We start from the raw sequence: 144,179 nt of genomic DNA, 5'->3' as shown, positions 1-144,179 counted from the left end.
GAGGACTGGGGCGGGGAGGGTGGGGGGGACTCGAGGGGGGGGTTGGGGAAGGGAGGGAGTCCAGGGATTTGTGTGTGGAAACAGATGATTGAACCTGGTGTACCCCCAAAAAAATAAAATTAAAATTAAAAAAAAAAACAAAAAAAAAAAACAGGTGATTGAACCTGGTGTACCCCCCCCCCAAAAAAAATAATAAAAAAATAAATACATAAATAAAAATTTAAAAAAAAAGATAAATTGGGATTAACACCCTAAAAAAAAAAGAAAAAAAAGAAAAAAAAAAGTGGTGCTGGGAAAATTGGACAGATACATGTCAAAGAAGGAAATGAGAACACTTCCTAACACCATACACAAAAATAAACTCAAAATGGATTAAAGACCTACATGTAAGGCCAGACACTATAAAACTCCTAGAGGAAAACATAGGCAGAACACTCTGTGACATACATCAAAGCAAGATCCTTTTTGACCCACCTCCTAGAATAACAGAAATAAAATCAAGAATAAACAAATGGGACCTCATGAAACTTAAAAGCTTTTGTACAGTGAAAGAAACCATAAACAAGACTAAAAGGCAACCCTCAGAATCGGAGAAAATACTTGCCAACGAAGCAATGGACAAAGGATTAACCTCCAAAATATACAAGCAGCTCATGCAGCTTAATACCAAAAAAGCAAATAACCCAATCCACAAATGGGCAGAAGACCTCAATAGACATTTCTCCAAAGAAGACATACAGATGGCCAACACACACATGAAAAGATGCTCAACATCACTCATCATTAGAGAATGCAAGTCAAAGCCACAATGAGGTATCACCTCACACCAGTCAGAATGGCCATCATCACAAAGTCTGGAAACCACAAATGTTGGAGAGGGTGTGGAGAAAAGGGAACTCTCCTGCACTGTTGGTGGGACTGTAAGCTGGTACAGCCACTATGGAAAACAGTTTGCAGGTTCCTTAAGAAACTACAAATAGAAATACCATATGATCCAGCAATCCCACTACTGGGCATATACCCTGAGAAAACCATAATCCAAAAAGAAATATGTACCATAATATTCATTGCAGCACTATGTACAATAGCCAGGACATGGGAGCAACCGAAATGCCCATCAACAGATGAATGGATAAAGAAGATGTGGCACATATATACAATGGAATATTACTTAGCCATAAAATGGAATGAAATGGAGCTATATGTAATGAGGTGGATAGACCTAGAGTCTGTCATACAGAGTGAAGTAAGCCAGAAAGAGAAAAACAAATACTGTATGCTAACTCATATGTACAGAATCTAAAAAAAAAAAATGGTACTGATGAACCCAGTGACAGCCCAAGAATAAGGATGCAGATGCAGAGAATGGACTGAAGGACACAGGGTAGGGGGGAAGCGGAAAGCTGGGATGAAGTGAGAGAGTAGCATAGATATATATACACTACCAACTGTAAAATAGATAGCTAGTGGGAAGTTGCTGTATAACAAAGGGAGATCAACTCAATGATGGGTGATGCCTTAGAGGGCCAGGACAGGGATAGCGGGAGGGAGTTGGGGGAGGGAGTTGGGGGAGGGAGGGGGTATGGGGATATATGTATAAATACAGCTGATTCACTTTGGTGTACCTCAAAAGCTGGTACAAGAGTATAAAGCAATTATATTCCAATAAAGAGCTTAAAAAAAATAAGCATTGTCAAACATTCTTTGAACACCAACAAAAATAAGTCCTAATAATACTAAGCAAAGGCTGGCTATTCTGAAATTAAAATTTCATGTTAATTGATTTGTATAAAAGAATGTATTGCTTATCTGTCTAAATTATTTGTGTTTATGGGGTTTCTTTGTTTTATTCTTGTACATATTATTTTTCGATCCTCAGAATTTATAAAAAATTAAGAGTATATCAATAAACATTAATAATTATGCTTTAGTGAACAGGATGCAAACATTGTAACCTATTTTAGCTACAATATGTAATAATACTAGGAGAGACCCCAAACAATATAATTACTATAGCTACAACTATTTTTAGATGCTTACTATGTGGTAAAAACTGAGGTGAGTACTTAACAGACAGTATCTATGAATTAGAGACTATGATGCCCATGCTAGGAATAAAGAAACTGAAACTCAGAGATGCTGGGAGAATTTGCTCAAGGTAAAAGAGTAAGAATGTGGCAGAATAAAGATTCAAACTAAGCCTGGTCTTACAAGTTCACATGGAAAATACCACATTTATTTTGACAGTGTTTGATAATGCTTAAATACGTAATGCTTATTATGAGAGGAAATATTATGAAATAACTTTCAAGCTTCACCCTAGCCCCTGACAGTAATTGACGGTGCCCAAATGCTTCCATGCACAGTTCAGAACAGCCAGAATAGAGTTATATTGCTATTATTTATCAGTTTAGAATGTTATTATCATTTACTTCTGGGAAATCACATACCTCCCCAGAATATTGTTTATCTATATTTGTTTACTACATGAAAGTTTAATTCTTTCCACTTATGACTATAAAACCCAGCAGAATTGGAACTAGAACTGTTAATCAATTTTAGGAATTTCAGAAAGTTTAGCAAAAATCTATCTTAAAAATTTTTCTGCACACGATCAAATCTTCCTTTGGCTTCACATTTTACTTAGAGTAAATTCCCAAATCCATTACCTACAATCCATGACATCTCTTGGGCCTTATGGCCACCACTACTGGCTCACTCACTCTCCTCCAGGTTACTGGACTCCACTGTTGCTTTAACACACCAAACAAACGTCACCTCAGGGCACTTAACACTTGCTATCTTCTGCTCAGAATCCTCTTTTTCCTGGTATCTGCATGGTTCACTCCTTAGTTACCTTCAGGTATTGATCAAACGTCACCTTGTTGACAACCATCTACAAAATAGCACCACCTAACCTGCCATCTCCACCAGTCACCCTGTCCTTACCTTCCTTTATTCATCTTTACAATTTTTTATTTATCTTTAAAATTGTTCAATAGCCACACGCAGCTATTGGAAGCACTATGGGCAGGGTGTTCAGTGTAGTTCTTGGACAATTTCTCCTATTACCTTATTCACCCCACCAGGCAATTTATATCGTTTGATAGTTACCACACATCCTTGGGGTGGTAGATTTATCAGTTCCCAGTTGGCGTTGCCCCTTAGCACTGATTTGATTACATCAAACTGGAGGTGCAATTCACTAATAGAGGTTGGCAGAGTTTGACCTTGTAGGATGTCAATGCCCGCTACGCTCTCTGGCATTGGAGAGAGAAAAATCTTGTATTCTCATGGGGGAAAACACCTAATTTGCAACATCAAAGGGACCTTACTGGCCAAAACCCTTCGTCCTCTACAACCATCAATGGCGCTGAGGGGGCCAGGAATATTCTGAGGGTTACATGGATTAGAGTCCATTTGGCTCCAAGTTACCTTCTCTGGGCTCCCCACCTCTACCTCTACCTGACTTTGATTCAGGCTGAGACAAAGCCTCCTTCCCTGTACTCCCATGATTCTCTACCGATTCCCTGTCATAACCCAGCACACCCTATAGGATTAGCTGTTTGCTTCCCCCGCCCCCCAGATCAGTGCTATAAGCACACATTACACTAGATCATGAGGGCCTTAAGGACATGGACTATATCTTTTATCTCTGTATCCCAAAGAGCAACACAGTGCTTGGCATGTTAGATACTAGGTCATTATTTTCAGATGGATGCTGTCTTAGTCAGCTAAGGTTCCCATAACAAAACTCCACAGAAGACTGAGTGGCTTAAACAACAGAACTTAATTTTCCCACAGTTCTGGAGGCTGGACGTCCAAGATCAAGGTGTCAGTAGGTTTGTTTTCTTCCCAGGCCTCTCCCTTTAGTTTGCAAATGGTCAGCTTTCTTGCTTTGTCCTCACATGGTCTATCCCCTGTGCGTGAACATCCTGGGTGTCTCTATGAGTGTCCAAACTTCTCTTTCTACAAAGACACCAGTCAAATTGGGTTAGGGCCTACACTAATGGCCTCATTTAACTTAATCATCTCTTTAAAGGCCCTATCTAAATACAGTTACATTCTGAGTTACTGGGGGTTAAGGTTTCAACCAAAGAATCATGTGGGGAAACAGTTCAGCCCATAAGAGATGGCACTGTAAGACAATCTACTAGCCCAGATCCTGAAACCCAAGAACACATGCCAGAACAGAAGTCTGTGAACGGAACTGAGTATAAAAGAGAATCTGGATCTTCAAAAAGAAAACGTTTGGAGACTGAAGACCTGGATTCAATTCGTGGTTAGCTTATAAACTGTGCAAAGCACTTCAACAAGTCACTTACTCCTTCTGGATCTTAATTTCCAAAAGTCCAAAATGAGGCAGGTAATACTACTTGCTTTATTTCGCAGGGTTGTTATGAAAAAAAAATGTAATGTGTAAAATTCTTTTTAGAGTGTGCTACAAATACTAGGTATTTTTGTTATCATTGATCTGAGGACAGGATCAGGGTACACCTTGACATAGAGCTAGTCCTGGAGACTGAAACAGCACCAAACCTGAAAATGGAGGGTACACGGTTCACTGAGAGTGTAGCTTTCTCAGCTGGAAGCTGGGAAAGAAAAAGAATCCAGCAGCTCTTGGGCCAGGACTCTCTACTCTTTTGGATTAATCAGCACCAAATGAATAATTGAAAAAAACAGGCACTGATAAAACAATAATCTTTAAGCAAAGCTGATGAAAAGCACTTAACCTGACCTAAAATGTCATAAACTTTCCAGGGTACTGGTTTCCCCTTCACATTACTAAAAAGGAAAATCTTCTACTGATAGTCACTTCATTCTGCTGTCATAAAATGTTAGGTACCACACACACACACACATACAAAAACAGTACTTTTGCTCTCTTGAAATTTGTCTACCATGGAGATGAAAGAGTAAAAATATTGGGTTGGCCAAAAAGTTCATTCGGGTTTTTCCGTAAGATGTTACAGAAAAACCCAAACGAAGTTTTTAGCCAGCGCAATAATTTCATTCCCTTTCACCTGAAAACTTTAAAATCTGACAGATAGTGACAAGAGCTCTTGGAAAGACAGGACCAGAAGGGAGTACTGAAATCATGGAGAGCCTTCTACCCTCATTTTACAAAGGGAAGAGCTGGGCATAAGAGACTAGGTCAGGTACCAGGCCAGTGAATAATAGAGCCAAAGTAGACCCCAGCATTCCTGCCTGAGTCTCCGGTCCTTTTCCCTGCCCCATGTCTCCTCCATCATTCCCTGGGGACTGGGAAAGCATCCAGCCCACAACTGCCTCAAATTGGTAAAGCATTTTTAAGTCTCCTAAAATACATACGTGGCTATTTTGAACATAATTACTATTTAGTTATCTCTGAATGAAATCTCTAGAAAAATCATTGGCTCTGTGGAATCACTTAATTTACAAAGGATGGTATTTTAGTCCCTAGGAACTTCTGTCTAAATTTAGACTTTTCCTGCAGCAATGTTTCTTTAAACTGTAAACCGCACACTATAGTTATCCAGTTACATCACTTCATCATCGACACTGGTTTTTCAAAATATAGATAAATAGCGACCCCCAGTGGCAAACCTTGTTAGTATCTGCAAACTGAAGAATTGAAATAAAATGATACATTGCTCAGGAACATGTTGTGACTGATAGCGGAATATTAGTTTCAGGTAAACATACCTTTACTAAAATAAAGTTAAAGAAACTGGATGATTCTCACTTGCATTTCTATGAAATCTATCACGAAAATTGGAAAGTTATTGTCTGTGCACAATTAAATACACACTGTGGTTTAATTCCAATTGTAGTGACATCTTTTTCTCTTTCAGTATATTCTGAAAATCAATTAATTTGAAAATTGATTTAAAAGTCATAAGTATAAACATAAACAAGAGGGCTTTTTTAAATAGCTGGACTTAAACTACATTTTCATGTTAGTGCTACTTCAGCAAAATGCAGACAGAACACAATCCAGTGTCTAGGCTTACAGGCTGACAGTATGTGTTTAGTGAGTAAGAGATTAGTAGTGAGTGAAATGATTATTCTTTGCTAAATAAATATTGCCACTGCAGAGAACACAAGCTGAGGCTATGAAGACTCCCCAAGTCCTTGAATATTATAATATACATAATTTACTTCACTATATATCATAACTTAAACAGAAAAATTTAGTGTCTTTTCAAACCCTTATTGATTTTATAAAACAGTTCTAAATGTTTCCACTAATAAAGCTATAAAACCTAATTCTTCCTGAAGCACTCACTGAAATAATTTCAGGGTTCTTATTTTCACATTTCTATATAAAATATATGGTGGACTTGTTCATGACATCAGCCAAGCCACCACTGATTTGACTGCTCATTTTAATTTGGTCCAAGCTTCTATTTTCTAATAAGGCACTTTGTATTTTCTCATTATTTCCATCACCACCAATAACACTTCATTTCACTGTCAGGTCCATTTTCAACAGAACATAAATTCATTAAATTCGTGTGTGTGTGTGTGTGCGCATGCATAATTTACAATACCATGGATCTTCTGCATTCTATGAAAATTTCTTTGAATTATTGCTAGGATTTAAAATATACATAAAAAATTGCACATTTACAGATAGATAGTCTCTCTGAAAATCACACCGTACATGCAATCAACAACTATGAATTCTCATTTAGGATAACACACTTTGTAAGGGGACTCTAGGTGATATATACATAAACTGATCTAGAGAAAAGACAAAGCAAGCTATGGCATCAGTTGACTCTGAATATTTAAAATTTTTGCTGTGATGTCTGTAAAACCTAGGAAAATGCATTCTGACTTTGACAGTAATTTGTTTACTCTCTTTAGTTCATAAGGACTTTTCAACTGTCCAAGTTATTTTGCTCCATGTGGGAAGGAATAAGTCATTTACATTTAAGGACTTATTTACAAATTAACTGAACTTCATTTTGGAAAATCTGGCAAACTGCTGCTTGGAGTTTTTAGTTCTTTGACTTCTGTTTCCAACTAAACAGTTTATGCACTGAGCTCATAATCAGGGTCACTTAGCTTCCCTGAGATGTCAGCATAACAAAAGGATGAACAAAATACATTGACAGTTGATTTAACTCTGATATCATATTCAGAATAAATTATCTTTTGATGTTCTAATTTCCCTTATAGGACCAATACCCAATAAGCCAGTCACTGAATCTTAAAACTGGCAAATAGAACCAGAATATACAAATGTGTTACTCTCTTATTTAATCTGAGACTATAGCTACTACATACCATTATAGTGTGTATATTAAATGCTTGTAAAGGTGACATTATATTGACTATAACTTTTTATTCAGGAGCATTTCTATGCTTAGCAATAACTAAAATCCATATTAAGAACCTGGAGGCCCTGAAACATTCCTCTATGTGATCAGTGAAAGGTTAATTATCATGTTTATTAGTTTTCTGTTAACTAGATAATACAGTAGTAGTAACATGAGTGGTGATGGTGGTTATGTCAGCAATAGCAGCATATATTTATTGAGCACTATGTGCTCGTCATTTTTCTAATGTCTATATGTTAATTACTTTGTCTAACACAATGCTATGAGGTAAAGATGAGAAAAATATGCTTATCAAGGTTATAGGCCATGGTCACATAGGTTTTAAGTAGTAGAAATTACAAGATGGTCACAAAGGTGTTATGTGGTAGAGGTCATGAGTCCAAGACACATATATGGTAGAGATCATGTGTCCAATGTCAACAGGAGATAAATGACAGAGGTTAATTATTCAAGGTCAGATGGGTGGTAAGTAGTAGAAATTATGTGTTCAAGGTCACATCATTGGTAAGTAGTAACGGTTAGGTAACACAGGTCAGATGGGTGATGAGTGTTAAAGGCTGTATGTCCAAGGTCACACAGGTGGTAAGTGATAATTGCTCTCCAGTCTCCCTTCCCTCACTAGGAAACTGAGGGCTTTGGTCTGGGTGATTGAGGAGACACTGCTTGTTATCCAAAATTGATTTTTCCTTTTCTACATAGTAAGAGAGTTATAGCTGACATGAGTGCCTACCCAGGACCTTATTTCCCAGTTCCTCTAGTAGCCAGGTGTGGCTTAGCAACTGAGCTCTCATCCATGGAACATCAGCAGAGGTGACACTTACCCCTTTCCATCCTATAAAACCTTGTACAGAGCTCCGCTATTCAAGTTCTCCTCTCACAAACTAGAATAAAGAAGGGCCTAAAATCAGCTTCACTCAAGCTGGTAAAGACAACGCCCAAGGGAATGATCAAAAACAAAGTAGAAGGAAGCTGGTACTCTGAAAGATTGCCCGGAGCATAGCTGTAGGCTAACCTGGAATGCTCATCTCAGACTATAGCATGAGAGAAAAAGGAAACTTATTTTCTTTAAGCCAATAAACTATTGTTAGTTCTATTTATTACAGTACACAAGCCTTACTTTAACTAATAGAATGAATTTTCAGATGCCTAAAGTTCTGAAACTTAAGTATTAATCAGAAAAAAATGAGAAGATGATAAATGTTATTCTCACAAATTTAAAAACAAACAGAAATTATGATTTAATAAAACTAGAATGCCTAGCACTAGACTTCTTTTACTAAGATGATTTATAATGTACATCACTTCTGATATTTACTTCCCTGGATTCCAATCACTTTGCCTTCATATCTTTATATCATGGCATAGCTAAATACAACCTCAACATCCTCTATCATATTTCCTTAGACTTTTAATCATTACCATAATGTTAAGTCAAAACTGTAATAAAGAGATCATGCTATCTTGCTATGGATAAGAAATTGTGCCAGATCAATTTTCTAGCATTGGAAAAACTTTAGGCTCAGAATCCATGACGAAATTGAAAAAGATTTTCTTTCTGTAATACCAATCACCTGAATTTTAATGAATATAAAAGAGGGCAAAACACTGTGAGAATAAATCAATTCATTCTTCACCAGAATAGTAGCTTTCAGTAAGCAGTATTTGGAATCATTTATATTATGAAAAATATGTTTGATACTTTCTTCTTGAAAATAGTTCTATGGAAATTATTCTAGGTGTGGCAAGATGAGAGCAAATGTCCCAGCATGTCCTACATTACATGGTCATTGCAGTTCCATCATTAAATCCACAAGTGTTTGAAGTGTCCATTAAATGCGCCCATGGATCAGGGTGTCACAAACATGTGTAAGACATGAAGCTGGAGGACTCACAGTTCCTGATTTCAAAACTTATGAAAAGCTACCATTATCAAAACAGTTTGGTACTGGCACAAAGGCAGACATGTAGACCAATGGAAAAGACAGAAATCCTAGAAATAAACCCTTGCCTAAATGATTTTCAACAGCAGAGCCAAGACCATTCAATGGGGAAAGGACTGTCCATCTCTTCAACGAATGGTGCTGAGGTAACTAGATATCCACATGCAAAAGAATGAAGTTAGAACTTTACCTAACACCATATAAAAAAAAAATAACTCAAAATGTACCTATACATAAGACCTCAAATTATAAAACTCTTAGAAGAAAACATAGGGGAAAAATTCATAGCATTGGATTTGGCAATGATTTCTTGGATATGACACCAAAGGCATAGGCAATCAAAGAAAAAAGAGACAAATTGAACTTGATGGAAAATTTTAATTTTGTTTATCAAAAGACACTATCAACAGAGTAAAAAGGCAACCCACAGAATGAGAGAAAAGATTTGAAAGTCATATATCTGATAAGGGATTAAAATCCCGAATAGATAAAGAACTCCTAAAACCCAATAACAAGAAAACAAACAACCCAATTCAAAAATGGGAGGGTTCCCTGGTGGCACAGTGGTTAAGAATTCACCTGCCAGTGCAGGGGACATGGGTTTGATCCCTGGTCTGGGAAGATCCCACATGCTGCAGAGCAACTAAGCCCATGAGTCATAACTACTGAGCCTGCGCTCTAGAGCCCGCGAGCCACAACTACTGAGCTCATGTGCCACAACTACTGAAGCCCACGTTCCTAGAGCCAGTGCTCTGCAACAAGCGAAGCCACCTCAATAAGAAGCCCGCACACAGCAATGACGAGTAGCCCCTGCTCACCGCAACTAGAGCAAGCCTACGCACAGCAATGAAGACCCAACACAGCCAATAAAATAAATAAATAAATTTATATTAAAAAAAGAGATTTGCTCAATTAAAAAAATGGGCAAGGGACTTCTGTAAATATTTCTCTAAAGATATATAAATGACTAATAAGCACATGAAAACATGTTCAACATCACTAAACATCAGGTAAATGCAAATCAAAATTACAATGAAATTTCCCCCATGTATATCACAATGAGGTATCACATCCATTAGGATGATACATAAATAAATAAATAAATAAATAAATAAATAAATAAATAGCCAATAGTGTTGGTGAGGATACAGAGAAATTGGAATCCTTTTGCACTGTTGGTAGAAATGTAAAATGGTACAGCTGTTGTAGAAAACAGTACAGCAGTTTCCACAAAAGTTAGAAATAGAATTACCATATGATCCAGCAATTCCATTTCTGGATATCTAACCACAAGAATTAAAAGCAGAGTCTCAAAGAGATGTTTATGAACCCATGTTCATAGCAACATTATTTACAATAGCTCAATCTTAGAAGGAACTCAAGTATCTACTGATGGTTGAATGGATAAGCAAAATGTGTTACATACATATTATGATTTAGCCTTAAAAAGGAAGGAAATTCTGACATATGCTACAACATGGATGAATCCTGAGGACATTAAGCCAAGCCAAATAAGCTAATCACAAAAAGACAAATACTGTATGATTCCACTTATATGAGGTTCTTATAGTAGAATGGAAAGTAGAATGATGGTTTCCAGTTGGGCAGAAGCTATGGGGAGTTATTGTATAATTGATACAGAGTTCCAACTTTCTCCATTGAGGTGTTACATGATGTTTGGTTTGCAAGCAGTGATTCTACTGGAGTGCTTTTTTCATCATTGGAGATCACAAACTTGGCTCACTAAATGCATGAAAAATCAACTTCATTAAAATATTTCCCATCCCAACATTCCTGATTCTATGTCCTATAGCATATATGATCATAAGCATTCCATCCTTCCTTCTAGCATTAAGAACATTATGTTTACAAGAAGAGAAAATATTAATAAAAATATGTAACAAGCATGAAGTTAGCACACAGCATATATAACTTGAAGATTATCTTACTATCAAAGATTCCAACTTTTAAACTGTCCTTGCGTTCATTCATAGTGGCTAAAATGGTAGGAACCCTTCTATTCTGACCAAAGTACGCCATTTCTACATCTTCAGTAATACCATGCTCCTGGGCTTCAACTTTTTCCTTGTTATTGTCACCTTCCAAGTTTTTCAAGGTCCACAAGGATCTACAGCATTACCCACAGGTGTCCTACCCCCACACTTTGCCATCCCCGCCCCCCAATGGCCTCCTTGCCTATAGCTATCTGCAATTACTCCAAGAGCACCTGCAACTTTAGTATTTTGGAAACAGAAAATTAGAGCCTGATTTGTTTCTTCTCAATTACTTCCTCTGTGTCTTTATAGTGTCCTAAATTTATAATCAACATTTCTGAAGTTCAGACTATGTTTCAGGCATTGTTCTAGATGATGGAGAAACATAAACACATAGCACACTGTTTTTTCCTAAAAGGAATCAACAGTCTGGACTGTATAAGCTAATACATACCAGGCAAGGAGTATGGGCAGGATACTATAGGGGCATGGATCAGGGCATAACCAATTATACAAGTGGAGTCTAGAAAAGACTTCATTAAGATGGCACTGCTTGAGGTAAGCATTGAAAAAGAAGTTCATATAGTCAGAGAGGAAGACTAGAGGCCAGAGAAAAGAGAGGCAGGAACCAGGCATTCGAAACACTGAAGCAACATGAATAAAAATATGGAGGCTTTAAACAGCATGGTACATACTAGAAGAATCAAGGGCTTTGACTTGGCTTGTGAAGAAGTAATAGTGACATATGACTTTACTTTTTTTTAAGAACTTTCATTGAGATACAATTGACATACAATAAACTGCAGTGACATATGACTTCAGAGAGAGAATAAAAGAACCAGTTCATGGAAGGTCTTATGTTTCATACTAAGGAGTAAAAATTGTAGCATATAATTTGCATAATTATGACATGCCAGGTTCTATTCTAGACTTTGCTTGCAAAGTCTCATTTTTATTCCATTTTAAGCATGAAGAAACTGAAGCACAGAGTGGTTTAGTAACTTGCCCAAAGTTACACAGCCAGAAAGTGAAGAAGCTAGGGAGTCTGACATAAATTGAACTCTTAGCCATCAGGCTAACTCCTTTCAGCAGTGTGTGCTTTATAACATTGAAAATGATGAGCCATTAAAGGGTTTTAAGTAGAATAACATGACTATTCTAGTAGTAGAAGTGAGGTGGGATTAAATTGAGATAGAAGGCAGTAAAAGAGGAGAAAAAGAAATGCAGAGAAATTATATGAAGGAGGTAAAAGCTATAATAAGAGTTATATTAGTTAGCTTTTGTTGCATAATTAACCACACAAAATTTAGTGGCTTAAAATAATAAGCATTTATGATTAGCTAGGGCCAGGAAGGTTTGGAAGGACCTTGCTCATGTGTCTCAGTGAACTGAGCTGTAAGATAGCTCTGCTGATCTTGGCTGGGTTCTCTCACATGTCTGGGGCCTCAACTGGGATGAATCAATTGATTCATGGTGCATGGTCTTTTGTCCCTCAGCAGGCTAGCCCAGGTCTGTTCTCATGGTGGCAGAACAGAGGTATAGGCAGTACAGGTGAGAACAGCAGAAATGTGCAAGGTTGCTTGACACCTAGGCTTGGAAACAGCACATCGATTAATCAATTAAGTTACAAGGCATTTCTCCAAAGATTTGCAAGACCTACTCAAATTCAAAGAGAGGAAAAGTAGATCTATCTCTTGATAGAAGGAGCAAAAGTCACATTGTAAATAGTGTGGAGACAGAGAGGGTAGATAATTGTCACCACTTTAAAAAATCTAATTAACGGGAGAGGAAAAGAAAACATCAGTGATGACTCGCTGGTCTCTTGCCAAGGAAACTGGAGGGATGATGGTTCCATTAAAGAGATGAGGCCAACAGGGCCCCTCACTGGTTTTCCCCAGAAAGTGAATAAAAGTTTCTGTGAATGTTTTTCCCAGTGGTGTGAACCAGAAATCTGCACAAATAACACAGCAATAACAACTGAAAGAATGTGGTAGAAATACTCAAGACTCAATTAAAAGAAAAAATTGTTACTGAAAAACTATGCATTGTATGATATGACAGTGGAATCTACTGAACTTTTATAACAAGCACTGACAGAATGTATGAAAATAAGCTGCAATTTCCATTGAGGTCTGAAGTCATATAAAGTCTGGCTCACATCTGCCAAATCAATCTTCTTATGGGAATTCACCACAATGAAACCATTGTCAAGGATGCAACATATCAATGAATAGGCTTTATATTCACTGAGGTCTATGTTTAAATCAACTTAAATGCCCTTCTAGGAAAAGGAAAATTTCAAGTGTGCTCTTACAGAAAAGAGCAGAGTGGATTGTAAGAAAGAAAATCTTTGGGACCAGTAGATGTGACTGAGCTCATTTATCGTCACCAGCTAGGACACAATGCACTGCATGACAGGAAGTCAAAGTAGTTGTCACAGCATGCATTCCTTGCTTAGCTCAAAGGAGACTGGCATACTAAAAATGGCTTTTATAAAGGCTCACTTTTTAAATCCAACCTGCTTCTAATTCCTGACTCCAATGTTTAGTGCAAGTTTCCTGTGAGCAAATAAACTCAGTTTTTTTCACTCTGCTATTTAAGCCTTTCGCCCAGCCTTCTCCATTTCATGTCTTGACTCAAATTTCTCAATCTTCTCTTAAATTCATCCAGTGTTGGTGTCCAGGTGAACTATGTGCTATCCACAAACATGCCCTGCCTTCTTTGGTTTCTTTGTCCTCACTCACCTCCTTACACTCTGCCTGTGCTGCTTCCTTATTGTCTTGGCTCTTCCAAAACCTTATTTGAACTTTAAGTCCTGACTCCAGTACCACAGATTCCAGCATCTTATTATCATTTTTGTGTTTCCTGAATTTCCATTCCACATTGTACCTCACTCTTTTTCTATCCTGGACACTCTGCCTTCTACTAAAATTTTTATTTGTTGCTAAGGACAGGGGAGTGGAATGTGGGGGGAAAAGGGTACAAACTTCCAGTTATAACATGAATAAATTCTGGGGATGCAGATCATAGTCAACAATCCTCCATTGTATATTTGAAAATTACTGAGAGTAGATTTTAAAAGTTCTTGCCACACACACCCAAATTTTAACTATGTGTGGGGAAAGATGTAACTAACCATATTGTGGCATCATTTTGCAATATATACACATATCTAATCATTACATGATACACTTTAAATTTACACTATGCTATATGTCAATTATATCTCAATAAAGCTGAGCAAAAGATTTTTTTTAAGAACTTTTATTGAGATACAGTTAACAGACAATAAACAACATATATTTAGAGTGTACAATTTGGTATCCCTATCTCCCAATTCATCCCCGCCCCAACCCTCCCTGCTTTCCCCACTTGGTGTTCATGTGTTTGTTCTCTACATCTGTGTCTCTATTTATGCCTTGCATTTCCTCTTTCATAGTTGTTAGCATTTGCCTTATGTATTGAGGTGCTCCTATATTGGGTGCATATATATTTATAATTGTTATCTCCTCTTCTTGGATTGATCCCTTGATCTTTATGTAATGTCCTTTCTTGTCTCCTGTAACATTTTTTAAAGTCTATTTTAACTGATACGAGTATTGCTACTCCAGCTTTCTTTTCATTTCCATTTGCATGAAATATCTTTTTCCATCCCCTCACTTCCAGTGTGTATGTGTCCCTAGGTCTGAAGTGGGTTTCTTGGAGACAGCATATATATGGGTCTTGTTTTTGTATCCATTCAGCCAGTCTGTATCTTTTGGTTGGGGCATTTAGTCCATTTACATTCAAGGTAATTATCGATATGCATGTTCCTATTACCATTTTCTTAATTGTTTTGTTTTTGTTTTTGTAGGTCCTTTTCTTCTCTTCAGTTTCCCACTTAGAGAAGTTCCTTTAACATTTGTTGTAGGGCTGGTTTGGTGGTGCTGAATTCTCTTAGCTGTTGCTTGTCTGTAAAGCTTTTGATTTCTCCATCGAATCTGAATGAGATCCTTGCTGGGTAGAGTATTCTTGGTTACAGGTTCTTCCTTTTCACCACTTGAAATATATCATGCCACTCCCTTCTGGCTTGCAGAGTTTCTGCTGAGAAATCAGCTGTTAACCTTATGGGAGTTCCCTTGTATGTTATTTGTCATATTTCCCTTGTTGCTTTTAGTAACTTTTCTCTGTCTTTAATTTTTGTCCATTTGACTACTATATGTCTTGGTGTGTTTCTCCTTGGGTTTATCATGCCTGGGACTCTCTGTGCTTCCTGCACTTGGGTAGCTATTTCCTTTCCCATGTTAGGGAAGTTTTCAACTATAATCTCTTCCAATATTTTCTCGGGTTCTTTCTCTCTCTCTTCTCCTTCTGGAACCCCTATAATGCGAATATTGGTGCGTATAACATTGTCCCAGAGGTCTCTTAGACTGTCTTCAGTTCTTTTCATTCTTTTTTCTTTATTCTTTTCTGCATCAGTGATTATCACCATTCTGTCTTCCAGGTCACTTATTTGCCCTTCTGCCTCAGTTAATCTGCTATTGGTTCCTTCTAGCATATTTTTCATTTCAGAAATTGTGTTGCATATCTCTGTTTGTTTGCTCTTTAATTCTTCTAGGTCTTTGGTAAACTTTTCAATCTTTGCATCCAGTCTTTTTTCAAAGTCTTGGATCATCTTCACCATCATTATTCTGAATTCTTTTTCTGGAAGGGTGTGTATCTCCTCTTCATTTAGTTGTTTTTCTGGGGTTTTATCTTGTCCCTTCATCTGGTACAAAGTCCTCTGCTTTTTCATTTTCTCTATCTTTCTACAGCTGTGGTTTTCAGTTCCACAAGATGAAATACTGCTGATACTGCTTGATACTGCTGTCAGCCCTCTTGTGGAGGAAGCTATCTAGGAGGCTTGTGCATGCTTCCTGATGGGAGGGACTCAAAAGATTTTTAATACAAAATAAATACAAAATAAAAGTTTTATTTGTTTCTTCCTCAACTTCCTAGTACCTTTCCTGAGGACAGATGAATTTACACTTTTTCAAGATGCAGTCACCAAGAAAGTGAGGAGTGAGGTTAGAGCTTTCTCTCTGCCAACAAAACAGTTCAGTTCTTATCTGCTTCAAATAGTTGTCTACAGACTTCCACAGAATATGTAATTTGAAAAAAAAGTTCTATCAATTTTTTAAATGTTTGAAAACTACTGTGTATTTGTTTTTGTATCTCTTGCTCTTTCAAATGCAACATCTTTCCTCTGGTGGTGGGAAGAAATCTATAAGAGCTAAAATTAAGATCTTGAATAAACTTGTTCACTACCTGCCAGAATGTAACAATAAAGGAATATTGAATATGAGAAAGTTCATATCCAATCAATTGGCATATATTATTGATAACTGCAAAATCATTTGCTAAAAAAAATGAAAGTGGCCAGCCAGCAGAAGAATAAGTGCTGTTAAAGAAGGTAATTGCCAGTGATGGGTTCAATCTGGATCACAAAGCATGATGAGAACTTTCTAAAGTGATCAGAACTTCTTAAAATAAATAGCAAATTGAGATGTAAGCAAGTATTAAATTGTAGTGTGTATTCACCCCTTAATTCCTTACCTAAACAAACAACCATAATTATATGGTACTCTCTTATACCATTTTAGGCCCCTATCTTTGCTTTACCCCCATGGTAGGCAAAATAATGTGTCCCTAAAGATGTCCATGTCCTAATCCCAGGACCTGTGAATATGTTACATTACCTGGCAAGGGGGAGTCAAAGCTGCAGATGGAATTAAGGTTGCTAATCAACTGAAGTTAAAATAAGGAAATTATCCTGGATTATCCAGCTGGGCTCAATGTAATTAATCATAACAGTCCCTTAAAAGTGGAAGAGGGAAGCAGAAGAGTCAGAGCCAGAGAGACGGCATCATGAGAAAGACTTTGCTGGCTTTGGAGATTAAAGGGGGCCAAGACACCCAGGAAACCTCTAGAAGCTGGAAAAGACAAGAAAGTGGATTCTCCTATAGAGCATCCAGGAAGGAAGGCAGCCCTGGTGACCCGTTAATTTTAGCCCAATGAGACCCACTTCAGACTTTTTGACTCCCAAAACTGTAAGATAATAAATTTATGCTCCTTGAAGCTATTAGGTTTGTGGTAATTTTTTTAAATTAATTAATTTTATTGGCTGTGTTGGGTCTTTTTTGTTGTGCACAGGCTTTCTTTTTAGTTGCAGTGAGTGGGGGCTACTCTTCATTGCGGTACATGGGCTCCGCATTGCCATGGCTTCTCTTGTTGTGGAGCACAGGCTCTAGGCGCATGGGCTTCAGTAGTTGCAGCACGTGGGCTCAATAGTTGTGGTGCACAGGCTTAGTTGCTCCGTGGCATGTGGGATCTTCCTGGAGCAGGGATCAAACCCATGTCCCCTGCATGGGCAGGCAGATTCTTAACCACTGCGCCACCTAGGAAGCCCAAGTTTGTGGTAATTTTTATGGCAGCAATAGGAAACTAATACACCAACAAAAATTGTTACAATTTTCCCCAGATGCCCAGAAACTGCTCCCTCCTTGTCAAGTATCTTCCCTATTTCAATCACCTATCAGTACTTCCAAACTACCTTTACTTATAAGATGATAATTTTAAATTGATAAGATAGCGATGTTTTCTATAAATTACTTTGTCAAAATAATTACTAGGAAAGATATTACCAAAGACTTAATGAATATTTAAATCATTATACAGCTATTTTAATTTATATCTTTCAGACACTAATTTAGAAGCAAAATATACCTTCAAATCCTCAAACAGCACATAATAATGAGCTATTTTAATTTTGAGAAGACAAACGCTGTTTGTGTTGTGAATTGATCTCTTCTTTAAGAACAAACTTGTTAACAAAATTAGGCTTTGTTTGTTTGATCTACCAATAATAGGTATATAAGTGAAGCAAAAGAGAATGAAGAGAATAAAGGTGATATCTCACTTCTAACAATTTCACCAAAATGGTAAACGTGTTTAAATGCCTGGAAGGTCCAACACAATTGGGAACTAAAGAACTCACATAACATTCATGGGCATATGGGTTTGGCTTCTATTTCAAAAATGCTTTCATTTCAGTACCATTTAGAAAGCATGAGACTTTTTATCTAAACAAAAAAAATCATCACCAGATAAGATTTCGCAATGCTGTGAATCCAGCTAAACCTCATTTTTTTCTTATGATTTTACCAGCCTACTCTCCATGCAGGTCAGTTCTGAGGATCAAATTAAAAATGTATTTAAAGCGAATTATAACCTGCCAGATTCCTTTTTTCCCCTCAGCTCCTACTAAAAGTCAAACGCCAAGCTAGGCAGACAAACAAGAATTAGACAGTAACTCCAACAATTAATGTACAATGTGAGACACAGAATGCTATCAGGATTCATGGCTAATACAAACTGGAAGGGGGATGGTGAGGTTCCGCCAGCCCTAGGGAAGCAGAGTGCCTACTGTGTGCCACACACTATGCATGCTGAGTGTTTTCTACACATTACATCATTCAACCCTCACAATAATCTGACAAGGTAGTGCTATTGTTTTTCCCTTTTTCACTGATGAGAAAGGTAAGGCTTAGGTTAATTAACTTTTCCAAAGCCTGAGGAAAACAAGGGATAAAGCCAAAGCTCATTCATTTAACAAATAATTATTGCGCTCCTAGTGTGTGAGAGGTGTGTTTCAGATAATGAGATTACAGTAGTGAAACAACAGATAATAATACCTACCTTCAAGAAAATTATACTCTAGGGAGGGAGACAGAAAACAAAGAAAATAAAATTTAAATATATTTTATATATATACACACACACACACACACAGAGTTTAGTAGACAGAGATAAATGAAACACTAAAATAAATGAAACATGGAAGTGAAGTAGAAGGTGGTGGAGATTGAAATTTTAAGTAAGATGCTCAGGGAGGCCCTCATGTTGAACACGGTAAGTTTGACATGCTTGTTAGGCAAACAAATGTATTTGTCAAGTAGGCAGAGAATACAGGAGAGAAGGCAACATTTGAGTAATTGCTTAAAAGTAGTGAGGGAGCTGGACAAGCAGATATCCAAGGGGAAGGCATGTAAGGGAGAAAAAATAGCAAGCAGAAAGGTCCCGAGATGGGGGTTGATGTGGCTGAAGTCAAGGGAGAGAAAGGAAGGGCAGCGCAAGATGAGATCTGGATGTAATGGTGGAGGGGGCAGATCACAAAGGACCTTGCAGTTCACAGTCACGTCTTTGGCATTTGCTCCAGATAAGAAAATGGGGTTTTGATAATAGAAGGACAGGTTTTAACAGGATTTCTTTGGCTGCTATGCTGAGAACAATCTGAATAGAGGAAGCAGGGAGACTGGTTAGAACGTCTTCAATAATCCAGACAACAGAAGGTAGTGTTTTGCACAAGTGTGATAACAGTAGAAGAGTGGCAATTTGTCAGGTTCTCAATGTATTTGAAAGTAGAGCCACCGGGATTTGCAGATGGACTGTTTATGGGGGTATAAGAGAAAGAGAGGAGTCAAAAATGACAGCAAGATTTTAAGCTGGAGCAACCAGAAAGGTAAATTGCCATTAATATTGGGGAGGAAGAGGTTTGGTGGTAAATACCAGGACCTTGGACTTGGATAGCATATGTTTGATATTCTAAACAGACATTCAAGTCAGTTAGAAATTGTCAAGTAGGAAGTTGGATCTATTGGACTAGAGTTTAGGGGAAAGACTCTGGGATAATAGAAATAAATCTGGAAGCCAACTAATTTAATATAAATTTACATATGAACTTAATTCCAGATCTGTATGATTCTCAAACCTAGCTCCTATTTGTTGGGAGCAATTCTCCATTGCATTTCTGCATGTCTCAGGTTATCTTTTTAAGGATGTTTATTCAACAAACATCCTCTGAGACTAGAGAGAGTGTCTGTCTCCAGGTTTAAGGACAGATTTGTTTCCTGAGCAAGATACCTAAGGTAATATCTCCTTTGGGAGCAAAAAATAATCAGATTGGCTTGCAGCTTTCAACGCCCTGATAAAACTAGTCTCCTAAGCTCAGCTGTGACCTAAACCCACTGTGCTTGCAATGTCCACCAGGATCTACTTCACACCACCCCCACGACATGAGGGAGAGCAAAGGGGAGTGCTACCTGATGTCTCATGAGTGATGAACATCTCAATCCATTAAAGCTCACTATATTCTTACCAACCACATTTATGGAAATGTGTGAAGTTGATCTAGCAGCTGAAATAGTAGCTGAAGCTTAGGAACTGTTTGACCACTTAACTACTATTTAAGAGGAACCACTGAAAATTTCGTAACAAGGGAAGAGGTGTGATTTGACTTGAAGTTTGAAGTGAAAATCCCTCTGATAGCAGAGGGAAAGTTGTCCTGGAGAAGAAGAAACAAGAGTGGAAGAAGATACACCAGTCAGGCTGCTGTTGCAGCAATCAGTGCAAGAAATGAAAAAGGTGACCATCACCAAGTAAGACAAATATATAATCAATTCGTTATAGACAAGTGATTTTTTTTTTTGGTTATTTGTTAGGCTTTTTATTTTTTGATGAGGGCAATGCGAGCCCATGGGGAGAAAGCTGGAAGACAGGGGAGTAAGAGCCATCATTAATGGCTATACAATTGTAATATACAACTGTCAGGAAGCGTCTATGCCTTGGATCTTTATAGAACCAGCATAGCCACCTACCAAGGGTCCAGGATGGTCAATAAACCTTCCTCCATCTCCCCATCACATCAAATATTGGGGGCTACTGTTCCAATTCGACCCCTTGCTTATCATCACTATTTTATATGCTGAAGAATACATTTTCTTTATCAACGTTAATTTTCTTACACTAATTTGTTTCAGTTCACTACTCACAAAAATGGGCAAAAATGAAATGAAAGGAATATGCTATCCACATAAAAGCCTGATTTCTATGGCAGTGATCTGAGACAGATTCCCAGTTTGCATGGAAGGGTTGCTATTTGTAAAAAAACCTACAATTTTACATCACTCTATTTTGTGTTTTTCTTTTTCAGTTCTTTGGTAAATCTCTTAAATATTATAAATGAAAATGGTTATTAAATTTTATTTGGCAGTAAATTTAAATTTCAGTTAATTTCATCTTTTTAATAGTCCTTACTATATGTTACTGCTATGCTATAGAAAGTCAGCCAGAGTGACCTGCTGTCCATAAAGAACAATTGGAAAAAACAAAACCCACAGTTTATAAGAAAATCAGCACAGCCTGTCCTATATCAGGTTCAATCATGCCCTCTTGTGTCTAAGTGTAGCATAGCAGCTCTGATTTCAGATTGAAATACAATACAATGAAAACTACACACTCACTATGTAAGGGCTAGGCTGGGTGCTGAGTCCACAGCTCTGGACAAGACCTACACAGTCCCTATCCTCATGGAGGTTATTTAGGACTTACTTTAATTATAACAGACGTTTACATTCCATTTGAAAATTCTCTGTATGAAGATTAAGCATTTCATTATATGGTACAAATAGTTTTATCAGCTAAAAAAAACATATTGCCACTAATTTCTTTAGTCTACGATCTTAAATTATTGATTCAGCTTGCCCCTAAACTGTTCTCCTTAACTTTTAGTGGTAAAAATTTCATAATACACTGATTTAGTTTTATAGCTATTATTTACAAAGATATAATCTTCAATACAATGATGCTGTGATGTTTAATTCTAAAGCTCTTATTTAATCTTCATGTTGGTTGTCATTGAGAAGCCTCTGAGGCTATAATTTCATAGTTTATGATCCCAGGAAAATTTTCCTTATTAAATTATAGACAAGAGACAGTGCTTTAGTCTATGTTATTAAAATTGAAATTCCCTAAATCTTATTATATAGTCTCACCATCTGCATTTTTATGATTCTTATCTAAAGAAATCTTCTGAAAATCTCAGAGCTGACATAAATTTCTCAAGTTTTACTTAGTTTTTGTAGTTTGAAAAAACAAAAGTTCTTGTTTTAATTTAAAAGGACCAGCAACTCAATTGTGATGGCTTGCAGATAGACGACAAATAATATGGCCCAGATAAAACTTTCTATAATAAAAGCAAATATGATAAGATATAAACCATAGTGGGCAGATCTTAGAGAATTTGATTTTGATTAAACATTTAAATCAATAATCATCCATTCTAGCACTTTACCTTTTACACAGAAACTATTGTTTCACCCTTAACAATTAAATCATTGTATCAGGAGGTTGTCCCCTCATTCCCAAGTGTGACAACCACTGTGTATTTCTCATTTAATCAATTGCCCAATCACTTTTATTCTTACTGTAAGAGTATTCTCTTATTCTACTTAAGTGTTTGGAAGTTGGGGGACCTCTAGTTAAGGTTAGTCTTATGCATGGTGACTTTAACCCCTCCTCCAAGTATATCACACCCCAAACAACCCTAAATAAACCTAAAATCTAATTTAAAACAAAGAGCCTGCTCTGCAAAGATAGCTTCAAGTTTCCCAGTCTCTCTTTACAATCAAATGGCTGACTCAAAACCCCACTTACATTAAAAATCTAAACCCCACATTTGCCTTCTCAGATTATGTATTATATTTCCTTTTAAAAATGGATGATATGAGCATTTTCCACTTTGCCCTGGGAATGCTTTTGCCTCATTATTGTATATTCAAATATCTGGCTAAAATTATGAATAAAAGCTTATCAAGTTTTAAGGCAGCCTTCATTGCCTGCCTTGCCCATGGAGGCCCGAGTCATGAGCCAAGGTACCTGATCTGACAAACATTCATTCTTGCATGATGCAAAAGGTAAGGCAACACCTTTGCTTGGGAGTCAAGAAGCCTATCTCAGCAGATATAGCCAACATCTGTGAGAGCTTTGTCATCATGTTTGAGTGTGCAGGGATCCACATATGATCGAATTCTTTCTCCACTGCATTACAACAGATGTGATCAGTTAGCAATTGCTATAATAATCACGTACAATAAGCCACCACCAAGAACAGTCACAATAGAAAAAGTGTGGACCTAAGGAGACAGAGAGAACTGAAGCCATTTTTGCAGTCAGTATGCTACAAGATGTCTAGTAATGCAATGATGACTATAAAATGATCTCCTTTCTGAATCAAATCTGACTTTCCTTTCGTTTTTATTATACATCCTGAACAAGGAGAACTAAAACATATATGCACACACACAAACTTTCTGGGTGCCCCTCACCAACAGTCAAGGGCTCACTCATGCCCATTCCCACCTCTATAGTTGCTACTTATAGCAAAGAGTCTTTCAAGATTTAGACTCACTTTTCATGTGAGGGGCTACAAACGTTTTCATGTAATGGGACACACAGAGAAAGAGCAAATGTGTAGAGCACACTGAAGCAAACTGGATGAGTTCTGAGGGCATCTATGTCAGGCTAGTGGAAAATTTTATTAGTTTCTTCATATTACATAATTCAGACAAAAAATGAAATATAAAGTATTAAGAAAGATGTTAAAAATTAGTACAAAACTTCCAAATAAAATCTTTTTGTTTTTATTTTCTGAGAAATCTGAACTTGATTCCATGAACATAACATTTTCTTTAAGGTTTTATGCTTGACGTGGCAATATGTAATTCTTGACAATGACTTTTCAATGAAGATGTCTCAAAGTTTAATAATCACTTTTATAGGAAGCAAATAGGCTGTAACAACTGGCAGAAGAAAATGTATTGCTTTCTCACTAGCCACACCAACTCACTTTTCAGAATTAGACAGAATTCGGGGAATAAAAATTCATTAAATTGTGCTTCAAGGATCCAACCATTCTTTAAATCCAGCTGAGTTGGAGTCAGAGGGATATGATTCACGCTTCTGACTTAAACAACTAAAAAACTGGACAAAAAAAGAATGAAACAGCTCTCAAGACACAAAACATCAGACAATGGTGTTTTGTTCGCTGAGTGATGGGAAACAAAAAAGTGAGTCCTACAGGTTAATGTCTAGAAAAAGTTTCCAGACTGTAGCATAGGGGAAAGAAATGCAGGCAGAGATCCATGGTCTCTCTGTGTTGCAAGATGAGAATTCAGGGAAGCCATGAAAGCTAGAGTTTGCAAGGCAGAGTACTGCAGACAAGCAAGATGCACACGGAGAGAACTCTAAAGATCTGAAGAGTGTTCCCCTGGAGTATTCAGTTGAGTACCGATCAGCAAATACAGCTAAGGAAACTATCTGAGGCTGAGAGAACCACCTAAAAGCATTAGAGGGAACAATGTTGCAGGCACTCATAGGGACAGACATAGTTCCTGTTCCCCCAGTTAGAACAGAAAATATCATAATTCATGAGGTAAGGTTATAATACTACTAAGCAAGTTCTTGTTTTACTAGTAGGGAAAATTAATTCTGGAAAAAATTCCTGCTCTATTCCTTCCTTAAAAAGCTTTAAAATAAGACCAAAGAGATCGAACTGTTTCTAAGTGGCTTAGCCATGTCCCAGAACAAATTCCAAAGATATTTGTTTTAGAAAATAATAATATCCAGCACACAAAAAGACAAAACTCATAATGTGAAAAATCAAATGAAAAATTACCAAAAATGCAAATAAGCAGGAAAATATGAACCATAATGAGGATAAAATTAAATCAATTGAAAGAGAACTAAAAATAACACAAATAATAAACTTAGTAGACAAGGACATCAAAAAGTTGTTTTAACTATATTCTATATGTTCAGGAAGCTAAAGAAAAGATTGAAGATGTTAAGTAGAAACATGGACAATAAAAAAAACTCATCAGGTTTTTAGAGATAACTATAATATTTGAGATGGAAAATACTCTGTATATTATTAGGTCACAAAACTGGTCTTAACAAATTTAAGAAGACCGAAATCACATCAAGTATCTTTTCTGACCACAAAGGAATGGAACTAGAGATCACAGCAGAAGGAAAATTCACAAATATGCAGAAATTTAAACAATACTATCTTGAATAACAAATAAGTCAAATGAGAAATAAAAAAGAGAAATTAGAAAATATCTTGAAACACATGGAAAATGAAAACACAATATACCAAAACTTATAGGATGAAACAAAAGCAGTTCTAAGAATAAAGTTTATAGTGATAAATGCCCACATTAGAAAATAAGAAAAGATCTCAAATAAACACTTTAACTTCACACCTTAAAGAACTAGAAAAAGAATAAATCAAACCCAAAGTTAGTAGAAGAAAGGAAATAATAAATATTAGAGCACAAATAATTAAGAAAAAATAGAAAACTACAGGCCAATATCCCTGATGAACTAAATGCAAAAATCCTCAATGAAATACTAGTAAACTGAATCCAACAGCATATTAAGAAATCATACGTCATGACCAAGTGGGATTTACCCCTGAGATTCAAGGATGGTGCAACATATGCCAATCAATTAATGTAATCCACCACATTAACAGAATACAGGATAAAAATCACATGATTATCATCACAGATACAGAAAAAGCATTTAACAAAATTCAACACACATCTGTGATGAAAATTCTCAACAAAAAAAGTATAGAAGGAATTTACCTCAATATGACAAAGCCCATATATAATAAACCCAAAGCTAACAACATATTAAGTGGTGAAAAACTGGAAAATTTTCTTCTAAGATCAGAAAAAAGGCAAGGATGCCTACTCTTGCCACTTCTAAACACAATATTCAAAGTCCTAGCGAGAGCAATTAGGCAAGAAAAAGAAATAAAAGGCACCCAAGAGGAAGAAAGATGGTGGCAAAGTAGAAGGATGTGGAATGCATCCCTCTCCACAGATGCATCAGGAATACATCAAAAGATGCAATAATTCCCACAAAGAACCAGCTGAACATCAGCAGATGAGCTCGGACACCAGAAAGGACTGCAAAGATCCCAACATAACTGGGTAGGACAGAGGGAAAAAAAAAAAAAGAAGGAGAAAGAGGAGAAGAAAGGAAAGGGATGGGTCCCACACTCCAGGGCAGGGGGATCTGAAACAAAGAGGAGATTGCCAAATTTGAGGAAACGTCCCTTATCTGATGGGGAAACCCCTTCTCCAACAAGGAATTTCCCTGGGTCAGAAGGGAGACATTTGGGACTGTTCAAAGATGGTGAAGCAGCTGATCTGTGGCAGACAGGAAAGAGAGAGAAACACATGGAGAATCCACACCACGGCTCAGCATGTCCGGACTGAGACGTAGGTTCACAGCTGAACAGGGGGTCTGGGAGGTGGAACGTGGGAACCGGAGAACTGGTTCAGGGTGAGAAACATTGTTGGCAGTGGGGAGATGGACTGAGAGGACAGGAGGGAAGAAATCCACAGGGGAGAATGCCTACCGTGGAAAGCTGGGCAGCCACAGGTGCGGCTCCATACTGCTGACTCACAAGCAGTGGGGAAGAGCCGTGGGAGTAGCCTTTCTCTTGGCGCCTGTGATGGAAAAAGGAAGGACCCCTCTGGGCCTGGCTAATGCACTCAGCGATAACAAAGGCCCCCAGGCGGGGCTGGCCTAGAGTGCCTGCAGTGAGAACCAAAAGTCTGCAGAGTGGCCCAGCTCTGGAGACAGTCTGTTTACAACTGAGCCACTGGCGTCCCTCTGTAACAGGCACCGCCAGGGCTGACTGAGCCACTATGACCCAGGCAGGGTGCCCCAGTGGAGTCGTAGCAGGAGAGAGGAGCCGCGGTTGTAGTCACTCTCTTGGCCTGAGCTGCCAGTGTCCCTCTAAAACAGGCACCACCCGAGCCTCTGCAACCCAGGCAGGGCACCACTGCTCATTCACTCCCAGGGGAAAGAGCCACTATTGTACCCTCTCTCTCCCCACACGCTGGTGCTTACAGATGAACAATAAAGGAAGCTCTGCTGGTCACAGAAAAATACAAAAAGCCCAAGGTGGGTAGAAGGACACTTACAGATGAGAACCCAAGGAAACAGAAATATTATTATTAATTCTATTGATCTGGTCCATTCTGGGGTCAGTTCTAGCTTTTTTTTTTTTTAATTAATTATGATCTTAGACCTAAGGGATCAACGTGTTTTATAACATATTTTTTAATTCTATTTTTTCTTCTATTTTTATTTTAGCCTTTTTATATATATCTATTTCTAGCTAAGTTTTTTGTAGTGCTGACTGTATCTCTCCTACCTTCTTTTCATCTCTATCTTTTATACATTTCTTTTCTTTTTCTTTTCATATTTCCAGTCACACTATGCTCTTCTGTTGCCCTGTCTTCTATCCTTTTTTAGTTTCTTTTATCTCAATATACTTATAATCAATATTATCGCTTGGCTCTGTTTCCTTGCTTTATTCTCCAGATGACACACTGCTTTGGTATTTATTATTAGGTTTGGTCTTTATCTTAGTTCTGATTATAATTGTCTCATTTTGTTTTGGGAATTTTCAGTCTGCCTGGTTGTACTCCTGCTCTTTATTATATTTGATCCTAGCTTTCAGAATTTCCCTACATTTATGTTTGTGTGAGTGTGGGGTTTTTTTTTTTTTTGTTAATTAATTATGATCTTAGTCCTAAGGGACCTACACATTTTTTTTATTCTTTTATTCTATTTTTTCTTCTATTTTTATATTTAGAATTTCACATATTTCTATTTCTAGCTATGTTTTTTGTAGTGCTAAATTTATCTCTCCTACCTTCTTTCCTTCTCTTTTATACATTTCTATTTTTTCCTCTTTTTTCTTTTTCTTTTCATATTTCCAGTCACACTACACTCTTCTGTTGCCCTGTCTTCTATCCTTTTTTAGTTTCTTTTATCTTAATATACTTATAATCAATATTATCACTCAGCTCTGTTTCTTTGCTTTATTCTCCAGAGGACACACTGCTTTGGTTTTTATTATTATGTTTTGTCTTTATCTTAGTTCTAAGTATAATTGTTTGATTTCATTCTGAGAATCTTCAGTCTGCCTGGTTGTACTCTTGCTCTTTATTATATTTGATCCTAGCTTTCAAAATCTCACTGAATTTGTGTTTGTGTGTGTGTGGTGGTTTTTTTCTTTTCATTTTCTTTTTGGTTTTGAATTTCTGTTGGTTTTCTATTTGATTGTCTGATTGCATACTGGGGTTCATCTGTCAGGTCTTTCTAGTGCCTTATATTCTACTGGATTCAGTATTTGTGTGTCTTATACATGTATGTGTTTCCTTGATTTAGTATTTGTTTGACTCAACACTCTGCCATTAGTCTGGGACTTGGACAGTCTTCTTTAAACCCCTTTATTGCCGGGACAAGCAACCTCTGAAGTCTGGACTACACCATCAGAAGTCAAGTAGGAGGCTCTGGGGAGAGAGCACTGAATCCAGGATGCTAGGCTACTAGGGAGTCCTCAGACAAAGGGAAGATTAACTGTAGAGAACTCTCATGGAGCCCTGCATCAGAGTCTAAGACCCGGCTTCATCTGACTATATGCAACTGCCAGTGCTGGACACCTCACACCAAACTACAAACAGAACAGGAACACAAACCCACCCATCAGCACAAAGACTACCTAAAGACATATTAACCTCACAGATACCCTAAAACACACCACTTGACAAGACCCTGCTCATCAGAGAGAAAAGACACAGAGCCACACACTGGAGAGCAGACACCAGACGCCCCCAACAGGAAGCCTACTCAAGACACTGGACAAAACCCATGACAGGAGGCAGAGGGCAGAAATAAGAGGAATTACTACTAGGCAGCATAGGGAAAGGAAACAGCAAATCCTATAAATTAGACAAAATGAGAAAACAAAGAAACACTTTGCAGGCAAAGGAGCAGAAAAAACCCCACAAGACCGAATAAATGAAGAGGAAATAGGAAAATTGCCTAAAAAAGAATTCAGAGTAATGACAGTAAAGATGATCCAAAATCTCGATAACAAAATAGAGAAAATACAAGAAACAGTTAATAAGGACTCAGAAGAACTAAAGAGCAAACAAACAGCAATGGACAACAAAATAACTGAAATTAAAAATACTCTAGATGGTATAAACAGCAGAATAACTGAGGCAGAAGAGAGAATAAGTGAGTTGGAAGATAGAATGGGGGAAATAACTGACACAGAGCAGGAAAGAGAAAAAAGAATAAAAAGAATGGAAGACAGTCTCAGAGGCCTTGGTGACAATATTAAGCATACCAACATTCGAATCATAGGCATCCCAGAAGAAGAAGAAAAAAAGAAAGGGTCTGAGAAAATATTTGAAGAGGTTATAGTGGAAAACTTCCCCAACATGGGAAAGGAAATAATGAACCAAGTCCAAGAAGCACAGAGAGTCCCATACAGAATAAACCCAAGGAGAAATACACCAAGACACATATTAATCAAATGAACAACAATTAAACACAAAGAAAAAATATTAAAAGCAGCAAGAGAAAAGCAACAAATAACACATAAGGGAAAACCCATAAGGATAATAGCTGATCTTTCTGTAGAAACTCTGCAGGCCAGAAGCGAATGGCAGGATATATTGAAAGTCCTGAAAGAGAAAAACCTACAGCCAAGAATACTCTACCAGCAAGAATCTCATTCAGATTTGAGGGAGAAATCAAAAGCTTTACAGACAAGCAAAGGTTAAGAGAATTCAGCACTTCCAGATCAGCCTTACAACAGTTACTAAAGGAACTTTTCTAAGTAGGAAACACAAGAGAAGGAAAAGACCTACAAAAATAAACCCAAAACAATTAAGAAAATGGTAATAGGAACACACATGTCAATAATCACCTTAAATGTAAATGGATTAAATGCTCCAACCAAAAGACACAAACTGGCAGAATGGATACAAAAACAAAATCCTTCTATATGCTGACTACAAGAAACCCACTTCAGACCAAGGGACACATATAGATTGAAAGTAAAGGAATGGAAAAAGATATTCCATGCAAATGGAAGTCAAAAGAAAGCATGAGTAGCAATACTCATAACAGACAAATTAGACTTTAACATAAAGACTATTACAAGAGACAAGGAAGGAACCTACATAATGATCAAGGGATCCATCCAAGAAGAACATATCACAATTGTAAATATCTATGCACCCAACTTAGGAGCACCTCAATACATAAGGCAGATGCTAACAGCCCTAAAAGGGGAAATGGACAGTAACACAATAATAGTGGGAGACTTTAACACCCCACTTACATCAATGGACAGATCATCCAAACAGAAAATAAATAAGGACACACAAGTTTTAAATGACACATTAGACCATCTTGACTTAATTGATATTTATAGGACATTCCATCCAAAAACTACAGAAAATACTTTCTTCTCAAGTGCACATGGAACACTTTCCAGGATACATCATATCTTGGCTCACAAATCAAGCCTTGATAAATTCAAGAAAATTGAAATCATATCAGGCATCTTCTCTGACCACAATTCCATGAGACTAGGTATCAATTACAGGAAAAAAACTGTAAAAAATACAAACACATGGAGGCTAAACAATATGCTATTAAACAACCAAGAAATCATTAAAGAAGTCAAAGAGGAAATCAAAAAATATCTAGAAACAGATGACAATGAAAACACAGCAACCCAAAACCTATGGGACACAGCAAAAGCATTTCTAAGAGGGAAGTTTATAGCGACAGTCCTACCTCGAGAAACAAGAAAAATATCGAATAAACAACCTAAACTTACACCTAAAACAATTAGAAAAAGAACAAAAAATCCCCAAAGTGAGCAGAAGGAATGAAATCACAAAGCTCACATCAGAAATAAATGAAAAAGAAAGGAAGGAAACAATAGCAAAGATCAATAAAACTAAAAGCTGGTTCTTTGAGAAGATAAACAAAATTGATAAACCATTAGCCAAACTTATCAGGAAAAAAAGGGAGAAGACGCAAATCAACAGAGATAGAAATGAAAAAGGAGAAGTAACAACAGACACCACAGAAATACAAAAGATCATGAGAGACTACTACAAGCAACTATATGCCAATAAATTGGATAACTTGGAAGAAATGGATAAAGTCTTAGAAAAGTACACTCTTCCAAGACTGAACCAGGAAGAAATAGAAACTATGAACAGACCAATCACAAGTATGGAAATTAAGACTGTGATTAAAAATCTCCCAACAAATGAAAGCCCAGGGCCAGATGGCTTTACAGCTGAATTCTATCAAACATTTCGAGAAGAGTTAACACCTATCTTTCTCAAACTCTTCCAAAATATAGCAGAAGGAGGAACACTCCCAAACTCATTCTACAAGGCCACCATCACCCTGATATCAAAACCAGGCAAAGATGTCACAAAAAAACAAAATAACAGGCCAATATCACTGATGACTATAGATGCAAAAATCCTCAACAAAATCCTAGCTAAAAGAATCCAACAGCACAATAAAAAAATCATACACCATGATCAAGTGGGGTTTTTCCCTGGGATGCAAGGATTCTTCAATATATGCAGATCAATCAATGTGATATATCACGTCAACAAATAGAAGGATAAAAACCATATGATCATCTCAATAGATGCAGAAAAAGCTTTTGACAAAATTCAACATCCATTTATGATAAAAACTCTCCAGAAAATGGGCATACAAGGAAATTACCTCAACATAATAAAAGCCATATATGAGAAACCAAAAGCCAACATCATTCTAAATGGGAAAAAACTGAAAGCATTCCCTCTAAGAACAGGAACAAGACAAGGGTTCCCACTCTCACCATTATTATTCAACATAGTTTTGGAAGTTTTAGCCACAGCAATCAGAGAAGAAAATGAAATAAAAGGAATCCAAATTGGAAAAGAGGTAAAATCGTCATTCTTTGCAGATGACAAGATATTATACATAAAAAACCCTAAAGATTCTATGAGAAAACTGCTAGCAATAATCGATGAATTTAGTAAAGTAGCAGGATACAAAATTAATGCACAGGAATCTCTTGCATTCCTATACACAAAAAACAAAAAAGCAGAAAGAGAAATTAAGGAAACTCTCCCATTTACCATTGCAACAAAAAGAAGAAAATACTGAGGAATAAACCTGCCTAAGGAGGCAAAAGACCTGTATGCAGAAAACTATAAGACACTGATGAAAGAAATCAAAGATGATACAAACAGATGGAGGGACATATCATGTACTTGGACTGGAAGAATCAACCTTGTGAAAATGACTATCTTACCCAAAGCAATTTACAGATTCAACACAATCCTTATTAAATTACCAATGGCATTTTTCACAGAACTAGAGCAAGAAATCTTACGATTTGTATGGAAATGCAAAAGACCCCAAATAGCTAAAGCAATCTTGGGAAGGAAAGACAGAGTTATTGGAATTAGGCTTCCTAACTTCAAACTATATTACAAGCCCACAGTGATCAAGACAGTATGGTACTGGCACAAAAATAGAAAGGTAGATCAATGGAACAGAATAGAGAATCCAGAGGTAAACCCAAGCACATATGGGCAGCTTATCTCTGACAAAGGAGGCAAGACTATACAATGGAAAAAAGACAGCCTCTTCAATAAGTGGTGCTGGGAAAACTGGACAGCAACATGGAAAAGAATGAAATTAGAACACTTCCTAACACCATACACAAAAATAAACTCAAAATGGATTAAAGACCTACATGTAAGGCCAGACACTATAAAACTCCTAGAGGAAAACATAGACAGAACACTCTATGACATACATCAAAGCAAGATCCTTTTTGACCCACCTCCTAGAATCATGGAAATAAAATCAAGAATCAACAAATGGGACCTAATGAAACTTAAAAGCTTTTGCACAGCGAAAGAAACCATAAACAAGACAAGAAGACAACCCTCAGAATGGGAGAAAATACTTGCCAACGAAGCAATGGACAAAGGATTAATCTCCAAAATATAGAAGCAGCTCATGCAGCTTAATACCAAAAAAGCAAATAACCCAATCCACAAATGGGCAGAAGACCTAAATAGACATTTCTCCAAAGAAGACATACAGATGGCCAACAAACACGTGAAAAGATGCTCAACATCACTAATCATCAGAGAAATGCAAGTCAAAGCCACAATGAGGTATCACCTCACACCAGTCAGAATGGCCATCATCAAAAAATCTAGAGACAATAAATGTTGGAGAGGGTGTGGAAAAAAGGGAACTCTCCTGCACTGTTGGTGGGAATGTAAGTTAGTACAGCCTCTATGGAAAACAGTTTGGAGGTTCCTTAAAAAACTAAAAATAGAACTACCATATGATCCAGTAATCCCACTGCACGGCATATACCCTGAGAAATCCATAATCCAAAAAGAAATATGTACCATAATGTTCACTGCAGCACTATTTACAATAGCCAGGACATGGAAGCAACCTAAATGCCCATCAACAGATGAATGGATAAAGGAGATGTGGCACATATATACAATGGAATATTACTTAGCCATAAAATGGAATGAAATGGAGCTATATGTAATGAGGTGGATAGACCTAGAGTCTGTCATACAGAGTGAAGTAAGCCTAGAAGAGAAAAACAAATATTGTGTGCTAACTCCTATATACGGAATCTAAAAAAAAAAAAAAATGGTAATGATGAACCCAGAGACAGGGCAAAAATAAAGATGCAGATGCAGAGAATGAACTGGAGGAGGGGGGTGAAGGGGAAGCTGGGACGAAGTGAGAGAGTAGCATAGACATATATACACTACCAAGTGTAAAATAGATAGCTAGTGGGAAGTTGTTGTATAACAAAGGGAGATCAACTCAACGATGGGTGATGCCTTAGAGAACCAGGACAGGGAGGGTGGGAGGAAGTCACAGGAGGGAGGGGATATGGGGATATATGTATAAATACAGCTGATTCACTTTGGTGTACCTCAAAAACTGGTACAAGAGTGTAAAGCAATTATATTCCAATAAAGAGCTTAAAAAAAAAAAGGCACCCAGTATATAAAGAAAGTAGTTTTACATCTGTTTGCATATGACCTAATCCTATATCCAAAAAACTCTAAAGCCTCCACAAACAAATTGTTAGAATTAATAAATGAATTCAGTAAAGTTGCAGCATATATAATCAACCTATAAAAATCAGTTTCATTTCTCTACGCTAACAAAGAACTATCCATACAGGGAAATTCCGAAAACAATCCTATTCACAATAGTATCAAAGAGAATAAAATACTTAGGAATAAACTTAACCAAGCAGATAAAAGAGTGAAAACTACAAAACACTGAAAACTACAAAACACAGATGAAAGAAATTAAAGAACATACAAAAAAATGGAAAGACATCCCACGTTACTGGATTGGAAGACTTAATATTGTTAAAATATCCATACGCACAGAGCAATCTATAGATTCAATGTTATCTCCATGAAAATCCTACTGGTATTTTTTACAAAAATAGAAAAAAAAAATCCTAAAATTCATATGAAGCCAGAAAGACCCCAAATAGCAAAAGCAGTATGGAGGAAAAACAACAAAGTTGGAGGCATCACACTTTCAATTTCAAAATATATGTGAAACCATAGTTAATAAACTAGTATGGAACCAGCATAAAGATAGACAGGCCAATGGGACAGAATAGAGAGTCCAGAAATAAACCCAAGTATAAGCATTCAACTGATCTTTGACAAGGGAGCCAAGAATATACAATGGAGAAAGAATTATCTTTTCAACAAACGGTGCTGAGAAAGCTGGATATCCACATGCAAAATCATGAAACTGGACACAAAATCAATTCAAAATAGAATGAAGACAAACATAAGAACTGAACTGTAAATCTCCTAGAAGAAAACACAGGGAAAAAGATTCATAGCATTGGTTTGGCCATGATTTCTTGAAGATAATACCAAAAACACAGGCAGCAAAGCAAAAATAAACAAGCAACACTACATCAAACTAAAAACCCCTGCACAGCAAAGGAGACAATCAACAGAATGCAAAGACAACCTACAGAATACAGGAAAATATTCGCAGACCACATACCTAGTAAGGGGTTAATATCCAAAATATATAAGGAACTCCTAGAACTCAATAGCAAAATAACAAATGACTCAAATAATTGGCAAAGGACTTGAATAGATGTTTCTCCAAAGAAAACACAAAAATGACCAAAATGAAAAGGTGCTCAGTATCACCAATCATGAGGGAAATGCATATCAAAACCACAGTGGATACCCTGCCACACTAGTTAGGATGGCCATTATCCCCTCCACCTCAACAAAGAAGGTAACACATATTGGTGAGGATGTGGAGAAATTGGAACCCTTGGACATTGCTGGTATGAATATAAAATGGTGTAGCCACTGTGGAAAACAGTATGGAGAGTCCTCAAAAAATTAAAATGGAACACCATTTGATCCAGCAATCTCACTTCTGGGTATAAATCCAAAAGAACTGAAATGAGGATCTCTAGGAGATACCTGCACTCCCATATTCACTGCAGTACTATGCACATCATCCAAACTATGGAAACAATCCGAATGTTCATCAACTGATGAATGGATAAAAAATAAAACGTGATATACGCATACAATGAAATATCACTGAGCCTTAAAATGAAGGAAATTCTGCCACATGAGACAACATGGATGAAGTAGGAGCACATTATGCTGAGATTAAGCCAGTCATAGAATGACAAATAATGCATGATTCTGTGTACATGCGGCATCTAAAATAGCCAAACTCATAGAAGCAGAGAACAGATTGTTGGTGCCAAGAGTTAGGGATAGGGGAAAATGGAATTTGTTGTTCAATGTGTATAAAGTTTCAGTTATGTAGGATGAACAAGTTCTAGAAATTTGCTGTGTAACATAGTGCCTATTACGTTAACAATACGGTACTGCACACTTAAAATTTTTGTTAAGAGGGCAGATCTCCTGTTAACCAAAGGCGAGAGGGGGACACGTACAAACTTTTGGAGGTGATGGGTATTTTATTTCCTTGATTGTGATGATCATGTCACAGGTATATGTATATGCCCAACTTCATCAACTCACATACATTAAATATGTGCAGCTTTTGTATATCAATCATACCTCAATAAATCTGTTTTTTTAAAAAGCTTTAAACATAAAGATGTGAATAAGTTAAAAGAATGGAAAATATATTCCATTTAAAGATTAATCAAAAAAGTGTTGGAATGATGATATTAACATCAAAGATTACAGAACAAAGAATATTACTACAGATTAAGAAGATCCTTTCATAATAATAGTGTTTAATTCATCAAGAGTACATAATAAATCTAAATGTTTATGTACCTAGTAACAGCATCAGAAGACATGAACCAAACACTGAAAAAATGGCAACAAAAAATACACAAATGTCTGTGATTTCAACACCACTCTCTCATTAATTCATAAAATAAGTAACAAAGTCAGTAAAGATATAGGAAATTTGAACACTAACAACCAACTTTACCTAATTTACTTAATAGACCAATCTACCCCAAAATAAAATTACACGTTATTTTTCTAATGCACTTGAAAATATACCATATTCTGGGCCACAAAAAAAGACAATATATTTTAAAAGAATTAAGTCATACAAAGGATGTTCTTTGAAGAAAAATGACGTAAAATCAAAATCAAAATCAGAAAGCTATCTGGAAAATACCCAAATATTTGGAAACTAAGAATACACTTCTAAATAATCTGTGGGTCAAAAAAAAATCAAAAAAAGAAATTAAAAAAATTTTCTGCTGAATGAAAATGAAAAGACAAGATATAAAAATTTGTGGGATGCCACTAAAGCAGTTTTAAGAAGGGAAATATATAGCACTACAAGTATATACGAGAAAATAACAAAGGTTGCAAAACAATGATCTCAGCTTCCACCCTAAGAAGCTAGAAAAAGCAGTGAAAATTCAACCCAAAGTAAGCAGACCTTGGGAAGTAACAAAGATCAGAGTAGAGATCAATGAAATGGAAAACAGAAAGCAATGCAAAACTCAATCAATCCAAAATTTGTTTCTTTGAAAAGATCAACTAAATTAATAAACATCTTACCACAGTGATTAGGGAGAAAAAAGTGAAGATACAATTTACCAATATCAGAAACAGGGAGAGTAGTGAAATCACTAAGGATTGCACAGATAACAAGGGAATGTTACAAACAATGTTATGCCAATAATTTTGGCAACATAAATGTTAAAATTCCTTGAAAGGCAAACTGTCAACGCTCACTCAAAAAGTAATCAACTGAGGACAACAGCAAAAACGGCAGGGTAAGAATATCCAAAAATTTATCCCTCCATAAAAACAAAAAGAAAACTGACAAACTATAAAAATCAACATTTCTGAAAACTGTGAAGACTACTGAAAGACTTTCAGCAACCTGGGAAGCTTTATCATGAAAGCTGGCAGAATATCAGTAAGAACAATCAGTTTTGTGTGTTTTAATTTACCCTCATCCCATCCCCTGCTCCCAGAACTACAGTAGCCTTGGGGAAAACAAAAACAAAAACAGCCTACATTCCCAGTATCACAAGGAGAAAAACTGGGCTGGAGCACTTTCAAACCCTCATTCCCCAAAACAGCCATTATTACTTAACCTCTCTCTTTAAGATAGAAGAATCTTGGAAGAAGCCAAGGAAACGCTTATTTTATTTTGTCTAACTCAAAACTCCTGCCTGATGCTAAAGACACTCCCAGGGAAAGAGGCATTTGTCAAAAACTATACAGGCAAATGTTTAGTTGCTTCTGACTGAAAGTCCATGACCATGACAGGAAAAACCATGCCCAAATCAGCTTTATCTCAGCAATACAGGTATATTTAATATTCAAAAATCAATCACCATAATTCACCAACAGGTTAAAATGGAAAACCACACCATCGTTTCAATAGATGCAAGGAGTGTTTGGTAAAACTTAACATTCTTGATAAAAAACAAAACAAAACAAAGTAAAACCAAAAACCATCAGCCATTAGTGAAATGCCTAGTACTAGGGCTGGGGCAGGGAAAATACAAGACAAGCCCAGAGTCTTTTTGTATCTGGATTTTTGCGGCTATCATACAATCCCCACCCACTCTACTTCCTTCTTCCTAAAAGAGAATCTGCTAGTCTTTTACTACACTCATAAAGCTTAAGTGGTTCCCCACTGCTTACAGTATAAAGTCCAGCTTCTACGCAGAGCCTACAAGTCACTTCATTTCTCCTCCATCTCTTTCCATCTTCTCTAGTTTTTCAAATACATCCTATCTTAGCCACTTGGTAGTTATTCAGAATTCCATATACATTCCTTTTACTTTCCTGCCTGCATATCTTTGTGCAAACTACTTCCTGGGCTTACAGGATACCCCTCTGTATTCATTCTGGCAAAATCCAGTTTTCCCTGATCTACTCCTGACCCAACTTCAGTCTATTCTTTACAGGCATACAGGGCAATTTTTGTTTTACATACAAAGCTGATCATGATCTACCATGCTAAAACATTTTGCAGCATAAAGAAATTGCATAGGTCATAAATTCCAATAGTCCATTTCTTATTTTTCTATAATATAGCTGTATAATATACAGCTTTTATGTCACTTTTACTTAAGTCTTTCCCTCAAGCCCCATTCTCATGAGAGCAAGAAATTTAAAACAGTTATTTTTCAGGTTGATTTCATTGTTTTGGTGCTTCCTTAGTCATTTCAAGTGTAAATTCTGTCATTTCTGACTATCCCTCTTCCCAATATTTGACTTAGGATGGCATCTAAGGTGGGGAGGCTACTGATATCTACATTGGTGGAGGCATCTGTTCTGGGGCCATTTTCTGTTCTCTGACATCCACGTAACGGATAGGTATCTCTTCCTGTGCATTTTGGTCTTCAGTATATATCCCTGTTGGTGTCTGCTGAGACATCTTTTGTCCATCGGCCTCCAACTGCATGGTACATGTTGACTGAAGCACTATTTCAGGCTCTGTATCACCTAACTTCAGCTCATTGTCAGCTACTCAGGATCACAGGGTATGACTGCTGTCTGATGCTTCTCTCTGTGACCTGTAGTAGACCAGGGCTGTCATCAGGCATATTTTCCTGTCACGTACCTCTACTGTACTGCTCTTATGCTGCCGTAAATCTGTCACCTTCCCTTGCTGATAGCCTGTTAAAACTTGCCTATCAAACTCTTCATCTAAAACCTTGGTTCAGGGGATCTTTCTGTTAAGCTTATCATTTCTTGGGGCTTTATTTGGAGGACAAGACACAGGTCCTTTCTATGCTCAGGTCACACCCAAACATAAAGGAATTTCTCAGTTAGAGTCTCATGACTGAGACTACTTTCCCTTACTAGGATTTGCTGGGTAATGTCTGTATTCCCACAAGACTCAGTTCACTGACAGCAAAGACTGTGTCTCTGTTTTCCTCATGTTGGTGTTTGGCACATAATCACTAAATATTTACTGAACGGACAAATGAATGACTCAGCATATTTGTCCCTGTCCTTGTCAAAAACAATTTTTTTCTCTTCAGTATTAAATATTTTACTTTTGATGGCAGTAATTTCTTGCTTTCATCTTATACAAAGAGCATGGCATATAGGTTGCAAGAGGTGAGAAACACCAACTTGAGAGAAAAGGAAGAGAGGGCATGATGTAGTGCAATCAAAGCAGAATTAATCATTGTCAGCACTTACAGCAGGGACAGAACTTATTTTTCTAGTGTCAGAAACACACGAAGAGGTAAAACCATTGAGAAAATACATTTCACAAATATCCCTTTATGCTCCAATAATACTCCCTGCAAGACTCTTTTTATTATTTGCAGGTCTTTTTGACTACAGTAGATGCACACTAGATTTTTGTTAGATGATAAATTACAGTACTGGGAAGGTGTTAAAAACTGCCTTTGTAAACTAACTCAAAGTTATAGTGCTAAAAAGCTTTGTCCCCTAGTATCAGTTTGTGAAAAATTTGCTGTTTGAAGTTTTATCTAAGAATGGAACATTCTACTCTTCCCTAAAAAATATGAGCCAGAGAGTTCATTTGATTCAGAGAAGCAGGATGGATTTGCAAGCCACGTGCAGAACTTCAGATAAGGAATTTGGGGACATAGCATCACACATTTATCTTAACTTGCAGTGTCCAAGGAAACTTGAGCCCGCCCATCACCCGACATTGGTACTCAGATTGTAGTTCCTCACAGAACTCAACAGTGTTTCTAACGGGACCTGGTGAGACCACACGACCCTTCCTTTGAGTGATTGTTGCTTTCTTAACAATAACTTCCCCAGCCCTGCTCCCTTCCATCCCCCTCATGAACAAAGATCTATGATACTCAGTTTAAAGCAGATTCTGCTTCCTCTACCCCTTTCCCAGAATCTGAGCACAAGTTCGTAACTCATCAGAATGTCCTTCTAGAGTTTACGCTTACCGAGCCACTCCAAGGTTTGCCTTTCTGCAGTTAAATTTAACTTTGATGAGCTTATTGATAAAAAGCGCTTAGCTGTCACTGTGCTTGCAAAGTAGACATTCAATAGCTTGGGGTAGAGAGACATGAATTCATATTGCTATTATAAGCAGCAACTAGAGTAATGCTTATATATGAGCACGGCAGTCCTGGATGCTAAATCTCATAAACCCAAAGAATCGTCGAGGCGATGGCCCAGGAACTGAAGCCTCACGTAAGGCTTCCTGCCTCGCGTAACTCGCAAGGACCTCTGCGCGGCTCATCCCGGGCGAGCCTCAGGCGCGCGCATGCGCAGCAGGTCTGCGCCTAGATTTACATCCGGGTCCTTAGGCTTCACGCTCCCCGCGCAGGCTGGGGTCGCGGCGGAGTGGCCGGGTGCTGGTTGTTCCCGCTGTTCCAGCCTCAAAAGAGCCGGTGCGTCGGCGGGTGAGTCCAGGGGGAAGGACCAAGGAGGGCAGTGAGGCGGGGGCGCCAGCCGGTCGTTGCCCCCACCGGCGGGCTCTCTGCGGAGACGGGGAACGCGGGGCGGACGGGGGTCCTGGGAGTCTCTAGGCGGGGGCCGTGGTGTCCCCAGCCCTGTTTCCCTCCAGCTTGACTGGTCGTCCTCTTCGGAACTGGGTCTCCGGGAGGGAGCTTCCCTGGCCTCTTCTCTGGCGGCTTTCTCCTGACACTTGTTACAGATTCGTAGTAGTCAGCCTCGTGTGCCTTCGTTATGGTTTGCGGAGAGACGGGCTCAGCAGCCAGGCAGGTGAGGTGAGTTTGCAGCCCCTTCCAGGCAGGGATCCCAGCCTTCTCTGCTGCTTCTCTCCCCTCGTCGGGACCCGGACCCCTGGCCGGAGGGCCCGCTTCCTGGTAGGGCTTCAGGGATCTTTTGAGGTCAAGTGTAGTGTGGTGTAGGAAAAAAGCGCAGAGCAGGGATTCTGGAAGCCTAGATTCCAGATTCTGGTACGGATTCAGCTGTGTAACCCAAGTCGTCTGGAAGTTCCCATCCAGCTTTAAAGTTCAGTCGTTTGTGTTTGGCAGCTCTCTGTCCAGGGGATGCACACCCAAAATGAATCAGCACCAGAGGAAAATGAGGGCTGGGAAGGTGCTGTGTCATTTTTTGGGTGATATCGGGTCAAGATATCAGAGAACAGTTGAGGGCCACAGCAGTTTGGATCTCTGAGGATTGGCAAAAACTGAAAAAAGACACATTTTAAAATCTGAATACATGTGGCAAAAACATTCTGCTTTTCTATGGGTGAGGTGATTCATTTGGGACTTTTGGAAGTGAACTCAGGGCTTATGGAAGAGTTTTAAGAAAACAAAACGTGCCTGTACTTGGTCTGAGAGGCTTACTTGAACCTCTGTGCAGTAAAGTCATCTTGTATGATGTTCTTTTCCAAATTTATCCTGAATGTAAGAATCACCTCTGGTATTTGTAAAAGTGCAGGTTCTGTGCATCCCATTTCATATCCTTTGAGACACCATGTCCAGGGAAAGTCCTGGGAATCTTTTTAACAGGCATCCTAAGTGATTCTTCTTTATAAGGCACTTTTGGGGAGCATATATCTTTCAGACAGACCCTCCACCACTTAATAGCTTTATAACTTCAGTGATAAACTTCTGAGTTGCAGTTTTCTATATCTGAAAAATGAGGAAAAGTTCTACCCCACAGACTATTGAGTCTAAGCCCTTTGATCATAGGATCCTTATCTTAGTAATTTTTGTGTCTACAGAGCTTAGTGCTTGGCATTTAATAGGCCCTCCCTCACAAATGTGTTGAACTGAGAAAGGAAATAGCATGCCCCAAAACACAGAAGACACTTGGAAAGCTCTAATGCCATTCCTCCTCCTCACCTTACAGGTTTTTTCCCTCTTTTTATCAGTAGTCATTCTGTTGAACATTCCTATTAGAAATAAGTATTTCTCTTGATGGTCAAAAGAGCCAGGAAATATTTCTGATTCTTTGGTGTAACTTTGAAATTGTTTCTGCCATTAGATTATTAGTGAATTTAAGTGGAGGCCAAGTCCACTTGTTGGACTGAATTCATGACTAAACTCTGTAAATTACTGTCTGTAAATATTTTTCTCTTGTTAAATTGTGCCAGAATTCTAGATCATGGTGATCGCAAGTTTTCGTTGTTATGCCAGAATTCTAAATCATAGTGTTCTTAAGGACATATTTAGGTTCAGTGTATTCACTGTAATGAGACCTCCTACTCCCACTAATGTAAAGAATTTGACTTATTTCTGAATGTACGGTTTGTGGTTAAAGAATTCAGGACTAGGGCTTCCTAGGTGGCGCAGTGGTTAAGAATCTGCCTGCCAATGCAGAGGTCACAGGTTCGATCCCAGCTCCAGGAAGATCCCACATGCCGCGGAGCAACTAAGCCCGTGTGCCAAAAAAATAAAAAAAAAATAAAAAAAAAAAGAATTCAGGACTGCTAAAGTCATTTGTGAAAGGATTGGTGTGGGTAGTGAATCCATTTAAATATAAAACTAAGAATTAAAATCTGGGAATTATGGTTGTAAAACACCATGTAAATTGTATAAATCTGGCAATATAAATTATACATCTTACAGAAATCGGGAGTGGGAGGAAGTGTAAGAATGCAATTTTCACAGCTTTCATGGTGGTAGGTCAATCCACGTTGTCTAAAATGGAATCATACAGTTTTTAAATGATGCTGATCTCTTAATATTTGTATTATATTTTTTCTTAACCTTAGAATATTCTTTTAGGAACTGAAATTGCTTTTTGTGAAGAATTTTTTTCCCCCAGAGATCAGTAGTTTCTTTACCTTCTTTTGCTTCAGTTGAATGCAGAAAGAAATGTTATGCTTTTTGTTAAAAATAGCATGTCTAGTATGATCCCATTGTTAGAAATTATTTCTGTATATCCTGTTCATATGTGTGCATTAGATAGATATCTGGAATGATGTATACCAAATAGTAATGAGTATTTCGGAGTGGCAGGATCTGGGTCCCTTTTTTTTTTTTTTTAACTTCTGCCTTTCTGTATTGATTGAAAATTTTTAAAGTGCAGGTATTACTTTTATAAAAACCTTATTTAACAGAAGGGAGGTTTGGTTATTACATCATTCATAGGAAGAGTTCTGGATTTTAGTTAAGTCACCCAAAGGTGCTGAGTAATCATTACTACCTTAACTTGCAGTCAATAAATGAGTGCTGCTTTGTTTGCCTATAGATTTGTTTTATGTTGCTTTATATAGTATACCTGTAGAGATACTGAAGTGTGATGTCTTTATAGTAAATTTGCCTTGATGTAAATTTCAGCTTTGTAGCTTAGTAACTGTGTGAACTCAGTCAAATTGTGTCAGTCCCTCTACTCATCTAAAACTGAATGTTGTATTTACTTCAGAAGGTTGTTCTAAGGATTAATATTTGTACTTAAATGACCTAGCCCACTGTCCAGAACCCAAAGTCAGTTCGAAAGAGAACAGCCATTATCACTATTTTAAAAGTACAGATTGTATTTGTATACATGCATGTCTTTCTTAAGTAATGTCCTTTTTAAAGTCATCAGTGTATTATACTTCTGTTTGACTGTAAGTTACTTAAAGTGTTCTGCAATGGAATTTTCTCAGGTTTGAACTTCTTGTCTTGGAAGCTGTGCATCACCATAATGAGGCTTGTAATTCTTGATAACTATGACTTGGCTAGTGAATGGGCAGCCAAATACATCTGTAATCGCATCATTCAGTTCAGACCTGGACAGGACAGATATTTTACACTGGGTTTGCCAACAGGTAATGCACCATTTTTTCCACATTAGGTACTCAGGGTTGTGGGATTGAAGACTTTTCCTTAGTAAAATATGTTTCCTATTTATTTCTTGTCATATCACTGATTTAACATTTTAGGATATAAAGTCAAATGTATAGATACAGACATATCTGGTATCTAAGTTTCAGTACTATTTTCTTTGTTAAAATTCTGTCTCACCTACCACTCCAGAATGCAAAAGGAAATATAGCTCAAGTAATGATCATGATATTTTTTATTCCTTTTTCTAATAGTCTTTTGTTTGTATTTAGGGATGTTGCTTTCACTATTCATTCAATTTCTTAGGAGGTTAGCCTTCTCATTGATCATTAAGAGGTACCTAAAGTATATACTGTTGCCTCTTAATTTTACCTTACATGCCTTGTATTATCTTATTAGTCCTTTGCTATTTCTGTGATTATTTTCTTTCTATTTTAGAAGTATTACAAGTGAAAAATTGAAAACTGGTATGTCTTCATGACAGAATGAACATAAGCATTAATTATATATTTTATTGGATTTAGTTCTCTGTTAAGGTTTTTCTTAAAAAATAACCAAGTAGTGTCATTGATATCATGGTACTTTATTTGGTATTGTTGACTTACACAGGAAAGAGTATTGGACCTGGAATCAGAGCTGCTACTTTCTTGGTGACTGCGGGTCATTTATTCTACACCATAATTCTTGTTTTCCTTATTTTTGAGGAAGACAAGGAAATTAGTAGCTTACAATGCTGTTTTGAGGCTGAAATAAGAGCAAGTCCCTTGTATACTGTAAGCACTATGTAAATTTAAGGTTCTGATAAGTGTGTTTTATTTAAACAGTATTTTCTCCTCTTGCTCCTCCCCTCCATGCATGTCAACTACATAAAAGCTACAGTCATAATTTTTTTTTCACTTGCATAATTTCCATGAGAGGTACTGTTTAGCTCACCAAGTTGATTTTTTGTTTTTTTCTTTTTTCGCTTTTTGTTTTTTGGTCCATGGCAGTAGGTCTTGGTGAGAATGGCAAAGAGGGATTTTTTTTCTCTAAGTTGTGCACACCAGATATGGGCCCCCCTCAGGACCCACAGTTCTGATATGTGAGCCCCAGTGGTTGAACATGGCCTCTGTATCAGTTTGCCTTCTGTAAACCTGGGCCTTGCTCAGACTAGCCCTTAATCACTTCGTCTAAATTATGAAGAAATAAACAGTAATTTGATTATGGGGGCAGAAAGGCTTCAGAGTCTTAAATGCCAGCAGTGCTAAACATGTTTTTGTGTATTCAGTTATACAACTCTTTTGCTTTATTTTGGATAGTATAACTGCCTAATTGTGAGCCCAACCTGCCTCCCAGACTTATTCCCACCATTTCCCTACACTGAATCATGGTAGGCAAGCTACACTGCTTGTAGTTCAAAGAACAGGCCTGAACTTGTTGGCTTTACTTTCACTCATGTTACTAGTGTACTATATTATAAAAACTTTATAAGCTCTGGAACCAGGCAGAATCTCTGGCTTCACTGCCATGTGTGTGATATTTGGCACATTCCTTAATTTTTTGACACAATTCTTCCACCTGCTAAATGGGAAAGATAATGCCAGTTTCCCAAACTTGTGAGATTTATATTAGCTAATGTATGAAGCACCAGCATAGCATCTAGCACATGGTAGGCATACAAATGTCATCTCTGAACCTCCTCCCCCACCTTTTTTCTATTTTCTATTACAACTTAACCCGTTCTTTGATTGTGGGAATTTCACCTCTTCTTCAAAGACTGAGTTGAAATGCCATCTTTGATCCTTCCTCCAACAAGCAAGACTATAGAGTATTATTCGTTGATTCACTATACTCTCCAGACTTCTTATAGGTTATTTATAATACTTTTCCTTGTGTTATAGTTACTTTGTACCTGTCTATCCGTATCTTGTGAGTTCTTCTAGGGTAGAAACAGTCAATCTTTGTTTTATCTGAATCATAGTAAGCACTTGCTAAATTAGTTATGTTAGTAAATGAGTATTGCAAAGCAAATGTATAAAAATGAAGTTTCTTTTACCAGTTCACCCTCCATATCTTACAGTTTTTTTCTATTCAGCCACTTTGATTTAAAAGTAGAAAATGAATGTGTTTTTTGTCATCACCATTGTGACAACTTCTTTTTTTATTCATATGTCCTTAAATTATGGAGAAAGTCCTATAACTTTTCTCTTGACACTGAAAGATAGATACAGAAAATTTGTTATGCTTTTAGAAAGGAAGAAAGAAAAACATATTTATCCATCTTTTATCCAGGTTTCATGTTAGTAGACTGTACTTCTTTGAGAAGGAATTGTAAAGTTTGACCACATAAATTTTAAATTATTAATGACAATTTAAAACAATATGTGTGCCTAACTTTAAGAAAACCTATTAGTCTTCTGTTTTCTGAACCTGTCTATTTGATATTTAGCCACTTCTATTATTCTGTCATATTAAATGAAAGTCAGTCTTTTTACTACTCTAAATTTTTTTGTTTTTTTGGTTTTTTGGTGGTTTTGTTTGTTTATTTTGCCAGAGACTGTTTAGTTCTGCCATACTTCTCCCTGCCTCTTGAGTAGAAATTTTGTGTATGGGTGTTTTGTTTTGTGATGGTGGGTGGACTAGAAAACAATACTCTGAGGAGGACTGTGTGGGCCAGGTTGCTTGTTGTAAGAATGTAGTCAATCTAGTCTTTGAATTTGTAGTTAAAATGAAAAAATAGAGCAAATTTAAAAAACAAAGGGAAGCCATCCTCAACTGGCTAAATTAATTTGTCTTTATTGTGTCATTTCATCTAGCACTATCAAGCAGATCTTAATTTTATAAAACATGTAAAAGAATCCCATTTATAAAACAGTAACGTTAAGAACGCAGATGAAATATCTGAAGCCAAAATCCCATTTCCTAGAAATCATTTTACTTTATACATTTTAGCTGACATATGCTGAGAATAACACAAAATGAGAAACAGGACCTCCAGTTAAAAACTTTTTAAGGTTCCTTAACTCAATGCTTGCCACTTTCTATTTCGAAAGTAGGGGCAATATTTAAATTCAGTTCTGGTTTCCCTTTTGATTTCACTTGAATGGTCAATACTTGACCTATTTATGTATCATTTATGCTATAAATTCCTCTCTAAATATTTTTAAAGGTGGGATGTTTATTTTTCTTCTAATTCAAATGTGCTCTCTGAAAGTTTCTAATCCTGGAATATACACCATTAATTCCAAATATCCAACAACACAAGAATAAGTTTCCAAGCTGTAATTTCTGCTGATAGATTCCCAGCTTTATTCAGCAAATTCTAGTTGACTAAAATTTTAGGTTACCTTGTAGAGAGACTAATTCAACATATATATGTTAATTGAATGTGTATTTAAATTAATAATTGTTTGCCTAATAAATCAGAAATATAAAATACTATTAAGAAGAGAATAATGTTAATATAAACTTTTTTTAATTAGATTTTCAAGTAATGTTAGAAAATGGAATCTTTATCTGTTTTAGGGAGTACGCCTTTGGGATGTTATAAAAAGCTAATAGAATATCACAAGAATGGAGACCTTTCTTTTAAATATGTGAAGACCTTTAACATGGATGAATATGTAGGTAAGCTATATTATTTGAATATATTATTTGGATATGTTATATTTCAAATAAAATGAATATATTTTGAGAATATTAACATAGTATTTAAATTTGTTTTGAATGTAATATGAATAAATTTCTACAGTATAATGTAGTGGGGTTGGAGTTTATATTAAAAAAAAAATTTTTGTAATGACAGCATGACATAGTGAAAGGACCATGAGATTAGGAATCAGAAGATTTGCATTCATCTTCAGCTGTGCCACTTACCAGTCCTGGCTCCATCAACTTTGAGCCAATTCATTCACATTTCTCATTCTCTCTTTTTCTTTTTTTCTTAAGGCAAAGTTAAAACCAGTGTTGTTGTAGGGATAAATTAATTAATATGTATGTGAAAGTAATTAGTAAAATATTTTTCAAATAGAAGGCTGTTTATATTTGTAGGCTTGAAGCTTTTATAATTTATTGTTAACTTGCTTAACTGGAAAGATCAGTGATACATATAAACTCTGTGTTAAAATTTAAACTTTTATAGGTGTACATTTTTAATAGTAGCCTGTGTAATTGCCAAAGAACTGATGTAATTTAGTATACCTTGCATGCAAATAGGAATAACAGAGGAAGAATGTGGACCAAGATTTCAGTTGTGTGGCCATTTATGTTATATTTAACACATAAGTCAGTTTTGTTGGTTAAAATTTTGTATTTGAGAAGTGGAATATAGTGATTAAATGCACATGAACTAGACTTATGTGTTCCAACCCCTCTGAGCTCTGTGACCCTGGGAAAGTTACTTAACTTTTCTGTGTTTCTGTTCATCTATAAAGTGAGATTGATAATAGTATTTCCATAGATGCTGTACATATTAATTGAGTTAATACATACATGTACTGTGGTTAAAATTATTCCTGGCACATAATAAGCATATATTCCATACAAAAATGCTTTTAAATTGTATATGGTGTAGAAAGGTTATATGTTATAAATAGCATTTATGGCTTAATCAGAAAAGTAAACTTTAGATTTATTTCTGGAAATAGTTACATTTTTATTCATTAACTTTATATTTAGGACTTCCCAGAAATCATCCTGAAAGCTACCATTCTTATATGTGGAATAACTTTTTTAAGCATATTGATATAGATCCTAATAATGCTCATATCCTTGATGGGAATGCTACAGACTTACAAGCAGAATGTGATGCATTTGAAAAGAAAATAAAAGAAGCTGGAGGAATTGATCTTTTTGTTGGAGGTACATAAAACGTTTTGTCATTAATCATTTGTTAATATTTGGATTAGGTGCTTTAAGAAAAAAACCAAAACTTACTTTTGTGTAATGTAAGGAATACTGTGATTGTCTATAATACCCATTTATTCAGCTCTTGATTTCTATTTTACTTTATTTTCATCAAAAAATAATGTTGCAAATGGGGACTGTTTAAATTATGGCTTGAGAAATAGGTCCTAATCTCTGCTAAATTCTTCTAATTACTTCTTTAGAAATGACAGTTTACCACATCTTAGAAAACAAGTGATGTGTTTCTTTTCCTAAATAATATTCTTTTACTGTTTCTTTAAAACCCCAATCCAGTTTTCTTATCAAATTACAGCATTGAATCTCTGAAAGTTTGCATATGGAACAGGTGAATTTTAACATTTCTCTACTGATCATTCAAATTGCTTCATTTCACTAAGAAATGAGTTGAGTGTAAGATTTTATTTATCATCAGTCTTTATTTAATATGAATTAAGCTATATAATTGTCTTAATAAACTCTAAAGTAAATAAATGTTTAATTAACTAAATTCCACTTGAAATTTATACATATACATATCTATGTGTGTGTGTGTATTGTGTGTTCCTGATCTACCATTGAAAAGAGGTGAGAATCTCTTCCTTTGTAATGACGGTAGGGTTTTCTGTCATCATTAAGAAGCATCTGAATAGTACATCATCTAAACTGAAACCAAAATTGGTTTTTGCCAGATTCTTTAGTATTCAACTAAACATACTAAAGCTCTAAATTAACATTAGATATATAGAGACAGATATATCCATTAGATCTAGACATATCTTGTAATTAATTTATTAGAAGACGGCTCAAAATTATATGAATTAGATTTTCAATAGACCTGTATTGAGGTTAATTTAGAGTTGAGGTGGCCAGGTATTGTTGAGGTGTTTGGTTGCCTTTGGAGAAAATTGGGTTTTATAGTCAGACAAAAATTAGCATCCTGTTTTGGCCACTTTCTATCTGTAAGATCTTGGGAAATTTATTAACTTCAGTAAATTAGTGCAGTATACTAATTCAGTATAATTAAGTCATTTGTAAAACAGGATTAATATTAACCATTTCAGAATTGTTAAGAATTAACCACATTATAACATGTATAAAATGCCTTGTGCCTTGTTATGTAGTTGATCATCCATTAAGTGTTACTCCACTCTGTCTGTGAGGTGTCGTTTCTGAAGTAATTTTTCCTTAGTTCATCGAATGTCGTGCTCTTTTACTGATTTACCTCTGAAGGTATCCAGCAAAACTAAAATTTTTCTCTTTGAGGAAATTGTTATCTCTACCTAGCAGAACTAATATCAATTACTTTCTTAAATAGACGGTATGGTTTTTTATCTGAGCAAGAATCCAAGTTAGACTATTTTGCTTTTCAAGATAGAAAGTATTTATGTTTTAAATAAAAGTTGCTAATATTACTTCAGTATTCCTGGAAAACATTTGCATTCCAGTTTTGTCCAATTCTGGAATAATTTTGCACCTACCAATATCAAGGCCAGGGCAGTAGATATTTGAAAATGTTAAAGGAGTGTGCTACCCTTGCATTCTTTAGATTTTCTAAACTATACCAAAATCAAGTAGAATTACAGTAAAATAATATACCTAAACTGTTTATCTTAGTTATATTAAGAAATATTTTCACTTATTTACCATTATACAAAGATATAGCAGTTATTAAAACTTCAGTATTAAAAATGACTGCATGAATAACATAAATAGTATTTTTTTACTTTTTTATTTGAGGACTTATTTTTCCCTGTTAATTTATTGACCTTACATAAGGATTCTTATGACAAATCCCTTGGGGTCTCAATGCTAGGAAACAGAATTTACTGGGGGAAAAAAATCTGATAAGAACTTTTTAACTCCATTTTGTCCTTTTGCCTGCTTTCCAGAAAATGTTTTAGCTTAATGTAATGTTTAAGGTTTAATCTCCCTTTTCAGGGATTTCTAGTAGAACTTTCTTCTTTCCCCATAGCTTTAAGCCACTTCTTGTTTTTTGGTGCATTCCCTCACAATAACCCACCTTAGTTCTACCTTTGAAACTAATGGAGCATAATCATAATTATTTATGTTTATCACTGATTCTTACTACTAAAAAGAACTTTGTTTTTTAACCAATTTTTGTCTTAAACTTCCTGTAGTTCTCCCCTTGCAAAAAAATTTAACAGGATTTTCTTTCCTCTTCGATTAACACTTTCATTGTAGGCATGGGCTAATCCAGGGTCTGACAGTTTATATTTATCATCCAAGGGACATATAATTGTGTATAGGGAACGGAGGGTTGGCTTGTTACATTTTCTTTGAACTTGTCCCTGTTTGGAATACCCTATTATTGGATCTGTCTCATGAAAGAATCCCATTTGATTCTTTGCCTTTGTTGATCTAGGTTGTTATCGTTGGATTTGCAAGATGAGGCTTGGTATCTGGGTCTTACCACTTACCCTTCTTTTGTTCCAGGGTTTGGTTAATAAAAACACTAAGAACTGAGCCAAATGGGATCAAAATATCAGCTTTATTAAAGGTAAAGTTGGATTAGAGATTGTAGGTTGGGCTTGAGGCCAGAGGCCAGAATGGGGTTTCCTACTCCTCCCCTCTGAACTGGAAATAGTAAGACCAGAGAAGAGCTCCAGAGTATTAATCCACCATTGCTCACTCCTGGGAAATGGAGCAAGAGTTCCCTTCCCTCTGTAGAAAGGAGAAAGGAGGAAATATCTACTCTCAGAAATTCTTCCTCTGATGACAGAATTGTTGGGAGAAAGAGTAAGGTGTATCATGCAATCCCTGATCCACACCCAGCAATAAAATACACAAACATAGAAATCTATAAATAGACTCTAAAAGCATTATTAACTTTAAAATTATCTTAAGATAATTTGTGTTTAAAAGGTAAAAATAAGACAGTGGGGAAAATTTTAACCCTCTACTTTGGTTACATGATTAGATTCTTTGATTTGCAAGTAACTGTGATCTACTAATAGGACCAAAAGTGAATTTACTGGAATGATTCTGGGGTAACTCACAGAATTGATAGAAGAGTTGAAAAAAGCAAGTCTTTAGAAGAATGAGAAACAGGAGCCTCAGATCACTGAAGCAGGGACTTACCTGATCCTCTCCTGTAGTGCTGTCATCAAATGCCTCAGCTCTAGATGCCTTTCTTTCTGTATCCCAGGTCAAGTTTCAGGTTTATAGAGAGAAATTCTGATTGTTTTAGCTTGGCATAAGTACTTATTCTTAGACCACAACAGTTCTGCCTAAAAGATATGAGATATAGGGTGTTATGATTGATCTAGTCCCTGTTGTGAGGGGAGAAGAGCGGGGTAGAGGGAGGGAGATACTATACTGAACATCCCAAAGTATACCAACCATCCATTCATTTATTCAGCCATTATTTATTGAGGGCCTCCTATGTGTCATGTGTTCTAAATAGTAAGAATAGTTATGAAGAAAAAGTCTTTACACTCAAGAAGTTTACCTTCTAGCCCATACAACTATAGATACAGGAAAGACACACAATTCAGACTCAGAGGTTTCAGGGATGTCTCATAAAGGTGTTGATATCTTAGTCTAAACTTAAAGACTGAATAAGAATTAACCATGGTTTTTAGAGTTCATGATTATTTTTAAGAAAATTTTATAAGGCTTTGTAAAACATTCTGAACATTTTTAAAATATAGTTTTATATAAGGAAGCTCAATTTTTGATAGTTACTCATGGTCAGTAAGGGAATGTATTGACCCATCTCCATCATGAGCCATTGCTGATAATTTCAGCCTTGCTGCACACTTTTGTGTGACTCAAATCACCAGTATTGATCTTTGAGGACTTCCTATTTTTTCTGAAACTCTTTATTTTCCTGGTTCTATCCTTTCTCTATAAATATAAATAAAACTATTTGGGCAGATGTATACTTAAGAGGAAAAGCAGAACAGTTTTACAGATCTAGCGAGATATACATATCTATGGTTTAAAATTTACAAGCATATACATAGTTAATAGTGGAAACACACCATATGTATTAATAACTACATATAGATCTTTATATACTAGATTAAAAATCCTATGTTGTTAAAAATTCCTAGATTATTGTGCTTTGGTAGTTCATATCTGCTTCCTAAGGTTTTCATTTCTTCTTTCTTCCTTCAAAACCAGGTAGCTCTTTGTCATATTTTACCTCATTGTAGCCTGGGGAAAAAGTTGTTAGAATTGTGTGTTAAGAGTCAATAAGATACACCTATGTATCATTAAATATGCAGAATATAAGTATAACAGGTATTTTGACCCAGAGATTGATTGAAGTTGCCAGAAATCTGACTAGCAATTAGGGTCCATGTATATGAAACTTCATTTACTTAGGCCATAGAAAGATTCTTGATTTTATAAAAAGATTTACCTCCAGTTTCCTTCAAGTAAGAAATGTCATATTCTTATCTATATTTTAGAGGCAGTCCTAGAATATTAGAGCTGGCAGTAGATCTCCTAAGCAGTGTTTTCAAACTGTGGTTGTCATACATTATTAGGTCATGAAATCAGTATGGTCAGTTACATCCAGCATTTCCTTTTTGTAAGTTTTGTTAATGAAATAAAATGTAATCAAAAGTAGCTTGAATGGCTCCTAGTAAGGGTAAGTATTATTTCATGCAATTCTTGTTTTAATTGTATTTATATGTATATTAAATTGCAATGTCAAATGTATTTCTTGCAATAGGTTGCAGTCAAAGTTTGAAGAAAACTGCTGCCTTAGATAATAGACATTTTTGTAAGTGAGGAAACTATACTATAGGGATGTCCAGTAGTTAATTGCCCCATTAGACTAGAACCAAGCAAGTTAAAGTGTGAATATAAAGACCACTGGGTTAGGAATAGAAGATTTAGATTTGAGTTTTGTCTTAGTATTTACTAAATTATTACCTCAAACAAATCATATATTATCCTTGAGCATCAAAGTTTCCTTTTGAGCTTAAAAAAAGGTGAGGGAGATGAGGTAAATAGATATGCCTAGTCTGATGATATCACTAGATTGTTAAATATATGTGTTGTTGAGATGATGCATGTGAAATTGCTTTATAAACTATAGAGTATTATTATAAGGTGATAATTTTGCTAGTAGAATCATGCTAGCTCAATGCTAAGCATATGGAAAACATTGAAATACTTGTTGAATCAAATACAGGAACAAATATTTTACTGCAGCATTAGAAATTCAGCTATCAAATAAAACAAGGTAAGCGTGTTTATGACTATTTCTTTGGTCTGAAAGTCATGTTGAACTTTGAGAAACCTTATTTACTTTGTGAGAAACCTTATTTACTTATGTATATATGTGTGTGTATATGTATTTCTTTTGAAAGGAATTGGTCCAGATGGTCATATTGCTTTCAATGAGCCAGGATCCAGTTTAGTATCAAGGACAAGATTAAAGACTCTAGCAATGGACACCATTTTGGCAAATGCTAAATATTTTGACGGAGATTTATCAAAAGTGCCAACTATGGCTCTAACAGTTGGTGTGGGGACAGTGATGGATGCTAGAGAAGTAAGAATTAAACGTTCTTTGATGTTTTTCCTTTGATGTCTATAGATTTTGGAGAAACTGTGGTATCAAATAAGTGCAATTTTGGTTTAATCCTATGTGCAGTATAAATTGTCTAGCTTTCAGTAATCTCTGTCAGGCTTATTGCCATGTTTAGAATTCAAGTAAATTAAGTCTTTGAGGCTGGAAACTAAAAATTAGGCACACCTCTTTTGGGGTACTGCTTCACTTGCCTCTTCTTGTTTCACAGTTTGAGGTCCTAAAATCACACTGATCCTATAGTCTTGTGAAGGACTTTTGCAACAAAGATGCAGTCCTAATTAACATTAAACTGCTTTTGATCTTAGGATACTTTAGTGTAATGTGCTTCTTGACTGTAGGATAGCTCAGTTGGTTTCCAGTGGAAAAAGAACCCCTCTAGGGCTGGATTGATTCTAAATTTGGTGTGTTTAAGAAGGCAAGAGCTCTGAACACTAGACTCCTAATGTTTTAGTTTTTAATTGGGCTGTTATTTCCTGCCCTGAGAATAACAGACAAAATTATAGTCAGCTTATGATTATAAGTGGTTAAGTTACATGGAAATCCAAAACTCCATTCCTTTCTGGCAGCAGGACTGGACAAGTTCAGAGGAAAGAGTACAGACATGGTATGGTGTATAAGTAACTGATCTTGATGTAAATATATCTAGACTTGAATACACAAATAGAACTGTCATTCAAAATCTAGGAGTTTTTCATGGAAAAAAGACCTTTTAAGGACTGAAAGTTCATAGTAGATAAATTGAAAAAAAATTTAAAGCAGTCTTAGTTCTAAAATATGAAACTGAAAGTTTTGCAAAAAGTTACATTTAACAAGATGAAAGTTATAATGCAACTCATGCTAATTCTTAGAATCAACAGAATTATTCAAACATTGATTTTTTTTCTTTTGTTCAGTTTTTTTCAACAAAATTATATGATGCCATTCACCTCATAGTATTCATTCCCAACATGATTGTAAAGAAAATTATGGCAAAACTACTAGGGTTTCATCATTTTTACAAGGGCTTTCATGCTTTATAATAGCATTTTTTTAAATTATAGTTGATTTACAATATTGTGTTAGTTTCCAGTGTACAGCAGTGATTCAATTATATATATATTTTTTTTTTTCAGGTTATTTTCCATTTTAGGTTATACAAAATATTGACTGCAGTTCCCTGTGCTATACAGTAAATCCTTGTTACTTATCTTTTACATATAGTTTTTACCTTTTAATCCCATACTCCTAACTTATCCCCCTTTCCCTTTGATAGCCATAAGTTTGTTTTCTTTCTGAGTCCATTTCTGTTTTATATAGGTTAATTTGTATTGTTTTTGAGACTCCACATATAGGTGATATATTTGTCTTTCTCTTTATTGACTTACTTCACTTCGTATGATACTCTAGGTTCATCCATGTTGCTGCAAATGGCAATATTTCAGTCCTTTTTATGGCTGAGTAATATTCCATTGTGTGTGTGTGTGTGTGTGTGTGTGTGTGTGTGTGTGTGTGTGTTTTCATGCATAAGCCCCATATCTCCTTAAACCAATCCTCTATTGATGGACACCTGGGTTGTTTCCATTGTCTTGGCTGTTGTAAATAGTGCTGCTAGATTTTTCATAGCATTCTTTTGAAACAAGTATCACATCATTATACTTAATGACTTTATCTTCAATTTTAATGTGTACAGATTTTCATCTGCCAGTGGTTTTAACTGTGATGTGAGCTGTTCTTCAATGTCATTTTCAATAACCACAAATATATTTAAAGTTTGAATCCATGTGTGGGGTAGATGCCACTGTTCATTGGAAAGTAGGTTTGAATGGGAGATAAATCTTTAAGTGGTCAGTGCATCAATAAGTATCTTCACATTTTGGTAACTTAGATAATGAGGACCTCCTGTATACACCCTGTAAGTGACAACCCGGAAATTATTACAGGTTTCTTAGGATTTTGGAACTGTCCACTAGATAATGAACCACACAAGCCACTGCCCTCAATTTTTACTCCTTCCTTGCCTTGAGGCCTTACACTGATATTAACTGTGAAATGTTCTGTTTGTCTACTTAGCTAAAATGACACCACTGAGTTTTCAGCTTTCAGAGTTCCCTTTTCTGACCATAATCCTCTTTTATTCTTTTATTCTCTTTTACTACATTGTTTTCTTTTATTCTCTTTTTACCACATTGTTCTTTTCATTTATAGCACTTTTTGCAGTTTATAATTGTTTTCATGTGTTTAGTTGTTTAATATCTTTTCCTCACTAATTTATAATCTCCAAGCATTTATGGGTCATGTATATCTAGTGCAGTATGCTGCCTGTCACATAACAGGTATTCAGTAACTATTGGGAATAGTTTGAATGAATTACTTTTGCCCATAATTCACTTCGGGCAAAGTTGGTTCTATCCACAGTTAGGCTACCTACCTGAACCACCATATCTGATTTTTATTGACTTGGCTGTTTGACAGAAGTGACATTTACACTCAAAGGATTAAAATTTGTTTTTACTGATATATTTAAAGATAATGCTTTATATTTTAAAGGTAATTTCAAAAGAAAAGACAAATTATCTTTAATTACTATAGCATCTTTAGACTTGCTATATATAATTATAATAATTTGATTATTTATTCTTGTGATAACATAAGGAAAAACCAGTAAAACTTAAAAATCTGCTTTTGATTTTGTTGACTTACTGAATGTCACAGAAGTCACCAGTGATTTAAAACCGTCATCTTTTCTACAGGTCTTATCCTACTGGGCCTCTTTTCATCATCTATTTCTATGAACTATTTCTTGCATCATAAAACTCTACCATTATTCTTCTTCCTCTCTGACCATTCTTTCTCAGTCTGCTTCCCTGGCTCTTCTTCCTCCGTCTACCTTTTGAATGTTGGTGTTCCCTAGGGTTTCATCTCCTGGCACTGTATATTCACTATGCATACTTCTGGGCAGTCTTCTATATGACCATTTTTCTGTGCTTGTTTTTGTTTTTTTAATTAACACGTCAGTAGCAGTCACACTTTGGAACACTGTTCTCAGTAGATTTAGTACTGTTCTAAAAAGATCAACTGCACTCAGTACAGTGATAACTACCGATACATATCTTTAGCCAGTTTTTTGTGAAGCTGCAGATTTCATATTTCCAGCTGACTCCTTATACTTAAACTGTTCAAAATTTAAATTCATCTTTCTACCAAAATTGTCTTTTCCTCCTTTGGTGAATAGCAGCACTCTCTCCATGAAAATTATCTGAGCTTGAAACCTGTGTCATTCTCAGCTTCTTCACATCTAATCAGTCACCACATTCCACCATTTAACTTAGAGATAAATAAGGATCCAGCCCTCCCTGGGAATGCCTTACTTCTGGTCTATCAGTTTTTTTTTTTAAGAATTATTGCAAACCCATCCTAAATCATGGCTGTCTCCATTCTTTACTTATCCTGTTCTCTGTATTACAGCTCTGAACTTTTTTTTCACAGTTTAGTTATTACTCATCTGTGTAGAGTCTTTGATTCCCTGCTACTTCATCACAAGGTGATATCTAGCCTCTTTGTCTGGCATTAGATGCTCTGTATTATCAAATTTCAGTTTTCAGCCACCTCCTGTCATTTCCCTATGCTCCAGCCTTACCAAATTTCTAGCTTTTTATTGACCACCCCATAACTGTCTGAAATGTCCCCTTTTCTTTTCTGCTTATTCTTAATATTTGATTTCACATAGGGCTACTCAGCTTTTTCACATATGAGAAATACTTTCCTTGAGAATAGTGGAACAGATAGAGTAGAAATAATCATATTATCAATGTCAAATTATATTCTGAGAGCAGTTCTTTTCAATTTCTGATTTTCCAGGTATTTCTTCTTAACTTCTCAATTAAAAGTCATATATGTCTTATTGTAGTTGTTAAGGATATGGATGCTGGAATCAGACCTCTTGTTTACACAGTAGCCTTACCAAGACCTTGTGCAAGTTACAGAATATCTGTGCCTCAGTTTTCTTATCTGTAAAATATGAATAAGAATAGTATTTATCTCATGCTGTTGTTTTGAAGAGTTAAATGAGATAATTCAGGAACAGTGCTAAGTACAGTGTTTAACTTTGAAACCACCAAATCACATTTTAAAACTTCTGAAATAAATTAAACTTCAGAAAATATCCATCATGCAGCAATCACTACATATTCCCATTTAATATAGTTTGTGTTAAAGTAGTTTTAAAGAGACTTTTCAAGTGCTAGTATAAGGACTTCTGCCAGATTGCATAAAAATCACTTAAGGGATCCTGATTCTTGGGTCTTAATTCCAAAGATTCTGAATTAGAAAACAGGATGGAGCAAAGAACTTGAATGTTTTGCTGTTTTTTTAAAAACTCCTCTGGAACACATCAGTCTTAAGAAAAAATATTAATTTCCAGTAAGGAAAACTAATTAATAAATCCATTTATCAGTGTTGCGCTTACCTTATTATATGAAGCATTGTTATTTTTAAAAAGAATGCTTTTAACTGTAGGTGATGGCATATTCTACTAAGCCTAGATCTCTATACTTAAGAATAAGTATCAATAAAAACAGTAGAAATTCACACATATCTTAATGCATTCATGGGCTTTGATATTAATCAAATATAGCTTCAAAATGAAAAACAGTGAATCTTGATAGAAGAAATACAGTAATATCTGGTTCATTAATCTTTAATTTCCCATTTTAGAAGGTCTGCTTATAAAATATGAAATACAGAATTTTTACATTGTTACAGATATTTTAGAATTACAACCACCTTAACATTCATTTTTTAGTTAGCAATTATGAGGAAAAAATCATGTTTAGATTACACTACATAAACTGTTTAACTTATAAAATAGGATTGGTTTGCTGCTAAAAATGTTAAAAGATTCATTCAGACATCTATACACTCACTCACATTTGTACATGTTCTTTGAATTATCTCATAGGCTGTCAGGGATTTGGGACCAAGAGCTTAGGTTTTCTCTACCTAAGAATGGTCTCAGTTATGTGTGCTTAAAGGACAGTTCCTGCATTTAAGTAGATTCTGAATCCTTCTTTAAATCTAGTTTTGTTCCAAAACAGCTTTAGATACCACCTGTTCAGTGAAAGAGTCTTCAGGCTTATTTCTCTAGGTTACTTTTAAATATCTGCTATTATAGAGTCTTTTGCTTTTCCAAAGTAATATCTATTACTTATCTGGACTACAGCAATTTGGTGTATCATTCCTGTTATATGAATTCTTTGTTAACCTATAACTCTGCTTTTGCAAAACAGCCCTTTTCTTTGTTGTCCCAGGTCTCTTCTGCACATCAGTATTTAATGTGTTAATTATCATAGGCATTACAGTATATTCAGTAATACTCCTGGTATATTCAGTAATACTCCATTACAAGATACTATTTTATTTTGTTAAGCCAGAAGGAGAGATACATTTTGTGCTTGCCTGTTACCTTAAAGAGTAGAAAATAAATACCTTGAACTATGAAGAAATTATAGAGCTGTTTTTATTTTAACCCTCACAAAAATATTGGTGCTAAATTCTTTGTTTAAAAAAAATAGAGCTTCTTAGTCATTTGGAACATGTTTTAAGAATTGACAAGTAATGTTCATGATTTTTCAGGTAATGATCCTCATAACAGGTGCACACAAGGCATTTGCTCTCTACAAAGCAATAGAAGAAGGAGTCAATCACATGTGGACTGTTTCAGCTTTCCAGCAGCATCCCCGAACTATTTTTGTATGTGATGAAGATGCTACATTAGAATTAAGAGTTAAAACTGTGAAATACTTTAAAGGTGAGCATTGAAATTTAAAAAGCAGACTGGGAGACTGTTCCATTGTAGATGACAGTTAAGACTGTGGAGTTAACATCCTGCATTGTGGCCTATTGAAAATTGGCACTATGCTGAGGATTAGAAATGTCTCACTTCAGATAGTACTAGCTTTCAAAGTAGTTTCCTAATATTTTTTTCTTGAAGAAAACCTCTTCAATCTATATTTTCAGTAAGCATGATATTTCTTGAAATCTGAAATTTAATAAAATATTTTACTTTCATATTGAATATACAAGATTAAATAACCCAAAAGGAAATGTATATATGTCCTTTCTAATTTTTTCATTGTCTACCTGTCCCACCCCACCCTCTCAGCTATATTTAGAATGAAATCAGGCAATAAGATGGGTGGCCCACTATCTCATTTAATCTCCACAATTTCAAATTATTCCCATATATTAAATTTATAATGGGTAAATGTCAAACAGTATGGAATAAACTCTGCAAGTAGGCAGGAGTTTGAGCAGACTTTTGCATGTTTATTTTCCTTTTGCTTCTTCCTGCAGTCTGGTTCAGTAATTTTTAAACCTTATCATATTACATATATATATATACACACACACACATATACATATATATGTATATATACATATATATAAAAAACCGTAAGTGCTTGACATGATAGGTGTTTAAGAGACTTTCAAGGACAGTTTTGAATATAATCAGTTTAGAAGCTATTCCCTGCTCAAGAGTCAACTCCACATATAAATACACACACACAAACAAGCTGTATAAATAGGTACTCTTTACAAAGCACCTGTATTTATTTAGCTAATATGAAAATATTACATAATTAGTCATATATATAGGTCAGTAATTCACAAAGTATGTATAAGTGTACTGCTGATATTATATGAATGAAAATGTTTTAAATCTTTTTACTCTAATAACTAGGTGTTTAATGTGTATTAGAAAAAAATATACTGAACTAATCAAACCTGTATTTCACGGAAATCACTGCTTTGATAAGGTTAAAGAAGTTACTGTATTTTATTGCCTCTAAGACATCCTTTTTCACATTTGTCTCATCTGAAATTGGGATGTTTAAAATTGGTGTCCTACAGTTTATCTGGTAGCAGTTTTTTCTTAGTGGTACATAAAATAATGGTGTCTATTACAGTTTTCAGCATCTCATATTCATGAAAAATAGTATATAACTTGAAAATTTTAAGTCAATTTAAAGGAAACCAGTAACTCATAATACATGTAAGTGTGTGAATGTCAAAAATTCTTGACAGTGATACAAAAATGAAGTTTGGCAAATAGTGGAAATAGCCTAAATTTTTTAAATGAAATTTTGATCACATATGTAGAGTTTTGTATTTGCACGTATCTGCTGTTGTGAGAATTTTCCTGTTTCACTAAATATTCTTCAAAAGTATTTTTATTGGCTATATAATAATAGAGGTATTGTAATTTACTTAAATGTTTCCTTACTGTTAAATAGATTACTTCCAGTCATTTATATTTTATGACTTAAATTACCAGTTTTTTATCTAGTCATAAATATACCAAATTAAACTGAAAACTGTTAGCTTCTTAGTAATTTGACAGATAAAAGCAGAGAATAGCTCAGTTATGGGTTGTGAATAAGACGAGCTTTTAGATGACGGTTTACCTGTATATCTCCATGTAGTCCAGGTTTCATCACAAATATTAGATTCCTTAAAAAAGTTAATAGAAGGAATCCTCATTATCCACGTATTTTAATGCCAGTTTTGAGGAGATTCATTTAATATTGCCATTTTCTAGTACCAGTAATCCCCAGATAAACCCCTGTACTTGTCTGATTTTTGTCAATTTTAGTTTTTATCAGAAAATTTTTACATTTTAGTAAAGTAAATAATTTAATAATAATAGCCAATACTTACTTATATGACCACATGCTCTCTAAATATATTATACTTATTGATTTACTTCTCACAATTCTATGATATGAGTACTCTTATAATCCCATTTATAGGTGAATTAACAGGCTTAGCAGGGATGTTAAATCACAAGTTATTTTCCAATGGAGCTGCACATATTTCTGTAGACATTTAGGACATCAGCCTCTGTCAGGATGCCTCCTTCCATATGGAGAAAAATGGATTTGAGATATTGTTCTGGGCTATATATAAACCTCATTTTACAGTAAGGTATTTTGATATAAGGTAGAATGATTGAATATTCATAAATTTATACATTATAAATATAGTTTTATATATTTTCCATATCCTTATTATATTACTGCAGGACATACTGGAGGAAATGACTCCCATAGTTATCATCTATAATTCTTTAAATACCATTCACATCTCTGCTCTTTGTTCCGCCATCCATTTAAACATGTCAACATGGATCTTAAAGGGTTCTAATTATTTAGCTCCTAAAGAAAGTCTAGGTTAACGACATCTAAAACAATAAAAATCACTAGCAAATGGAAGTTTATTTCAGTATATATCTTTTGAAAGTATAAGTAAATCAGAGGAAAACACTTTAATAATTTGTTTTATTCTAGTTTTTTTTTTTAAACCTGTTTTATGTCCTTGAGATAAATATTTTTAAGACATCATCATCACGGTGAACATTTTTTTTTGTTTTATCCTTTTTAGGCCCTCCTCCAGTAACTTGATAGAGGTTGAATGAGTTCAGATTGAACCAAACCATAAAATCTATTATATTTAACTTTTCTTCTTCAGGTAGTGTCACAAAGTCTATGCATTTTTATCAGTACTCATTAGAATTTACTTATTTCTATTTAGGATTTAAGTAGCAATTATTTTATCACATTCTTATAGAATGTTGTCAGTTTTTACCTTAAGTCACAGAAAATTCTTGATTTATTATTCAAAAAGTGCTAAAATTTCCAAAATCGTCTCTAGTTTTGAACTAGCTTTATCTTATTACAAGTTAGAGCCAGTGTTTGGTTTTAAAAAAAAACTTTATGAAGGAGTTGGATTTTTAATGTTTATCCTGATGTTTTAAGTTGTGCATTTTTAAGCTCTAACGTATTCTTTCCATGATCAAATTTTAAGTGAATGACAGATGAATTATATCAAGTAGAATGATCCTCTAAGAGCTCATACTCTAGAAGACATATGTCTTCTAAACCACATGGCTGAGATTACTTGTTGTCCCTTCTCTTGGGTCTCTCCAATCTCCATTTTGCTGCTTTTTACTTACTGGTTGTCAGACTTTTCAGTTAAATCTTGTTTTAAATAAGATTGGTTCTATTTAGATATAATTATTTGGTAAATTTTTTTCATTAGCAGATAACTTTTACAGTATACAAAATTACCCTTTAATGTTTATTTTTGGTAAATGTAAATTATATTTTCCAGTTAGTGTCATTAGCCAAGAAAGATGGGTTACAGTGCCTTCAAGTGCATTGTCTCATGTGTTGTTACCCAAAAGAAGTAAAAATATCCCTGCCTGAAAGTAGCTGGCATTCTTAATAAATACTGGCTCCTTAAGTGATTTGAGAAAATAAAATGTAGCTCCACGAAGGTAGGGACTTTAGTTTGGGTTCACTGCAATAGTTTAGCATCTCTACCTAGTACATTGGAGACACTTGGTAAATTCTAGGTAGTTGGGCAGATAGGTGGATGACACATGACACTGATACCATTTCAGTTTAAGTGCTAAATTATGTAAATCACTGTGAAGTCCAAGGGATTTTAATGTAGAGATTTTTATAGTTAAATAGTACTTAATGAAAACTTTAATCGAGCTAGTGGGATTGAGAGATGTAAAAGATGGATAGCATTTAGATTTGAAGAAAATGGCATAATCAAGGATGAGCTAACACAGTAGCAGAAAAAGTTCCTCTTAATAGAGAACAAAGTATTTCAATAAAATGGGGCTAGCTTAGACTTTTAAAAACAAAATTAAGAGTGAAAAGGCAAATGAGGGCTTGTGTGTCAGTGGCCTTTCAAAAGGGTGTGTGGATGTGTGTGTGTGGAGCGGGGCGGGGTGGGGGGGTGGTTATTACCCCTGAGGAAAATATTCTTATGTATTAACATTTTTTGAGCAACAAATGCCAGTATATCAGTGTATTACAAATCTAACCTCAGAGATAGTTTGCATACAACAGTCTACTGAATGAAGTATTTGTTGGTTTGTCCACATACTCATGGATTTTTATCACAGGCTTTTTGTTTGCACTGGTAAGCATGGAGGGTGGGTTATATAACTTTATGGAACTGTCACTATAGAAACATTCAAGTATTAGAGATCACATTATCTAAGACATGTAAAGCAAACATCATTATAAGACCTTTATGCACTATGGTGAGTACTTTGCTTTCTATTTTGCATTTTTGAGCTGAGGTTATTCCATTTTATAAATAAGGCCAGATAGCTAAATAACTGCCATATACCTGAGGTGGAGGCAGAACTTATCAAGTGCCTTTATGCTTAGCTTGGTGTTTTTTATACATAATTTTTTCATTTCCTGGATTAGGTGTGCTCCTTGTTTTGGTGCCTTCAAACTCTTCCCATTGCTTACTTTAACCTTTTGACCCTTCTGTCCCTGCAGCTGCACAGAAGGCTTAACTTCAGTCCCTCCACAGTCCTACCTCCAAGATTCTAAATTTATCCTAATCGTTAAGTATCCTTTCCTTTCATGTCTAGCCATTCTGCCAGTGCCCTTGATAGATTCTGTCTTAAGGACCTTGAACTACAGAATCTTGGTTTCTGCTCTCTCCTTTTTTCCGGACTCTTTGTAAACAATATATGTTCTAGAGTCATTTTAAATTTAAAAAAGCTTCCAGAAACCATCTCACTGAATCTTCAGAGATTTTCTTAAAGTAAATGTTTATTGAACTTCCACCATGTATCATGACCTTTATAGACCCAGGGCTCAGAGCAGTACATTTCAGGTCCTGGACCTCAGTTTCTAGTTGGAGACATCGTAGGAAAAACATTTTCTAAGAGTGAAAATTACTCTAAAGAAAGTGAAATAGTGTTTCATTATAAGGTGACATTTGGGCTGAGACCCAAAAAGCTAAAAGGAGATAATCATGCTTTGCTCAGGCCGAAAAGCATTCCAGGCTGAATGAGACAGCAAACAGAAAGACCCTGCACTGTAACCAAGCTTAGCCTTTCTGAGGTAATAGCAACAAAGCCAGGGTTGAGTGTAACATAAAAGGGGGAAAGTGGGAGGACGTGAGATCAGAAGGATAAACGAAAACAACAGAATAAAATCTATATTCTAAGTGACCAGAGCAATTGGAGAATTTTAAATAGGAAAATAGTATAATCTAGTTTGTTTTTAAAAAAACTGGACAAGGGGAAATGAAGAAAGTAGGGTGTCGAGTTGGTAATCAGATTAGAGATGAAAGTGGCTTCAACCAGGGCAGTAGCTGTTGAGATAAAGAAATGTAGCTAATTTGGGATATATCAATATTTTGAAAGTAATGCCAACCAATCTTGCTGCTGAATTTAAGGAAAGAGAAAAAAAATCAACAGTGAATTTCAGTTGTCTGGCTTTAGCAGCTTATCAAAGGGTAACACCATATACCAATATTTTTTAAGAAATGATTTAGAAAGGGGAAATGGGTCTGGACCTTGTTAACAAGTTTGAGGTGCTGATCAGACACTGAAGTAAGCTGCTGAGTAAGTAGCATTCTCTTTCAATTTCACTAGTGAATATTTCTCTTCTCCTTCGAAGACTGTTCCAGTCCTGGTTTTTCTCCTACTACACGTATACTTTAGTGTTCTCTGCATGTCCCTTTGCTTATCTCTTAAAAGTGGGTCCTCACAGTTTGGATTTTAGAGTGCTTTTGAAGCCTTTCTGACAAAGAACACCTTACTAACAAGTACCCTGTCTCCTTGATCCAGTAATTCCATTTCCTAAGAAAACTACATTGAGTCCCTTCCCCAGCCTCCATGTTCTTCTTAACAACCTGGTAAATTTAACCTCCAAAATTTAAAGTCTTTAGTTTTTTAATTGGGACAACTTATTTCCCCAAAGAAATATAATACATATGCATTAAGACATGAGTAACTGGAAGATATTTCCCAAGAAGCTTTAATAAAATTAAGGACAATTTACAAGCATACCAATTATAAGATGAAATTTAAATTTACTTGTAAATTGGTATTTAATGCAGGTTATCTTCTACATTGTTTTAGTAAACCACTCTCTGTGTGGCTTGTAATCAACCCCTGCTGTAAATATACATGTCAAAATAGTGGAAGATAATTTGCCAGATGAATGGATAGGGTAATATACTGGAGAACTAATTAACAACAATTCTGAGCCCCTTGTTTGAGTCTGTTAGATTAAACTGCCATAGGGTCAAACTCAACAGACTTTTAGATGTAATCAGTATTCACATTTGTTATTTAGTCATACTGAAGTTCTAAAGACAAGAACTGGTCCTACTTCTGGTTACTTGCAAAGAAACTGTACCCATTCCAGATCTATGGTTTCATAAATAACTGTAATTGATATTTGCTAGGTAGTTAAAACTAAACATTCCCAAACATTTCTATTTGCATTTTTTCCAATAAATTTAACTACTTTGTATTAGATGAGAGCCAATATACTTGTATTTTACTATTAAATCTTTTGTTTTCTAAAGTAAATGAGAGATCAAAATTAGAAATACAACTAGAACTGTGCTTTTTTTCTTTAAGGTTTAATGCATGTGCACAATAAACTTGTGGATCCACTGTACAGTATGAAAGAAGGAAATTGAAGGAGATTGGATCAAAATTCTGCTTGAATGAACAGAACACTTTTATACATAGATGAATTTTCAGCTATGCAAATATGACAAAACTTGGGGAATTTTTGAATATTGTCATTTTTAAAGTCTAATATCTATATGTTAAACATTCCATATTTACGTGTTCATTTTATACTAGGGTTTAGGAGAAGTAATTGGCTCTCACAATTATCAGCTATTTGTTACAGAAGCCACATAGTCACTGTAACACAGCACAGAAATGAAATGTCTGCCTGTGTACAAATTTTAGGTCATTTTAAAGTTGATAATTCTGTACATCAAGTACCATTCATATGACTTGAGTGGCACTATTAGATTTTTAATCACAGGAAGACACTCCAAGCCTTTCAGGTATCAAACCACTATCATTGCAAGCCTTTACTTCCGGAATGCTACTCTATATTTTTTCTGCATTACACACACGCTTTCTGCACGTGGTTGCCTTAGTCATCTCCTGCAGTAGCATCTGGACATCAAAAGTCCTGCTATATATTGTTAGTACAGAAAATTTGAAGAGATGGCAGTGCCTAAAAGTACAGTTTATGTCCTTTTAGAAAGTATAAGTGCATGTTTTTTGTGCGCCTTCTTCTATAGCACTTTTTTTTTTTTCACAAATGTGCTATTTTTATTTAATGACTTGGGTTCATGCACTTAAGTATTTTGGCAATTATGAGCTTTATATCTAGCAACACACAATGAAATTTTTTTGAAGAAAATTTTCTGATTATTGTTAAACTTCATAAATGATTAGCTTTATTCCTTACATATATATGTCTAAAAGGATAATATGATGAAGTATAATATAAAATGAATTACTGTAAACTATTTTAGATTGCCATAACAACTTGCATCATTAAATTGCAAATAAAAGTATATATTGTTTTCTATCTTTAACTCAAATAAAGCTTATAATAAACATATAAGTTATCTAAATTTTATTTCCAGCAGTGATATTGAACACATACATCTGAAAGAATTCTAATAATTAATAGTAGCTGTGAGACTGCATTTACTTTTTATTTGCCATTATGCAATTAGGGAGATTTAAGTTACAGACAACGTCTCTGCCTATAATATCTTAGTTTTGCTCCTTGGGGAGTAAAAAAATGCTTCATTTTCTCTGCATATTTTGCTTTTTATAAGTCCACCTAGTAGAAGCATCATTTACATACCTGCTTAATTGTCTATGTAATTGAAATATATTTACAGTTAAGTTCCTTAAAATATTTATATAGTAAATTTAAAAATAAATAGGACTGTTAGCATAAAATAAGCTGCTTTAATTGTAGATAATGAAGTTCTAATAGCCTTCAGTATTATAAATGGTTTCTGAATAAGTGAAATCAGTTTCATCTCCCAGTCCCATGCCTGGTAATAAAGTATTGGTTAGTGAAAATGACCTTAGAAGGTCATATAGTTCAGTGAAAAAGCTAGATTCATGCATGGTTCAACTGTTATTTCTGTGCTTTAAATGTGCTAGCTGAAACAGAGTCTAAAATCTCCTTTCCATCACTGCCCTGGAAGTTCAAAGTCCATGTATTCAAAGTCCACAGCAAACTGCTTTCCTGCCACTTTAGCTCCCTAACTCAGGAGCTAAGCTGCTGTTAATAAAGAACTAAGAAGTCCACTGAAGACATTTCCACAGAGGCAAAAAGCATGGTAGCTAAGAATTTGGGTTTGGAAAAAGAAACCACTGTTTGAATCCCAGCTGTCAACAGCTGTGATATTGTTGGGCAATACTGATACGTAAGTCTGAGCTTCTTCCCCTATGAAATGGGATGGTAATAGTGCCTGTACCTCCACTGTTGTGTAATTTGAATAAGGGAATGTCTATAGAGCTCAGCACAGTGGCTTCACATAAACTCAATAAATGGGGGCTATCCTAATACTAATAGTTTACATTATTTTAATGTACACAAAAATCTTAGTAATATAAGGTCCTCTGGGGATTACACAACTCTAAATCATGTTTAGGAGAGTGGCCAGGGGAGAGAACTTAAGAGAATGCTAAAAAAATCTGAAGAATACTTTTGGTACTACTATTACTACAAGTAAAACTTTCCTAAAAAGTGAGAGGTTAAAGGGGAAAAAAAAGTATCCAAACTGTAAGCATATTAATAAGGCACAAATATTAAATAGTAGACACAGGGACTTCTTAGGTGGCACAATGGTTAACAATCTGCCTGCCAATGCAGGGGACACGGGTTTGATCCCTGCTCCAGGAAGATCCCACATGCAGCAGAGCAACTAAGCCCAGTGCCACAACTACTGAGCCTGTGCTCTAGAGCCTGTGAGCCACAACTATTGAGCCTGTGTGACAAAACTACTGAAGCCCACGTGCCTAGGGCCTGTGCTCCACAACAAGAGAAGCCACCGAAATGAGGAGCCCGCACTCTCCACAACTAGAGAAAGCCTGTGTGCAGCAACAAAGACCTAACGCAGCCAATGAATAAATAAATAATTAAAAAAAAAAAAAATAGACACATAGTATATACTATGTGCCAGGTACCAACTTGTAACTTTCCCCTGGCAATAATGGTGGAACATTTTGTCTTAGAAATTACATTAAAATGCTTTTCTAGTTTCAAAAATACTGCCATTTTCCAAAATATTGATACTATTGTCATGAAATCTCATAATTCATCTGTTCTACTAGAACTAGAAGAAACAGGGAAGAGAGTTGATTAATTTATGTAACTAGGACTAAACCACAGGTAATTTAACCTCCATACACAATTTTAAGTAAATCCCCACTATCTGAATTTATAATTATCTCATAATAAAACCACCTTGTATAAAATTTATTACTGATAGGTTCAACCCTAGAAGACATTAACCTCATTCAATTCATTCAAGGTAAAGGACAAAAATCAATAGCTAAATTATTTTATCATACTGTAACATAATCTGTCCTCTGGTTGGTTTGACTGTGTAGACATGCTTTGAAGTAAGACAGCCATTTACTGGCTGTGTGACCTTAAGTTATTTAACTACTCTAAAGCTCAGTCTCCTCAATTATGAAATCTAGACAATAATTATTAAACTGTCATTAATAACAGCTGCTAATACCATCTTATCACTGTACAAATGCATTTTAATTCTCAGAATTCAGCCCCTATCCTTATTTTAATTTATATGTATATGCAAACTGTCTAGTTTCAAAGTAACATTTGTAAAACTTTTATGAAAAACTAGAGGCATGTCTAGATATGTTGTTTTAAAAATAGATTTATATATATCATATAAAAATATCCATCTAACAAGCTGATACTTAAGGTGATTATGAAAATATTTTATCTTGGGCTTGAAAGTAGACAGAATCTTAAGTAGAGGACCTTTTAGTGTAAGGAATATACTTGAAAACAAATTAAGATTCATTAAGCAATGACTGTGTCATGCAGTCTTCTGAATATTTTAAACATATTATTTCATTTAATCTTCACAGCCTATGGAGGTAAGTAATAGTATAATCCTGATTTTACTAAAGAGTAAATAGACAAAGAGAGGGTAATTTGGCCAAGGACACTTTGCCTAGTGAGTGGTGGAACAGAAATTTGAAACCAGGCAACATGGCTTCAGAATCTAAGCTCTTATCCACCCATTACTCTCTTCTGAAGAAAAGCCAAGAGGTTATTTAAAACTGAAAACCTTGAAAGTAACAAGCAAATTTTATAATTTTCATTCTGCTGTGTTCAACATATTATAAATCACTAAGGAAAATTAAAAGATATACAGTTTTTAATTTATGAAAATTCTTTATATTTTCCTACCAATTATTTATCAGATTGTGTTTTCAGAACTTTTATAAAAGCATCTTTTGGAACTTCAACATTGCCAACTTTCCTTAGTTTTTTCTTTCCTTCTGCTTGCCTCTTCAAAAGTTTCATTTTTCGGGTAATATCACCACCATACTGAAAAATATTTTAAAAAATTGTAAGTCCAAGTCACTCCACAGAAAAATAATCCTACAATTACCTAGAGACATCAATACAATTACAACAATTTTACAATTATTATCCATGAAGCAGACACCTGCAAAGTTATCTCCAAGCCCCTTCCTAGCAGATCCTAATTTTACTGTTTTCTCAAAAGATGATAAAGGCTTTATTAATTTATTTGTTTTTGGAAGGAGATGAAGATCCTCAAGGAAACCAAGTACTATATTATGCATGTCAAGGAAAAGTTATCAATCTCCTTACTGATTCAAGGGCTTGAAATTTTAGATTATATAGCTGTAGTCTAATATGGAAACTCACATAGGCTTAAATGTGTCAGTCCCTATACTAAGGATTTAGAAAAAGCATTTATCATTTAATTCTCATTAATAATAACTGACTTAAGAATCTTTTTTTTTCTTAATAGACGAAACGGCAAACTTGGCAAAGCATTGTAGGAGAGAGGGATTTCAATTTCAGTTTCAATTCCGACACAGTAACTGTCTTCAAAATCTTTCCTTATAAATTAAAACAACAAAACATTATCCTGACCATAACTGTTATAAAAATGTTCTTAGATAGGTACACATAAGGAAAATTTTAAAAATAAGATGGGAAAATATTTAAGAATGTGATCAAAATGAATATGCTATTATTGAAGTCAAGCTGAAATTTACCTATTTAAAAAGAAAACATGGAGATGAGATAAAGGGTATTATAAAAACCAACAATGGAAACCAATGTATTTATACCCTAATTTTAAACTTATAAAATAGCTATATTATTACAAAATAGAACACATGTAGATACGTACGCATTTTGCCAAAACATTTTTCCTATAGGCTTTCACACTGTGAAAGAGAAAATTTTGTGTAAGTACATAACATATTTAAAAGTACTTATTTTCAAAAGCAATCTCCCCTTTACTAAAGATATTAAGATTGGGTCATACCTATATAAAATTGCCATAAGCAAATAATTAGATATCTTAAATGGTCTTGTATTTATTTTCATGTATTTGGAATAAAATAGAAAATTAATTCAAGATGAATATCAACACAAACTTTATTAAGAATAAAAAGAGCTCAAGACTTGTAGGCAGTCTTGAAGAGGTCAAATTTAAGCATGGCGTGAGCTTGTTTACGAAAATTACTATATAAGGCCATTTCCAGCTCAATACTACTACTACCAAAAAAGCTAAAATGGTTATTATGTCATTATTAACTCTACTGAATGTGGATCAAGAGCGACTAGGAATATAAAGAACAACATATTTTATAAAACCCATTTCAGGGGACATGAAATAATTTTAACACAGCCATTTAAGCAGCTATATACTCTATTTCTACAATGTATCTGAGAAATTCAGAGGATCAAAAATTTGAAAGTAGCTCCACTTTTAAATTGCATTTTCCTGGATGTTCCCTTATTATAAACTCCACTCTGCCCAATCTCTGGGCAGTTATGAAACACAAAATATCTAACTACAGCAAAATGGTGTTAGGAAATGAAATTCATTGCAAATACAGGCATACAATTTATCCCAAGACTACTGCAAACTCCTGAAGCCTAACATGATACAGCATTCCTCTCTCACCGTTACAATTTACAACCCGACCAGCTCTGAGGAAGTGATATTAAATGCTTCAAGTAAAAATCATAATTTAATTTTGTCTTTTGGAAGAATCATCTCCAAAACCTTTTTAATTCCAGTTCCTATTAATTTATAATCTACTTGAAGGGATAAAACAAACCATAAAAATTTTACAGAAATTCCTTAACCAGGAAATTCAGTGGGGTCATTGAATAAAATGAGTAGAAATAAAACTCACACCATATATACTAATAACTGTAAATAATTATCACCCAAAAGAGTCATATAAGTAATTCAAAGTAAGAGTCATCATTTAAGTTAGTGGAATTAAGAGATTAATGTTTCCATAAGTAGGAATAAAGTTTAGGACGACTTTAAGTTAAATTTTTTAATATTCTTTCATTTTCTATGTATATCATCGCTAAAACCAACCAGGGAACAAAAATGAATTTCAACTTACGTTTCTCTTGCAATGATTTTACTTCCAAGAGCAGCCTGAATTGCTATCTCAAACAGCTGCCTAGGAAGAGAATCCTTCAGACGTTCACATACAGCTTTGCCAACAGAGTGTGCTTTGTCTCTGAGATAGAAAAAATACAGCTATTCACATATCTTAAATAAGAATATTTAAAGTAGCTTTCTAGTTAATATGCTATTCAACGTAAAGTCTATTAAGGACGTAAAAATGGAACTTGTTTATCATAAACATCACTTAATCTCTGAATCATATATGACCTCTCTGCAAAACTAACATGATCTATTACAGAAAATCTAGAAAAACGTACATTAGAGAATGAAAAAACCATTCTTAATGCCCTTCCCCCACCCACAGAATACCACTGTTAAACATTCTAGAATGTCTGCTAAACATACATGTATCCTTGTAGTTATTTCTCTGCATACATATTTATATTTATTTGTTTTTTACAGCTTGGATCATAGTGTTTATGATATATTCTACCTTTTTTATTTAATAGACATTTTTTACATCACTAAATATTACTCTACAATATAATTTAATGGCTTAAAATAGATTATTATATGAGTGCTCCATAATTTAACCAATCCACTATTTCTTGAACATACTTATAAAAGTTTTAATGAACACAAAAAACTTTTTGTTCTCAATTTTAAATCTATCATTGTTTAAAAAACATTTTCTTTTACTCTATCTTAGGCAGTAAGGGAAACACTTCTTTCCATGTCACTACTCTTTTTGGCTATTATAATTCTATTCTCCTTTTAACAGTTTGGAAAGAGAAACATGGAAAAAGAAATGGAAGGAAAAACTAGTACATGGAAATTTAATTACCCTTTAAGTTTTCAAAATGTAGCTTTCAAATGAAAATGAGCACCCAATAATTAAATGAAAACATATCAAAAAGTGGTTACTTTCACATTCCATGACTAGTGTCTATTTCAACTTACTTGTGTACAACAGTTACTAGCTCTTCTACAATATTTCCATTCAGTAGAATATCCATTTTTACAAGTTCTGCAGTCTGGTAGCCTGCATCTTCATAATCAAAACTAACAAGGAAAAATGTCCAAGTGATAGATAAACATTATATTTCCCAAGAGATGACATTTTTCTTTTCAAAATATCTTTTCTACCTCCTCCCATATCCCTCCCAAAAGATCTAACTTTCAAACAAAATATTACATATAAATTTCATATGAATGGATCTACATGACCACAGTAAGGAACAAACTTCCTCATCTTTTTACATTTATGAAATTAGGTACAAAAATCAAGGGGGACATGCTCTACTGAGGGAAGGGAAAAAAACTGTTAAGCCAGGCTAGGAAAATGGATCATTGAAAGCAAATGTCACCTTCCCAATATTCCCTCCTACCAGCTGGCTGCCTGTAGACAACGGTATATGCTACTCATTCTCAGATTCATGAGTTGGGTTTCTGTTTAACTTTCTATTAACAGTTAAATAAATGCTACGGCAGTGCTAAGCAGTCATTAATAAATGTAACTTCTGGCCTTCATATATGGGTCTTCATTATAAACCTTCAGAGGGCTTTTTTGAGGGTGAAATGAGTTAATACATGTAAAACACTTAAACAGTGCCTAGTACATAAAAAGTGTTAAGAACAGTACCTAGCTAAGCACAATAAGCATTTAGTAAGTGTCAGCTGTTTCTATTAATGATATGGTCAAAGCTTACAGTGCTAATGAAAACAGGTTTAACTTACAAAGCTGATGTCTTATGAGAAAGAAAATTTCAATTATACTTTCATGTCTCTGCAGACATTGATGAGAACATGTATTCCTACTGCCTTAATTTTAAAACAAACTGGTGCCCAGAGCTGCAAATGTTTGGCTTTGAAAGGTTTTCAGCAGGAAGGTCACAAAGTGACACTAATACTCTAAAACCTGTCTAAAGTATTGCCAAAATCCTTTCTTTTTTCAACAAACATCATTAATCATACACTATATAAAGGTTCCATGTTGAGATAAGACATAGTCCCTAGACTTTCACCTTGTTTACAGCTTTAAAATTTTCTATGCTCCAAAATTTTAGAATTTCAGATTTTCAGAATATGAACAAATATCCACATACATTCTTGAACATAAGAATTACCTTAATTTTGGAAGCTGGAATTATTTTTTACATAGTTCATTTAAATCATATTTACTCAATTAATGTGAATATATTTAAGTTTCCAAGCTAAAAGATTTTTAAGACCACTTAACTCAGAAAGTGGTGCCCAAATGCAAACTAGAATTCACAGGCTTTTGTTCAAAGTGTTATAAACACTTAGTAATCATATTTTTAATTACAGTAATTGTTTAACAACATACTGCCTCAATTCAGTTTATTTTAAGTTACATTGCTACTTATTTACTCAAGCTCTTGTCTGAAAGACGACAGAAAAAAAACTGGGTGACAAATTAGAAAAACAATTCTCAATACAAATAAACAGAAGATTCCTTTCTATCATGAGTTACGCTGACTCTCTTCCCTGAAAAGCTCATTTCACAAAGTAAACTTCCAGGTCACTGTTATCATATTCTTCAAAACGCTGGGATTTAAGTACGCATGCACATTCTCTGTGCATGTGTTTTACACATTTGTGAACATTCGCTTTTCCATCATATTTCCTTTATATTCTAGTATATGCTATCCAGTAATGTAAGATTTTAGGACACTGAGGGCATCTAGAGTCATTTGCCCTAACAAAAAATACTCCCACAATGTTATACTTCAATTTTACCAGGCTGTTCCTCCATGTACTTTTATGGGATAAGGTAATGGTTTTCATAATGCACACCACTTATTCCTGGGAAGACCAAGTTATTGAAGTATTCACAAATACAGGGGCACACCTAACATTTTTTGCAGGCTAAATATGTACTTCACTTATCCAAATGTACACAGGTGCTCCTAGGATTACATAACATACAAATATATTTTAAAAGTGTCACTGAGGTCCTAATAGCTTTTTCAAATTATTATAATTTTTTAATCAACATACAGGAGTACAACTCCTCTCATGAAGAAGGCACTAAAATTTTTGTCATTAAGAGAGAAGTAATAGTTTGATGAATCAAAGAAATTCATTCTTCCATTAAGCAAATTACAAGTACTCTGTAACACTGATAAGGTTGCTCCAAGCTTTTCTAACCTTACAGTGTGATTCTCAACCATCTTCAAGATCACTGAGATTAAAATAAGTGGAGTAAACACGTGCTGGTCAATATTTCAGAAAAAATTGTCCAGGTATCAGAGTTTCCCATTAAGTTTTTACCTAGCATATCCAGAAGACAGAGATTTCAAAGAATCATAAAAATCCACCACAATTTCATTCAAAGGGAAGAGATATTTAAGCATTACTCTATTTTGATCAATATACATCATATTCTTCTGAACTGCTCTTCGAGCCTGAAAAGGGAATAAAAAATTTATTGAATGATAACCAATTCAAATGATTTACTTAGTGAACAAAGAAAATGTCAGTTATCAACTTCAAAGAGTGGGCAAAATGAAGGAATATTTGTTTCATGGTCTAGTAAAAACATCTAACCAATATTTGTTATATGGGGAGAACCATTTTGTATTTCAATTACAATATACTTGCCACCAAAGCTTTTAATCCTTTGTCTTTATCAGATAATTTTGTCTTTTTTAATTATACAGTATTTCATTTAACTATAAATCAAATTAGCTACAGATAAAGTCATGTTTGAATTTCTTATTTTACAAATAAAAGAAATTTAGGTCCAGAGAAATTAAGTGACTAAAGTTAAATTTTTTTGCAAGACAAGACAATTAAAATTCAAGTCCACTAGTCTTCATTTGAGACTTCTTTTCAATATACGTCAGAATGTTTCAAATATGTACTTTTTGAGGACTATGATTATATCAAATTTGTGGATTAAATAATTTATTATAATAGTGGATTAAATCATTTATTACAATATGGCAAGAACTAACACAAAATGAGGAATACCTGCCAATCAAAGGCCTTTAAAGTATTCTAATTATCTTTCAAATGATACCCAATTTCAAATATTCAAAAAGGCAAAAGGAAATTATACTTTTAGCTACTCAAGTTAAAATGGCATCATATTTCTTTCCTTTAGGCTAAAATATCAATTCAGTAAACACAGATGATCAAAAATTCTGGTTCTATTTTCTTATTTAAAAATCAAAATAATATAATTATATATATGTATATCTACATGTATAAATAGATAAAATATATAGATATAGATCTTTCTGAAAATTTTTTTTGTTTAATGTGCTCTGCAGAGAGAAACTGTTCAAATCCTAAGCTGGGTATCACTGTTTGAGAAGACTAAAATTTACTTTTGTATCAAACAGTATTACATTTATACCTGGCAAAGCATCATTATTTTTCCAGTATATTCATCCGGTGTGATAATGGTGCCCAAAACAACTGGCTCCAAATATTCTGTTACTTTTGACTTATCAGGGAATTGTGCAGGATTGATGATTATAATTTCCTTTTCTCTATATTCCTAAAAATAAGAAAAAATCACCAGTAATTAGAAAAAAAATCTTATTACCATGTTTTTAAATTCTCTATTAATTTATAGTATATGTTAGAATTTATTTCATTACTGAATGTGTTTGAATAAAAACAAGAGAATCCCTAAAGGTTAGAATATTATCTTAACACACTTTAGATTAAAAACTCTCCAGTTCTTTGGTGCAATGTTTGTTCAGATAGTTTGACCGTTTCTCTTGATCTGTTTGTTTTCTTTTACTTGAATTTTGAGAATTCTTTATTATTCTGGATACCCATGTGTTATCAAATATGTGATGTGCAAATATTCTCCCATTTAGGGGCTTGTCTTTGCGTTCTCCTACTAGCGTCTTTACAATGAGAATAGATTCCTAATTTTGAGAAGTCCGAGGTGCCATGTTTTTCTTTAAAAACAAAAAAAACTCTCCAATTGTAATCTTTAATATTAATATTATTATATATTCTGGTTATTGACATTTACTAAACAGACTGTATACACCACTTAGAAAAATATGATGTAAGAATACATTTTAATCTGCCCCTTCTAAGGCACTGTAAATAGTTTCCCAAGTTACAGATGTCAAAGTTAATATTTGTTTAAAATGAATAGATTGTCACTTAGATTGAATACAATATTGTCTCTACTGTTAAGCTGAAATCTAAAATTTCCTACAACCATGTAGGAGAAGCTTTACTTTTCATATGGTGAATTACTTATGACCGAAATCATACTCAATCTTAGCACTGAATTTAGACAAGTATTTTCAGAACTAATTCTACTTTTTACCCTTAGTAGCAGACTAGTATTGATAATGTGGAGATTTTATCAGGTTAAGAAAAATAATGCATAAATTAGTTCTCAAGTAACTTCTCCATCATAAGGTAATTTAACTTTTATTACTAATCAAGAAATATTTAGTTTCAATAGCTGTTCAGCTACTAGTGTACTAAAATGCTTCTCTCATATTCTGCACACACATACACACATTTAATTAGTCTTCCTTGGTATGCTGACTCACAACATTACCTTTATCAATTTTGCTGATGAAAGAACAGCTTTATATGGAACAGTAGGGGTTGTCAAAATAACAGAAGCATTATATTCTTGCTCAAGTCGCTGGTTGAAAACTTCCATATGCAAAAGTCCAAGAAATCCTAACCTAGGGGAGAAAAAACCAAACTCCAAAATGTTTATGTCCCATGGGCTCTGTTTTCTTTGATGAATATATTGCTACTTTGTAGGGGAGGAGTGGAATCAAAAGTGTCATTCAAGCTATCACATCATAATTAAATGCTAGCATAAATTCACTAAATAAGATAAAATCTTCCACTGGTAAAATAGCTATAAAACTTACCATAGCATATGAATCCACAGTGAGAAACAAGCAGACATTGTTTTAGATTTCACACTAGTATGAACTTATCTTCAGAACTGTTAAAGAGCAATAAACCATGTAAACTTTACTTTTCAATAAAAATGGAACCCTACAACATAAGTGAATCTTACCTCCAGCCAGCACCTAGGGCAAGGCTACTATCCCGATGAACTGTCACACTGGAATCATTTAGAGTCAGTTTTTCTATAGCACTCTTCAGGTTATTATATTCAGATTGGTCTATAGGGTACATTCCTGGGGACACAATGATTTCTAATTATCACGTGAAATGCTGCCTAGAAAAGCTAATATGCACTGCTGCTAAGTTCAAAATTAATCACTTAGCTTTTAAATTACTTTCTGTATTTCACTGACCAAAATATTAGTCTGCTAAGAAAACTATAAATATTAAGTTAAACTGGCTTCAGAGTATTTTGCAAGTTTCATAAACTCTGAATTTACCACTAGATTCACACTCAAAATGATGTTTTTGCTTCTGCAAAAATTACAGAGAAAACAAAAAAGAACCATGGGAATTAAGCCTATCAGGAAAATACATTGTGTTTACTTTAAGAAACAAAAATGCAAGACATCCCACAACCACAAATGAAATTCCATTAGCAGATAAAAAACAGAGGTAGAAATGAAAACAAAAACTAGTGATTCATCAGATTCTCTTTCACCTCAAACCCAAGTCCTCACCTCTTAAGTCCTTCAAAATCCAAATGACTGACTTTGTCTTAACAGGGATAGGGAGAGTTAAACCACATTCATAATTCCAAATGAGAGATACAAAAGGGAGAAAACAAGGACTGGATACCCAGCACAGGGTAACCTGATGACCTTCAATCAGGTCTTCCTTTTTCAAATGTCTGTGATATCACACAGAAGTAAGAGGTTCTGAAGTTATGCATACATGCAGTGACTCTTCTCTGCCATGTCTGTACTAGTATATACAGTATTAAAGAAAGGCCAGCGAAGGAGAAGGCACTCAGTAAATGTCCACTGATAATTAGTAATAAAAACATCTTAATTAAAAAAGTATTTCAAACATGACCAACTCTCTAAGTGAAACAAGAAGGAAATTCATATTACTGTGCTCTTCCAATACATCAGAGGGCTTGTTTAAAAGGTTATTTTTTAAGAAATCCTTAAAAAATTTAGGAAATGATCTCCCACATAAAGTTTCACCATACATATGCAATTAACTGGTATGTATATAGCATACCCACAAAAAAAAATTAAGAAAAACAGAGTAGCTGTTATTTAAACAGGAATTAGCTGTTTTTTAAAATGAGTATTTCTAATAATTTTTATTTCAACTTAGAATAAATTGTCCCTTATCCTTTGAATATGTGAGCTCCTCACCTGCAAATACCATTGGCTTCGCTGATTTAAACCCAGGCAAGGGTTCCACTGGTTGTTTATGTAAATATAATGTATCTCCTATTTGTGCTTCAGTGACATCTTTCATCCCAGCAATCAGATAGCCCACCTGTCCTGCATATCTAAATAAAATTATTATATGGAAATATTTACTGTTTTAATGTGTCATGTGCATACTCAGAATTAGCTCTACTTTTCCAGGAAATGATGACACTTGCCAAACAAAACCTCATCAAACTGAAATTAAGTACTACATATCAATTCTCAACTCTAAGGACTGTCAGCAAAAGAACATCCCATGCCTTACAATCCATTACCAAGGACCTCTGCAACACAATAAGCCTAGGGACCTTCTTCATGACTCTGCCCACCTTTGCATATTAAAAAACAGTGAAACGGACAAAAGGAGAAACATAAAACACTCCTTGTAATATTAGTGAATTACATTACAGATGCCCTTTAAAAAAGAAAAACAAAACAATATTTTTAACCAAGCCAAAAAATGTGAACTCTCAACAAATCTGATTATCTATTTGATGATATGCCTCTTGCAGGAAAAGAACAAATCCCCAAGGTTTGACACTTTTACCTTATTTTTTTTTAAATAAATTTCCTAAATGATAATTTCCATTTAGGATGAGGTACAAAAATCTTCACTAAAGATGCAGTAATGGTCAATATATATGCAACAGACTATAGACAGACTTTGTATAGCACAGGGAATTATAACCATTATCTTTCAATAACTCTTAATGACATATAATCTATAAAAATACTGAATCACAATGCTGTACACCTGAAACTAATACAATACTATAAATTAACAATACTTAAATAAGAATACAGACACACTTTAGAAATATTTAAGTAAAATTACAATAGACTTTATGACTTTCAATTACATAAAAAAATGACAAACAGTCCTAGTTTTAGACATACAACATTAAACTATCAAGTGTCACCTATATAGTCACCTGATTTAATATCTTAAATTTGACAAATGAGGAAACAAAGACCTTAGAAAACTATGTGCCCAAGGTAATCTATCTTATTAGTATCTGGAGTACTGATGGAATAGGCACTCAATATATATTTGTTTTATAAGTGAACTCAGAACTCAGTTTTATAATGTAATTTTATAACTACCTTGCTAACCTCACAGGCCATAAATTCTAGCTAATCAAAGTTTGACCCTGAATTCCACAGTAAAGAAAATCGAATTTTCTTCACTATTTTATGTTGAAAAATCTAATTACAAAAAAATTAAATGTCAAATATGGATACCCAGTATGGATATGGATGAGAGAACTATCTCTGTCTCATCAAATACATCAGTGTTGGACCCAGTCTGCAACCAGAATATAAAATTAGTTATGACTAGCCAAAAGGAATAAAAAGATACATCAAATTCCTATTGTCCCTCACACATGAGATTCTTTTTGAAAGACCATTCACTATGTAGTTGCACCAAATAATCAGGTTTTTTTTTCCCTAAGTTACCAAATTGGGATCATTCTAATAAGCACACCAAGTTAAGAAAGGCTGTGACAGAAACACATACAAGTGTCTTTCAATTACTAATGCAGATTACTTACAGTTTATGAGTTGGCTGCTCATTAGGATTCAGAACTCCTACTTCATTAACTTCATATGTCTTTTGAGTATGTGCAGATACAATTTTATCTCCTTTGGAAACCACTCCATCAAATAATGCTACATTGGCAATCACACCCCTATACTGGTCAAAGGTGGAGTCAAATACCAAAGCTCTCAGGGGATTTTTGCGATGTGCTTTAGGGCTATCAAAAATAAGTAAAGAACAAATACTAACAAATTAAAATTAAATAATAAATAAAAATCTTAATATAATGCCTTTTTAGCTCAAATATTATGCTTAATTCATTCTAGTACTTCAGAAAGGTTGATTAACTCACAGCCAAAAGGACCTTTCTATACAGTATAATGCCTATATTTATATTAGTTTTAATTCATCCTCAAGTTTTAAATACATTTTAAATGACCATTTTTAAATTACTTATGAAACTAATGAAATATATCTGTTCAGGATTAAAACAAAAAACAATAAGTACCAATGTATTCAAGTCTATCACAATAACTGTTAAGAGATTCCTATTAACCTGTTTTATTTTTCTATGCTGTATTTGCCTTCTATATATTACTAAAAATAAATTAAAAATTTATTCTCACCAATCACAAAGAGTATATGTGCCATAGCTACTAAGCTAAAATAACATCAAATTGATGGACCTTGTACTGTTAAACAAACAGTATAAAAAGAGCAAAATACATACGGAGGTATTCTTTTGATGACTGCATGAAGAACACTTTCAACATTCGTTCCAAGTTTAGCAGAAATCTAAATATGTATATGAAACAAACACTTAAAAAGTTAAGGCTTTACTTTTCTATCCTTGTGAATGGGCTCTATGATTAGAAAGAATGAAATAACTCTAAAAGTTATCAATTTGCTTGAAGAACTTGGTAAAAGGGAGCACAAAGCATATAACACATAGACAGCTGCCCTTCCATTACAGTTAGGTGATTCTCTGGTATTAAATTACAAAAGCATTCTGATTATGGTACTGAAAGAACAGTGGACTAAAAGTTCAAAAAATCTGGATTATAATCATGACCCTACATGTAATATATGACTTCAAACAATACATATTTCTTTAAGCTTCAAGTTCTTCATCTGATAAATAAACTGATTATTCATATTTTACCTAAACCTCAAGGCTGCTGTGTGAATAAATAATACATGTGGATGGTATACAGGTAACTGCAGGGCATATTATTACTATTGTTCTCACACTGAAAAGGCAGGCCAGAAGACTCAAAACATGTGCACCTGACTCATCTTTGTCATTACCAGTAATTGAACTATCTCTGAAATCTTTATTTCAAACCCAATTCCCTGAATACTTCCTCTTACCCTTCAAAGTCCCTCTAGATCAGAGTTTCTCAACTCGGCACCAAGGACATTTTAGGCTGGATAATTCTTTGTTTGGTGGGCTGTTCTATGAACTGTAGGATGCTTAACAGTATCCACAGATTCTCATCTACCCACAAGATGCCAGTAGCACCCACCCCCCCCAGTGTGACAACAAAAAAGGCCTGCAGATATTGCCAAATGTTTCCTGAGGGGCGAAACTACCCTCTAATGAGAACGGCTGCTTTAGACTCTAGCACATTCTTTGCAACAGTCCTTTAAGATCACAACCTCTAATCCATTGAATGGACTTTTTTTTTTTTTAATTATTCATTTAGCCCCCTGCCCCTTTACTCAGCTGAGATTCCAAGGTTCCACTATTTGTAATCACTCTGTTCAACTACTTTCTATTCTCTATCATCAGCAGTTGGTAAAACCTCAAATGTGACAGCATGCCTTTCTGTGCCTATGATCAGAGCAGCTTAACATTGCTGGAGAAAAATCAAGTAACTGGTTCAGTTGGTTTCTATAAGTTCATGACCACAGATCTCAATGTACAGTTAACATTTCCTGGTAGTCCCAGGACACATCCCTCACTAAATTCACATTACCACTCATTAAGATAATTCACACCACCTTCCTTTTCAATCTACACATTTTCCCTATGGCCAATTCACTCTCAGTTGATAACTTTGCCTCATACTTCATTTAAGGAAACAGAAAACATCAAAAACTGCTTTATCTAAATATACAAATCCATCTGTACCTATGTCCACAACATCTTTGCCTCCTGTCTTGTTACAATGTGTATTCCCACCTCTCTGAAAACTTAAATCCTCTCACCTTTCTCCTCTGAATCCTACTCTCTAATCCTTCTCAAACTCTTACTCATAATACCCTACAAATTGATTATAATGTAGTCTGGCTTCTAGGATCTCTTTTCTACCTACACTTTCTCCCTAGGAAATGGCATCTATTTCCACGGCCTCAATACTACAAACATGCTAATGACTCAAACATCTCCAACTCAGCCCTCTCCACAAATGCCAGAATTGTAGATTTATGCAATATCTCTACTAGGATGTCTAACAGACCTTTCAAATCCACTATATCCAAAACAGAGCTTTTTATTTTCCCACTATGTCTGTTCCTCCCTGAGTCCTCTCCATATTAACAAATACCAGTATTTAACCAGTTGCTCAAATTCAAACCCTCCATGACTCTTTTTCACTTCCTTACACATAACACACCAGCAAAATCTACTGTATCCACAAAATACACTTCGTGTATTGTCAAATTTGCCTACTTCTTCAACATCAGCACCACATACTTAGCCACCACCATTTTGTACCTGGGCTACTACCGCAAGCTGGTTTCTCCATATCTCTTCTTACCCTTTTCTAATCCATTCTCTATAAGGCAACCTGAATGATCAGTTTATTTTCCTCCCTTGCTTTAAAATACTTTCATTATCTTAAAATTTTACACCCTTTAGCACAGTAAGAGTCCCAGAATGACTTGATTCCCGCCTACAAAGCCGTCTCATGTAACTTGCCTCCTTTCTGTTCCTTAAACATGCCAAACCTTGCCAAACATGCCAAGCCTTTACACTTGCTCCTTCCTCTTCCAGAAATGCATTTCTCCCAGCTCTTCATTTCTTCAAGTCTTAATTCATCAAAGAAGAATTCCCTAAGTTACTCTGCATCATAGCTCCTCTCTGAGAAAAAGACTTTTTTCATTATTAAGTATGGTAATTCCACCTAGAACAATATACTCTGTTGAATGTATTTCCTTGACATCTGTCTCATTCAGTAATTACTATACTTACTTCTCTTTTTACTTATTCAATGAGTGCCTCCCCAAGTAGAATATAAACATAATGAGACAGAGGTCTTGCCTGTACTGTTCACTGCTGTGTCCCTAGCTGGCACACACCAAATTAGGTATATGAATGAATTTTGTAAAGATTTATTAAAATCTGAAGTTAATAATACTTTAGTATAACATAATACAAGTCATGATATCATAATTTCAGGACTACCTTACAGCAAAGTCCCTCTTCATAATAAAAACCATTAAATTCTATGTATATATCCAAGAAAAAAAAATTATTGCTTTTTCCAGTTATTACCAAGTTGTATATAATCATCCAATGTGTTAAAAATAAAAAAACAAAAAAAACCCCAAATCATCAGCTGAAACTTGCTTTTTCAAAAATCAAACAAGATTGGAAGTGGAAGCTTAACATTATATTATTGCACTGACATACTTACTACACAGTATGTAGCATAACTTAGTTCAGCTACAGCTATTTAACACCCAAACCAACATTTAAAAGGTAACTTAAAAATTCAAATTTAAAATAGTATCAACTTGATATAAATAAAATCTATTTCGAAGAATATGTAAAAATGCCTTGGAATTAGTCTCACTCTACTCTTCAAAAAGAATATTTCCATAGAGGCAAAATGGCACACAAGAAATAATACTATAAAGAGTTGCAGGAGGCCTACATTTTAATCCTGGTACATTAGCTAACTAGATCTAGAATCTTAAGAAAGTGATAAAATCTTTCAGTCTTAGTCCTTTCAACTGTATCGTAAGAGTAATTTCTACCTGTCCTAACCATGTAATAGGGATTTGGCAAAGATCAAATGAAATATCAGTAAAAAGAACTTTGTAAAACTATAAGATAATAATATACTTAGGCCAATTTTCTGAGATTTTTAAAAGTAAAACCAAGTCTTCTAAAAAAACAAAAGTATTTTACCTTAATACATTCATCACTTGGAATATCAAACACCTTTTCAATTTGTTTTTCAACCCTTTCAGGATCAGCATTCTTCAGATCTATCTTAAAAAAAAAATTCATTATGTCTTAATATAATTAAAGCGTATTACATATTAACAGTATTTGGAGATAGATAAAAGCATATCTGCTTTTAAACTAACTGACCCCTTTACGATTTTATTTTCAAAAGCATTAAAATAAGAATAATCTAGAAAAAGGCAATATAATTTTAACAAGCACGTCCACTGAAAATAGAAGGCAGACAGCAGAGTAAGCAAGAAATTGAGGCAGTTAGCTACTCAAGGCAGAAGAGTTCAATAATGACACCAAGTAAACCTATTTTATAAGTCAGATATAACTTATAACAACAAACTGTCTTACCTATAAGCAACCCTGCTTCTTCAATATCAAAAAATAAAACAATGCAATGCATATTTTTAATTAAGATTAATTTATTAATTTTAAAATATAAAAGTTAAGCTTTATCAACAGTGCTCAGTTTAGCATTTAACTGTTAAGTGTCCTGTATTACACTGTTTCCTCCTAGTTCATAAGGTCCTTTTCTTTTTCCTTTATATAGTTTAGTCTAACACACTATTGTGTCTGTCCTGCCCTTTCCTACAGAAACAGCCCCCCATTACTCCATGTAATTCGGGAGACTATCTCCTCAACTACAGGCCAGGAGTCTCCAGTACAGGAGTCTGTGTTGCAGTTTTACCATATGCAATTCAAAGAAACAAATCCCACCAATACACAACTGACCCTTGTATAACAAGAGTTTCAACTGCATGGGTCCATTTATATGCAGATTTTTTCCAATAAATATGTAAAAATACACTTGTAGAACATCATATGCAAGACTTGTATTGAGGTGGATAGCCTATCCCTAGCAAAGGCATAAGAGGGGTGATATTTAACATAAAATTAATACTGTATTGGTTTTTTTAGTTTTACACTCTGCTTTCAAAGAATTACATTACCATACAGTTTGCCCCTCCTAACTGGAGAAGCTGCATATTGGCCTATAATTACAGATAAGCATTTTTTTTAAACATGACGATGTTTCCAATACTGTTATGAATGTGACTATAATACTGTATGCCATAAAAACTTTGATTCATTCATTAGTGTATATGCTAGGTTACCATGAAGCAATCACATACAGTATCATACCATGAAGCAATCATATTTCTGCTTCATTGTTATCAATGCATGAATCATTATACCTGCAAATAAATATGAAGTTCTTTTCCATATTATCTTTTAATTTTGTATGTCTAGTGTTAGTAATACACATAATATCTATGGTGTTTTGTATCACATAAGACAATACTGATGTAAGTACTGAGAGTTGATCACCTTATAAACAGCTGACGTAAACTTAGGGTATTGATGAACAGTACTGTAAATATATTTTCTCCTCCTTATGATTTTTCTTACCATTTTATTTTCTCTAGCTTACTTTATTATAAGAATATAGTATACAATACATATAACATACAATGTATCAATAGACTGTTTAAGTTATTGGCAAGGCTTAGGTCAACAACAGGCTATTAGCTAAGTTTGTGGGGAGTCAAAAGTTACATGCAGATTTTTGAGTGCACAGCAGGTTGATGATGATGATGCTGTTCAAGTGTCAACTCCATTTAATAAATAGCTGAAGATTCCTCATATAAAAAAATAACAAGTAATATTCAAACACTAAATTTACTTTTAGAAAGTAAAATAATAAATGTGCTAACAAATTACCTTGTTTATAACTGGAATTACCGATAGCTGTGCTTCAAAGGCAAGAAAGAAGTTGGCTACAGTTTGGGCTTGAATACCCTGGAAATACCAAGACACAAGACACTAAGATGATCATCCTACCATTTATCACAGAAGTTGTAATTCAAGACCATTCCACACATCTTCATCAAAAGCAAAGGTACAAGGCAAACTATGGTATCTATACTTCCCTGCATCTGGATCATTCCCTGTGAAAATTCCTTTCAGTTCAGGAAATGTTTTTTAGAAGGCACTGTATTAGGCTTTGGAGACAAAGCAGTAAAACACAGATCCTTAAGGACCTCTAAGCCTCCTAAAGGAGTCATGTGACACATTTTATAAAGCCCAGTACATGTATGTAAGGTAGAGACTGACTCTCCCTGACAGGATCAGGGAAGATTTAACACAACAACAAAAAAAACTTTGGGTTTTGAATGAACAGTTTGTGGGAAACTGACATATATCAAAAGCTTAAACAGTATATCATAGCTCTTATATTCTCATCTCAATATGTTTTTATGGTTATCTTTATACCAGAGAACTTGGTAATGTTATTGACATGTTTCTTTAAACCTAACACTTCCCAAATTATTACCTTAAAAACACTCAAAACAACCTCAAAAATAAAGATTTATTTTCAAGTTCTGCTAACAACTGAAACCTCAGATTAAGAACTGCTTAAAATTGAGTTTTTTTGTTAGGATGTATATATAATATGACACACTGCAAAAATCTCTTGAACAATTCCTCTGATCAGCTTAACATTTTTAAAGGATGAACTAGTCAGTTTCACAGACCACTTTAGTGTAATAAAACTTCAAATTAATAGGACCAAAACATAATTTTGATTAAGTAATAAAATAAACCATTTTCTTCAAGCACAAAAATTCTACTTTCAAAAACATTTTAAGGAAAACCTTGGAACAACCAAATAGCATATCATATCATATACAATTAAGAGTACCTACCTCATTTGCATCAATCACAAGTAAAACACCCTGGCAAGCAGAGAGTGACCTGGATACTTCATAACTAAAATCAACATGGCCCTGAGAAACAAAAAATATTAATACCTCTAAATGTTAGAGTTTAAATGTTTCTTAGAGAGGGGCATTTTGGCAAATCTATTGACTCCACTGGATAAAAAGTTAATAGGTTTACTTTTTGGCCTGTGCTTTTGAAACAATTTACATTAACATAAGCACACTGAGAAAACAAAAAGCAAAGTGAGGTGTTTAATGTTCAGTTCAAAAACTGAAAAAAGGATCTGTTTGCACTATTAATACAAGGCTGACTTTAACAACAGAAACAAAATTGAGATTAAATTTACCGGTGTATCGATGAGATTTAAAAGGTACTGCTTTCTTTCACAATTATAGAAGAGAGATGCTGTCTGTGCTTTAACAGTGATTCCTCTTTCTCGTTCCACTTGCAATTTATCAAGAACTTGTTTATTATTTTTTGTTTTATCAATTGCCCCTATAAATTAGAAATAGAAATGTTTATTGATATTTCTACAAGCTTTTAAAGAGACAATACTGCATATAAAATTAAAACCAAAATTTTAAAAAGCATGTAAAAGTAATTATCAATTATTAACTGCCATTAATTAGGTATGGAACATACAATGAAAATACCTGTTAGTTCTAGGAGCCTGTCAGCTAAAGTACTTTTGCCATGATCCACATGTGCAATGATACTGAAATTTCTAGTGTTTTCAACAGGGAATCTAGACATGTCAATTTTTTCCTAGAAAAGGGAGAGACATATTACATTTATGACTATAAATTGTACACGATATGAAGCAAATATACTAAATCAAAGAAGGTTCTTTTAGCCTTCTTAGAACAATTTCATTTATAGCATTTACATTGTTTATATTATTCCTCTGACAATAAAGAGATGTATGGCTAAAGTCATATTACAAACCATGGATTAAAACAGGACTCATCAAAAACATTTGTTTCACTGTCAAAAGTCACCATATGGCTAAATAAAAGTCCCTTATAATATTTCCACCACTAGAGGACCAATGAGGAACTGAATGTATTTTCATGAATGGAGGACACAAGATACCTAGAACTCCTCTACAGCCTTAGAGCATCTGGTCTAACAAAATCTCTCAAAACAAAAAAGCTACAGAGAAGCTAAAAGAAAAAACGGAAAAGTTTTTGCCCCCATCACATATTTAATCAACAGAGTCAGGTCTACTTAAAAATCTGTGCTCCTAGAAGAGCCTTCAAAAGTTTAATTTAGATGATTTTGTGACTTGACAACTTCTTTGGAGAGAGAGAAGAGGACAAAATGATCACATAAGAAAAAAAAAAGCTCTTATTTATCACTTAAATTCTTAAAATATTTTTAAAATTTAACTTCAGATTTTTAGTTGCATACACCTTTACTGTTTTACTGAGACTCACTGCAAATTGCTAAAAATTAGTATTCACGTAGACATGTCAGTTTTTTGATACTCAAAACATTTCATTTTTCCAATCAAATTTATATCTCATAATCAGCACCAAAAAAAGTGAAATTACAGTGAAATACACAATTCTCATTAGCTTGTTTCTTTAGAAATGCTCCAATATGAGGCAGACAATTAAAGCGTAATTATACCTGAAAGAAATTCTGCAAAAAAACCGCACTAAATCTGATTTGTTTGCCCTGTGGATTTCCCCCCCACCATTCAATTCGAAAGATATGCAATACTGCACCACTTTTAAGATCAACAATAAATCCATTTTACATTCCACAGGCATTTTAGAAAAAGGTAAAACTGAATAATTACAGTCTTTATCCTCAGTTACTCACAACTTGCATTCAGTTACTTCACTTTACTGCCTAAACTATATCTCTTCACAGTTATCAGATACTATAGTTTTTAGAGTCGCTGAACCTCCACCTCCTCTAACCACAGGAACAGAGTCAGAACTGCACAAGCCTGCTCTGGCTCAGGCAGAATGAAATAACAAAACAAACAGAAGCGAAGGCATACCCAGCACTTCTTACACTCTAGATATTGGGCTAAAAGTTCTATGCCTTACATCGTGCAAGCCTCACAGGCACCCATTCGAAGTTTTATCAGCATCTCATTTAACAAATGAAGAAACGATCACAGAAAGGTCAGGTACCTTGCTCAGGTCACATGGCTAAAAAGGTGCAAGAAAATCCAACTAGCAGCTTCCTCAACAGGCTTTTAAAATTACATACATGCTGAGACCAGCACCTCGCACAGACAATCAGAGTTCTGATATCTCCAGTGAGGAAACGTTAGGACGTGACTTGCCCAAGGTCACACTGGTGAGCAGCGGAGTCAGAAACCCGAGCGGAGCCCGCGCTCCGAGCCGGCCTCCTGCACAGAAGCGCAGCCTGCCTGCAACAGAGTCCTGAGAAGCCCGACACCCTCCCACGTCCGCCAGGAGCGCCCGCCCAAGCTTTAAAATGTGGCTGACGAGAAACTCAGGGGCGGTCACCTTGCGGTCCGCAGAGCTGTAGCTCCTGCCCGGAGCCTCGGCCTCGGCTGCGACTCCCCGGGTCGGCGCGGGACGAGACCCGGGCAGCCCCCGACGCGCCGCCTGGGCGGCCCAGGCCGCGAGCGCGCGTCCCCGCCACCAGCCCTGACCCGCAAGTGTCCACATCCCCCCCGCGCGACGGAGTCGTCAGGAGAGGGTCTCGAGACGTGACGGCGCCATCACCCCCGGCTCCGTTTTCTCCAAGACACCCCCGCTAGGAGCGGACACACAGGAACCAAACTCGCCCCCGGAACCTGAAAGAAAAACGTGAGGAGGGTATCGACGCCCAACTATCATCGGCCCCGGCAGGACCCCCGGGACGCAAGACGGCTCGCTGGCGTCCGTACGTCGCATGACGTCTGACGTCAGCGTGCCTGCGCGCGAAGGAGTAGGGAAGTCACGTGAGGGAAGCACTGCCGGGCGGTGATATTTGTGCTCCTAGAGGAAGGTTGTGCGTAACCTCCTACCAGATGGCAGAATGCTGGAGTAACTTTTAAAATCTAGAAGTTGAGTTGTACTCTCCGTGTTGTCTGCGATATCGTTAATATTGAAGTGCGTCTGAATGGAAACGGGCGGTAAAATTTATTGCAGTAATGTATCCTGGGAACGTTTGGGCCAGAAGTGAAGGTGGAAAAAACTACGTCCTGAAAGCCGTCAAGTCTTTTTTCACCTTAGTGTTACCACTTCAAAAATGTTTACCTTGCAGGGGAGCAGAGCTTTAAGGTGAAGGATGACAATGAGAGATAGAGACCTGTATACCATATTTAGTGTCTGTGTCCCACCTCTCCCATGGGCTTTTCTGCAGTGTTAAGGATTTGGTGCAGAAGAAAAAGCAGCAGCTGTGTTTAGTTCACCGTTGTATTGTTTGTAGTTCGTTCTTGGGACTACTATAAATTAAAACAATACTTGATACATCACTCATTGCTACTGTCGTCTTAGAGAATGAACTTAATAGCTACCTAGGAATGTATTGAACACAATCGTTCCTAATAGTTAATATGTCAGTGTTGCCCAGATTTCAATAATTTGCATATTATCCTCAAGGATTTTCACCATGACCTCATACCGTAATATTTTTCTTTAAATCAACCTACCTTTTATACTTGAATGAGTTTATTTTGAAAGAAATATTTGTATCATTTCCTACAAGTGGAGAAAGCACTGTGACCTGTCATAAATTTCAAAGTAAAATTAACTAATTAATAATAAATGTGATTCAATTATAGAAAAATGTTACCTGACAAAGGCTCAGAATCTCGATTAAAAATGGAGATGAATAAGCATAAAAGAATTTTAAAACATAGCACCAAACTGAGACTTCTTGACCTAATCAGCAGTATTGAAATAAAATTGAAAGAAGAATTTTCTCTGTATGATTGTCTCCTTAATGCCATGTCTATGTCTAACCTAAAATTATCTTGGTACCTCTGTTAGTCCCACACTTTGGGAATACTGCAATATCTTATGTGGTTGACATTATACTCCCAGACCCACAGATGAAATATGTATTAGAAAAATACTGAACATTCCTGTGTCATGTAATGTACAGATGTGGAAACTCAGACAAATTAAGCAAAATGTCTCAAATCATATAATAGGTAAATGGAAAAAAAATCTATATTTAAATCCAGATTAAAAACCAAAGCTCAAACCTCTATGATACCTCTGACAACACAAGCTCATTTAGTATTCAACCTAAGAAAGGGGAAGTGGAGTCACTGAAGTTCCACAGTTGAGGTATCATTTTTTTCTGGGCCTTGAAGGATAAAAAGTTTTCCTGAAAGAGATGACTGGAGCCTAATCAAGCAGAGGGATCATTGCCAGCATAATTGCACTTACTGTGTTATCAATATTATTCTACACACTTTGTATATGTCAACTCACTTAATCCTTACAGAGCCCTCTAATGCAGCTACTCTTATGATTGTTTCTGTTGTACAAATATCTGAGAAAAACATAGCCCAGGCTTTTTGAAGTAACTGCCTAAAGTCATATAGTTAGTGATGAAGTGGGCTATGAGCCCAGGTGGACTGGCTCGAGAGTCTGCACCCTTAACCACTCCATTAAACTCTGCTGGGCAAGGATAAATGAGTAAAAAGGTATGACATACTGAGTTAATGCTCAGAAGACGGAAATGGCCAAGATTTGGAACCTCGGCATGTTTTTAAGGCAAGGGTTTCTGAAGAGCACGCATAATTAAAAACACATAAATCAAGGCTCATTTCCCCATAGAAGTGAGTGTATAATAGGGAAGTTACATTCTTGCATAGTACGGTAATCTGCAACTATTGTATTTATGTTTTTAAACATATTTGAAGGGTCTGTTGGTTTGCTAGGGCTGTAATAAAGTACAGTAGAGTCGGTGGCATAAACAAAGAAATTTATTTTCTCACAGTTCTGGAAACTAGAAGGCCAAGATCAAGGTGTCAGCCGTGTTGGTTTCTTCTGAGGCCTTCCTCCTTGGCCTATAGATGACCTTCTTTAACTCTGTGTCTCTGTATGGTCTTCTCTCAATACCTGTCTGTGTCCTAATCTCCTCTTCTGATAGGGACACCAGTCATACTGGATTTAGGCCCACTCTAATGACCTCTTTTTAACTTAATTACGTCTTTAAAGACTTTATCTTTAAATATGGTCGCATTCTGAGGTGTCCTAAGGGTTAAGACTTCAATATATGAACTTTAAATATCAATTCCGCCCATAAGAAAGGGAATATTAAATGTAAAAATTATATATATAAACAATAATTTTATCACCTCTAAATTCTGTTTCAAAGTTACTGATATGTTGGAGCATTTTTTAATATTAATAATGCTGTTAATAAATATTTAATATCAGTTCAATAGTTATCACAGGTACACACACAAACAGAACAACTTAACATTGATGCTAACAAAGGATCTCCAGTGTTGCTATTAAGCAGCTAAAGTGGTGCCCCCACGTGTCTACAGTGGAAAATACAGCTTGGAATTCATGTTTCACGTTAGTTTTTTGTCTTTTGTGATTTATTTTTTAGAGTTCCATTTTTTTTTCAAATTTTGGACATAAATCAAGGCTTTATAAATATTTTTATATCAGAAAATAGCAAGTATTTGGGGAAAGGAGGAGGAAATTGGCAGGAGTTATATATGGAAAGAACAGTTTCAGCCAAGTTTCTGAAGGACCTTGAATAGGGTCTTTGCTACTTACCATTTCACTGTCATTCTGTGCAGAAGCGATTGTAAGGAAATAGCACAGGTTTTCTTTAGGAAGCCTACTATGACAATGGTGTGTAAATGAATTGAAGAGAAAAGTGGATAAAGTGATGAGAGAAACAGAGACAGAGAGAGGAGAGTCTTCTATTTCACAGTCTAGGTGACACACAGTAAGGGCTTGAAGGAGTCACTGGAGAGAACGGGGATGAAGGAGTGATTGGTAGATATTTTGAGATAGAATTAACAGAGTTAATTTGTACCAACAAATACAACAGTAGCAAAATAAGAGGCAGCAATAAAAGACACATTAGCTATTAGGATGTTTCTACCAGAAGGTATGCTGTCATTTCAGTCTGAATCACGTGGCTCTCACACAAAGTCAGTCTTCAAAGGAAAAACCAAGTGTTGTTAGGAAAGGAAAATGAAGGTGGATACTGGGAAGCAATAAATGTCCATTACAGGGATGAAAGGATTCGTAAACAACCCAGCAGAGTGCATTTCTAGTGCACAAATGCCAAAGAAAATAGATGCTTCTTCCTGAAGGGAATTAATTTTTCTGTGACTTCATTTGTCTCAGATGATCACATTAGCATCTAGTGCTTACCTGCTTTATTTTCTGCTTCCCTGACATCTCTTATTCTTTCATTGTGAATCATTACTTGCTGATTAATTTTTCCTCTTCTAATTTCTTTGATTCTTAATATTAGTTTTATGTTTATTAAACACTTCACATAAATATGCATTTATTTGAAAGGGAGTTAGTTACCTTAGGGACAGTATCATTTCTAATATTTTGTGCTTATTTCCCTTTGGCAGTTCTTTCTTTCTTGCTCCCAAGGAAAGAAATTGTGCAATCTAGAGTAAAGAATAAGAGCAATAAACTCTGTTAGAGTTGCACTAAGAAGATGAAAAAAGTAAACAGCTGTCAAAAAAAAAAAAAAACCCAGGGGCTCTACTGAAAAGAATCTCTGCAGATTGCAATAGATTTTGGTTTCCAGTAAAATATGTGAGCAGAAATTGTTGGTGCATTTATGCTGTATATCAAACAGCTTTGCATCACAGGTAACAGCCTGCCATCAGAAGCTTCTGCTGTGGGTACACTAAGAGAGTAGCATTTAATTAATTTATTTTTTAAGGTACACTTACCTGCAATATCTCAGTACTTATTGGAAGTGTTTTTATACAACATATAGTCCAAAAACTTCATTCTGTTATGAGAAAACTGAGATCCAAAGAAGCTAAGTAAATTGACTGAGGTCAAACAGAGGGGAGAAGGCAGCTTGTGTTATTGGATGCAAACCTACAAGGTTGCAGAAATGATTCCTAGGGAAATCTCAGAAATGAAACTCAGTGGCTGTCATAGTGGAGAAACTTGATTCTATTCTTCCTACCAGAAAAAAGATGAGCTGTAGGTTGTCTGGTATCATTTCATTGGATGACTATAATGTCTCTTTTTTCCCTTCTTTGTCAAAATAAATGATTTAAGGAGAAATAGTGTATCTGACACTAAGAGGAGACATTATAATGGGTACCGGTTTGGCTTGCCAGGTAAATTATCTGACTTTTTTAGAAAATGAGAGATGCAGAATATGCACATGGTATTTGTGAGGATGGCTTAACTGGATTCTCTGCTTCACAGCCTATCACCAGGCTGCAATTAAACTGCTGAACTAAGATCTCATCTGCACTAGAGTCTCATGGACAGTCACAACTGGGAAAGGGCACTTTCCCAAGATTACTCAGTGATCGCTGGCAACAGTCAGATCCTGTTTGTTGGACTCAGAACCTCACTTCCTACCTCTCTGTTTACTGGAGATCTCCCAGTTCCAAGCCACCTGGGCCTCTCCCACATGCCAGCTTGTATCATCAAAGTGTGTAAATCAAGAAGACAATAGATTACAAAGACATCATAAATCTTCAAACAGCATAAGAATGTTATTTCCTCACAAACCCTTATTTTGCCCTTCTCCTCACTAGGCATATTTCCTCTATGTTCGCTTGTCATTTTTATCATATTATATAGTTATGTCCTATTTTCAAATTTTTTTCAAATCAGACCGAATCTCTTTAGGGTAGAAAGTATGTCTTATTTTTGTATCATGCAGTTGTTGATGTTCAGTAAATAACTGATGAATAAATTAATAGTTTTGAAAAAAAAGACAATAGATTAGAGTCCCTTAGTTAGAATAGCTTAATCACAGCCATAATACTGCATCACCTTTGCCATATTTTACTGATTAGAACCAAGTTACTTGTCCAGACTATGCTCAAGGGAAATACAAGTACAAGGCATGAACACCAAGATGCTGGAACCAATGGGAGCCATATAAGATGCTGCCTATAACAATTAGAAGGCAGCATTTCCAAACAGGCTTGCTGGTATAACTGTTATTCTATGAGAACCATAGTGTGATATCCACAGCCTAATATTCACAGCCTAAAAACTTGCTTAGCAGAAGATTTTCATATAGAAAAACATTGATGCGATAGAAAGTAAAAGGAGGATTTGGCAGATAATTTTACTGTATTTAAGGCACATGTTTACTTTGGCAATAGGAAAATGCCAGAAATCATTTATGACCTACAGTTTCTTACTTCTCCAACCAAAAAGTTAATCAAACATTTATTAATGAGATTTTAATTGTATCTATTTTAAGACTATTTTTTTAAGAGTAGCTTTAGGGTCACAGCAAATTACTGGAGTAAGGTACAGAGACTTCCCATATCCTCTGTGTGCTGCCTATTAATTAATTCTTCCTCCCACAAACCCCTGACAATCACTGACTTTTTTTACTGTCTTCTTAGTTTTGCCTTTTCCAAAACATCATATAGTTGGAAACACACAGGATATAGCATTTTCAGACTTGCTTCTTTCACTTCCTAATAAGCATTTAATATTTCTATATGTCTTTGCATAGCTTGACCATTCATTTCTTTTTAGCACTGAATAATATTCCATTGTGTGGATACACCACAGTTATTTATCCTCTCACAGACTGAAGAATGTCTTGGTTGCTTCCAAGTTTCGGCAGTTACAGATAAAGCTGCTGTAAACATCAATGTGCAGGTTTTTGTATAGAAGTTTTCAACTCCTTTGGCTAAATACCAAGGAGTGTGATGCATCTATCTTTTAATAGAAATCTTTGTTTTTAATGTTTGCTATTATCAATTAATTTATCAGTTTTGCTAATTACTATGTTATTAATGTTTCTAATTCCATGATATATATATATATCACATGATATGTGTGTGTGTGTGTATATACATACATACACATATGTATATATACTAAAACAAACTCATGTAAGTTATAAAGGCCATTACATGATGTGAGAAATATATATAAAATGGTCAGTTCTGAAAGTCAATTACGTGAAATGAATTTGGGAGTGTATTCATTAGTCTTCTTTGTTAAATGCTGTGAACAAGAATAGTGGGTATTCCACTTATCATTTAATCAATTTATCAGTTAATTGAAAGCACAGAGAAATAAATGGATAAGTGAAACAGTTTTAATAAACTGCTAATTGGAAATGACCAAGAAAAAATTTTAAATTGATGGGGATTTCATTGTTATGTGATATTTTAGAGCATGTTACTCTGATAAAACGTTAAGAAATCCTTTACACAATTTTTATTCATCATGAACATCCATTAATTTTGACAAAATTCTAAAAAATGATGCAAAAATGTTCAGTTACCTTATTGGGTTTTCATTAATTCAACAATTTTCACTGAACATTGACTACATCCAGGCACTGTGCTATATACTATGAATGAAATACAAATGTAAATAATAAGCTCTGAATTATCTTACCAGGATGGAATATAAACCCTGGATATAATTATGGCAAGTGATAAATTATGGCTATAATGAGATACGTAGAGGAAAGATTTTCAACTTATGGCAGTAATTGCATATGATATATTTAGACTAAATTCTATGTTTCACCGCAAACACTTCTAACCAACTGAAGCTATTAGGCCATCATGTTCATTGAATTTTCACCAGCTGTGGCACAAGTGATATCCTTTGGGCCTGTGGTTTTCTCTTTAACACTGGACACAACTGAAAAACCCTTTCCTAACCAATGTACCATGGTTATTTTTAACTAACCTTGTAGAGACTTATGCACCCCTGTGGATAAACCAGAAAGCAAACACCAATGCTTAGTTAACATAACCACCATGAATTCCCACCATTTCCCTAGCTCATAATGCTTCCTGAAGCTTCCCCTCAGAACACTATTCACTGAATTTTTCACAGGTGTGTGTCCTCTTGCTTGGCCAGACAATAAACTCTGTGCTCACTTTGATGATCACAATAGTGGTGTTGTTATTTCCTTTATTAGCCACCTTCCAGGTTTTGGAAATCAGAGCCAAAACATTGCTCTCTTAAAGCCTAAAATCTGTCTGTAAGAGATGAGATCATGAATATCCAAAACTGCTTCAAGAAGAAGGAGTGGTGTACAGGTCAGGATGGTTGGTATAACTTAGTAAATGGTTTCAGTACAGCTGAAGAAAAACACACGTCCATCAGAATGAAGATAAAGAAGAAACAAGAAAGGAAGAAAGAGTTCAAGAAGCAAAGGTTGACAGTACCTTTACAGGGTCCACAGCTGTGAGTTCCTTGAGCCAAGAACTTTATCTGCTGGCCAGAGATGGAAGCACAGAGGGCTGAATTCCAGGCTTTGATTCCACCTCACTAAGTAATCTTCCAGTTATCTTCTGCACTTCTTATTAGCGACTACAGATACACATATTGCAATAAAAGGAACAAGTAATATTTGCAAAGTTTGTGTAAGAATTCTTACTGTCCAAAAATTGTATCAACTTCCACTGAAAGAGCAGAGAAGTATTTGCTCAGTGAATATTATGGGTCAATTTATAACCAACCTCACATCAATATTTCTTTCCAAGACAGTCCCGTTTCTAACGTGGGCCACTCACGTGGCTGTTGTGGAACATTAACATTCCTAAAATCCCAACAGTTTAATTGAGAGGGTCTATAACTGTAGTGTAAGCCCTGACGGTTGGGTTTTCTCTTTTTGGTAAAGCAAGTGCCTGACTTAAGCTTTGAATGTAGGCGGAGGCATCCACTTCAAAGACGGCTGTCTCAAATAAACACACTGCCAGCCACAGGATAAGGTAAAGAGCCAGGCCTGATCCCTTCCTTTGCTTCAGAGATCTTACTTGATTTTGATAGCTGACCACTCAGGCCACTTGTTTTTATTTTGTTTTTTCTCCTCCCACACTTTAAATTCCTGCTCTCATGTTTTAAATTCACCAAGAAAAAGTGAAGTCATCACTCCCTAGGCCCCTGCCCTTGACCCCAATAAAAGCAGAACCCCAGGCCCACGTTCTCTCTTTCTCTCCCTGCTACCTGTCTGTGTGGACCCAGTTGTGCTATGTAATTTCTAGACCTTGTAAGCAATAAACCTCGTTTCTTTCGGTTTCCTGTGATTATTGCTGAGGACATCTTGCTGCATAAGAATTACAAGGGCCAGCCCATCCACAACATTGCTGTAAAACCTAGATCTCCAAGGGTCTCAGGAATCTTCCTAAGCCATTTCTACGGGTGGACTGTCCTTGTGCACGTGTTCTCGATGGTTAAAATCATTTTTCTCAGAAATTCCCTGACAGTCCAGTGCTTAGGACTCCATGCCCCACTGTAGGGGGCCCAGGGTCAATCTCTGGTCTGGGAACTAAGGTGCTGCATACAGCAGAGCATGGGCAGAAAAAAAAAAAAAAAAAAGAATTTTCTCACTACAGACTCATCAGCTTTATCACAGAAATTTTGCCCAGATTCTGGCAACGGGTGATTCCCAAGCATTTTCAGATTGTGGAATATTGATCTTTTTGTAAATCCCCATAGGTATTCTGTTAAGAATTATAGGTAATTTTGTAGTCTAGTGCAGTTTTAAACCAGAGACTGCAAATTATTTTAAAAGAACATAAAATTGTATTCAAAATATTATTTTGCTACTCTGTTCACTACTTTCCCTAGCTTGTGTTTGTGAATGAAAATATTAATACTGCAGAGAAAAGACTTTTCCTTGAAAGGTCTCCTCTACATTAAGGCAATGTTTGAGTAAATGTCCTATTAAGTTAAAACTCTAAGCTGTAAGTAGTTAGTGAGGTCCTCCTGCCAAATGAAGGTTGAAATATCGTTTTATGAAATAGAATTTGTATATTCACAATTACATTTAAATATATATCATGTCTGATCATTTTTTAAAATTCTGTAAGTGCTTTCACCCAGTGCGTATAATAAAATATTCAATTTAAACTTGGAATATCTTGGAAAAAAATCTTAGTACTGGTACAGTTGCAGAGGTATAATTATGGCAGGGCAGTGGGAGAGAGTTTGCCCTTCACCGATGAAAGAATTGTAGCCAATGTATGCTTACATCTTTACTGACTGGTACCTAAGGGAGTTTAGTCAAAATAATAAGAGGTATCTTGGCAGTAAAGTTCATTCTTAGCCTTTCTGTTATTAGAAATCTTTCTTTATTAAAAAATAAGAGATGCATGCTGAAGAAGTGTTTCATGTCTATAGCAATCACAGTCTGTCTACATGGCAGTGTAAATACTCTCCCACTCAGCACCATCTCCTTGATAAAATGGATTTTTTGTATAAATTTGTAGAATATCAAAGTAGAGTTTACTAAAAATATTTATGTGTTGAGTGACTATAAATAATGAACACAAGAGTAAATACAGGCATCTTCTATTGATCCAACTTCTTTTCCACCGAGAAGCTATGGGTCATGAACAATAAAATGGAGTCACTTATGTCAAAGGGATCTAAAATGGAGCTGGGAGACCACTAGGGAAGAGGAACTTACACGTGTCCACATCTGGATGCAACACAAAGTTTTGATCAGGCCACCCTGAGACCACCTGGAACTTGTTTTCTTTACTCTCTAAGAGTCTGCAGCTTAGCAACCAACCTGCTGCCAACAAGTGAGTGGATACCTTCTGGCACCAATCATAGTTCTGTAAAAATAACCCTCTGTGGAGTGTCATATAAGTTACCTTTATAAACCCCGGCCATTTTCTATTTATCTTGGAGCACGTTTGAGTTGCTACTCCAATCAATGCCTCTTGAATTGCAATACTTGAAACCTCAAACTTTCTCTTATTTGCAGCTTTCTGTGTGTTTTTGTTGCTGGTGTTAAGTGTAATCATAATAACCATAACAGATAACATTTATTGAGCATTTGCAACTTGGCCCTGCCTGTGTTAATTGTTTCTGTTCAAAATTCTCTTTAATCCTCGTGTTTTATACACAAATTTAATATTTTAAGTATATTATGAAACAAGGAAAAATAAAATCAAGTTCATGAGATAAAAGTAAAATACATATTACTATGAGGTAGGCAAAAATTTTATTCTTGTTTTATGAAAGAGGGAGCTAAGGATCCATGTGTTTAGATAACTTTTTGAGGAATTCATGCAATTCCTAGGAAAATATTCCTGTAAAAATTAATTATATCAGTGTGCCAAATTTATATTGTATATAAATTTAATTTATTACATTTTAAAATGATTATTATAATAACATGGCTACTAAGAATGTATAAATTAACTACTACTCATATCATTTTTCATAATTTCAGGTATAAATTACATTTAGCTAACATTTAGTTGCTATCAGACTGAAAACTTGTACGTGTTCAGAAATAATTGTGCTAGATTCCAATTTTTTCTTCTAAGACAAAAGTGGAAGCTAACAAGAAATAGCCAAATTTAAAGTCAAGAGTAATTATCTTAGTATTAATGAAGGAAAACTCTGTAATTTTCTTTTCTTTTCTTGTCATAGGACACACTGAACTCTTTAAAATTCATGCAACAAAACAATTTTATGCCCACTTTCATGTGACTGTATAATATTCAGGGCTGCAATTTCAGGCTTATAAAATAGAAGCAGCATGGTCTTTAAAAGGCAGATGATCAGGAACGACTCTTACGTGGTATTAACAAAAGGAGCATGTAGAGAACACTGAGAAAAATATATTAAAAAATAATGGAACGCAACATGTATTTTTCTGCCTTAATAAGAGTAGTAACGTATAGTATAATGCACATTAAATTGCAATACGGACTGCCAAAATAATTACTTGATAGACACTGATAACAAACAATCCATTTCTCTTTCGGGAGAGTTAGAAAATCATGATATATTTTTCTCTTGGTTCATTGGCAGCTCTGTTCAGCTGAAAAATATTTTCTGGAGGTTGTGAATAAATATTGTTTAGTAGTTCCGAACAGGTACATCCTGTTTCAGGCAGCCATAGATAGTCTTTTGGGAGAAACAGTCCAAGTAATGAAAGGAAGTGGGGCTGAGTGAGAGAATTAATTTTCCAGGTTAGGTTCTGTCACATATTAGGTGTGTGATGGTGCAGAAGTCACTTAGCCTCTTGGAGCCTCTATTTTTATATTGAAAGATTACAGTAATGAATGTTATAATCATATGTGGTGATTAAATAGATTTACACAATTGAAATAATGGTTTCCGAGTAGGCAAAACTAATAGTACTGATTATTCACCAAACCATCTAACCCTTCATCCTTTAATTTAACATAAATATGTATGCAAAATTGTCAGGTACAGGGCAAATCTTTTCAAATACAGCTGTTGATCAACTCACAATCTTTTAACACCTGACAGATCACCAGAGAGACGTTAAGAAATTACAGGTTAGGATTCTTCTCCTTATTCCCACTACAAATGGCAGTCAGCAATCATAGAAGAAAATTTTTCCTGACTTGGCAAGTCACTATGCCATTAATGGTATGATTTTTACAGTCTTTTTTATGTAAACGTGTATGACCATCTACTGCATCTGCTACTTTAAAAGGGGTATTTCACTTTATTCAATGGTTACAAACAGAAGTCCAGGTAGGAGAACACAGAAGCATACACCAGGGTGATAGCAGTTGAGATGGTATTAGTTAGTGGGAGATATGTTTTAGATGTAGAATCAATACAATTCACTGAAGGATTAGATGATTTCTGATTTGAATGAGTGGTTTGTGATGCCATTTCCTGAAATGAAGAAGAAAGCTTTGGGTTTGGGAAGGTAGAGATTTAAAAAAAAACAAGTTTGATTATGTTAAGTTTCATTATATATAAGATATAAATAGTTTGGCGCTGAAAAGAAAGGTGAGGGCTGCATATGTGACTTGAGGAACTCTGTCTACATAGATGGTTTATAAAGCCAGGGGAAAGGATGAGATCAACTTAGAAGAGAGTTTAGGGAGAGTACAGAGAAGAGGGAGGAAAGGATGGATGGAAGGAGAAAGGGAAAGGAAAGGAAAGTGGCTGTGAGTAGAATATGGTGCTGTTTACATTAGGTGAGAATCCTTATTCATATTATGCAGTCTTTTTGATCATTCAGAACCCAGAAATAATTATCTAAATAGATGAACTAAATTAATCAGTTGATCAGACTGACTATTTATAATATTGATTTCAACTCTGTCCTTCAACATACATTATAACAACTGGGTAATTCATAAGTGGAGGTAATGAATTATTTAAATGCACATTTTATACATATACAGTGTTACACATATAAGAGTAGCTTCAAAGTATTCTGGCATATGTATTAATGGTCTATTAAAGCACTGTCAGGAGAAGGAAATCATTTGGTCTTCAATGTTTCATGCCTTATGGTTCACTTGAGGCCTAGATTAATTTCATTTTTATATGCCATTTTTGCTACTCATTTCTTTTCAATGACATTGTATGTTGGAAAAAAAGAATGCACTCTGAGTCCTTGCTGTTACAAGAAGGGACCTATGTTCTCACATAAAAATTTTTGAAAGGAGGAATAGAAAGCATGATGATCTAAATTTGGCTACCATATAACAATTTGGCCTTTTGCCATGGTGTTGATACACTAGGATAGGGAAGTTGTCAGGATTCTACAAATCATTTTTAATAACTATCCCTCTCTTCTCCCTCTTATCCAATAGAAATTGAACTCTATAAAATCTTCTTTCCACACGTCTTTTGTACCTATTTAGTTCTCTCCACCTGCATTGGACCTTCCGCAGTTCAGACAACTTCACGTCGTTTCCCTGGAATGAACTCTCTTCCTTACTTCGGCACCTGCTCTGGTTCTGACCCCTTCAATTCATCCTTCTGTAACCAAAAGTGGGGTCCTGCTGCTCGCAGCTCAGAATCCAATAAAGACACCGGGTTGGTGGAAAGGAAAGTTTGCTTTATTTTGGATGCTGGCACCCGGGGTGGCGGTGGGAGGGCAGATTCCTATCCACAGGCTGATTCTATGCCCCCCACCCCTGACAATCAAGGGGCAAGAGTTTTATACACAGAGGGAGGGGCCTACAGGCAGAAACAGCACAGTCAGCTCTGACAGTCTTCTTGAAATGGGTCATGCGGTGGTCTGACCAGCATCATTTTGATTGTTTTAGGTAGTTAGTCTTGAGTTCCAGGGTCTGTTTGTTCCCATTTCTTTGAGGCCAATTCTTGGAGTTGTGGCAGCTTATGTCATGGCTACAGTCTGGTCATCATGTAGTTAACTTCTTCCACCTGCTGGGGTTTCAGTATCTATAAGACAGCTCACAGGATATGGCTCAGAATATTATCTATACCTTTGAGGAGGAATTAGAGGTCCTTGACTTCACTTAATGACTGAACTGTTATTATTTGGTCTCCTTTGACTGTTTTCTTTTGCTTCTGCATTTTCTCACTTCTCTGAGTAAACTTATTCTTTGGCTAAAGTTTTTCTACAGACAAAAGGCAGGCAGAGGGCATGGTGTGTGCATGTGGGGGGCGGGAGGGGGGAGGACCATAGGATCCTGCTCCGTTTTACTTCCCTTAGCTGTCAAGACTTTTCTACCAGTTCCACCACTTCTGCTGCTACCAGAGTCCAAGCTACCTGTATATCATGCATGTGTTACTGCCACCACATCCTCCTAACGAGGAGTCTTCAATTTCTGCACAAGATTGATCATACCATCCCATGCTTAGCAACTTGCAGTGGCATCTTATTTCAATCATAATAAAATCTAGACTCCTTGCCATGGCCTTTATGATCTGGCCTCTGCCTGTGCTTGTTACTTTATCTCCTTCAACTTTTCTTTGATTCAAAATCACAACCACATGGCTTTTCTCCTAAGCTACAAACTGCCAATTCCTTGCCATCTCAGTGTTTGCTTTATATCCTCTTCACATAGTCTTCCAAGTGGCTTCTTCTCATTGACCAGGTCTCAATTCAAGTGACATTTTAAGAGGACTTCACTGAATACCCAAATTTTCTCCTGTTTGCACTCTTCATCTCAATAGTATATGCTCACTTCTTGATAGATTTTTGTTAATTCCTGAAATTTTCTTGGATAAATTGTGAGCTCTGGACTTAGCCTACCAAGTTGCAAACACTGGCTTTTCCACCAACTAGCTTCCACCTGGGCAAGTTATTTAATCTCTACATCTTTTTCTTTTTTCTTTTTTTCTTAAGTTCTTTATTGGAATATAATTGCTTTACACTGTTGTGCCAGTTTTTGCTGTACAACAAAGTGAGTCAGCTGTATTTATACATATATCTCCATATCCCCTCCCTCCTGCGACTCCTTCCCACCCTGCCTATCCCAGCCCTCTAAGTCATCACCAAGCATCGAGTTGATCTCCGTGTGTTATGCAGCAGCTTCCTACTAGCTATCCACTTTACATTTGGTGGTATATATATGTCAATGCTACTCTCTCACTTCATCCCAGCTTCACCTTCGCCCCCACCCCATGTCCTCAAGTCTGTTCTCTACACCTGCATCTTTATGGCTTCATCAGTACCATTTTTTAAGATTACATATATGTGAGTTAGCATACGGTATTTGTTTTTCTCTTTCTGGCTTACTTCGCTCTGTATGACAGATTCTAGGTCCATCCACCTCACTACAAATAACTCAATTTCATTCCTTTTTGTGGCTGAGAAATATCCCATTGTATATATGTGCCTCATCTTCTTTATTCATTCATCTGTTGATGGGCATTTAGGTTGCTTCCATGTCCTGGCTATTGTAAATAGTGCTGCAGTGAATATTATAGTACATGTTTCTTTTTGGATTGTGGTTTTCTCAGGGTATATGCCCAAGAGTGGGATTGCTGGGTCATATGGTAGTTCCATTTTTAGTTTTTTAAGAAACCTCCAAACTGTTTTCCATAGAGGCTGCACCAATTTACATTCTCACCAACAGCGTAGGATCATTCCCTTTTCTCTGCACCCTCTCCAGCATTTATTGTTTCTAGATGTTTTGATGATGGCCATTCTGACTGGTGTGAGGTGATACCTCATTGTGGCTTTGACTTGCATTTCTCTAATGATTAGTGATGTTGAGCATCTTTTCACGTGTTTGTTAGCTCTATGTCTTTTTCTGTAAAATGGGATAGTAATAATTCATAAGGTTGTTGCAGAAGTTAAATGATTTAAACCTTACATTCATAGAACAGTACTGGGCTAGTCATTGTTATTTATTGTAGATATAGTAGAATTGATACTAAAATATATCTCTTGAAATGCAAGTCTTTTTAGTTTGTCCACTTCTGTATTTACAACATCTAGAACACAGTCTGGTACTCAAAAGATCCTCAAAAAATGCATGACTCATTTTTACCTGACTGGTGACCTGGCTAAAGATAGCTCTGATGAAAGAAATTCAAATTCCAAATGTTTTAAAATAGTTTGGAAAAGTTTACTTTACCATTCTTCTGTTGGCTCTAGTTGAAAGTTCCAAAATGCCACATAATCTACCCTTGACCAGTATATTTCAGTCACTGAGATCTGGATACATGAGAAGTGTCAAGTTCTATAAAAGAGAGTCAACAAGAAGCAGATAACAGGGGAACTTGACCTCCAGCCGTGATGTTGATTTTGAGGACAAAACCACCAGACCCAGATAGGTATTGTCAGTATTAGCCAGGATAGCTGGGTCAGAACTAGGGACAAACCTCCTGGAAGTAACCTTCAGATGTTAAGGGAACCAACTCAGGCAGTTTCCTAGGATGGAAATTAATCTGATGCTAAATTATCTGTGGTACCAATTCCAACATGCTGCAGGGGGGAGGTTCCCACACAGCACCAAGCAATTCTTGGGACACAGGTGGGTGTCCTACAACTCAATTATGACAGTATCTACCTAGAGTTAGCGTCAGATTCCACAGGTTAAGAGCTCAGTCCCAACAGAATGCCCCTCCCTCCCCCCGCCACCATGAGATACCAGTAGCTAGTCCAGGTTGTTACCTATACTTCAGACCCATGGGCTACAAATTAAAGGTTACCGTAATCTCTTCCTTGGATTAAATTTATTTGCAAGAGTGGCTCACAGAGCTCAGAGAAACAATTTATTTGCTAGAGTATTGGTTTACGTTAAAAGAATATAACTCAGGAACAGCCAGATGGAAGATATGCATAGCGCAAGGTATGGGGAAAAGGTGCAGAGCTTCCATGCTCTCTCCAAAAGGGTGTCACTCTCCAGTACCTCCACATGTTCGCCAACCTAGAAGCTCTCCAAACCCCATCCTTTTGGGGTTTTATGAAGGCTTCATTATATAGTCATGATTGATTAAATCATTGGCTATTGGTAATTGATTCAACATCCAGACCCTCTTCCCTCCTCAGAGGTTGGAGTAGGAATAAAAGTTCCAACCCTCTAATCACATTATTGGCTCCACTGGCAACCAGCCCTCATCCTTAGCTGAGGTCCCAAAATCACCTCATTAACATACCAAGAGACAACTTTGTCACTCTCAACACCTAGAAAATTCCAAGAGTTTTGGGAGCTGTGAGTCGAGAACCATAGGCAAAAACCAAATATATATGAGAAATATGTTTTTTGTGTTTTTATCAACTGAATGACCAGATATTTTTCTTATAAATCACGATATCATAGGAGTCTGTCAGTGGCCAAGATTGGCTCAAAAATGAGACAGAATATGCCCTATGAGTGAGGAGCACTCCTAGATCACATTAGTATATTCATCTTGGGCTGTGATGGAGAAGTAAGAAGTAGGGAAAAAAATCAGAGGTAAATCATGCGTTGTCTTTTTTTTTTTTTAAACTCTTTATTGGAATATATTTACTTTACACTCTTGTACCAGTCTTTGAGGTACACCAAAGTGAATCAGCTGCATCTACACATATATCCCCCTATCCCCTCCCTCCCGCGACTCCCCCCCACCCTCCCCATCCTGGCCCTCCAAGGCATCTCCCATCATTAAGTTGATCTCCTTTTGTTATACAGCAACTCCCCACTAGCTATCTATTTTACAGCTGGTAGTGTAAATATGTCTATGCTACTCTTTCACCTCGTCCCAGCTTCCCCTTTGCCCCTCACCCCAACCCCGTGTCCTCAAGTCCATTCTCTACTTCTGTATCTCCACTCTTGCCTGTCACTGGGTTCATCAGTACCATTTCTTCAGATTCCATATATATGTGTTAACATACAGTATTTGTTTTTCTCTTTCTGGCTTACTTCACTCTGTATGACAGACTCTAGGTCTATCCACCTCATTACATATAGCTCCATTACATTCCTTTTTATGGCTGAGTAATATTCCATTGTATATATGTGCCACATCTTCTTTATCCATTCGTCTGTTGATGGGCATTTAGGTTGCTTCCATGTCCTGGCTATTGTAAATAGTGCTGCAATGAACATTATGCTGCATGTTTCTTTTTGGATCAAGGTTTTCTTTGGGTATATGCCCAGTAGTGGGATTACTGGGTCATATGGTAGTTCTATTTTTAGCTTTTTCAGGAATCTCCAAACTGTTTTCCATAGAGGCTGTACCAGCTTACATTCCCACCAACAGTGCAGGAGGGTTCCCTTTTCTCCACACCTTCTCCAACATTTATTGTCTCTAGGTTTTTTGATGATGGCCATTCTGACTGGTGTGAGGTGATACTTCATTGTGGCTTTGACCTGCATTTCTCTAATGATTAGTGATGCTGAGCATCTTTTCATGTGTTTGTTGGCCTTCTGTATGTCTTCTTTGGAGAAATGTCTATTTAGGTCTTCCGCCCATTTGTGGATTGGATTATTTGCTTTTCTGGTATTAAGCCGCATGAGCTGCTTGTATATTTTGGAGATTAATCCTTTGTCCATTGCTTCTTTGGCAAGTATTTTCTCCCATTCTGAGGGTTGTCTTCTTGTCTTGTTTATGGTTTCTTTCACTGTACAAAAGCTTTTAAGTTTCATTATGTCCCATCTGTTTATTCTTGTTTTTATATCCATGATTCTAGGAGGTGGGTCAAAAAGGTTCTTGCTTTGATGTATGTCATAGAGTGTTCTGCTTATGTTTTCCTCTGGAGTTTTATAGTGTCTGGCCTTACATGTAGGTCTTTAATCCATTTGGAGTTTATTTTTGTGTATGGTGTTAGAAAGTGTTCTAATTTCATTCTTTGACATGTTGCTGTCCAATATTCCCAGCACCACTTATTGAAGAGGCTGTCTTTTTTCCATTGTATTTTCTTACCTCCTTTGTCAAAAATAAGCTGCCCATATGTGCTTGGGTTTATCTTCTGTTCTATTGATCTACCTTTCTATTTTTGTGCCAGTACCATACTGTCTTGATCACTGTGGCCTTATAGTATAGTTTGAAGTCAGGAAGTCTAATTCCACCAACTCCATCTTTCCTTCTCAAGATTGCTTTGGCTATTTGGGGTCTTTTGAGTTTCCATACAAATCGTAAGATTTCTTGTTCTAGTTCTGTGAAAATGCCGTTGGTAATTTGATAGGGATTGCGTTGAATCTGTAAATTGATTTGGGTAAGATAGTCATTTTCACAATACTGATTCTTCCAATCCAAGAACATGATATGTCCCTCCATCTGTTTGTATCATCTTTGATTTCTTTCATCAGTGTCTTATAGTTTTCTGCATACAGGTCTTTTGCCTCCTTAGGCAAATTTATTCCTAGGTATTTTATTCTTTTTGTTGCAATGGTAAATGGGAGAGTTTCCTTAATTTCTCTTTCTGTTCTTTCATTGTTAGTGTATAGGAATGTAAGAGATTTCTGCACATTGATTGTGTATCTCGCTACATTGCTAAATTCATTGATTAATGCTAGCAGTTTTCTGGTAGAGTCTTTAGGGTTTTCTATGTTTAATATCATGTCATCTGCGAAGAGTGACAATCTTACTTCTTCTTTTCCAATTTGGATTCCTTTTATTTCATTTTCTTCCCTGATTGCTGTGGCTAACACTTCCAAAACTATGTTGAATAATAACGGTGAAAGTGAACACCCCTGTCTCGTTCCTTTCCTTAGAGGGAATGCTCTCAGTTTTTCACCATTTAGGACAATGTTGGCTGTTGGTTTGTCATATGTGGCTTTTATTATGTTGAGGTGATTTCCTTCTATGCCCATTTTCTGGAGAGTTTTTATCATAAATGGATGTTGAATTTTGTCAAAAGCTTTTTCTGCATCTATTGAGATTATCATATGGTTTTTATCTTTCAATTTGTTAATATGGTGTGTCACATTGATTGATTTGCATATATTGAAGAATCCTTGCATCCCAGGGATAAACCCCAGTTGATCATGGTGTATGATCTTTTTAATGTGCTGTTGGATTCTGTTAACTAGTATTTTGTTGAGGATTTTTGCATCTATATTCATCAGTGATATTGGCCTGTAATTTTCTTTTTTTGTGATATCTTTGCCTGGTTTGGGTATCAGGGTGATGGTGGTCTTGTGGAATGAGTTTGGGAGTGTTCCTCCTTCTGCTATAATTTGGAAGAGTTTGAGAAGGATAGGTGTTATCTCTTCCAGAAATGTTTGATAGAATTCACCTGTGAAGGCATCTGGCCCTGGACTTCTGTTTGTTGGGAGATTTTTAATCACAGCCTCAATTTCTATACTTGTGATTGGTCTGTTCATAGTTTCTATTTCTTCCTGGTTCAGTCTTGGAAGACTGTACTTTTCTAAGACTTTATCCATTTCTTCCAGGTTATCCAATTTATTAGCATATAGTTGCTTGTAGTAGTCTCTCATGATCTTTTGTATTTCTGCAGTGTCAGTTGTTACTTCCCCTTTTTCATTTCTAATTCTGTTGATTTGCACCTTCTCCCTTTTTTTCCTGATAAGTTTGGCTAATGATTTATCAATTTTATTTATCTTCTCAAACAACCAGCTTTTAGTTTTATTGATCTTTGCTATTGTTTCCTTCCTTTCTTTTTCATTTATTTCTGATGTGAGCTTTGTGATTTCTTTCCTTCTGCTCACTTTGGGGTTTTTTTGTTCTTCTTTCTCTAGTTGTTTTAGGTGTAAGGTTAGGTTGTTTATTTGATATTTTTCTTTTCTCGAGGTAGGACTGTATTGCTATAAACTTCCCTCTTAGAACTGCTTTTGCTGTGTCCCATAGGTTTTGGGTTGTTGTGTTTTCATTGTCATTTGTTTCTAGATATTTTTTTAATTTTCCTCTTTGATTTCTTTAGTGATTTCTTGGTTGTTTAATAACATATTATTTAGCCTCCATGTATTTGTATTTTTTACAGTTTTTTTCCTGTAATTGATATCTAGTCTCATGGTGTTGTGGTTAGAGAAGATGCTTGATATAATTCCAATTTTTTTTTAATTTACCGAGGCTTGATTTGTGAGCCAAGATGGGATCTATCCTGGAAAATGTTCCATGTGCACTTGAGAAGAAAGTGTATTCTGTCATTTTTGGATGGAATGTCTTATAAATATCAATTAAGTTGAGATGGTCTAATGTGTCATTTAAATCTTGTGTGTCCTTATTTATTTTCTGTTTGGATGATCTGTCCATTGATGTAAGCGGGGTGTTAAAGTCTCCTACTATTATTCTGTTACTGCCAATTTCCCCTTTTATGGCTGTTAGCATCTGCCTTATGTATTGAGGTGCTCCTAAGTTGGGTGCATAGATATTTACCAATGTGATATGTTCTTCTTGAATGGATCCCTTCATCATTATGTAGTGTCCTTCCTTGTCTCCTGTAATAATCTTTATGTTAAAGTCTAATTTGTCTGATATGAGTATTGCTACTCCAGCTCCCTTTTGGCTTCCATTTGCATGGAATATCTTTTTCCATCCCTTTACTTTCAGTCTATATGTGTCCCTTGGTCTGAAGTGGGTTTCTTATAGGCAGCATATAGAAGGGTCTTGTTTTTGTATCCATTCAGCCAGTTTGTGTCTTTTGTTTGGAGCATTTAATCCATTTACATTTAAGGTGATTATTGGCATGTGTTCTGATTACCATTTTCTTAATTGTTTTGGGTTTGTTTTTGTAGGTCTTTTCCTTCTCTTTTGTTTCCTGCTTAGAGAAGTTCCTTTAGCAACTGTTGTAAGGCTGGTTTGGTTGTGCTGAATTCTCTTAACTTTTGCTTATCTGTAAAGCTTTTGATTTCTCCATCGAATCTGAATGAGATTCTTGCTGGGTAGAGTATTCCTGGCTGTAGGTTTTTATCTTTCAGGACTTTCAGTATATCCTGCCATTCCCTTCTGGTCCGCAGAGTTACTGAAGAAAGATCAGCTGTTATCCCTATGGGTTTTCCCTTATATGTTATTTGTTGCTTTTCTCTTGCTGCTTTTAATATTTTTTCTTAGTGTTTAATTGTCGTTAGTTTGATTCATATGTGCCTCGGTGTATTTCTCCTTGGGTTTATTCTGTATGAGACTCTCTGCGCTTCTTGGACTTGGTTAATTATTTCCTTTCCCATGTTGGGGAAGTTTTCCACTGTAACCTCTTCAAATATTTTCTCAGACCCTTTCTTTTTTTCTTCTTCTTCTGGGATGCCTATGATTTGAATGTTGTTGTGCTTAATGTTGTCACCAAGGCCTCTGAGACTGTCTTCCATTCATTTTATTCTTTTTTCTCTTACCTGCTCTGTGTCAGTTATTTCCCCCATTCTATCTTCCAACTCACTTATTCGTTCTTCTGCCTCAGTTATTCTGCTGTTTATACCATCTAGAGTATTTTTAATTTTGGCTATTTTGTTGTCCATTACTGTTTATTTGCTCTTTAGTTCTTCTGAGTCCTTGTTAACTGTTTCTTGTATTTTCTCTATTTTGTTGTTGAGATTTTGGATCATCTTTTCTATCATAACTCTGAATTCTTTTTCAGGCAATTTTCCTATTTCCTCTTCATTTATTTGTTCTTGTGTATTTTTACCTTGTTCCTTCATCTGTGGCATATTTTTTTGTCTTCTCATTTTCCCCCCACTTTGGATGGGCAGGATTGTGTTCCTGCTGGGTCTTGGTGTTAAGTTGAGAACCTCTTGGAGACCTCACAGTAAAGGATATTTCCTGGGAACTGGGTTTCCCTGTTAGTCCAATATTTTGAACTCAGAGCTCCCACCTCAGGAGTGCAGGCCTGACACTGGGCTTGTGTATCAAGATCCCACAAGCTGTGTGGAGCAGGGGAAAAAAAAAAAAAAAGGTAGGAGAACAGGAGAACAATAGCAAGCTAAAAAATACAATAGTAAGAAACTAACAGATGTGTTGGAAGAAATTAAAAAAATGATGGAGCAACAACTGGATCGTAAAACAACTGCAATATCCTAAGTGAGGGGGTGGGGAGAAAAAAAAAAGAAAGAAAAAAGAAAAAAAAGCCTGAAAAGGCCTTGGCAGTGGGGACGGGGCTTAGACAAGGGCGGGGTTGGGGGGGATGTTAGGCAATGGGCAGGGCCTACCATTAGAGAAGGCCCTGGGGGTGGTGGGGAATGGGGCTTAGGTCCAATGAGGTAGAGGGGCCCAGAAATGCCTCTGGTCCTGGGAGCAAAGGACCAGGTCAAGGTACCCAGTGGTCTCCCTGGGCCTAAGTTGTTGGGAGAGATGCAAGCACCTCCCCTAGTCCTCCAGTCTCGGAAGTTCCCTCTCCCTTGGGTTCTCTTCTTTTCTAACCCCTCTCTCCTATTCCCCTAGAACCCTTACAGCTGCAGGGGGCACTGAAAGGCAGGAGACCAGACTCTGAGGCCCAACAGGCTTCCCAGGGCCAACTGGGCTAGGGTAACACCTGCCGCACTTCCCGAGATCTCCCAGTGTGGTAGGATCCCTGTCTGCCTCTCTTCCTCTTCCCCGCCCCCCACTCTCCTAGGTTCTAAGCAGCTGAAGGGGGCCTGGAGAATGAAGGACCAGGTCTGGGAGCCCAGTTGGCCTCCCTGGCCAAGAGAGCAGGCGAAACGCCCTCCAGCCTCCCCTGTCCCCCAGTCTCAAAGCCCCCACCCCCTCCTGTCTGCCTCTCCACCTCATCACCCGTCCTCCCTCCTTCCACACCCCCAGGACCCAGGCAGCCCAGAGGGGGCCTTGGAGGGTGGAGGACCCCACTGGGGAGCCCAGCAGGCCCCCAAGCTGGGGAGCTCAGCAGGCCCCTTGGCCTCCTGGGCGGGAGAAACCCAATCGCGGTTTCCTCATCTCCCCAGCCCCCAGCAGTCCCTCCAGGCAGGAACCTCCCCCCTCCCCCAGCCACCCCCCAGGGGCGCTGGTCTGGTCAGGCTTCCCCTTCCCCGCCCCCCTGACTTCCCCCAGGTCCTACTGGGTTGCTGTGGGGTTCTTGCAGTCTGCTTGGGCCTCAGGTCCCCCACTGACCTCAGGTAACTGTTCTATTTGTGGGGAGACGCGATCTCCGCGTCTTCCCACGCTGCCATCTTGACTCTGGGTTGTCATCTTAAATGTTGTTTTTATAAATTGCATGGTTCAGATTTGGATAAAATTGATAACACTCATTTTCAGATTATTGCTAAGATTGTCACGTTAAGCTAATGCACAATATATTGATTTTTACTACAGGAAATCTTGCCTAGAGTGACTATATTCTTATAGGCTAAGAAGCAGATGGAGTGTTAAGGCCTCTTTATTTTTGCCTCAAATTAATGACTTTAAATTAGAGTTTAACGACATATTAGTCACAGAAGGAAACTGAATCTACCATTTACTTTATCAAATTGTCTCTACACCATTCACTGTGTCTGTACACTGTAAGAAGTGTTATAAGATACTGTGTTTGGCTTTTGGCAGGCTTTTTTTTTTTTTTTTTTTTTTGCTGTAGCATCTGTTCAGTGTCAGAGTACAAATTTAGAAACTTATATATATATAGCCAGCAGGTCATCTTTTCATGAGCTGATTTGTTAAAAATTTCTCAAGTAAAGCTTCATTTGTTGGAGGATCTTTCGACTAAAATAATATAAAGGTATGTGTCTGATCCTTCTAAAACTTTTGGCATTTAAACAAAATATGAAGCTGGGTTATGTAAGGACTTTAATACCAATAGTCATATTACATAAAGCTTTGCATGTTCTGAAAACTTAGTGTATTTTCCAGTAAAATTACTCTCTATGCTTTATAATAACATATTTTCATAGACTGAGAAAATTATGCTCTTCAGTTTTAAATTCTTTAAATTATGAGGTGTTAAAGATTGAACACTCTCAGTCTTGATTTTAGTTTATATAATTTATAGTTACTTTTATACACATTACTAATGGAAAATCTTGATTTATTATGTCAGATATATGAATCTAATTTTAGAAAAGCTTTCTGTATTTTTACTGAGCTGAAAAAATTTGATATATTTGACAACTGTTACTTGAATATTTCTGATTAACGAGGCCCTTAGAACTAAGGCTGTTTATGCAACTTCATTTGAAATTTATTATGAGTAGTTTCCCATAGATTATTATAATTATATGAATTACTCCTAGTGATTTTTAAATTCACTTTTTTGAAATAGAAAGCTTTTCAAAGAAAAATAAAGGTTAAAATGTTGAATTGAAAACCATATCTGTCAGATTGAAAAGGTTCTTTACTCCATTCTTTAATTTTCATCCAAAAAGACACTATTACTCACTTTGCTATTACTTCCTTCCCCCACCTTTTCTTCCTGTCAAGTCTTTCTTTCTCCCTCTGGTGTTCTAGCCATTAGGTCTATATCAAGATCATGCAGTCCTCTTCAATCCCAGAAGGGAATAGAAACTATGTAGAGAGTGTATGGAAAGACAGAGTGTTCCTGTAGCAGACCTGAGCTATTCTTCATCTCTGACTTAGCAGAAGCCCAGGTGCAGCAGGTGGGGCAAGAGAAAAGGAAAATGTTTCAGACACCTTTAGGAATTATAAAGTAAAACTAGGAGGTTAGTTTTTAGGGTTTTGTCTTTGTTTTGGGGAGAAGAGAGGCTATTGGCACACTTTAAAGCTCTACGAGAAAATCCAATAGATATTATCAATAATCGTTCGCTTTCTGGCCTTGCCATAAGATATATATATATATAAAATATAATATATCTATCTTTATATATCTTAAAGTGAGGAGCTAACATTGTTCAAGGGAAAACTTTCTAGGTATATACCAGCTTTTAAACTTTTTCCCTTAAACTGCTGAGAATGAGGTATTAGGTGAAGAATGTTTTTTTCAGATCAAAGTCAATTTAGTCAAAGTCACCGCCTCAGTGACTGAAAACTTCAGAAAAGTTAATTGAAGATATAGGTTTTGTAAATGACTTTCTAGCATACTTTTCCATACCCTTCCCCCATTCAAAGAATACCTTGTTCTCTAGTAGGAATGCTGTCATAATTACGTCATCTATTAATCCTTGTAAATACCTCAGAGAGAGTTTTATTGACTCCTAAACGTCTCCATTTTTCACTCATATTTTTCAGGATGTCAAACTTTGGACAATTGGACTCCGATTTTTACCAATCTAACTACAACATTGATAGTCAGGGGCAGAGTTATGATGATTCGTGTGCCTATGGAAATCTTTATGGATCGAGAAAGTAAGTACTTGACATTGAGAAAAATATGTTCTCATTTTAAGAAGTCATAATATTTTGACAGGGGGTTTCAGGTAGGGAAGCAAAACCTCTCCCCACTGTATCTCAGTAAAATGCCCAAGAAGAAATGTCAGGATAGGGCAGAGAAGTGAATTCACTTTTCCACGAGTGCCCTTGATCGCCTCAGGCCCAAGACTTGTCTCCTCCTTTCAAAACATCACTTAACAGGGAGCATGAATACAGGCTTTGGACAAACAGAAAACGTTTTCCTTTTACCTGATATTTTCCAGGACCACTGCTCAAGAAACAGATTTTATTCAACTTAATAAATATTTATTGTGTGTCTGCTTGTGTGTCAGGAATTAAGAAAGATGCTATAAACCCAAAGATAAAGAAGAAATCCATAATCTTTTCCCTCACAAAATTAAAAAATGTGTGTTGGAAAGGGGGACAATTAAATACGTTAATATAATACAGCGTGGCAATTCCTAAATGAAATCGAGATAAACGTAATTCAGAATGTATTAGTTATTTGAGTTGACAGTTCAACTTGAGTTGAAAATAAATTTAAAAAAATGATTAAGAATTTGGTATTTACCCTTTACTAGTGTCCCAAATAGGACAGATAGAATGAGAAGAATTTGGTTCAAGTTCTGACTCTAGTATTTATTTTTTGTCACATTGGGAAAGACAACTTCCCCAATTGAGTGTCTTAAACTGAGAAATAAGGACGTTAATAATACCTACTTCACGAGAATTGTCTGAAAAACAATTGTGATAATGTGCAGAAAAGTTTGTGTTAGAGCCATTATAATATAAATGTTACTTTTTCGTATAACTATAGTTTGCAGAAGCAATGGACACTTTGTTGCCAAGTCACTTAAATATGTATTTGGTTATACAGTTGCTTCTTTAGATGTTCTTTTGTGGGTCTAGATTAGCGAACTGTGAGAAGGGACACAGAGAAATTAAGGAACTTTTCCAAGGTCCCACTAGTAGAAACTGGGGTTAGGCTCCTAGCCTAAGATTGTTGGATTAGACCCATAACTACAGTGGACCTATAATTTATTGTAAAATCAAGACATTTTTGAGAGTAAAATGTGTGCTATTAATAACAATGTTGGTACAATAAGAATAAACTGGATCATCTTAGGCAAACTGGGATGTGTGGTTACTTTGCCATTCCAACAAGTTTAGGGCAAATAACCACATAACAAATATTTCAAATTGATTAATTCTTGAAGTTTTTATTTCAAACTCGGATAAGTACCTTGAGAACTCCAGAATAAAGAGGAAAACAAACAGAATAAGTAGGCAGTGGGGACTCTTCTGTTCCAACTACACCCAGGACAATTTGGACATTGTTTTCATGGGCTGATGACTCCTACAGATACAAGCAGACAGGTGCTGTTTTCACAAGCTGCGTCCTAACTAATTCTGATGAACTGCTGCTCTAAAAGGGAAAGGCATTGGTACATAATGTTTTTAAAAATGTAAAAGCTACATATCTAGAATTTTATCTCACTCATGCCCCTAGTCTGTGTTGTCTAGTTACTCAAATTGCCATAAGAACGTCTTAAAATGAAAAACAATCCATACCTTTATCTATCTATCTGTCTGAATATTATCACCAGGCAAATTAAATGCGTTTAAAACATTTATAAGGACAATGGGGGAAAAGGATAAGGCCGTCTAGAATTGGCTCAATCATTGCCAAATCCAACAACAGAAAAAGAATTTATTTCATTTATGATTTACAATTTGGAAGATAAGAAAAAACAAAGTGTATGATGGCCCAGGGTATAGTTTGAGCATGAAGGTATTACAGGATGGTAATTCAAAATATATAATCCACATGAGAGCTGTCTAATAGGATTTTTCAGCTCTGTGCTCCTGTTTTATTGAAAGGATCCAGTTGCCTGCTGTTTCTTTTCTCCCTTCTCCTCTCCAGGTGCAATAAGCACCTGGGTAGCATCTGCAATCTACCTTTTCATACTAAACAAAACTAAAAAGTCCAGTAAGAGAGAGACAAAGCTGCCTCCTTAAGCAGGGCCTCAAACCACAACCTTCTCCTCCACTTCAGCCCACCCAATTTCCTTTCTCCCTTTGACTGCACATATCAATGTTGACCAGAAATCGAGATGACAAGGAGATGGATATTAATATAAGCAAGTGAAGACAAGTTATGATTATACTGTATCCGGTTGATGGCCTAGCCCACTTCAGATGCTCAGCATTTAAATCCAAGTCCTGATTTGGATGCGGTAACATTTAAATTCCAACCCACACTTCAAGTCTCAGGAATTAGAGAAGGGCATATTAGCTGTGGTACTTTTATGAGGTACATAAAGCATAGAGTCAGGTCAGTGATTTACTAGGGTGCATCAAATAACTCCAGAGATTTGATCTTTTATTCATACAGTGAATAGTTCAATTAGGATATACCCTAAATCAGAATACGATGCTCATCATACTGGCAAAAGACACAGGAATCCAGTAGCTAGTTATAATTAGTCTCTTTCTCTCTCCCTTTCCCTTGCTCCATCCCCTCCTCCCCAATATGAGACCTCATTTTAAAAAACTTGCTCGGCTCAATGAATGGCACAGTGATCTGAAAGCTGGTTGAACATGCTTATTATGAATGAAGAGATTTATATTTTTAAACGTTTTCTTATTTTAGGATGAATAAGATGGAATTTTCTCGTTAAAAACCACTTAACTATCCAGTCATTCAGATAGGCATTATTTCCAATGCCTGCAGCCAGTTATCTAGGCTGTATTTTCCCAGTATAGTTTTCCAGTTTGTGAAATGGGAAATCTATTCCAGTTATTTAGAGTAAGAAATAGCTGTTTCTGCAGAAAAGTGACGACAACTGGAAAACTCCCTTTGAATGTTTCAGTAGAACCTTAACAGAGTGATACTGAATCATCAGCTTTTCTGAATCCCTAGAGCTGATCTTCCTTTAGCGTTTCAGAGTTAATGGCACTGTCAGTGCCACACAGTTAATGTGTACCTGCTGACTGAGCCAGGATCTGAGAATGTCATACAAGCCCATTCCCCCAGGGATCAGACTGACAAAGGAAAGCAGCATCAATTGACCATCAGTTGAAAGCACCATCATTTGATCATGATGGAAGTCCATATAGTTTTGGAAAAACAAAGCCTCTAGTAAAATATGTACTTAGTGATTATGTGATGTGACAGAAAACTGACTCTGCGCAGCAAACATAATTCTGAAACCACAGAAATTATAACTGAGTCTTCTAACAGTGATCTTCTATCTTTACATTAGAAGGTGAATGTTAAGTCCTGTTGCCTCAGAAACAGGTAAATATTTTTCCCAAGCTGGAGGCCATGCCATATCTTAACACAATATCATCTAAGTAAAGACTAGCTTCTTCAGGCTGGTTGGAGCTGTGTAACTCCATGTATAAGTGGTGAAAAGGGCAATATTGAAGAATTAGTGAGCATTCGGAGAGCTTGTATATGGACCAGGTATGGTCATTGCTTCATGGCTTAGAGACAGAAAGCCAGGCATGGTTATAGCGGAGATTTTCTTAGTAGGAAAACACAGGGTGGGTGGGATGTTGTCGAAGTCAGTCTGGGTGTTCCAGGGAAACCAAAGTGGGAAAAAGCTAGAGATGACCAGCACAGAAGGAATACAGATGGTAGCTTTCCTATTAATGCTGTTTTCTCTGAGGAAGTGGCAGAATGGCAGACCACTAACTGAAAATATAGAAGATGCTGTTCCAGCGTGTGAGGAAGGTGTCGAGAATTTGTCAGTGTCAGTCTCGGCAAGAGAAGAGCATACATATACTTATCTAATGCTTATTGATCACTTTTTGTATGCCCAACACTAATCTAAGTGCTTTATTTATTTCAGCTAATTTAATTCATAATAACCTTATGAGTTCTATGATTGTCCTCATTTTACATGTGAGAAACCTGAGGTACAGAATGTGAAATGATTTGCCTAAGATTATAAAATTGGGATTTGAATCCAGGAAGCTGGATTCCAGGGGTCCTGTTTGCTAGCCACTCTACTTGGTTCAGGATACATCCCACCATGGGACTATCATTACAGGCAGAAAGAGAACACACAGAGTTGGAAAGCGAAAGAAGGGAAATGTGACCGAGAATGTTACCAGTTGTTCTAAAGGAGACTTTTAAGTCACTTCACAGTTGTTAGAAATGATTTTTACAGGAAGAGGAGATGCCTGCTAACAAAGCTAGTGTTTAAATCCTACCAGCCAGAGTCCAGTGTTTATTTTGGTCTAATTTAGTTGAAATCTGGAATAATGTGTTGAGTTAGAAATCATCAAACTTTCAGTATTTAACTTCCTAAAGAGCTAATTAAGATGCTCTGTAATCAAGGACCACTCTTTATGTTCCTTTCCCTTCCCTTCCTTTCCTTTCTTTTCCTTTTCCATAAAAACAATTTGAAATGGCCAAATAACCTCATAGACTAGCCTTTTCTCTTACTTCCTTTCTCTAGCTCTAGCAAGAAGTTATTTACTAAGATTGTTTTCCAACTTTCTCACACAGACAGTGAAATAAAAACCAAATAAAAACACAATCAAGGAAGTATTGAAATATGGTGTTTCAACAAAACTAAATTGCACATTTCAAAAGAGAGACAGTGAAGCCAGCTATGGAAGACTTTGTCAGGTTGTTAAAGATGATTTGATTGGCAATAACTGTCTGGGAAGGGCCAGAGCTAAAAAGTCTACTCCCTGATGAACAACAATCAGTTTATGTATTTATTTTTTCCTATGAATTGACTATACGATTAAAATTGTGAGTTTTAAAAAATTTTATTGAAATATAGTTGATTTACAATGTTGTGTTAGTTTCAGATGTACAGCAAAGTGATTCAGTTGTGCATATATATTTAATATATATATTCTTTTTTTACATTCTCTTCCATTGCAAGATATTAAGTTGTAACAGGATAGTGAGTATAGTTCCCTGTGCTATACAGTAGGTCCTTGTTGCTTATCTATTTTATATATTGTAGTGTATATATGTTAATTCCAAACTCCTAATTTATCCCTCACCCCCTTTCCCCTTTAGTAACCATGTTTGTTTTCTATGTCTGTGAGTCTATCTCTGTGTTGTAAATAAGTTCATTTGCATCTTTTTTTTTTTTTGATTCCACATATAAGTAATATCATATATTTGTCTTTCTCTGTCTGGCTGACTTCACTTAGTATGACTGTGACTTTTTACTTGCTGCCCCCACAGATTTACAGGGAATGTCCTATTTGGTGATTGTCCCTGATCATCTGTGAAAAGGCAGCATTGCATATGGAACAGGGCACTGCTCAGACAGACAGCTTCAGTTCACAGCCCAACACCTGAATGTTATTGTATGTTGCCAGGAAAGTCATTCAGTCTCCGTGAACCTGTATTTCTTTTTCTGTAAGATGGGATTAAAACTACAGTTTTTACTTTGCAGAGTTTTAATTACATGAGAAAATGTGAAGGAAAGTGTCCAGCACATTGTAAATAATCAATACATGTTAGTCAGGATGGCTTATTCTTCTAGAGAGTTTTCTTACAACTAGTTATTTTTATTTTTTTGATTAAAATTAAACTTCAAGCAAATTAATTCTTTCATGGGTAAATAGTCTTAAAAACTAGGAGAAATCATAAAAGGAAAATTGTAGTTTCCTTTCTTGATATGTTGTAACATCCCTCTCTTCGATGTAGAAATATCAGTATTTTCCTTTTTCTAGACAACAAGCCAGTGAGCAGCCTCAGCCTGCCTTCGTCCCACCGGAGATGCTTGTGTCATCAGGTTTCGCGGGACAATTTTTTCAGCCAGCATCCAACCAGGATTATTATTCACCATCTTCTTACATTGACAGTTTTGATGAAGAGCCTCCTTTACTAGAAGATAAGTTTAGAAAGTGCTATTAATGTGTATACAGCTCAAAGAATAATAGCAATAATCAACACTTAATGTGTGCTGTCAGCATGCCACACACACTGTCTTATGTGATTGTTCCATGTATAAACAAGAGTCTGCCAGACCAACACTCTCAAACCTTTGGGAGTTTGTCTCCTGTTTGTGTGGGGAAATTTGGAAGTAGATATGTCCTATTGCTGTGCTAGTCTTGCAGTTTTTAAATGTTTCTTCACTGTTTCTTGAATGTGGACTCCCTGACCATATCTAGACAACAGTGAAGACAACTTTCGGCAGAGTGATTATATCAAAGTAACCACCAGTATATTTTACCCTTTTCTACTATGTTTGCCTGGGAGGAAAGGAAGTAGTTTCTCAATATTCTTTTTTTGTTGTCATGGAGAAAAGACAGGTTTTTTTTCCCCTTTCTGTCTCATATGAGCCCCTTAATCTCAGCTAAATATGGCTAACTGGGGAGGAATATGATTCCAGCAAATAGCACTGCTGGTGGCAAGGAAACCTGGGGACCCTTGCAGTTAAAGGTTTCCTCCAAAGATTTCAGGAATCTTCCATCCATTGATTTTTTAAAAAGATTCAGCCAACTTATATCTGCCATTTTTGTTCTTCAGGAATGTCAACATGATTCTAGAAAACTAATATTCAAGGAGATTTAATTTTGGGAGCCAAGGAGAAATATTCACAGGCTAATTGCTCTCTTTTGCATATAGTCCAGTGAACAGGGATAGGTTAAAATTCCCAATATTTTACATCAAAAGATCATTGTTTGCTTATTATGAACACAGCCAACCACCTCATATTAAAACATTCTTCTCTCTTTGCCTTCAAAATTAAGAAAAGAGGAAAGATTTAAACTGTTCAGAAAAGCACAGAGAATTATATAATCGATTTGTTGGCTCTTTAGAAGCCAGTTAAGTTTTTGGATCAACTATGTTGAACCAATTCATTCTAATTTGCCTCTGTATCTGATATCCAACACCTGAAATTTATAAGCTGTTCTCATTAAGCATTTTCCTTGACTCCACCAACATCTCTACTTAAAAAAACTTATCAATTGTCTAATTATAAAATTAATCTATATTCAAAACAGGAATTTGGAAAGTATAGAAATATATGAATAAAAATATAAAAAATTACCTAAAGTTTTGTCTCTGAGACATGACTGTCATTAATAATTTGATGTAATTTCTTCCATCCTTTATTTTGTTTTTCTATAATATATATATACTGAAATACTATATTTCTTTGACTATGCATATATTTGTAAATACATAAAAGTGCAAGTTGGATCATACTATGGATATACAGTTTTGGGTTTTTTTAAAGTTACGTTATATCATTAGCATTTCTACACAAGCATTCTTTAAAGTCATTATGACATGTAATGGCTTCATAATATTTTATTATATACAAGTACCGTAATTTAAATCTACCTTAAAGATTGTTCCTTTATAATAAATAATGCTTTGGCGAATATCATAGTAAACAACTTTGATCTGTACAGAATCTGTCCTTAGGATGGGTCTATAACATTGGGATTACTGGGTCAAAAGGCATATACACTGTCAGACTCATCTAGAAAAATGATGAGCTAATACACCTCCATGAGCCAATACACAAAAGCAAAAAATAATACTTTTTAGTTCTTGGTTACTAGAAAAGTTAAGACAGTTTTTTCATATGTTTATTGACTGTTTTTACTTCTTTCTCTTTTTCAAATTCTTTTGCCATATTTCCTATTGGAATCTTAAGATTTTTCCTTTCCTTTTTTATTTATAGAGATATTTATATGGTAAAGATATTAATTATTGTCTAGAATATGCATTTCAAACTTTTTCTCCTAGATTGTGTTTGCCATCTAAATTTTTTATGGGATATTAGAGCACATAGTCATTCTATTAATAATATTTATGTTTTCAACTCCACAGTATTTTTCTTGGTTACTTTTCTGTCCAATGCTTTTTTGTTTAGAATATATTTCTCCAGTTCTAGATACTGCTTATATCCTCTTGTAGATTTTTAAATTTTTTAATTATCTTTTTGTTTTTCACTTAAATTTTTGATTCATTGACAATTGTTTTAGGTTAGTATGTGAAGCAGAATTTAACTTTGTTTTTTTCTTTAAGGGTTAATCAATTTTTCCTGTAACATTTACTGAAAATAATCTTTTCTACTTGTCTCAAATGCCTCCATTCTGATATTCTAAACTCTAGTACATTCTCCCATGATGTCTTCTTAAATTTCAAATAGGAAATGTACTAGGTTTCCCCTGCTACTTTATACATCTCAGAGAAATTCCTAGATTTTTTTTTTTCTCTTTGTGATTATCCCCACCAAATATATAGTACATTAGAAGAGAGTATAGCGAATATAACTTTGCATTTTGAGTCTATGAAATTTCTAGACTCTGATTCAATATGTTCTTCAGGTTGGGTGACTTTGTGAAAGCCTCAAGCCTCGACTGTCTAAAAGATATAAAAAGACCGGAGGCAGGATTTCTAGGATAAGATGATAAATGACATTTGCTAGTTTTTATTGAGCTTACCCCAAAACAACCTATAAAATTATGAAGCTATAATACTTAACATCCCTTGCACTAAAACATGTTATTTGAAAATGTGCTTGTTTATTCCTTAAATACTTTGTTGTCTAAAAGACTTGTTTTGTTTTATGTAAGAATGATAACTTTTGCTATTTGATAATGTATAATCAATATGTTAACAAATGCATCTTGAAGAATAATACTCAATTCAAATCTGTCAGACTAGAAAAATTACCGTGATATTTGGTATTTATATTTGTAGCATAGCCTGATGTTTATATTTGAAAGGCCATTGCCACAATTTGCATAGAAAACAAAGATATTAATTCATTTTTATAGCATATATATTGTATACTTTACTACCACTAGATGACAGCAAAACAATAAATTTTGCCTTCAAATTTCACAGCAGTTTCATCTTTTTTTATCTTGTAAAATAAGGTGTTATATTAGGGTATCTACAATTGATAAATATGTATAGTTTCATTTGCATACCTTATAATAAATTTGAAAACAAAATATTATGGAGATGTATTTTGGTAAAAAACACATAAAATATTTTTCTTATGAAAATATTTAGTAGGTCTTATGTTCATTCATTATTTCAGGACTCAATGTTGAAACATGTGCAAAAGTTAATTATGCCATCAAATGAATGGCTGAAATCAGTAATAATGTCTCATAAAGCATTTTCATCTGGGTTTCTTCAAGAATAATGATTATGCTTTTTGAGGTAAAAGGGATTTTGGATTAAAGGCCACTTTATTGTGGTAAATACTGAAAACACATCGTTAACATAAATGTCTGAATTGAAAATAAAGTTTGAAAACAACACAAGCCTCAGATGAAATTAATGTAAACTACAATGTTTCTCAATTTTTAAAATCTTCTGCTATTTTAAAAATCACATTGTACATTGTAAGCTGTTTTAAGTTGGTGGACTTCTCGTATTCTTCAGTGTATGCTCATTAAGACCTATATGAATACACTGTGAAAATAAAAAGGGAAAGTTGAAATGTAAATAATTTGCTCACTATTAATTTAATTCAAATTATATTCAAATTCTTTCTTTTCAAGTTTGGATTGGATAGCAATTGTCAACCTGGATGTGAAAACAGTGAAAGACACCTTTTATCCTAGTTCAGGCCATGTTTGGCTGACCTTCTGAATATGTCTAGGTCCCTGTTTGAGCAAGGCCCTTCTATGTCATGGCAATCATTGGAAGTTCATCTGGTATTCTGTGTATAGAATATCAGCTTTACAAGGTGTTTAGGTGGTATACACCACTATAAAAAAGTTGAGTTATACACCGTCTCTGACCAAAGAGGGTTACCAAATCCTGGGAAAGGATTTTGAATGACAGGTACAAATGATTTAGGGAGACAGTCCTTCACATGGAAGAACTGGGCTCACTTCAAAAAAATACAAACCTTATGAGATTAAGTGCACATTGACTTGACCACAGCTACATGATTAAAAGCACGGGTTCTTTTTTTTCCCTTTTGTACCTCTTTACCAATCTCTTCCTAGTTCCCCTACCCCTAGCCCCTGGCAACCACTTTCCTACTCTGACTCTATGAGTTTGACTTAAAATTTTTCTTTTAGTTTCCACATACAGGTGATACCACACAGTATTTGGCTTTCTCTGTCTGGCTTATTTCACTTAGAAAAATGTCCTCACGGACCATTCATTTTGTCACAAATGGCAGGATTTTCTTGCTTTTTTATAACTGAATAGTATTCCAGTGTGTATATATATATATAAACCATAACTTTTTTATCCATTCATCCATTGGTGGACCCTTAGATGGTTTCCATGTCTTGGCTGTTGCTGCTATCAACATGAGGGTGCAGATATCTCTTTGCTATCCTGTTTTTGTTTCCTTCAGATATATTCCCAGAAGTAGCATGGCTGGATCATATGGTAGTTCTATTTTTCAAAAAAATTTGAGGAACTCCCATAGTGTTCTCCACAGTGGCTGCACCAATGAACACTCCCCCCAACAGTGCACAAAGTTTCCCTTTTCTCTGTATCCTTGCAAACACTTGTTTCTTGTCTTTCTGATGTTAGCCATTCTAACAGGTGTGAGTTGATATTGTGGGTTTGATTTGCATTTCCCTGATGATTAATGGTGTTAAGCACTTTTTCATGTACCTGTTGGCCATTTGGATGTCTTCTTTGGAAAAACATCTATTCAGTTCCTCTGTCCATGTTTTAATTGGACTGTTTTATTTATTTAGTTTTCTATTACTGGCTCTGTGACTTGGGAAAAGTTAATCTCTCCAAACCTCAGGCATCTGATGCACTGAGTAGGAATAAAATAACAGTACTAGCCTCAATGCATGTCAGTAAGTCCAACACATGCAAATATTATAGGGCTTACAGCAAAATTTAGTAAAAACATTCAGTTAAAAAGAATTCCACTCTTTTTAGTTCAAATGTATAAACTACTTTATAGTGGTTTAGCTCCAGTTCTTCCTAACCTCTACCTCACTCTTACTCAAATTTAAAATGATAGGAGGGTAAGCAGTTTGATTACTGATTCCTAAGTACTGACGTTATATTCCTCTCCTTTGTGAATGTCCTTTTTTTTCTACTCCACATGCAACTTAAAGTTTATCTTTATAGGAGTGATGTGAAGAATAACTGATGTGATGTTGGAATTTATTTCCATATTCAGTGGATGTCGAACGGCTGGGTGTTTTGTTTTTTTTTAATGAAAAATATATATGAGGAGCAAAATCTAGCAGAGGGGTCTGTAAGGTGGCAGTCAGAATTCTTTGAAAAACAAGGCATTGGAGAAAAAAATTAGAAATTTCTAAATGAGTTTAGACTTATGGACACTGAGCCCCACTGCTTTTGGGTATTTTCTTGTACCATCACCACTCATACAAGGGAAAGGTTAACTGTCTCAAGAATTTAATCTCTGAATACACAGACTCAACAACACAGAGCAGTGGCCTTATTAACGTATGTATGTATGCCATGATTCTCTTACTTGCTGAAGGAGCCATTGCCTTTTCTCCTCTATACAGTTTCAAGCAGTTAGAGTAGCATTGCTCTTCTCATCAGGCAGAGTGGAAGTAAAATCCCAGACCTGGGCTAAGTGTCTTTAGATTAGATAACACTGCTAATTGAAAATTATGCATGTTTGGCAGGACAAGTTTTCAAAAGTGTTAGCAATAGAAAATGCAGGAAAAGGAAATATCTCAGAGGGCAATAACATGGAACTTTTGGGTTTTAGCTACCATTCTATTTTATTTTTACCATAGAATGGGCATTTCCTCATTTTCGTCTAGATTTTAAGCTTATGTTGCTTGAGAAGGCAGGGATCTTTCTCTTTGATGGAATTCTTTCTCTAAATTATATCTTTTAGCTCATTGCATGGGAACAAAAAGTCTTTTTTTGTTTTGAGGTTGCTATATATTACACAGAACTTTAGACTATGAAGGTATAACAATCAGATTAAAGTGCTAAGTAAATTAATATATGTTAACTTTAAAGAATATTGCTCATGTTTATTTTTCTATATTTATGTTATCTCCCTCTGCTCCCCCCCCCCCTTTTTTTTATTTTTGCAGAACTTGGAATTAATTTTGATCACATATGGCAGAAAACCTTGACAGTGTTAAACCCACTGAAGCCAGCAGATGGCAGCATTATGAATGAAACAGATCTCACCGGGCCCATTCTGTTCTGTATGGCCCTAGGAGCCACCCTACTTCTGGTAACAGACAGCAGCAAGCACTAGATTTTTTTTTTTTTTTTAATTGAAGTAACTTTGGTTTATAACCTTATCTAAGTTTCATGTTTACAACATTATATTTCTACTTCTGTATACACCACAGCCAAGTACCAGATCTTAATGCATGTCCTTTCAAATGTCATTTTTGAAGAAGTCTTTGTAAATACAGAAGAAAGTATATCACTTTATAAAGGAAAAATTGTTTGTTTAATCCATAACATTGTTTTTTTTTGGTGAGAGAGACATAGTTAATGGAACCACACTGACAAAGAGAAACTGCCATTATGTATTACAACGGATAAAAAATGTAAATTTAAATAGAATTTCAAAAATCATCTGTTGATGGGCATTTAGGTTACTTCCATGTCCTGGTTATTGTAAATAGTGTTGCAATGAACATTGGGGTACATGTTTCTTTTTGGATTATGGTTTTCTCTGGGTATATGCCCAGGAGTGGGATTGCTGGGTCATATGGTAGTTCCATTTTTAGTGTTTTGAGGAACCTCCATACTGTTTTCCATAGTGGCTGTACCAATTTGCATTCCCACCAACAGTGCAGGAGGGTTCCCTTTTCTCTGCACCCTCTCCAGCATTTATTGTTTCTAGATTTTTTGATGATGGCCATTCTGACTGGTTTAAGTTGGATTTTCAACAAACCAGGAAATCATATAAATGATTTTCTTGTTATTGAGTCTTTTTTTGTTGTTTAGAAAAGACTGTCAGTATGAAAAACTTGGAGGAACACATGGAATTGGGAAATATAGGACAGAAATTTTATTTCTTGCTTTCTGTGAGATTTCTCTTGCAGCACTGGACAAATCCCATCTATATGCTCACTTTTTTTTTTTTTTTTTTTTTTTTGGCTGGAGTGTATCTATTTCCAAGCTATTTCAAATATTCTGTGAGGTATGAGATGAATCTCCTTGTTTCTAGTTAGGCTACTATGAATAAATTGACTTGCAATGATAAGCAGTGATTTGCTTATTCAATCTGTATATTTCCCCTATCATTTTAGTTTTCTGTTTTTTATGAAGGCATTTTTTCCCCCTGACATCACCATTTGTCTTGTGTATGGGCCTCTTTCATTCTTTACATCTGGGAGTAGTGATATAAGAGTCACCTAAAAAGAAAAACATATATCCACCTAAGTTAAGTTTAGGAGCCATTCTAGCTCATATTTTAGAAAAATGTTTTCTCCCTCCAAATAGGGAAGAAAAAGGAGAAATGAGAAAGGTCTCTGATTTTATGTTAAGGAGATAATGACAATACATTAAAAACAGAGGTTGAAAAAGATGGTCAAGCCAGTATGACAAGTACAGTTTCATTAAAGCACAAAGAGATAAACTTGGCAAGAGAGGTAATATAGGGAATTAAAGATTCTAAGAAAAGTCCTCAAAATAACTGTTCAGTTCACTTCCCCTTATTACAGCTATCCACTTGCCTAGTGTTGCTATACTGGTCAAAAGTAGCTATAAAATCTATTTGTAACTAAACGAATCTTCACTTTTCATTATTAATTACATAATACTAATCAAAATTCCGATAGAAATCTAAATTCTGCATTGTAATGGGGTCAATAATCACATCATGTTTATCCAATAGAATAGTACTTAGTTTTAGCATCTTATTTCTTCCTTTGAACTACAGCAAATACTAATACTGTACAAATCTAACATTATATCAACTAGAGTTTTAGTTTAGTCCCTTCTGTCTTTGTCATAGTAATTCGATAATCTTAGATTAAGCTGCTAAGTAAGACCGTGTCAATTAATCAAATAGTCAGAAACAATCAATTTAATATATTAACTCATCTTTCTTTTTTTCAGATGATTTGTAATATAACAGCTGTCTGTTTTTCTGTAGAAAATATTACTATTACCATCTCTTAAAGGAAAGCATTAATCCTACTAAGAGCTGTTTTGCGTACATAATGTTAGTTGGAATTATTTAAATATCCTCTCTTTTAAGTGCAAGGCAATATAGGCAAATAACTCAACTGAGAGTGAAAAAATTGGATCTGCCCCTAATTTTACCTTCAGATGTGATCCTGAACTTTTTTTTTTTCCTATTTCTAGGCCTTCATTTTTTTTTTTTCATTTTGAAGGCAAAAAAAGAGGTTTATGTAAGTGGTTCTTAAGGTTCATTTCAGTTCTGAAATTTTGGGGAATATATAAACACATATATTTTCTCAAACTTTTTAGGCAAACATTTTCACATCAACTTTACCATTAGATGTGGTTACTTCAGAATTGATTCTGATACACGTAGAACAATCAGGACCGAAAAACTCCACTGGATATTAATAAAGCCAGATTTAACTCAGAGTCCATTTGAGGCTGTTAACCCTGGATATCTGAAATTAAAATGTAAAAGATGATTTTATGGGCTGGTACATGCAATGTACTAGAGAAAGCAAAACTAAATGCAGAAACAAAATCTGTTCATTATCTCCAGAGGAGTAAGATTCTTACTCACATACTCATCATTTTTATGATTTGTGTCGATATAAGGTACAACACCATTAGTGGACCTTCTTCATGTTGAAGGAAGCAAACCCAAAGGAACTGCTTCACTCAATACAAATTTAATTTTACTTATTCTTCCTCTTAAAATTATTTCCACCCCCCTAAGCCATGAACATAAGTGTTTCAAAACTATGGCTCCATTTAATTTTTGTAGTAGAGCTAAGAGTGTGATGTGGAAAAGGAACATGCACGGCCAATATAAAAGCAAAATCAGAAGAATAAGAAGTATTTCAAATAAATATGTAGTAATGGGGGTGGTGCAAGGATGATCTTAAATTTTTTGAATTTAAAAAGAAATTGAGGGGGCTTCCCAGGTGGTTCAGTGGTTAAGAATCAGCCTGCCAATGCAGGGGACATAGGTTCCATCCCTGGTAGGGGAAGACTCCACATGGCACAGAGCAACTAAGCCCGTGCACCACAACTACTGAACCTGTGCTCTAGAGCCTGTGAACCACAACTACTGAGCTCACATGCCACAACTAATGAAGCCCGCACACCTAAAGCCCATGCTCCGCAACAAGAGAAACAACGCAGTGAGAAGCATGCGCACCGCAACAAAAAGTAGCCCCTGCTTGCCACAACTAGAGAAAGCCCATGTGCAGCAACGAAGACCCAACACAGCCAAATAAATAAATAAATAATTAATTAATAAAAACAAATTAAAAAATAAAAGAAATCGAACACCTGTTTTTCATTTCAATTACAAGTCCTTGTTAGAATTTGAAACAACTGAAAAAATGGGAATGGCCCTGCTAAATGGAATGGTACCTCAAATTGGATAAACTAACAAGAGAAAGAGATAAAGAGAGAAGTCAGTAACTGATACAGAAGAGGACAATTTTACTACCAGATTAGTTTTATCCACCCTCTATTTACCCCATTCACAAAACTGGTTAGGGTCATGGTCCAGCTATGTGTCCTTTGGGTATAGGGAAGTTACATTTCATTGTTACTACTATTCCTACCTCAGAATTATCCCACCCAATTAAAATGTTACACAGAATGTTTCTCTAATTCATGAAAGTGCTTTGAAATTGTCACTATTTTCCAGGTGGAGCAAACCCACCCAATAGAGCAGCACAGAACTGGTGTGTTTCTTTCAGCATGCCTATTAGCCTTATTAGCATTATTTCACAAAATAGGCAGAAGGACTTATTATGGCTAATGCAGCAGAGAATTCTGCAGCATGGCCCAGGGACATTTTGTGAAAGAACTTAGTAGTGATCAACTTCCGCAATTGCAGAGGAAGAAAACTTCAAAATAGCTGGACGCTTTTGAACATTAAAATGGTCATGATATTCTCCATTAATTAACTGCAAAATAAATACCTCTAAGACATAAGGACAGCTATGGAGGAGGAAAAAGGGCAGCTAAAAAAGCTCTCTCTTTGAATCAGTTTACTAAATCCTTTGTTGTTTTCGTATTAAGTCTCATGAAAACCAGAGTCAGTCTCCTCAATCTGTAGCTAGAATTTCTAATCAGTTTAATGTATACATAAAAATGACATGCATTCTTTACTGGAGCTTTGGGCTCCTCAGGTAGCAAACATTAAATTATCCTCTGTTAGGAGTTCCCTGGTGGCACAGTGGTTAAGAATCCGCCTGCCAATGCAGGGGACATGGTTCCATCCCTGCCTGGTCCGGGAAGATCCCATATGCCTCGGAGCCACAAAGCCCGAGCCTGAGCTCGGTGCCCAACTACTGAGCCTGAGCTCTGGAGCCCGTGAGCCACAACTATTGAGCACATGTGCCACAACTACTGAAGCCCGTGCACCTAGAGCCTGTGGTCAGCAACAAGAGAAGCCACCACAATGAGAAGCTCGAGCACTGAAACAAAGAGTAGCCCCCACTTGCCACAACCAGAGAAAGCCTGCATGCAGCAACGAAGACTCAATGCAGCCAATAAATAAATTAATACAAACAAACTTATAAAAAAAAATCCTCTGTTGAATCAATAGTAGATTGTGACTTTCCCTGAATAAGTTTAATGGAGCTGCTTCAGGAATAAGTCTCTAGTGCTCTGTGGGTGATGGCTATTTTGATGAATTCTCAGAAGATCAGTGGTTTAACCCGAACACTACTGGCTTCCTTTAACAATACCTCTTTTATGATTCACTATCAGTTGGTTTGTATAAATCAGTTTTCCATAAAGTCTGTTCAGTTAAGCTGGTAATAGGCATCATGAAAACAAAGGATTCTGGGGTCAGATACTGGCTTAAATAAGGTTAAATAAGTCCCCTTATTTATGACTTTTTAGAGCTGCCGAAGGTATTAAGGACCTAAATTTTAGACCCAGACTGCCTGGATTCAAAGCCGAGCTCCATTGCTTACTTTTATTTTACCTTGGGCAAGTTCCTTAACCTCTCTGCACCTCAGTTTCCTCACATGTATGATGGGTACAAAAATGGTACCAACTCATTATGTTGTGTGGATTCAATAAATTAATATATGTGAAATCTTTAGAATAGGACCCAACATAGTAAATCTGACAGATGTTTATTAATATCACTAATATGTTTTGTACATCTCCGAGACTAAATTGGAATTTTTTCATTAACTTATTCATTCATTTAATTGTTCAACAAATGTGGGGAAAAAAATATATCCTTACCTTTGCCTAGTACCCCAATAGGCAACCTATGATAAAAAAATACAAATCTGGAAATATAAGCATGCTTGTGCCATCTCACATATAGTGCGGGGGGTGGGGGGTGGGGGGGTGTTTGTTTTCATGACCTGAATCTATATTACAGCCAGTATTTTTTCCAGACCTCCCAGTCTCCTGATGCTTATACTACAATGACATGAACAGCACGGAGCTGATTGATTCTAAAATACTCTCTGCTTTGCTGACAAGCTGATTCCTTCTTGATGTTTGTTTTGGGTTCCAACTGTCCTCTTCCCATTGTTTCAGGCAGGAAAAGTCCAGTTTGGTTACGTGTATGGCCTGAGTGCCATTGGCTGCCTAGGGATCCATGCCTTACTAAACTTGATGAGCTCTTCAGGGCTGTCCTGTGGCTGCGTGGCGAGTGTACTGGGTTACTGCCTGCTCCCCATGGTCATCCTGTCCAGCTGCACCATCTTCTTTTCACTGCAGTAAGTGTCTGTGTGTGCTAATTGACCCCATGTGCACAATCATCGCTAAGGTTTGCCTCGCCAGTACAACAGTTAACCTCTTTTTGATCATTTTCGTAGTGGAATTGGGGAAACTGGCTATTAAAAGCTACATACAGATTCAGAAAAGTAGGTCGGATTTGGCTCAGGTGCTGTTCCTATTTCGATGATTTAAAAAATAAATGAAACCAAGTTATCTTTAAAACTGGCACTTTGTACATTGTCATATTCTTCAATATGAACTATCGTCATGGGTAATATAACCAACAACAGAAAATTCGCTTGTTTGAATTAGGAAGAGTAAGTGCCTGGTGCACACCAACAAATTGCTTCAGCTCCCAAGCGCTTGCCTTCTAGGAAGGAAGCACCTGTTCTTTCTCAGCTGGACTCCTTGCAGTGCAGAATTCCCAGGAACCCTAATGAGGATATTACTGCTAGAGAACTTTATAGCATATATGCTCAGTCAATTCGTTTTCTTTTTTACTTTCCGGGCAGTTAGTATTTGCAATTCAAAAATATTAATAAGGATTCAGTAGATATCTTCTGTCGGGCACTTTCCCGGGGCAGTGCATATCACTACCACTTTAGTTGGGAAGATTAAGTAATTACACGGTTTTTTGTCACCTGCCATGCTCTGAATCCAATTAGCAATAAACATTTGCCATCAGTGCTCATTCTTCCACATCCAAAGGAGAAACAATTCACATTTTTTTTCTTGGATAATCCTGTTTTAGGTTATTAACACTATATTGGATAGGATATCCTACACAGAATGTGCCAATGCCAGATAAACATTTTAGAAAGACTTTAGCATTTTTGTTTAGATATGATCTCAGTATCTTCTTCATAACATTATTGGGAATGACATAGACGGAAATGCTTTTTTTTGGTTTTCATATGGTTTCTTTTTGAAAGTAATAGTCTTGAGAATAACAGAGCAAACCCTTACTTTACCAGCGACTACTTAACACTTAAAAGAGAGGAATACAATAGAAAATGGAAACTTTGAATGTATAAGTACAATGTGAGTTAGGTATATTTATTGAGTCTTATCCATGGAAAAATTCCACTTTTTGTATATCATGTTCCGTAGCAAGCTGTTCTGTTTACAATGTTGTTTGGTACAGATGTTTGACAAGTTACTACAGAGTTCAGTTTTACAACTTCCATTTTGTCAGATGCTTTTGCCAAAGAATATTATAATGATCAACCACTTAAAAATTCTAGGTTTTAGACATTATTTCCAGCAAAGTTGAGCTTTGAGGTATCTTAAATGACTCCAGATTATAAGGGGAAGAAAATAAAAACTACAACTCTTGAATTTTAAGACTCATCAGAGGTCTGGATATTTTTCATTAGATTTTCATTCTGCAATGAAAAGGATGAATTAGAAATTCTTTAAATTATGTTAATGGGGAATAAACTATCTGACCCCTAAGACCATTAAACTGAAATTGCATTTTCAGGCATATTACTATAACATTCGAATGAATTATATATAATCTTACATTTTTGTTCACCAAAACCGATAAACTGAATTACTCTAAATTTTATTTCTAATAGGCACTAATTAAACCAACAAATAGAATACTTATTAGAATGCTTTAAAGTATTTTTGGTTTGTTTATAATTTAAGGCATCATAAGCTGTATTGTACACTTTTTCACTTGTTTTACTTTGGTTCAATTATTTAAATAGTAGGTATTTCTGTCATTCTCACAAATAATAAACACAATTCTCAATTTCAGATTCAACCAGGATCAAGTGAGGCAGTATAGTTGAGGCATATAGAACCATATACTGGGAGTTAGCAACTCTTGACCTAATGACCATTTTATTTTGCAATTTTTTTCAAGTCACTTCATTCCCATTTCTTCCTAAAGAACCAATTGCCTCCACAGTTACTTTTTGAAGATACCAATTTGAACAAATCCGTTTTAATATTATAAAAATCCACACCTATACCTGCCAAAGGGATCTATAGCAATGAGGTGGGAGGCCACACACATCTGTGCCTTCCTGCTCCATCTGTTCTCTCCCTGAGCTGTGTCAGGCTCTGCAGTCTCAGACAAAAACCCTGGACATGGACCTGGGAGCACTGGGGAGTAGGAAACCCACTGGAATGCGAGTCCAGTCATTTTTCTGCTCATACCACAGGTTAATTTAGGAAGAAAGTAGGGAAAAGAAATCCGTAGCTGTAAAAGAAGTCTCTAAACATAGTTTATGTAAAAGAATTTCAGGAGTTGGAATTTGGATATTGACTTATGAGAGTGACTGCAGGTCAATTCTTCTGTTTCCAATAATCTGAGTTTTTACCAAACTATAAAATATTTAGCTTCCAATGAACTTCACTCAAAAATTTTCTAAATGGCTGAGGCCTTTGAGTTCCTATGGTTCCTCACCCTAATTTTACAAAGGGAGAAAGCTGTTATCATTATTGCACCAAGGACATTTCAGAGGCAGCTGTGATTCAATAATCTTTCTCTCTTGGTGTAAGACAACCATCTCTTTTGTCTTTGCTGTAGGGGCACCTTGGGAACTGTGTTGGCACTGGTCATTATTGGCTGGTGTAGTCTCTCAGCCTCCAAAATCTTCATTTCAGCCTTGGCCATGGAAGGACAGCAGCTACTCATTGCCTACCCTTGTGCCTTACTTTACGGACTTTTTGCCCTCCTAACAGTTTTCTGAAGAGTAATTGAGATGGCATTACAGGATTCTATTTGTTTGCTGTTCAGATTATCCTGGAGATGTATTGGCATTCACATTTGCTCATATGATTTCTGTTTTATCGCTGTTGAGAGAATAATAAGCAGAGAGACAAAACAGCACTTAAGGATGAGGCTCTAGTAGGCTGTTTGGTTTGAATGATGATTTGTTTTTTGTTTGGTGCATTAAAACAATTTAAAATACTTTAAAATAAAAAGGGATATAGTTGTACTGATGGACCCTGCTTTTCAATAGATGCATATCTGAGAAATTGTAAGTAAATAAAAGCATATGCTGACTGGGTAGAAGAAATCTACAGTGAGTCTTTTGAGAAAACTTCATGACAAGTTTTAACTGTCTCCTCTAATACAAGTGGTTTAAGTCACACTGTCTAGGACCTTTGGAGAATTTCAGGGGAGGGTTATTTAAGATTTTATTCACCTGAGAGTCAAAGAATCTCCTGTCCATTCATTTACTTTCACAACTGTTGTTTGGTTCCATTTGAACAATGCATACACTCACCACTTTTTCAAGCCCTCACTTCCTGCTTACTTGGTTTCGGTGCCATGGTCCATAACTATAATTTCTGCCTTGAATAGGTATATCCTCAGTAACCTTGCCATTTGCTCCCTGAATAAATGAATGTGACTGGAGCAAATGCCACTTGCTTCTGTTTTATTATATTACCACCTCTTAAATGGCTGCTCAGTACAACTTTTTGAATCCTACTACATTACCCTACTGTTGATAAATTCACTTTCACACTTCCTGAGATGATTGTTTCACACCATTTCTTCACTGCTCAAATCTCCAATACTCCTTTCTTACTGCACACACACTCACTCCCCCTTTAAAAGCCAGAGAAATGGGCCATAACTGAAGAGTGATGTTAGATCAAAGGATTTTTATTCTAAGGTAAAAAACATTGAAAGATGTTTATGTGCTGATATGAATAATAGGTCAAGAGGAAAACACTGGATATGCAGGTGCAGGGGCTGCATGTGGAGAGGTAAAGAGACAGTGACAAGGGGGATGTGATGGAGTTATTATCAGAGAGAACTTTTTATTTGAAAGACCTATCCATATGGCAAGGCAAATATCTAATTACCAAACATCTGCTCTTGTGATTGTCATGTGAATTACCCTCCTCCCCTTTGAAGCTCCAGACCCCTTTCCCATTCCTTAGCTCAAGATGGTACATAAGCCTCAATTGCTCAACTTGCCTTTGAGTCTCGTATCTTGGGACTCCTGTGTATGTGAAATTAAATTTGTTTTCTCCTGTTAATCTGCCTTATGTCAATTTAATTATTTGGCCAGCCAAAGAAACTAGAAGGGAAGAAAGAAAAATTTTTCCTCCTCTACAGTGGATGTTGATCATTGCAGTAAATAAGACAACTGTGGCTGCCGCCCTAATAGAAATTTCACTGGGAGTGGGAAGAAAACAGACAATAAACAAGTAAACAATAAATAAATGAGATAATTTCAGGAGTATGAGAAGACTGCTAAGGAGGGCTGAGTAGAAAAGAAGGCAACACTGTGGTAAATGTTAGACGTCTGTACTTTATAACTCATTAATGAACCTGTTAACGAAGCATGGAGTTTCCTTAAGTTCTTGTTCTTTCTATTTGGGCTAAGATGGTCTTCTTACCCTTTGTTTAAGGGAAATGAAGCAAGAATGCGGTTTATTATAGTGATTTCTCTATGGCATCATCCTATTTCTTAGAGGTACATTTACATTACGGATTTAAATTTCACCTTTTAGAAAGTGCTTTAATTTAAAAAAATTAAGGTAAAAATTGCTCTAAATTCAGGATGTAGGTTGACATTATTTTTCTGTGCATAAAAACAGAGTTATACCCAAAAAAGTTTTGAGTTTTTAACTGTGAAAAATTATAACATCTGTATAAAAAGCCTCATAAACAAAATACTAAATATTTCATAACAGCAAGAAATAAGAATAAATTCATTTAATAGTTCATAATGGCAGAATTATGAAATACCTAAGAATTACTGTAAAAAATATAGATGATCTCTATAAAAATAATTATAAAATATTAAAGGCACTTTTTTAAGAAGGCTAGATATGTAGACAGTTATCCTATATCCCAGGATGAGAAAAAATTGGACTTTGTAAAATATTGTCTCCCAAATATATGTATAAGCTTAATATAATTCCAATTAAAATTCCAGAAGTATTTTTCTTGGAAGTTGGCAAAGTGACTTTAATGTTAATCTGAAAAAATAAGCAAATGTGTAACTGTGAACAATTGAAACAATCCCAAAATGTGCTACAATAGGCAGTAAGTTAAATCATTTATTGTTCATCTTTATGGCTGAATACTAGGTAACCACATGAAGATATTTTGGAAGAATGATAGCATGAGAAAATGTATGCATGAAATTTGCATAATTTTGATATTTACTGAAGACTTACTATGGGTTGACCTAGATGCTTTACATTATTGACTCAGTCCTCACAATACCCCTGTGAAATTCTCTTATCATGTCTGTTTTACAGATAAAGCTACTAGTTACAGATCAGCTAAATCTCTTGCCCAAGATTATTCAGCCAATAACCAGGATTTGAATCAGGAGACCTGGATTCCAGTGTCCATTTCCACAATATAACCCTCTTGTTACTGAGCAAAAACTTCATTGCATCTTCCCATGGCCATCAACATGTCTACTACTTCTTCTACTCAGGTCATCCTTTTCCCTTGACCTTAGCCAATACTGGACAGAGTCAAAGAGCTTTACCTGCCAGGGAAAAATAATACAATAATAAGACAGAAGAAGCATCCAGAGTATCTAACAGAACTAAAGCAATACCTGCGTGAATCCTGTCCATTTCTAAACTCTAGCTGAAATAAGCTATGTAGATTCAGATCTAGTTGGCATTTGAACAGGAAAATCTTGCAAAATGTAGACCTTTTCCCTTTACTCCAAGCAGTCTTTGCATTATATGGATTTGCATGGAATGGAGGTATTTTTCTTTGCTAATAAATGGTGAAATCTGTTTATGGTCAGTAGGATGTGTTACAGAACAAATGATAAAGTGAAAGGAAGCACATTCAGGGTACAGAACTAGAAATACACCTTTTTGGTTGAATAGACCCTAGCAAACTTTCTCCCTTTCCCTTTTACTCAAATGCTTTCAGCTTCTTTTATCTGAGAATGCAACTTTTTTTTTTCATTTTTCTGTTTTTACTGGGTGAAAGTAACAGATTATGTGTGAAAGGTAACTGGCACATTTGGAGTCAAGAGAATCGCCTTCATTTCTATAGAAATGAATGGGGACATGTGCTGAAAATAAAAGTCCTGAATTACTGAGACTCAAGTGCCCCAGTTCACAACAATTTAACTAGGGCAGTGGCCTTTGAGACATTTGATGACAGATGCCTTTTTACTCTGATCTGGTTCCCAGTAAAGGATGCCAACTGTAAAACCATGCTGATAATCTCCTGCTCCACTTTTTCTTAGAGCACTGTGGGTTCTGTTTTGTTTTTCAATGACATAATGAAGGATCTATAGCTTTTCAGATCAGTTTTTATTTCTGAGTGGAAGTCTGGAATGATTTTAAATGAGTGACCTGGGACCCACATTTCTATGTTTGGAGGGAGGGATAGTTTCCCACACCACCAACAAGCAATTCTTGGACAACTGCAGGAAGTTTGAGAATTCAACTCAATTCTGACACCATCAACCCAGAGATAGCATCAGATTCCACAGGCTAAACTGCCTCTCTCCCCTACTTCAGATGCCAGCCCCAAGCCCAGGTTCTTACCTGTACTTCTGACCAACTGGCTATAAATCAGAGGTTCCCAAGACCCCCTCCTTGGGTTCAATTAATTTACAAGTGCGGCTCACAGGACTCAGAGAAACATTTTATTTACCGGATTACTGGTTTGTTATGAAAAAATATGATAAAGGATACAGATAAACATCCACATGGATGAGATATGTAGGGCAAGGTATGGTGAAAGGGAGTTTCTATGCTCTCTCCAAGCGTGCCACTCTCTCCAAATCTCCACATGTTTACCAACCCAGAAGCTTTCTGAATCCCATCCTTTTGGGTGTTTATAGAGGCTTTATTATATAGGCATGGCTGATTATATCATTGACCATTGTAGGTTGATTCAATTTCCAGCCTCTCTCCCCACCCCCATCCCCCAGAAGTGGGAGGGTAGGACTGAAAGCTACACCCTTCTAATTACATGGTTGGTTCTCCCGGCAACCAGCTTAGGTGAGGTCCAAAAGTCACCTCATTAGCATAACAAAAGAAATCCTTATTGTACTTATCACTTCCAAAGGTGTTTTTTTTTTGCACTCATAAATCACAAGGGCTTCAGGAGCTCTGTGCTAGAATTGCGGATGAAGACCAAATCTATCTGTCTGTCTGTCTATGTATCTATCTATCTTATAAATCATAATATTATAGATTCTTTTAAAGTTTAAAAAGCCAACCAGATTATGTATGTAGTCAGGCCACTCAAGATGGCTGTTCTCTTGCTCTCTGTACATCCCCTGCTCGACCAATGCCTGCTTCACCTACACTTCAAGTCACATGACTGACCTTCCTACATACTTGCCCCAAGGCCCAGCTAGTAATTGTTCTAATTAAAGGGGCTATGAGGGGTGTGCTCTTCTGCTAGTTTCCCTGGTAACTGATAAGCCAATTTGATGTCAATTCCCCTTGTAATTGACAACCTCCCCTTCCCCCAGGACCAAGACTGCCACCATGTCCTGCCTGCCGTCTACCTCACATGGGGGGTTGTCGCTCCAGGACTTGCTTCAGACATGAAAGCTCCCTGGATTCATTAAACCATTAATGTCTCTACTGCTGACTCTGGGCTCTTTCTGCAGTCTTGAAGCTGGGCAAACATAGGGCTTGTAGGTCTGTGGGGTGCAGTCCCACAGAGAATCCATGATTATGGTAACCAAATATATATTTTCAGGAAAAAAAAAAGATTTCTTTCATGAAGGCGGAATTCACAGGCTTTTACACTGCTGATAGTTATGCACAGTGGTGTAAATATCATGAACAAGGACTTTGATGTAGGAGAAAGAAAAAGTGGAAGGAAGGAAGGAAATCCTAGGTTTGAAACCAAGCAAGACCCTGTGGGGCTCCTGGGCACAGAAGCCTTTCTGCCCCTCCGTTTCTTGACTCCAGCCTCCACGACCTTCCCTGTGTCCCAAAGGGCAGGTTCTTATAGTTGCTAGTCTGGGAAGGGAAGAGATGCAAAGACAAGGGAGGGACAGCCAGGGAACAATAGTGCAGTCTTGGGGCAGGGTCCTGGTTCCACCTCAAGGGATAAACATAAAAATGTCTTTAAACTCTTTAATATGTCAGCATTCTGCATACAAGAAAAAGACCACCTGAAGCAACATTAAAGGAAACAGAGAAACTCATCAATAAAATCACTTGAGACCAGATTAGAGGAATGGAGGTCCTGCACATACCCTAAACTTATTGCTTATCACCAACCCCACACTTGAACTATTGCGATAAAACTCCTCATCAAATCCTTCTGGATTGGGACACTTAGTTTTTCAGGGCAGGAGCCCACTGTGTTCCCCTTTGCCTGGTAAAGCAATAAAGCTATTCTTTTCTACTGAATCCAGAACTCTGTCTCCAAGATTTGTTTCGGCACTGGTGCACAGAGACCATGATTTCAGCATCAGATTCTAGTCCTGGCTCTGCTTGTAAAGAGCTTGGTGACTCTGAGACCGTTATATATCTTTCTGAATCTCATTTTCTTCATGTAGAAAATGAAGTGAATGATACAGAGTTTGCAAAGTCCTTTTGGGGACTAAATATGATGCTGCAGGTAAATTACCTAGCCCAGTGCCTGAAATATAGTAGTTACTCAGTAAATGGAAACTTACCACAGCTATAATAGATCCTCTGGGATGAGATTATAAGAAATACTATTTGCTATTCCATATATCATGAATGAAATTATAAGTAAAGGGTGATGGCTTTAATTGATATACACACCTAGAAAACATTTTTTTTTTTTTTGGCATAGTAATACAGTCGGTGAGGGGATCGTGTCAAAGCCAGCT

The 144,179-nt window shown here is 35.7% G+C and overlaps 3 protein-coding genes across 12 annotated transcripts; 2 read left to right on the top strand and 1 right to left on the bottom strand.

Moving 5' to 3' along the window:
• Window positions 1-40,838: 40,838 nt before the first annotated feature.
• Window positions 40,839-68,213, top strand: GNPDA2 (glucosamine-6-phosphate deaminase 2). 7 transcript variants are annotated; one of them, XM_057729404.1, is made up of 8 exons: window positions 40,854-40,960; window positions 41,215-41,287; window positions 44,125-44,286; window positions 47,807-47,908; window positions 48,959-49,141; window positions 54,532-54,716; window positions 60,366-60,540; window positions 67,204-68,213. In XM_057729404.1, the coding sequence occupies exons 3-8, from the start codon at window positions 44,163-44,165 to the stop codon at window positions 67,263-67,265; spliced, it is 831 nt and encodes a 276-aa protein (XP_057585387.1). In that variant the 5' UTR covers window positions 40,854-40,960; window positions 41,215-41,287; window positions 44,125-44,162; the 3' UTR covers window positions 67,266-68,213. The 7 variants fall into 7 exon arrangements, with proteins under 7 accessions (XP_057585386.1, XP_057585392.1, XP_057585387.1 ...); XM_057729405.1 differs by having other exon boundaries at window positions 40,860-40,960; window positions 41,215-41,282; XM_057729407.1 differs by having other exon boundaries at window positions 40,905-40,960; window positions 41,223-41,287.
• GUF1 (GTP binding elongation factor GUF1) lies at window positions 54,710-91,953 on the bottom strand. 3 transcript variants are annotated; one of them, XM_057729401.1, is made up of 18 exons: window positions 91,575-91,953; window positions 89,739-89,850; window positions 89,432-89,580; window positions 89,070-89,150; window positions 88,084-88,161; window positions 86,311-86,394; window positions 82,903-82,967; window positions 82,186-82,389; window positions 80,573-80,712; window positions 79,336-79,459; window positions 78,856-78,988; window positions 77,677-77,820; window positions 76,587-76,720; window positions 74,253-74,354; window positions 73,285-73,404; window positions 72,045-72,081; window positions 71,066-71,206; window positions 54,710-58,742 (listed from the first exon to the last, which is right to left on the bottom strand). In XM_057729401.1, the coding sequence occupies exons 1-17, from the start codon at window positions 91,737-91,739 to the stop codon at window positions 71,069-71,071; spliced, it is 2,010 nt and encodes a 669-aa protein (XP_057585384.1). In that variant the 5' UTR covers window positions 91,740-91,953; the 3' UTR covers window positions 54,710-58,742; window positions 71,066-71,068. The 3 variants fall into 3 exon arrangements, with proteins under 3 accessions (XP_057585384.1, XP_057585385.1, XP_057585383.1); XM_057729402.1 differs by lacking the exon at window positions 89,070-89,150; XM_057729400.1 differs by lacking the exon at window positions 54,710-58,742 and having other exon boundaries at window positions 71,031-71,206.
• A 23,937-nt stretch (window positions 91,954-115,890) lies between these two features.
• YIPF7 (Yip1 domain family member 7) lies at window positions 115,891-139,699 on the top strand. Of its 2 annotated transcripts, XM_057729442.1 has the most exons (6): window positions 115,891-115,977; window positions 117,441-117,557; window positions 123,294-123,455; window positions 129,607-129,751; window positions 135,208-135,389; window positions 137,933-139,699. In XM_057729442.1, the coding sequence occupies exons 2-6, from the start codon at window positions 117,442-117,444 to the stop codon at window positions 138,093-138,095; spliced, it is 768 nt and encodes a 255-aa protein (XP_057585425.1). In that variant the 5' UTR covers window positions 115,891-115,977; window position 117,441; the 3' UTR covers window positions 138,096-139,699. The 2 variants fall into 2 exon arrangements, with proteins under 2 accessions (XP_057585425.1, XP_057585426.1); XM_057729443.1 differs by lacking the exons at window positions 135,208-135,389; window positions 137,933-139,699 and having other exon boundaries at window positions 123,294-123,478; window positions 129,606-129,677.
• Window positions 139,700-144,179: the final 4,480 nt, after the last annotated feature.

The sequence above is a fragment of the Hippopotamus amphibius genome, chromosome 3 (assembly GCF_030028045.1).
Source record: "Hippopotamus amphibius kiboko isolate mHipAmp2 chromosome 3, mHipAmp2.hap2, whole genome shotgun sequence".
Lineage (NCBI taxonomy): Eukaryota > Metazoa > Chordata > Mammalia > Artiodactyla > Hippopotamidae > Hippopotamus > Hippopotamus amphibius.
The sequence above is the reverse complement of the archived record's forward strand: the minus strand, read 5'-3'. Positions and strand labels throughout refer to the sequence as shown.

What these genes read in the sequence shown, in the direction of transcription:
- GNPDA2 (XM_057729403.1), top strand. Translation starts at nt 44,163, where the DNA reads ATGAGGCTTGTAATTCTTGATAACTATGACTTGGCTAGTGAATGGGCA. An exon ending in TAACATGGATGAATATGTAG is followed by an intron (nt 47,909 to 48,958) that starts GTAAGCTATATT and finishes CTTTATATTTAG; the next exon opens with GACTTCCCAGAAATCATCCT. An exon ending in CAGTGATGGATGCTAGAGAA is followed by an intron (nt 54,717 to 60,365) that starts GTAAGAATTAAA and finishes ATGATTTTTCAG; the next exon opens with GTAATGATCCTCATAACAGG.
- GUF1 (XM_057729401.1), bottom strand. Translation starts at nt 91,739, where the DNA reads ATGTGGACACTTGCGGGTCAGGGCTGGTGGCGGGGACGCGCGCTCGCG. An exon ending in TAATTCCAGTTATAAACAAG is followed by an intron (nt 86,395 to 88,083) that starts GTAATTTGTTAG and finishes TTTTTTTTTAAG; the next exon opens with ATAGATCTGAAGAATGCTGA. An exon ending in AAATAATGATGCTTTGCCAG is followed by an intron (nt 76,721 to 77,676) that starts GTATAAATGTAA and finishes TTCCCTTTTCAG; the next exon opens with GCTCGAAGAGCAGTTCAGAA.
- YIPF7 (XM_057729442.1), top strand. Translation starts at nt 117,442, where the DNA reads ATGTCAAACTTTGGACAATTGGACTCCGATTTTTACCAATCTAACTAC. An exon ending in AATCTTTATGGATCGAGAAA is followed by an intron (nt 117,558 to 123,293) that starts GTAAGTACTTGA and finishes TCCTTTTTCTAG; the next exon opens with ACAACAAGCCAGTGAGCAGC. An exon ending in GAGCCTCCTTTACTAGAAGA is followed by an intron (nt 123,456 to 129,606) that starts TAAGTTTAGAAA and finishes TATTTTTGCAGA; the next exon opens with ACTTGGAATTAATTTTGATC.